Consider the following 142,615-nt stretch of genomic DNA (forward strand, 5'->3'; position numbering starts at 1 on the left):
CTTTCATGTCTGTAATCGCGTGACCAGAGAGATTGAAGTGTTCTCCGACTGGTTATGAATGTTATAATTCTTGACATCTGATTTGTGTCCATTTATTCTTTTACATAGAGACTGTCCAGTTTGACCAATGTACATGGCAGAGGGGCATTGCTGGCACATGATGGCATATATCACATTGGTGGATGTGCAGGTGAACGAGCCTCTGATCGTGTGGCTGATGTTATTAGGCCCTGTGATGGTGTCCCCTGAATAGATATGTGGGCACAGTTGGCAACGGGCTTTGTTGCAAGGATAGGTTCCTGGGTTAGTGGTTCTGTTGTGTGGTATGTGGTTGTTGGTGAGTATTCGCTTCAGGTTGGGGGGCTGTCTGTAGGCAAGGACTGGCCTGTCTCCCAAGATTTGTGAGAGTGTTGGGTCATCCTTCAGGATAGGTTGTAGATCCTTAATAATGCGTTGGAGGGGTTTTAGTTGAGGGCTGAAGGTGACGGCTAGTGGCGTTCTGTTATTTTCTTTGTTAGGCCTGTCCTGTAGTAGGTGACTTCTGGGAACTCTTCTGGCTCTATCAATCTGTTTCTTCACTTCCGCAGGTGGGTATTGTAGTTGTAAGAATGCTTGATAGAGATCTTGTAGGTGTTTGTCTCTGTCTGAGGGGTTGGAGCAAATGCGGTTGTATCGCAGAGCTTGGCTGTAGACAATGGATCGTGTGGTGTGGTCAGGGTGAAAGCTGGAGGCATGTAGGTAGGAATAGCGGTCAGTAGGTTTCCGGTATAGGGTGGTGTTTATGTGACCATCGTTTATTAGCAATGTAGTGTCCAGGAAGTGGATCTCTTGTGTGGACTGGACCAGGCTGAGGTTGATGGTGGGATGGAAATTGTTGAAATCATGGTGGAATTCCTCAAGGGCTTCTTTTCCATGGGTCCAGATAATGAAAATGTCATCAATATAGCGCAAGTAGAGTAGGGGCGTTAGGGGACGAGAGCTGAGGAAGCGTTGTTCTAAGTCAGCCATAAAAATGTTGGCATACTGTGGGGCCATGTGGGTACCCATAGCAGTGCCGCTGATTTGAAGGTATGCATTGTCCCCAAATATGAAATAGTTATGGGTGAGGACAAAGTCACAAAGTTCAGCCACCAGGTTTGCAGTGACATTATCGGGGATACTGTTCCTGAAGGGTTGATAGTTCCTTGACCCACCGGGTGTCCAAGGTAAGTCACTCTGTTTAGGCCTATTTGACACTTCTTAGCCTTAAGAAAAGGAGTACTTGTGGCACCTTAGAGACTAACCAATTTATTTGAGCATAAGCTTTTGTGAGCTACAGCTCACTTCATCGGATGCATACTGTGGAAAGTGTAGAAGATCTTTTTATACACACAAAGCATGAAAAAATACCTCCCCCCACCCCACTCTCCTGCTGGTAATAGCTATTGTATGTATCAAAAGATCTTCTACACTTTCCACAGTATGCATCCGATGAAGTGAGCTGTAGCTCACAAAAGCTTATGCTCAAATAAATTGGTTAGTCTCTAAGGTGCCACAAGTCCTCCTTTTCTTTTTGCGAATACAGACTAACACGGCTGTTACTCTGAAACCTGTTCTTAGCCTTAACACTTAGTTCTGCCTCCCTTATGTGCTCGAAGACTTTTTGTAGATGTTCCAGGTGTTCTGCCCAGGAATCCGAAAATATGGCCACATTGTCAAGGTAGGCGACTGCATAGTCTCCCAATCCTGCTAGGAAACCATCTACAAGTCTTCGGAAGGTGGTGGGTGCATTCCGCAGCCCGAAAGGGAGTACATTAAATTCATACAGCCCGAGATGTGTGGTGAAGGCTGACCTTTCCTTGGCGGATTCATCTAGCGGTACCTGCCAGTACCCCTTGGTTAAGTCCAAGGTAGAGATGAACTGGGCCCGTCCCAGTTTCTCTAATAGTTCATCTGTGCGTGGCATTGGATAGTTGTCTGGGCGAGTTACAGCATTTAGCTTACGGTAGTCCACGCAAAAACATATCCCCCCTTCTGGTTTGGGAACTAGAACCAATGGAGACACCCATCCACTGCCAGAGGGGCAGATTACACCCATCTGTAACATATCCCGGATCTCCCGTTCTATAGCAGTTTTAGCTTGAGGAGACACCCGGTAAGGTTGGGCTTTAATTGGGTGAGCATTACCTGTGTCAATGAAGTGGTATGCCCATTCAGCCAGTCCTGGGGTGGCTGAGAACGTCGGCGCGTAGCTAGTGCAGAGCTCTGGGATCTGCTGTCGCTGCATACGCCCAAGGGTCATGGAGAGGTTCACCTCTTCCACGCCACCAGCACTTTTCCCTTCGTCGTAGACACCTTCAGGCCACTCAGCGTCCTCTCCTCCCTGGGCTGTAAACTGACAAACCTTTAATTCTCTGGAATAAAAGGGCTTTAGAGAATTAATATGGTGTACCTTAGGCTTTCGGTTGGAGGTGGTCATGCTGGCTGCCCATTTTGGATGGTTCCTCTGTAACTACAAAGCTGCAGATGGTCTTATTTTTGCTTGGAAGCTGAGCAGGAGAGGGATTTCTTTGCCCTTGGGAAGCCTCCAGCCATGCCTTGGGTGAGGCAGAGGAGGTCTCTGGTGGGGCCCGTGCCTGCCCTCTCTCAGGCATGGGATGGTGAGCCTACATGTGTCTCCCAGCAGCTGGAAGGAATACGCCCCCGGGTGGCCGAGGTGCCTGGACGTGGCGAGTGTGGACGAGCTGGACTCCAACAATAAGTATAGCGTGACCAAGACCACCATCTTCATGCTGCGCACCATCAAAACGTGAGTGTGGGGTGGGGACGCTCACCCTGGGGCCAGCCCCGAGCAGAGCAGTCTGGGGCACTGGGGCAGTGGGGATTTGGGGAGGGCTCAAAGGGGATCAACCCCCCCCAGATACCCCAGTGGGGATGGGCTGATCTGAGGGTCACTCCAAAGGGGCCATCTTCTAACTCAGATCCTTCCCCCAGGCCAGGGCTCATGGCGGCCTCTCTAGCTGACATCCTGTAACCGTGCTTTAGTGGGTCACAAAAATGATCATGCCAAATTCAGGACAAACTGCTGAGAAATAGGGAAAACACAACCCAAAACTGGTGTCTATTCCTTTGTAAGATAGACCAAACCAGCCACAAAAGTAAACTGTTTCCCCACACTGGCTAACAAGAAAACTTAAAGGCAGTTTCCTCAGGCATTCCAGTTCTTATATCACCACCAAAAACACTGGGTTCAGAGATGAGTGGTCCTTTACAACCTGTCTCATCAAATAATAGGTTTTTCTGATCCCAAAGGACCAGCCACACACCGAGGTCAATATATAACTTAGATCTTACCCCAAAATCACACTGATGTCAATCCTGTAGTATCTAAAATCTAAAGGTTTATTTATAAAAAGAAAGAAAGAAAGGTGAGAGTTAAAATTGGTTAAATGGAATCAATTCCATACAGTGATGGCAAAGTTCGTGGTTCAGGCTTGTAGCAGTGATGGAATAAACTGCTGGCTTAAGTCAAGTCTCTAGAGAACATCCCCAGCTGGGATGGGTCATTCAGTCCTTTGTTCAGAGCTTCCGTTTGTAGCAAAGTTCCTCCAGAGGTAAGAAGCAGGACCGAAGACCGAATGGAGGTGTTTCTAGGGCCTTTTATAGCTTTTGCCATGAGGAGGGCATCCCATTGTTCTTACTGTGGAAAATTACAGCAACAAGATGGAGTTTGGAGTCACATGGGCAAGTCACATGTTCATGCCCAATTTCCCTCAGTCATTGCAGGAAACCATTACCTACACTCCAGACAGTATGTTTACAGGACGGTCTACTCAGTATAGATGGGCGTCTCCCATGGTCCATTGTCAACCAAGTGTTTCTTGATGAGCCGCTTAATTTGAACAGTCCCTCCAAGATGTGCTAGGTAGCTACCTTGTGGGCAGGAGCCAGGAGCCAACATTTGAAATCCAGGTATAGAGCGAATACTTATAACTTCACATACAGAAATGATACATTCATCTAGACAGCATAATCACAACCATCAAATTGTAACCGTTTCATAGACACCTCACTCGACAACCTTTGGACAAGATTTGCTGCAAATATATAACAGTGGTTGCAACAATGATCTATATAGTCATATTTTAATCAGATAACGTCACACTTCCTTATCCATTCCTCTCGGTCTCTATGTTATGCCGGGCACTGGTGACCCACAGTGAGAGACAGCGCATGCCTCAAAGTCCTGGTCTAAACAGAGAGTCGGAGGGGAAACTAAGTCAGAGAGGAGGGAAGAGACTCACCTCAGGTCACCAGCTGCACAGTGGTAGGAGTAGAAATCATGGCTCCCAAGTGACCAACCAACAGAAAACCACTCTATCTAATCTAATCTAATCTAATCTAATCTAACCTAATCTAATCTAATCTAATCTATCTATCCCCATAAACCCCATCTATCTATCTATCTATCTAGCAGATTGAGGACATGCTCAGATAGCTCTGCACTGTGGCTATTCCCTGCCCCCCAGTGCCCACAGGGGGTGGATTGGGGCCACGGCTGGCACACACTGTGCTGTGGTCATAGGGCCCTGGCAATACCCTTCCTTCAGTTGGGTATCTGGCCGCACCCCCTTCATCTTGACTGCCTGGGTCTACTGGTCTCTCCTCCAAGCGTCTCTCTTGTCCCCAGGGAGCTGGAGCTGAAGCTGAAGGGTTTCTTCTTATGCACAGGCTCCTGGGAGAAGCTGAAAGACATCCAGAAGATATTCTGGTGTAACAAGAATCCCACTTCAGGTCCGTGACCCCCCAGGGTGCAGGGGCATGTCCTGCCCCAGGCCCCCAACACACTCTGACCCTGTGCCCACACACATGGGCTGAGATGGCCCTGCTGGCCCCACCATGCCCGCTAGGCAGGCCTAAGGGCTGAGACTCATTGTTCCACCTGGGCTGACCTCAGCACTGGGGCTGGAGGATGAAGGAAAAATGGGCTTTGTGAGCCCTCTGCAGCCTCTCCGGTTCCATCCTCATGAGAGACTGGAGGGCAGCTCTGGCTTGCATCAAGATGTGCCCCCGACCCAGCAGCTAGTTGGGGATCCCACCATATCTCCCATAGCTAGATGGGGCTCATGCTCCCCCATCTATTGTCTCCAATAGAGAGATACCCATTGACACCAGCTGGGGTCTGGCCCCATTGACTCCAATGGAGAGATCATAGAATCATAGACAATTAGGGTTGGAAGAAACTTTAGGAGGTCATTTAGTCCAACCCCCTGCTCAAAGCAGGACCAACCCCAAGTAAATCATCCCAGCCAGGGCTTTGTCAAGCCAGGCCTTAAAAACCTCTAAGAAGGAGATTCCACCATCTCCCTAGGGCACCCATTCCAGTGCTTCACCACCCTCCTAGTGAAATAGTGTTTCCTAATGTCTAACCTAGACCTCCCCCACTGCAACTTGAGACCATTGCTCCTTTTTCTGTCATCTGCCACCACTGAGACCAGCCGAGCTCCGTCCTCTTTAGAACCCCCCTTCAGGTAATTGAAGGCTGGTATCAAATCCCCCCTCACTCTTCTCTTCTGCAGACTAAATAACCCCAGTTCCCTCAGCCTCTCCTCATAACTCATGTGCCCCAGACCCCTAATAATTTTCGTTGCCCTCCGCTGGACTCTCTCCAATGTGTCCACATCCCTTCTGTAGTGGGGGGCCCAAAACTGGACGCAATACTCCAGGTGTGGCCTCACCAGTGCCGAATAGAGGGGAATAATCACGTCCCTCCATCTGCAGGCCATGCTCCTACTAATACAGCCCAATATGCCATTGACCTTCTTAGCAACAAAGGCACACTGCTGACTCATATCCAACTTCTCGTCCACTGTAATTCCCAGGTCCTTTTCTGCAGAACTGCCGCTTAGCCAGTCGGTCCCCAGCCTGTAGCGGTGCATGGGATTCTTCTGTCCTAAGTGCAGGACTCTGCCCTTGTCCTTGTTGAACCTCATCAGATTTCTTTTGGCCCAATCCTCCAATTTGTCTAGGTCTCTCTGGACCCTATCCCTACCCTCCAGTGTATCTACCTCTCCTCCCAGCTTAGTGTCATCTGCAAACTTGCTGAGGGTGCAATTCATTCCATCATCCAGATCATTAATAAAGATATTGAACAAAACCGGCCCCAGGACCAAGCCCTGGGGCACTCCGCTTGATACCGGCTGCCACCTAGACATCGAGCCATTGGTCACCACCCATTGAGCCCTATGATCTAGCCAGTTTTCTATTCACCTTATAGTCCATTCATCCAATCCACACTTCTTTAACTTGCTGGCAAGAATACTGTGGGAGACCGTATCAAAGGCTTTGCTAAAGTCAAGATCTATCACATCCACCACTTTCCCCATATCCACAGAGCCAGTTATCTCATCACAGAAGGTTGGTCAGGCATGACTTGCCCTTGGTGAATCCATGTTGACTGTTGATGCCTATTGACACCAGCTTGGGAACTGGCCCCATCGACTCCAGTGGAGAGATGTCCATTGACACCAGCTGGGGAACTGGCCCCATTGAATCCAATGGATAGATGCCCATTGACACCAGCTGGGGGTCTGGATCCATTGACACACATGTGTATATCTGTGTCCCCAAAGTACGTCTTTGAGCTCTGGCAGGAAGATGCTTTCTTCGGGTACCAGTTCCTGAACGGGGTCATCCTGGTGGTGATGCGGAAATGCACATCGCTCCCAGAGAACTTCCCCGTGATGGAGGAGCTGGTGGCCGGCTCCCTGGGGGAGGGCACCACCCTATGGGACGAGCTCAAGGTAAGACGATCCTACCAGCCTCCCGAAAGCCGTTTGCAGGGCTGAATTCTGTGGGTCCCCGGAAGAAAACCCAGCAGCCTGCTTCGTGTGAGAGATGAACCCCTCTCTCCACCTTGCAGAAAGGGAACATCTTCCTGACGGATTACAAGATCCTGGAGGGGATCCCCACCACCCAGCTGAAAGGGGAACAGCAGTACCTGGCCGTGCCGCTCTGCCTGCTGCACCTGACACCTGGCGGGCAGGTCATGCCCTTGGCCATCTAGGTAATGAGCGTGCCCGGCCTCTGCCTGGTGCTCACAACAGCCCAGAGAGCCCTTTGGCCCTGCCAGGCTAATCCAGAACAGAGGAATTGCCTCCCTGATCCAGATCAGTGGGTCCCTCCTAGTGAGCAGTTCCGTAACAGCCTGTCCGCTAGGGAACCTCAAAATTTGGGGGGTGAAATATTTTCCCATCAGAAACCCTCCAGCATGGATCCTCCAATGCAGGGTAATTTCGACAGTGCGTTTCTTTTACTGGATCCAAACAGGAAGCATGATTGGACTCAAAAGAATGGGTTAGTTCAGAAAGTGAAAAATGTTGGATTGGGGGGGTTACTCCCCCTTTTCCTTTCCTTTTAATTCATTGTTTTCTCTTTTCCCTTCTGCATTTTTCACCACTGTAACGTTAAAAAAAGAAGAAGAAGAAAAAGACAGAAAGCCTCCTAAAGTGGGGCTGGGAAAGGAGAAAATCCACTTTTCACCCTTTTTAAAAAAACTGTTTTACAACTGGGCAGGAAGGACAGACAGATGGAGAGCTGGATGGATGGGCCGAGGAGACCAATGGGACGGGAGGGTGAATGGGCCGAGGAGAGCAGAGGGACGGGAAGGATGGATGGGAGGGCGAATGGGCTGAGGAGAACAGAGGGACGGGAGGATGGACAGGAGGAAGAATGGGCCGAGGAGAGCAGAGGGACGGGAAGGACGGACGGGAGGGCGAATGGGCTGAGGAGAACAGAGGGACGGGAGGATGGACAGGAGGAAGAATGGGCCGAGGAGAGCAGAGGGACGGGAAGGACGGACGGGAGGGCGAATGGGCCGAGGAGACCAGAGGGACGGGAGGAGGGATGGGAGGACGAATGGGCCGAGGAGAGCAGAGGGACGTGAAGGACGGACGGGAGGGCGAATGGGCAGAGGAGACCAGAGGGACGGGAGGAGGGATGGGAGGACGAATGGGCCGAGGAGAGCAGAGGGACGGGAGGAGGGATGAGAGGGTGAATGGGCCGAGAAGAGCAGAGGGACGGGAGGACGAATGGGAGGGCGAATGGGCCGAGGAGAGCAGAGGGACGGGAAGGACGGACGGGAGGACGAATGGGCCGAGGAGACCAGAGGGACGGGAAGGACAGACGGGAGGGTGAATGGGCCGAGGAGAGCAGAGGGACGGGAGGACGGACGGGAGGACGAATGGGCTGAGGAGAGCAGAGGGACGGGAAGGACAGACGGGAGGGTGAATGGGCCGAGGAGAGCAGAGGGATGGGAGGAAGGAAAGGAGGACAAATGGGCCGAGGAGAGCAGAGGGACGGGAGGACGGACGGGAGGACGAATGGGCTGAGGAGAGCAGAGGGACGGGAAGGATGGATTGGAGGACGAATGGGCCGAGGAGAGCAGAGGGATGGGAAGGATGGATGGGAGGGATGGAGAAATGGGTGGGAGGGATGGAGAGGAGGGACAGATGGTTGCACTGTCACTGACTTTTATTTTTCCCGGTGAGTGCTCCTTGCCTGTTCGGCCCTGGGCCCCCCCCCACTCCGCCCCTTCTCATGCAGCCCTGCCCCGACTCTGCCCCCACCGTGAGGCCCCGTCCTTGCTCTGCCCTTCTCCACCCCCTCCCCCGAGGTCCCCCACCCACCCACCACTCGCTGCTCTCCGCTCTCCCCCAAGTGATACTAAACTGGGAGGAGTGGTAGATACGCTGGAGGGGAGGGATAGGATACAGAAGGACCTAGACAAATTGGAGGATTGGGCCAAAAGAAATCTGATGAGGTTCAATAAGGATAAGTGCAGGGTCCTGCACTTAGGATGGAAGAATCCAATGCACCGCTACAGACTAGGGACCGAATGGCTCGGCAGCAGTTCTGCGGAAAAGGACCTAGGGGTGACAGTGGACGAGAAGCTGGATATGAGTCAGCAGTGTGCCCTTGTTGCCAAGAAGGCCAATGGCATTTTGGGATGTATAAGTAGGGGCATAGCGAGCAGATCGAGGGACGTGATCGTTCCCCTCTATTCGACACTGGTGAGGCCTCATCTGGAGTACTGTGTCCAGTTTTGGGCCCCACACTACAAGAAGGATGTGGATAAATTGGAGAGAGTCCAGCGAAGGGCAACAAAAATGATTAGGGGTCTAGAGCACATGACTTATGAAGAGAGGCTGAGGGAACTGGGATTGTTTAGTCTGCAGAAGAGAAGAATGAGGGGGGATTTGATAGCTGCTTTCAACTACCTGAAAGGGGGTTCCAAAGAGGATGGCTCTAGACTGTTCTCAATGGTAGCAGATGACAGAACGAGGAGTAATGGTCTCAAGTTGCAATGGGGGAGGTTTAGATTGGATATTAGGAAAAACTTTTTCACTAAGAGGGTGGTGAAACACTGGAATGCGTTACCTAGGGAGGTGGTAGAATCTCCTTCCTTAGAGGTTTTTAAGGTCAGGCTTGACAAAGCCCTGGCTGGGATGATTTAACTGGGAATTGGTCCTGCTTCGAGCAGGGGGTTGGACTAGATGACCTTCTGGGGTCCCTTCCAACCCTGATATTCTATGATTCTATGATTCTAAGTGCCGCCTGCCAGCCGCCAGCAGCTGATCTGCTGTCCCGCTGTGGCCGGTGGGTGCTGTGCATCCCCTATTTTTTTCTGTGGGTGCTTGAGCCCCAGAGCACCCACAGAGGCCACACTTATGGATCAATGGACTGAGGGACTCGACAGGAGGGATGGATGGACAGATGGAGCGGACGTCAAATTGGAGGGCTCTGATTTCCCCTTTCCAGCTCCAAGTACTCATTCAGGAGTGGGGCCCTCCTGGGTGGATGTGACGTTCCCCTCTGGTGTTATCCGGACCGGTGATCTGCTGGGTCTCTCCAGTCCTTGACTCTTGTAGCGGCCTGACCCTGCTCTGCTGTAAGAACCCCCCAATCCCGGGCTAGTCACGCACAGCCTCTGGCATGTAAGCTGCTCCTTGGATTGTGCAACCAAATGACACTAGCCAATATCTTCGGTCGCAGACACAACCCTGGTAACCTCCGTCTTGCAGTGTCCAGTTATGCCCACTGGACTCTGCAAGCTTATAGGAGTTCATCAATTTAACAAAGAAATTGATATGTACCTAGCTTGTTATCCCAAGGGGAGTCTCTGACATGCTTCAAACCAAGCACACTGCTTCAGGTAGAATAAACAAACAGATTTATTCACTATAAAGATAGATTTTAAGTAATTATAAGTCAAAGCATAACAAGTCAGATCTGGTCAAATGAAATGAAGGCAATACGCCTTCTAACCTGATCTTAGCACTTTCAGTGTCCTTACAAACTTAGTTGCTTCTCACCATAGGCTGGCTGGTTGCCCTTCAGCCAGGCTCTCCCCTTTGATCAGCGGTTCAGTCGCGTGGTGGTGGTGGTGTCTGTAGATGGAGGTGGAAGAGAGAGGAAGAGCATGGCAAACGTCTCTCCCTTTTAGCATGTCCTTTCTTGACTCTTGGCTTTGTCCTCACCCGCCACTTCAAAGTCAGGTGAGCATTACCTCATCGCAATCTCAAACTGCCCAAAGGAAGGGGAGTGACTCACTAGAGAGTCCAACAGATCGTTTGTTGCTGCCTAGGCCAGTGTCCTTTGTTTCTGTGAGGCTGGGCTGGGTTTGTCCCATACATGCCGTGATGAGGTGTGAACTGCCCCTCTGCTCTTGGGGAGTTTTTGCCTGGGCTTGCTTTAAGCCATGAGGACACATTTTCAGCCTCATAACTATATACATAAAATTACAACCTATAACATTAGTATAACATTACTGTAACAACAATTACTATAACATCACTATGACCACAGTGCTCAGTGCATCCTGAGCCTTCCAAAGACACCCAGCATGACCAACTTTGCATTGGATACCACACCAGCCCGTCGGCCCTGAAGGAGGCTGTTTTCTTCTCATCTCCTTTCCCTGCTCTCGCCGCTCAGCCAGTGCCCGGGCCCTGACAGCCCCATCTTCCTGCCCAGCGACGCTGAGTGGGACTGGACCCTGGCCAAGATCTGGGTGTGGCTGGCCAATGTCCATGTCCAGGAGGTCAACACCCACCTGCTGGAGGCGCATCTTCTCTGCGAGGTCTATTGCATGGCCACGTTGCGCCAGCTGCCCATGTGCCATCCTGTCTACAAGGTGGGGGGGCAAGGGACCAGGCAAGGGGTGGGGTTACCCCCTCACATCCTTCCTGTGCCTTTGGCCAGCAAACAGCCGTGTGCCAGCTGTGCCCAGCTGTGTGCCCCAGATGTGCCCAGCTGCATCCATGCCCCAGACGTGCCCAGCTGTGTTTAAGCCAGTGCCAGAGGCATATGACAGTGCTTCAAAATGTGCCCAGCTGTCCATGCCATGGCCCATCCATGTCTGCAAGTTCCAGGGGCACCCAGGTGAGTGCCCAGCTGAAGCTCCTTCCCCAGATGTGCCCCACTGTGCCTGTTCCCCAGCTGGGTGTGAAGGTGCCATCTGCAGCCAGAGGTGCCCACTCCCCACCTGGACAAATGTCCCAGGTGTGCCCAGCTGCTTCTGCAGGTGCCATCTGCACCCAGCCGTGCCAAGCTCTCTGGGCCTTGCCCCAGACACACCCAGATGTGCCCTGTCCCAGCCATGTCCGGATGAACCTGTGCCCAGCTGTGGTGCACGCGTGTCTCTGTTTCACACAGCCACGGGGGGCCCAGTTGCCCCTCGATGTGCCCTGTATCCCACAAGGGCTGGGTCGCTGGGTGGTGGGTTGGATTTAAGAGTTAGCACCAGGCTCCCAGCTCAGCCCCATGTCTCTCTGCTCCCCACAACTCCTGATCCCCCACACCCACTACACCCTGCACATCAACACCCTGGTCCGGACCAACCTCATCCAGCCGGGAGGGGTCTTTGACAAGGTGAGAAGTGACTTGCCCCCCCCCACCTTCCTGTCCCCTGGTAAGAGCAGGGTGGGGGGCTGGGAGCCAGGACTCCTGGGTTCTACCCATGGCTCTGGAAAGGGAGTGGGCTCTAGTGGTTAGAGCAGGGGGGGCTGGGAGTCAGTGTCCTTACTGGGTTCTGTCCCCAGCTCTGGGAGGGGAGTGGGGGCTAATGGTCAGAACAGGGGGGATGCTGGGTTTCAGGATGTTTGGTATCTCTTTGCAGCTCCGCCACTCACTAGCAATGTGACCGTAGTCATGCCCATTTCCTTCTGTGTGTCTCTGTTCCCCCAGCTCTGGAGCGGCTGCTATTGTGTGACGGCTCCAGGCATTCCTACAGCATGGCTGGCGGATACATTACGCTACCATTGGCCTTTCTAGGATGAGGCAGTGGGTAAATAAAAGGGCTAACACAGAACAGCCACAGGGTGCTGGCAGTTAGAGCTGGGGGGGCTTTTTGTGCGTAGCTTGTGTTTTTTGTTGGAAAAAAATGCAGATCTGGGGACACCAAAACGTTCTGCGAATTAGTGTCGATGTCACTGAATTCTTTCAGTTAAAAAACCCCACCGCTCTCTGTTTTTAAAAAGGTCGCGATCCAAATGAAACAGCTGCATTGTGTTGAAGCGAAAGCGTTTGGCGGAGGGGATCCATTTCCATTTTGTCCAAACGAAACTTTTCGTTTCACCCAGAACAAATATAGATTTTAGTTTTAAATTTTCCACCCACCAAACATTTCAAACACCTTTGTTTTCACCGTGATCTGGAATGAGTTCTCTTCCCCCCCCCCCCAATTTTTTTGAATTGTCAGTGAGCCGAAAAAGAAAAAAAAAGTCTTCGAACTGCTCTGGACATGGCCCTAGCGAGACCATGCCCTGTTGTGGTGTCTACACCTTAGCGGTTGAGTTGTTGTCTGGACAACCTGCCTCGCAGTGAGCCACTAAACCCAGAAACTCTGTATCAGGTGAGCTCAAACTTTTTTTGCTGGGACCCTCTTTGAAAATATTTCAGGCTGTGATGACACCCCCAAAAAGTGATGGCACCCCCCCACCACACACACACACACACACACACACCGCTGATGGCGGCGCTGCCTTCAGAGCTGGGCACCGCTCTCACGATGCCCCCTACTATACTCTTGCAACCCCCTTTCGGGTCAGGCCCCCCCAGTGTGAGAAATGCTGCTCTACATAGCTGACGAGGAAAGGATAAAAGGAGATCTGATCACACTCTGTAAGTACCTGCCTAGGGAGATTTCGGAGAGCAGAAGGCTCCTTAATTCAGCAGAGCTGGGAGTTGAAGTTAGATCTCTTCAGCTTGGAAATGAATGTTAGCTGGGTCCCAGCCTTGAGAAGAAGCATTAGAAGCAGCTTCCCAAGGGGCGGTGGATGGTCCATCGCTGGGAAATGTTAGCTCCAGACTCGAGGTTTCTTTCTAAAAGATCCGCTCTTGCTCAGGCATAATTTATTAACCCCACTGCTGTCAGCCGGCACTGAGCCAATGGAGCTACAGCCGATTAACAAAAGATGGGGGTGGGCCCCATTGACTCCAATGGAGAGACGCCCATTGACACCAGCCGGGATCTGGCCCCATTGACTCCAATGGAGAGACGCCCATTGACACCAGCCGGGATCTGGCCCCATTGACTCCAATGGAGAGACGCCCATTGACACCAGCTGGGATCTGGCCCCATTGACTCCAATGGAGAGACGCCCATTGACACCAGCTGGGATCTGGCCCCATTGACTCCAATGGAGAGACGCCCATTGACACCAGCTGGGATCTGGCCCCATTGACTTCAATGGAGAGACTCCCATTGACACCAGCTGGGATCTGGCCCCATTGACTCCAATGGAGAGACGCCCATTGACACCAGCTGGGATCTGGCCCCATTGACTCCAATGGAGAGACGCCCATTGACACCAGCTGGGGATCCGGCCCCATTGACTCCAATGGAGAGACGCCCATTGACACCAGCTGGGGATCCGGCCCCATTGACTCCAATGGAGAGACGCCCATTGACACCAGCTGGGATCTGGCCCCATTGACTCCAATGGAGAGACGCCCATTGACACCAGCTGGGGATCCGGCCCCATTGACTCCAATGGAGAGACGCCCATTGACACCAGCTGGGATCTGGCCCCATTGACTCCAATGGAGAGACGCCCATTGACACCAGCTGGGATCTGGCCCCATTGACTCCAATGGAGAGACGCCCATTGACACCAGCTGGGATCTGGCCCCATTGACTCCAATGGAGAGACGCCCATTGACACCAGCTGGGATCTGGCCCCATTGACTCCAATGGAGAGACGCCCATTGACACCAGCTGGGATCTGGCCCCATTGACTCCAATGGAGAGACGCCCATTGACACCAGCTGGGATCTGGCCCCATTGACTCCAATGGAGAGACGCCCATTGACACCAGCTGGGATCTGGCCCCATTGACTCCAATGGAGAGACGCCCATTGACACCAGCTGGGATCTGGCCCCATTGACTCCAATGGAGAGACGCCAATTGACACCAGCTGGGATCTGGCCCCATTGACTCCAGTGGAGAGACGCCCATTGACACCAGCTGGGATCTGGCCCCATTGACTCCAATAGAGAGACGCCCATTGACACCAGCCGGGATCTGGCCCCATTGACTCCAATGGAGAGACGCCCATTGACACCAGCTGGGATCTGGCCCCATTGACTCCAATGGAGAGACTCCCATTGACACCAGCTGGGATCTGGCCCCATTGACTCCAATGGAGAGACGCCCATTGACAGCAGCTGGGATCTGGCCCCATTGACTCCAATGGAGAGACACCCATTGACACAAACTACTAGGCCATCAGGGGACACAAGCCTTTCAGAGCTGGTTGCTGTTTTTAATGTGGGGTCTGATCCCATGGGTCTTCTTATGCCCACCAGATCCCCAGCTGGTGTCAATGGGCGACTCTCATTGGAGTCAATGGGGCCGGAACCCGGCTGGTGTCAATGGGTGTCTCTCCATTGGAGTCAATGGGGCCAGATCCCAGCTGGTGTCAATGGGCGTCTCTCACTGGAGTCAATGGGGCCGGAACCCGGCTGATGTCAATGGGTGTCTCTCCATTGGAGTCAATGGGGCCAGACCCCAGCTGGTGTCAATGGGCGTCTCTCATTGGAGTCAATGGGGCCAGACCCCCGCTGGTAAATCAGCATTGTCCTCTTGGTAGCAGTGCAGGTCTGACATCTTGATCAGGACTCCCAGAACTACGAGATACCCTGTTAGCCCTCACCGAGGACTTGCCGGGTGACATTTTGATGTCTGTGTTGGGCAGGGAGGTCAGTATAGGTGACCGGCGTGGGGTTAACTTCCAGGAATCACTGAAATCACCTCAGTGCTGTTAGCAGCATCCTGCCACCGAAACAAAAATCTCTGTGTGGAATCCCTGTGTGTGGCAAACGGCTCACAACTGAAACTCTGTTAGGAAATGTACAATATGTATTCCTAGTCCTGTGGCACCATCTACTGACTGTCCCATAGCATTTCATTCTCTGTCATTTATTATTTCATTGGGGTTCGATTCCTTTCTCACTGCCCCCTTGTGTAAATGAGGAGTGACTCCACTGGAGTTACTGGGGCTGGTTCTCCTCTCACTCACCCCGGTGTGACTCTGGAGTAACCCCATTGCATGCCACCTGGCTCACTGGTTTCTCCTTTAACCCCTACAGCTTTGTCTCTGGCATCATTGGGCTGTACTACCAGAGCGATGCCACTGTCGAGAAGGACTCCGAGCTGCAGGCCTGGGTGGCAGAGATCTTCACCGAAGGGTTTATGGGCAGGAAGTCGTCCAGTACCGTCCTCCACCCCCTTGCTCACTCTCTGCAGTGTAGCCAGTGGGGTCTGGTTAGAACCCACTTAGGGCTGCGTGCGGCCTAAAGGTGTGGCCGCATTGCCCAGGGAAGGAACCGTGCAGGCCTCTCCTTGTGGCCTCGCTGCACCGGGTAGAGGCCAAACCAGTGTAAGCAGAGTCAGGATGGGCTCCACCCTGACATCTGGTGGTGAGGTGTGGCAAGTAGTGGAAAAGAACTTCAGGGTCTGATCTCAATTTGCATAGGCACATCGACCCCGCCTAGAATGAGGCCATAACTGCCCAAATGGTCACTTTGGCTGTTGTGGGATCCCCAGTGTCTTTGTTATTGGGGCGGGAAGAGTAAATTGTTATTACCCTGATTATGGGAACTGTGCTTGGAACTGTACTTGGCCTTTTGTTATGATGGAGGGACTCACCATCAACTGAGTAGCACTCGCTAGGCAAGGGTCATGGGTTCCGAAACTCTGTGAAGGGGGAGAGACTTGAGACAGGTATTAGTACCTGGTGGTGTGGGCCCCTTTGTGAGGGCCTGAAGCACCAATTGCACCTCTGTCTCTCTCCACTGTGGAATGTCAGAGCTAATTTTGGGTCTATTAAGAGTCTTGCTACAGGTACTGTGCTGCATTCACTTTGGCCTTATGGTGCACCAGCACTAAGGCCCCCACTACTATGAGCTGAAATCACTGAGCACTATGTCAAGTAGTGGGGAGCCGGAAGATCTAGAGTGCAGTGGTGCTGTTCGCGGATAGGCTGGCAGAGCGGAGCTGTTCGTGAGACGGCGAGCTGTGGAGCAGAGCTGGTTGTGGTGGAGTGGAGCCGTTCGTGAGACGGTGAGCTGTGCAGAGCGGAGCTGTTCATGAGACAGTGAGCTGAGCAGAGCTGTTCGTGAGACAGCAAGCTGTGCAGAGCAGAGCCGGTCGTGGTGGAGCAGAGCCGTTCGTGAGACAGCGGAGCTGTTCGTGAGACGGCGAGCTGTGCAGAGCAGAGCCGGTTGTGGTGGAGCGGAGCCGTTCGTGAGACGGTGAGCTGAGCAGAGCTGTTCGTGAGACAGCGAGCTGTGCAGAGCAGAGCCGGTCGTGGTGGAGCAGAGCCGTTCGTGAGACAGCGGAGCTGTTCGTGAGACGGCGAGCTGTGCAGAGCAGAGCCGGTTGTGGTGGAGCGGAGCCGTTCGTGAGACGGTGAGCTGAGCAGAGCTGTTCGTGAGACAGCGAGCTGTGCAGAGCAGAGCCGGTCGTGGTGGAGCAGAGCTGTTCGTGAGACAGCGGAGCTGTTCGTGAGACGGTGAGCTGTGCAGAGCAGAGCCGGTTGTGGTGGAGCGGAGCCGTTCGTGAGACGGTGAGCTGAGCAGAGCTGTTCGTGAGACAGCGAGCTGTGCAGAGCAGAGCCGGTCGTGGTGGAGCAGAGCCGTTCGTGAGACAGCGGTGTGTTCGTGAGACGGCGAGCTGTGCAGAGCGGAGCCGGTCGTGGTGGAGCAGAGCCCTGTGGGGCAGCCAGCTTCAGGACACGTAAGGTGCCCCTTACCCCCTTTCCCCCCCACACAGGCACATTTTAGCCAGACTGGGGAGTAACACAATGCAGATGAACTTTTGAACTCTGGGGCTGGACTTTTTGGACTTTGGGTGATTTGTGGATTGCTGGATTCAAGAGACGCTTGGGTGCTGGGACTCAAGAACCCGAGGGAAAGGGGCATGCCCCAATTTGCTTGGGGTGGGTTTTTTTTTGCTCATGGGTTGTGTTATGAATCCTGTTGGTGGTGTCTCCCCAACATAATGCCACATTGTTTCTCTCTGTTATTAAAAGGCTTTTTGCTACACTCAGACTATGTGCTTGCGAGAGGGGAAGTATTGCCTCTTGAAGGCGCCCAGCGGGGGTGGTATATATTTCTCCCAGGTCACTGGGTGGGGGCTCGAGCCGGTTTGCATTGTGTTATTGGAATGGATCCCCTAGATATTGAACCCGGCCCTTGTTGCTGCCAGCTCTGATGGGCAGAAGGGTTACACCAGTGTATAAGGACCCACGTGGGGAACAAAAATTTGATGACAGGCTTTTCGATCTAGCAGAGAAAGATCCAGTGGCTGGAAGTTGAAGCCAAACAAATTCCCACTGGAATGAAGGTGTAAATTTTTACCAGGGAAGGGAATCAACCATTGGAATAACTTCCCAAGGGCTACAGTGGGTTCTCCACCACTGCTAATTTTTAGCTCAAGAGTGGATGTTTTTCTGAAGGCTCTGCTCTAGCTGAACCAGGAATTAACTCCGAGAAGTTACACAGGTCAGAGTAGATTTTCACAATGGCTTTAGCATCTAGGAAATGTTCCATTTCAACGATCTCCAAAGGAAACATTTCGATTTTCATTATGACCTTTCAGTTCATGAAAAATTTCAGTTTTGGATGGACCCGGAATTATTTTTTCCCCCTTGTATCGCCTGTGAACCAAAAACTCCATTATTTGCCCCATTCCTCGTAGTGGGGAATCGTAGAACCATAGATTAGGGTTGGAAGAGACCTTATGAGGTCATCTAGTCCAACCCCCTGCTCAAAGCAGGACCAACCCACACTAAATCATCCCAGCCAGGGCTCTGTCAAGCTGGGCCTTAAAAACGTCTAAGGAAGGAGATTCCACCACCTCCCTAGGGCACCCATTCCAGTGCTTCACCACCCTCCTCGTGAAATAGTTTTTCCTAATATCCAACCTAGACCTCCCCCACTGCAACTTGAGACCATTACTCCTTGTTCTGTCATCTGCCACCACTGAGACCAGCCGAGCTCCATCCTCTTTGGAAACCCCCTTCAGGTAGTTGAAGGCTGCTATCAAATCCCTCCTCATTCTTCTCTTCTGCAGACTAAATAATCCCAGTTCCCTCAGCCTCTCCTCTTAAGTCCTATGCTCCAGCCTCCTAATCATTTTCGTTGCCCTCCACTGGACTCTCTCCAATTTGTCCACATCCCTTCTGTAGTGGGGGGTCCAAAACTGGACACAATACTCCAGATGTGGCCTCACCAGTGATGTGTACAGGGAATAATCTTCCCTCGATCTGCTGGCAATGCTCCTACTAATACAGCCCAATATGCCGTTGACCTTCTTAGCAACAAAGTCACACTGCTGACTCATATCCAACTTCTCCTCCACTGTAATCCCCAGGTCCTTTTCTGCAGACCTGCTGCTTAGCCAGTCAGTCCCCAGCTTTTAGTGGTGTATGGGAAGGGGGGATTGAGGCAGCCGCTTGTGGGTGTGTGTGTGTAGACGTGTGTTGTTCCCCAGGGCAGAGATGATGCTAGGTGTTAGCTCACTGCTTGTCTCATGTTCTCCGCTCATCAGGTGTCCCCTCCACACTGCAGACCAGAGCTGAGCTTATCAAGTTCCTCACCATGATCATCTACTGGAGCTTGGCCCAGCATGCCGCTGTCAACAGCGGGCAGGTAGGAGAGAGACTGGGGGAGCTGGGTTTGAATAGCCCTAAAATATGCTGCTGTGCAGATTCCCGCCCCTCTTTGGCACCCTGGGAAGTTCAGCTGATTTGGCGGGTGGATCTCTGCACTGGTCCAGAGGGCAGGAAAATCAGTGTCACTCCATTGACAGCAGCTGGGGTCTGGCCCCACTGACTCCCATGGAGAGACGCCCATTGACACCAGCTGGGATCTGTCCCCATTGACTCCAATGGAGAGACGCCCATTGACACCGGCTGGGATCTGGCCCCATTGACTCCAATGGAGAGACGCCCATTGACACCGGCTGGGGATCTGGCCCCATTGACTCCAATGAGAGACGCCCATTGACGCCAGCTGGGATCTGGCCCCATTGACTCCAATGGAGAGATGCCCATTGACACCGGCTGGGATCTGGCCCCATTGACTCCAATGGAGAGACACCCATTGACAGCAGCTGGGATCTGGCCCCATTGACTCCAGTGAGAGACGTCCATTGACAGCAGCTGGGATCTGGCCCCATTGACTCCAATGGAGAGACGCCCATTGACACCGGCTGGGATCTGTCCCCATTGACTCCAATGAGAGACGCCCATTGACAGCAGCTGGGATCTGGCCCCATTGACACCAGCTGGGGTCTGGCCTCATTGACTCCTTTGGAGAGACGCCCATTGACACCAGCTGGGGTCTGGCCTCATTGACTCCATTGGAGAGACACCCATTGACACCAGCTGGGATCTGTCCCCATTGACTCCAATGGAGAGACGCCCATTGACACCGGCTGGGATCTGGCCCCATTGACTCCAATGGAGAGACGCCCATTGACACCGGCTGGGGATCTGGCCCCATTGACTCCAATGAGAGACGCCCATTGACGCCAGCTGGGATCTGGCCCCATTGACTCCAATGGAGAGATGCCCATTGACACCGGCTGGGATCTGGCCCCATTGACTCCAATGGAGAGACACCCATTGACAGCAGCTGGGATCTGGCCCCATTGACTCCAGTGAGAGACGTCCATTGACAGCAGCTGGGATCTGGCCCCATTGACTCCAATGGAGAGACGCCCATTGACACCGGCTGGGATCTGTCCCCATTGACTCCAATGAGAGACGCCCATTGACAGCAGCTGGGATCTGGCCCCATTGACTCCTTTGGAGAGACGCCCATTGACACCAGCTGGGGTCTGGCCTCATTGACTCCTTTGGAGAGACGCCCATTGACACCAGCTGGGATCTGGCCCCATTGACTCCATTGGAGAGACACCCATTGACAGCAGCCGGGGTCTGGCCTTATTGACTCCAATGGAGAGACGCCCATTGACACCAACTGGGATCTGGCCCCATTGACTCCATTGGAGAGACACCCATTGACACTAGCTGGGGTCTGGCCCCATTGACTCTAAACTGGAAGTAAAGTGCCCAGTTTTAGCTGGGTGGGTAATTCAGTTATGGACCTTTAAGACCTTTACCCAGGATCGTGCATCTGGTTCTAGCCCCTCCAGAGGTTGTTAGCCTCCATTCAGGGATCACTGTGCTAGGCAGGTCAGACTAGGAGCTGGGAGTGCCAGAAGCTGGGAGTGGATGGCAGTGTATGGCTCACTCTGTTCCTCCTGGCCTTAAAAACCTACCAGCCCAATCTGCATGGGGTGACCGCTCTGGGGAACAGACCTACCCAGGCCCCGTCTGAGTGACTTCCCCCGGGTCACACAGGAATTCCCTTGCATTGAGCCCAAGCCACCTCAGGGCGAGGTGGGTTGTCCCGCTCTGGGCCCATGAAGAGGTTGGTGCTGCACCATTAGTTCTCGGTTCACACTGTTGCGTGCTTTTGATCCAGTTGGCTAGTCAAATTTCAGAGCATCGGTACGTTCCAGGTAGATGCAGAAATCGATGGAGTCTGGTATTCCTTTTGACGCAGTCTGATTTATTTACCAGGAATGGATAAAGGCTGCTTCTCCAAATGTAGGAAGAACCCAGGCTTCCTTAGTGAACAGTCCCCAAAGCTGCCTCTCTTTCTAGCTTTTCCCAGGGACACACTGGGTATGTCTACACGGCACACGAAGCCTGGGGTGTAACTCAGGTTTGAACCCAAGCCCGCCTGTCGTCCACACACAGACCAATCTGACTTGAGTCAGGACCCAGATCCTAGGACTTCGCTGGTGGGGTAGGTCAGAGCCCGAGTCCTGCTGTGAGTCAGGCCCTGTCATTGGGCAGTGTGGACGCAGCTCAAGCCGCAGGCCCGAGTCAGAAGGTTTGCGTGGTGCAATGTGGGTTGGAGGCTGGGTAGCCATCTGTCATACCTGGTGTAGACACAATAAATGCTGCAGCTTGGCGGGGGTTCGACTCGATGACCCTTGCGGTCCCTTGTAGCCCTGTGGGTCTATGGATGCGCTGGCATGGCTGAGACCTGGGGCCAGGAATTGTCAACCCAGGTTTACAATGCAGTACAGATGCTCCGGCATGGGCTAGGGTCCACCAAGTCCATAAACCAGGGTCCCACCGCCCCAGGGTTACACTGCGGTGCAGGCACCCAGGCCATGTTTGGTTTTCTGGCTTTTTTGCCTCCGCCTCTCGTTCCGTTCTCCTCTGGTCACAGTTTGCGTTCTCTGTCACACACACCCCACACACACACAGACACACATGGTGCTAGCCAGGAGGTCAGAGGAGATGATCCAATGTCCCCTTCTGGCCTTAAACTCTATGACGTGGTAAAATTCCCCCCCCCCCCACCCCTAGGACAGTCCCGAGACAGAGAGTGGGGAAGGGATGGCGCAGCACTGGTCTGAGAGGGCTCTGCCCCTCGGCAGCTGCGGCGCGTCCTCTGAAGGGAGGATCTGCTCGAAAGGGGCCGCTGAGGGTCAAGCGGGGGAGAGAGTGAGGGAGATGCTCTCCGCAGGGTGGGAGCCAGTTTGCAGCTTCTGGGCCTGACGTGGTGCACAGGAAAGCATCTGAACCCAAGCTGGAGGGCAGGGGCCTGCCCCTTTTCCCTCCCCCACTCTCTGCTGAGGGAAGATAACCGGTCCCAAGGACGGGGCCTGGGAAAAACTCACATGGCTGAGGCTGGTTGGGAGCTCTCCATTGTGGGGGGCTGCGCCCACGCCCCAAAACAGGAGATAGTCACTCACATCACTAAGAGGTAAGCGAGACATTTCACACCTCTCCCTCTTGGGCCCTGGTCCCGGACCCAGTGGAGCAGGAGGGCCCGGGTCCCCCTACCCCTCTCCACCACCCGTTCGGGAGAACTCTAGGGCTTGACCATCTGCTACTTGTCTGCCAGGCCTGCTGGCCACTAGGCTGGCCCGTTCCCGTGTTACACCAGGTAGGGTCTGTTCCCTGCCCTCGCACTGTGAGTCAGCTACCACCCCTCGAGGCATTTTGGGGAGTATGGACTGACGAGCCTGCGGGCCTCTGAGTGAAACCCGCTATAGAAGGGCGAGTGCTCCCACAATGCACTGCATGAGCATTCGCACGGGGGGCTCAGCTTGCTGTGGTGCTACAGTCCGTGAGATGTGCCCCCCTGAAGCCTCAGCCTCCCCCTCGCACAGGGCAATACGGCAATTCTGCCAATTCTGCAGCACGGCACCGGCCACGGTGTCGCGTGACACGAGGGAGGTGGTAAATCCATCAGTGGCTGTTAACCGAGATGGGCAGGGACACAACCCCATGTTCTGGGTGTCCCTAGCCTCGGAGTGCCAGAAGCTGGGAGTGGACGGCAGCATATGGCCCACTCGACGATTGCCCGTGCTCTTCATTCCCTCTGAAGCACCTGGCATTGGCCACTGTTGGCAGACAGGATACTGGGCTAGACGGCCCATTGGTCTGACCCAGTGTGGCCGTTCTTATGAGTAAGTCGAGGTTGCTTGGCTTGTGTTAAATCTGTTGCTGCTAAATTGTATAGTCAATTGCTTGAACCCACTTTGGTTCATTATGAAATATACTCAAGAGACCAAATACCCAATGTCAGTCAGGTTTGTACAGGAAAACGGTTCTGTACACTACCAACCTCCGAGGAGCCATCCCATGCAGTGATGTTACGTTCACCTCATGCAGACGGTGCGCTCCCCAATTTACACATTTCAGCTGGTATCATTTCTGTGATTTTACAAGTTACACATCTCTTTGCACGTCACAAAAACCCAATCCATCAGGTCATTCCAGTTCTCTAACTTCTTGTTCTGTTCATTTCTTTGTCCGGGTCGCTAGCATTCCCAGCACTGAAGATAATTCACTAGCTTGTTTTCCTGTTCCTTCCTCGTCTTTGTTTGGGATGCTAATATTCCAGGCACTGAGCCGTGAAGATAATTCCCTAGCTTGTAGTAAGACAGAGAACGAATGTATCTTGATTTTTGACAATTTTCCTGTCTGTGACAAACATTTACTTCACCAGATGCAAGGTGTTATGGGATACTTAGCCTCAGTGAACAGGATTATGGTATTAGGCCAGTTTGGGTAAGATCATTGATATAATATTTGTACCTAATGTTATTGGTGCTTAATACATATATATGGTGCGGATAATACATATTATTAATATGAGTTATAGTTATATGCTAACCACCATATTCTAGTCAGCACTGGCATGCCTTGTTTGCAGTTGGCCGCGGTGATCGGCACTCTGTTTAGCCTAGCCTGGGTGCGAGTGGCCACACTGCAAATCCAGACTCAGGTTACTGGTGCTGTGCCCTCCCGTTTGTGTCTCTAGGGCATATGGGGGGAAGATCCCCCAGTTCTCTGTGCTGTGCCATGGGGTGAGTCCGTCTCAGTGGACCGAGGGAGACCTTGTCTCTCTCCCTGCTGGGCATGATGGGTTGGAAATGGTGTGACTCCACATTCGGGGCATGGCACTGCTGTCTCCTGTGTGCACCAGAGGGGGAGAAAAGGGAGGCTGCGGTGATGAGGGTGCAGGGGGAGTCGTGGGAAGGCACTTGGGGGGCTGAGAGCAACTGAGTGGTTTAGCCTGCGTCCTCCTTGCGAAGTGTGTGCGTGTGTTGGGGGAGGGGGCAGGGGGGTTCCCTGCACCAGGATTCTCACCCCCGAGCCAGGCCAGGCACCGGGATTTAAAGCCCCACCAAGCCCAGCTGGCAGCATGTAATCTGTGGACAGGAGGCGGGTCAGGAGGGTGGGGAAGCGCTGGAAGGGGCTCCCCGGGGAGGGGGTGGAAACTCCTTGCTTAGCGGTTTTTAAGGTCAGGCTTGACAAAGCCCTGGCTGGGATGATTTAGTTGGGGTTGGTCCTGCTTTGAGCAGGGGGCTGGACTAGATACCTCCTGAGGTCCCTTCCAACCCTGGGGGAGGGGTAGCTCAGTGGTTTGAGCATGGATTGGCCTGCTAAACCCAGGGTTGTCAGTTCAATCCTTGAGGGGGCCATTTGGGGCAAAAATTGGGGATTGGTCCTGCTTTGAGCAGGGGGTGGGACTAGATGACCTCCTGAGGTCCCTTCCAACCCTGATATTCTATGATTCTAGAGCAACACACAGGTGAAAACCTGGGCGAAGTCTGCTGTGAAGACAAACTACCACCTAAATGCTGTGCCTCTCAGGTCTAATCAGGATCGACAGCCAGCTTTGTAGCCTCTAGGGTCCCTAACCCTAACCCTCCCGCACTCCAAATTACTCAGCGCCAGCCCGGAGCCCCCTCCTGCACCCTGAATCCCTCATTTCTGACCCCATGCCAGAGCCTGCACCCACAGCCTGTACCCCCTCCCGCACCCCAACTCCCAGCCTCAGCCTGGAGCCTCCTCTCACACTCCAAACCTCTTGGTCCCACTCCCCACAGCAGAGCCCCCTCCTGGACCCCTAATCCCTGGCCCCACCCCAGAGCCCACACCCCCAGCCGGAGCCGTCCACCCCCTCCTGCACCCCAGTCCCCTGCCCCCCAACCTGTACTTTACTCCTGCACCCCTAACTCCCTCCCATACCTCCAGCCCCAGGGACCCTCCTGCTGATCCTAGCAGCTGCCCCACCTAGGTGGCCCTGCCCCCCACAAGTGGCTGCTTGGGGAGGAGGGGGTCAGGTGGAGATGCTCCCAATTTGCGGCTCCCGTCCCCAGTAGTCCCTACCTTGGAGCCTCCTCATCAGCCCCGCTGAGCTCTCTGGGGTACATCCACACTGCAATTAAATGCTTTGCTGGCCCGGCTTGGCAGCCGGGGGCTGTAACATGTGGGTCTCTGAGTCCCTCCCCCCTCGGGGCTCTCAGAGCTTGGGGCTCAGCTGGCCCAGACACAGCCCCACAGCGAGCCTGTCAGCGGATGGGGGCAGCCAGCTTCAATCGCGGTGTGGACACGACCACCCACATCAGCTCCCGGCAAGTGGGACACAGCAGCCGCCAGCCCAGGCCAGTCCCACCCTGCAGGAGGGGCATGTAGGCTAGTGTGGTTTGGGGCATCTCTCTGTCAGTGCATCCGGGGCACTGGGACTGGGCTGGGCTTTGCCACTGGGGTGGCCACTGCATCCCCCAGTCAGCAGGGCACATTAGGAGCCACGCCAGCAGCCAGCCATCGCGGTGCGCCAAGCCTGGCACGTCGCACTGGTGGGGGCCTGGCAGCAGGGAACGCACAACTTCCCTAACACTGAGGTTCGCGGCTCGGACGCGGATACAAACTTTGTATCTAGAGCCCTGCCAATCTGCAGCTATCCGCTTTATATCCACGGACCATTTCTGCGGCTCGGACGTGGATAGAAAATTTGCATCCGCGTAAATCTCTAACCATTACGCTCACCTAGTCTGACCTTGTGTCTAACGCGGGCCGTAGTACCACACCCAATAATATCTCCATCGAACCCAGAACGTCGGCCTAGGCTAGACGATCTCTTTTAGAAGATATCCAGGCTGGACTTATGAAGACGGCGAGGGGTGGAGAATAGAGCCGGCCTGCAGACCGGCCCCAAAGTGAAAAGTTAGGACCTGACAAATTATTTCTCATGCTAGAAAAAAGCCAGAGGTTGTCACAGAAACATCAAAGAATGACCGAGATGCATTGGCACACGGCTTCAGGGGAGGTCCAGGAACAAAGCCAGGGGCATCAGTTGGTTGGATTATCCATCTAGCTGGGTGCACCCAGGCTAAACCTGGGTTCAGAGGAGCCCCTGGCGGAAAGTCACCCACAGGCGTCAAGCAGCACAGCCTGAGGCTCCCGGCTCCCGGTGGGGAACAAGCCAGACCCTTCTGCGCACTGGATCCGCTGGAATTCAGCTCGGGGGGGGGGGGTGAACAGATTTTCATCCTCCCCCGGCCAGGGCAGCTGCTGCAGCTTCAGCAGAGGTGACTGACCACGTGTGTGAGGCTGACCCTGCTCCGGCTGGAGTCCCCGGGCCCGATCCTGCGGGGGAGGGGCAGGAGTCCCCGGGCCCGATCCTGGGGGGAGAGGGGCAGGGGCTGGAGTCACCGGGCCCGATCCTGGGGGGAGAGGGACAGGGGCTGGAGCCCCCGGGCCCGATCCTGCGGGGGGAGGGGCAGGGACTGGAGTCACCGGGCCCGATCCTGGGGGGAGAGGGGCAGGGGCAGGAGTCCCCGGGCCCGATCCTGCGGGGGGAGAGGGGCAGGGGCAGGGGTCCCCGGGCCCGATCCTGGGGGGAGAGGGGCAGGGGCAGGAGACCCTGGGCCCGATCCCGCACCGCCCCATTATTCCGGCTGCAGAGACATTTTGTATCTGGAGCCCGGCCAATCTGCGGCTCCGCCCTGGTCGCCTGGCCCCGCTCGCCCCACCCCAGGCCCGGGCCGCGCTGGAGCAGCTGGGGGGGCGGGGCCGGGAGAACAAAGCCCAGAGCCCGGGGGCGGGGCAGCTCCTGGGGGCGGGGCTCGGGCACGGCGCGGGGGCGGGGCAGCTCCTGGGGGCGTGGCTCGGGCACGGCGCGGGGGCGGGGCAGCTCCTGGGGGCGGGGCTCGGGCACGGCCCGGGGGCGGGGCAGCTCCTGGGGGCGGGGCTCGGGCCCGGGCCAGACGCTGCTGCTGCCTCCGTGGGACCCGGGAGCCCGGGCTGGGCAGCTGCGGCTCCCCCCCGGGGTCCCTGCTGGGGGGCCCGTCATTAACCCCCCCGTGCCCGGCCGGGGGGGGGGTTTCTCCAGCCGGGACCAGCCCCCTGGGCAGCCCCGGGCTCTGCCCGCCCCCAGCCGGAGCCCCCCGGTGAGTGAGAGACCCCGGGGGGGGGGCCGGAAACCGACTCTCTGCCCCCGGGAACCGGGGAGAAGCCTCGGAGCCGCCTCAGCCCCAGCGGAGCCGCCGCCAGGATCTGCCCCCGGCCCGCTGGGATGGGGGGGCAGAGACTGGGGCCCGGCGGGGGGTCCCCTGGGGGGTGCCGGGCGGGGGGGGGGAGAAGCCGGAGTTGCGGGGGGGGAAGGTCGGGGGGGGGTTGAATTCCCGGGGGGGAAGTGGCGGGCGGGGGAAGGGGGGGGTTAATTGGATCCTGTCCCTGTTTGTGCCACTTGCCTCTCAGCCCGGATACAAATTCCCTCCGGTTCTGCCCCTTTTCTCTCTCAGCATCTCACACGTGGCTGCAAACTCCGGGGCGATTCCCCCCCTTTCCCCTCAAATGATCCGCGCTCTCGTCTCTCCTCATCCCCCCCTGGTCTCTCCATAAATCTCAAATGTCCATTTAAAATCTCCTCCCATTTGGGGGGGTTTCCCCACCCATTTTATCTGCACTAATTTGTGTTTGTTTACGTGGGAAATCGTTGCCCTGGGTCAGGGATCGGGGGCTGTGTGGGGAGCCCTGAGACAGGCTGACTCTGGGGTGGGGATGGGGGATGTCCCTTCTCTGCCAACAACAGGGCCGGGGGCGGGAGGAAGGGAGGAGTCAGTGTCCCCCATGGAGCCTGCCCAGTCCCTTTGGTTCTGCTCTTTTCTAGCATTTAATTCAGAGAATTTGTTACTGGGGAGGCTGAAAAATCTCTCTGTGGGTTTAGCCTGGCAGGAGGGGCCAGGTCTACACTGGAATAAAGAGATCAAGTATTTTACCAACATGGCAGAATGTAGGGAGTCTGTCTGCAGCGAAAGGGCCTGGGGGAAGCGTGATGTGAAATTCACTAAAGCCTGTTCTGAAACCCCCACAACTGCCCTTCTCATCCAGCCAGGCCGCAGAATGACGTCCATGTTTCCCTCCAGTTCATCCCGTCCTCCCACGGGACAGGGGAGAGAAATGGCTGCAGAGGAGCCCGTTCAGGTAGGGATTATTGGGGAGTTGCTGGTGGGGTCCTGCAGGAGGGAGAGGGACAGCAAATACCCCGGAGAGGGGAAGGTTTGCACCGTCTGGGTTGGAGCGGAGCAGGAAATGCACAGGGTGAAGAAAGGGAGGAGGCCAGGGAGTGGCAAAGCTGCCAGGACTAGTTTAATAAGTGGCCTAGATTCTAGGAACAGACCCTTGAGTTCGGAGGTGGAAATGCCCTGATTTGTGGAACAGGAAATAACCCACCTACATGGGGCTAGGAAAACTGACCAGACTCCCAGTGCTGGTGCCTGACCCGACTAACCAGTGGGTGCCGTGACTTATGAAGGGGGCCCCCACCAGTCAGGTTTGGGGAGATTCCCCTCCCTTCATATCCAGCTCCATACAATGCGGAGGGTGTTGGGCTCCCTACCAGGGAGCTCTCCCTGGACCCTGCTAGGGGATCCAGCTCCTGTATCAGTCTGTGGCTAGTCAGTGTGTGATGGATCTGCTGGGAGAGAGGAGGGGCTCTCTCTTCATCCCCTCACCCTGGTGTTTCCTGGATGCTCTGAGCATGTGGTCGGACAGAGACATCCCTTAGGGGAGGATCTATTAATGGAGATTCTCTATGTCCTAGTAAGGAGGAGAGGATGAAAGGTAATAAAATACAGGTAGGATCTGATGAGAGAGTCAAATGAAAAAAAGAGACCCTTTCAATTACATCATATAATGGCAGACAGCTAAAAAGTGACACTTTTTAAAGTGCTTATATACCAGTGCTAGGAGTCTAAATAATAAGATGGGTGAAGTAGAGTGCCTTGTATTAAATGAGGATATTGATATAACAGGCATCACAGAAACTTGGTGGAATGAGGATAATCAATGGGACACAATAATACCAGGGTACAAAATATATCGGCAGGACAGAACAGGTCGTGCGGGTGGGGGAGTGGCACTAGATGTGAAAGAAAGCGTAGAATCAAATGAAGTAAAAATCTTAAGTGAACCAAACTGTACCATAGAATCGCTCTGGATAGTAATTCCATGCTCGAGTAATGAGAATATAGCAGTAGGGACATGTCACCGACCACCTGGCCAGGATCGTGATAGTGACTGTGAAATGCTCAGGGAGATTAGAGAGGCTATTAAAATAAACTCAATAATAATAATGGGGGGTTTCAGTTATCCCCGTATTGACTGGGTACGTGTCACCTCAGGACGGGATGCAGAGATAAAGTTTCTTGACACGTTAAATGGCTGCTTCTTGGAGCAGCTGGTCCTGGAACCCACCAGAGAAGAGGCAATTCTTGATTTAGTCCTAAGTGGAGCACAGGATCTGGTGCAAGAGGTGAATATAGCTGGACTCTTTGGTAATAGTGACCATAATATAATTACATTTAACATTCCTGTGGTGGGGAAAACACATCAGCAGCCCAACACTGTAGCATTTAATTTCAGAAAGGGGGACGACACAAAAATGAGGAGGTTAGTGAAACAAAAATTAAAGGGTACGGTGCCAAAAGTGAAATCCCTGCAAGCTGCATGGACACCTTTTAAAGACCCCATCATAGAGGCTCAACTTCAATGTACACCCCAAATTAAAAAAACATAGTAAAAGAACCAAAAAAGAGCCGCCGTGGCTAAACAACCAAGTAAAAGAAGCAGTGAGAGGGAAAAAGTCATCCTTTAAAAAGTGGAAGTGAAATCCTAGTGAGGAAAACAGAAAGGAGCATAAACTCTGGCAAGTGAAGTGTACAAATATAATTAGGAAAGCCAAAAAAGAATTTGAAGAACAGCTAGACAAAGCCTCAAAAAGTAATAGTAAATATTTCTTTAAGTACATCAGAAGCAGGAAGGCTGCTAAACAACCCGTGGGGCCACTGGACGATCAAGGTGCTAAAGGAGCACTCCAGGACGATAAGGCCATTGCGGAGAAACTAAATGAATTCTTTGGATCCGTCTTCACGGCTGAAGATGTGAGGGAGATTCCCAAACCTGAGCCATTCTTTTTAGGTGACAAATCTGAGGAACTGTCCCAGATTGAGGTGCCATTAAGGGAGGTTTTGGAACAAATTGATAAACTAAACAGTAAATAAGTCACCAGGACCAGATGGTTTTCACCCAAAAGTTCTGAAGGACTCAAATGTGAAATTGCTACTAACTAGAACTACTAATTGTAGTCTGTGACCTGTCATTTAAATCAGCTTCTGGACCAAATGACTGGAGGGTGGCTAATGTGACCCCAATTTTTAAAAAGGGATCCAGAGATGATCCCGGCAATTACAGGCCGGTAAGCCTGACATCAGTACCGGGCAAAGTGGTTGAAACTCTAGTAAAAGAATAAAATTGTCAGACACAGATGAATATAATTTGTTGGGGAAGAGTCAACATGGTTTTAGTAAAGGGAAATCATGCCTCACCAATCTGCTAGAATTCTTTGAGGGGGTCAACAAGCATGTGGACCAAGGGGATCCAGTGAATATAGTGTGCTTAGATTTTCAGAAAGCCGTTGACAAGGTCCCTCACCAAAGGCTCTTACACAAAGTAAGCTGTCACGGGATAGGAGGGAAGGTGCTCTCATGGATCGGTAACTGGTTAAAAGATAGGAAACAAAGGGTAGTATAAATGGTCAGTTTTCAGAATGGAGAGAGGTAAATAGTGGTGTCCCCCAGGGGTCTGTTCTGGGACCGGTCCTATTCAACATATTCATAAATGATCTGGGAAAAGTTGTAAACAGTGAGGTGGCAAAATTTGCAAATGATACAAAACTACTCAAGATATTTAAGACCCAGGCAAACTGTGAAGAGCTACAAAGGGCTCTCTCAAAACTGGGTGACTGGGCAACAAAATGGCAGATGACATTCAATATTGATAAATGCAAAGTAATGCACATTGGAAAACATAATCCCAACTATACATATACAATGACGGGGTCTAAATTAGCTGTTGCCACTCAAGAAAGAGATCTTGGAGTCATGGTGGATAGTTCTCTGAAAACATCCACTCAATGTGCAGCGGCAGTCAAAGAAGCCAACCGAACGTTGGTAATCATTAGGAAAGGGATAGATAATAAGGCAGAAAATATCATGTTGCCTCTGTGTAAATCCATGGTACCCCCACACCTTGAATACTGCATGCAGATGTGGTTGCCACATCTCAAAAAAGATATATTGGAATTGGGAAAGGTTCAGAAAAGGGCAACAAAAATTATTAGGGGTATGGAACAGCTTCAGTATGAGGATGTGCTGCATCTGAGAGTGCTAAAGGAGTTGGTGGATGTGACTGCAGACCAATTGGCCATTATCTTTGAAAACTCATGGCGATCGGGGGAGGTCCCGGACAACTAGAAAAAGGCTAATGTAGTGCCCATCTTTAAAAAAGGGAAGAAGGAGGATCCTGGGAACTACAGGCCAGTCAGCCTTACCTCAGTCCCTGGAAAAATCATGGAGCAGGTCCTCAAGGAATCAATTCCGAAGCACTTAGAGGAGAGGAAAGTGATCAGGAACAGTCAGCATGGATTCACCAAGGGCAAATCATGCCTGAGTAATCTAATTGCCTTCTATGACGAGATAACTGCCTCTGTGGATGAGGGGAAAGCAGTGGACGTGTTGTTCCTTGACTTTAGCAAAGCTTTTGACACGGTCTCCCACAGTATTCTTGCCAGCAAGTTAAAGATGGGCTGGATGAATGGACTATAAGATGGATAGAAAGTTGGCTAGATTGTCGGGTTCAATGGGTAGTGATCAATGGCTCCATGTCTAGTTGGCAGCCGGTATCAAGTGGAGTGCCCCAAGGGTCGGTCCTGGGGCCGGTTTTGTTCAATATCTTCATAAATGATCTGGAGGATAGTGTGGATTGCACCCTCAGCAAGTTTGCAGATGACACTAAACTGGGAGGAGAGGTAGATACGCTGGAGGGTAGGGATAGGATACAGAGGGCCCTAGACAAATTAGAGGATTGGGCCAAAAGAAAACTGATGAGGTTCAACAAGGACAAATGCAGAGTCCTGCACTTACGACGGAAGAATCCCATGCACCGCTACAGACTAGGGACCGAATGGCTCGGCAGCAGTTCTGCAGAAAAGGACCTAGGGGTTACAGTGGATGAGAAGCTGGATATGAGTCAACACTGTGCCCTTGTTGCCAAGAAGGCCAATGGCATTTTGGGATGTATAAGTGGGGGCATTGCCAGGAGATCGAGGGACGTGATCGTTCCCCTCTGCTCGACATTGGTGAGGCCTCATCTGGAGTACTGTATCCAGTTTTGGGCCCCACACTACAAGAAGGATGTGGAAAAATTGGAAAGAGTCCAGCGGAGGGCAATAAAAATGATTAGGGGACTGGAACACATGACTTATGAGGAGAGGCTGAGGGAACTGGGATTGTTTAGTCTGCGGAAGAGAAGAATGAGGGGGGATTTGATAGCTGAAAGGGCGTTCCAAAGAGGATGGATCTAGACTGTTCTCAGTGGTAGCTGATGACAGAACGAGGAGTAATGGTCTCAAGTTGCAGTGGGGGAGGTTTAGGTTGGATATTAGGAAAAACTTTTTTACTAGGAGGGTGGTGAAACCCTGGAATGTTTCACTAGGAGGGTGGTGAAACACTGGAACCTAGGGAGGTGGTGGAATCTCCTTCCTTAGAAGTTTTTAAGGTCAGGCTTGACTAAGCCCTGGCTGGGATGATTTAATTGGGGATTGGTCCTGCTTTGAGCAGGGGGTTGGACTAGACACCTCCTGATGTCCCTTCCAACCCTGATATTCTATGATTCTATGATCATAAGACTGGGACTTTTCAGCTTGGAAAAGAGATGGGTAAGGGGAGATATGATAAAGGTCTATAAAATCATGACGGGCTTGGAGAAAGTAAATAAGGAAGTGTTATTTACGCCTTCTCATAACACAAGAACTAGGGGTCACCCAATGAAATCAATAGGCAGCAGGTTTAAAACAGACAAAGGGAAGTATTTCTTCACACAACGCGCAGTCAACCTGTGGGACTCTTTGCCAGAGGATGTTGTGAAGGCCAAGACTAGAGCAGGGTTCTAAAAAGAACTGGAGAAGTTCATGGAGGACAGGTCCATCAGTGGCTATTAGCCAGGATGGGCAGGGACGGTGTCTCTAGCTCTGTTTGCCAGAAGCTGGGAATGGGCAACAGGGGATGGATCACTTGCTGATGACCTGTTCTGTTCATTCCCTCTGGGGCACCTGGCATTGGCCACTGTCGGAAGGCAGGACACTGGGCTAGATGGACCTTTGGCCTGGCCCAGTATGGCTGTTCTTATGCTCCTCTCCCCTAGGACTAGTGGGGCTGTGAGTGGGGCAGCAGGCACTGAGTGTGGGACTCTTGCTCTTTCAGGGGCCGGTGACCTTCGAGGAGGTGGCGGTGTATTTCACCAGGGAAGAGGGGGCTCTGCTGGACCCCGCTCAGAGAGCCCTCTACAGAGACGTCATGCAGGAGACCTATGAGAATGTGACCTCGCTGGGTAAGGATTCCTGTCCCCTCAGTTCTTAGAGGGGGAAATGCAGAGTTAAGGTTCGCAACACCCCACAATAACACACACACTAGCATGTACTTCCTGCTACAGAACACTCTGGGTACTGCACAAAGTCTAACAACGTCTCTTTGCTAAAGCCAAATTTGGATTTAGGTCCAGCGTAACAAACCGAAGCTTCAGCACTCAAACACTGAGCCTACTCCACGCTCACCAGCTCAGACTTGCAAACCAATACCACTCTGCAAGACCCATCTCTCTGGGTCTAGCCCTGGGGGAGGCCATGTTTCCGCGCTGTCCAGCCCTTAGCAGTGCAGTCAATTAGTGGGGAATTAGCAGTCTTTAGACTGCTCAGTCCACTTGATCCTGGCTGAGCAATAGTGAGTCTGTGAACACCTGCCCTCAGGCAGAGCAGGGCAGCAAGCAGTTAGGGGGTCTGGCTTGCAAACAGGGCAGAGGACCACAGTCTATGAGCCCAGGCCCTTAGTCAGGGTGGGCTAGCAGGCAGTTAGGGGCTCTGGCAAGGGCAAGCACCAGACATAGGCCTTCTGGCCAAATGTGGGGAGGCTGCCACCCCAGGGGTGAGGTGGTAGGGGGACCCAGGCCAACCCTGCTCCACCGGGTCCCAGCTCAGGGCCCTATCAGTGGTGGGGTGTTGCACCACCGGGTCAGCGGGGATCCACCCACAACACGCCAACCTGTCAGGCCAAGGCCCAACCAGACGGTCGTGTAGTTTCCCTGGGCTACTTCCTACCTCCCCATAGTCTGGTACCTCCATGCTGTAGGTGTCCTCTGTCTCCCCAGGATGGGTGGTCAGCGGTAGCCCCAGACGTTTGTCAGCACCTTGCTGAGCCAGCGGCCCTGGGAGCTCTGGCCAGGCATCCTGGGAGCTCTTCATCAACGTCCTGCTCCGGCAACAGGGGGGAAGCATCCATCTCCCTTGGCAACTCCAGCGCAAATAATGGCCATCCTTTTGTACTTCCGCTTCCTGTCCTGCCCCTCCACGTCCGGTGGGGTGGGCATGGCTTTCCTGATTCTGAAGCCCAAAGGGCGGGTTATGGTCCTTCCGGGTCTAGCTCTGAGGGAGGCCAGGCCTCCTCGCTACACACTCCCCTCCCCGCCCCTCCCCGTGAGGTTTCCTTCTGAGTCATTGTCTTCACTTTGCCATTGTTCAACCTTGGAGTCTGCTAGAAGTACGCCCCCAGGCTGCTGGCAATCTCCGTGACAAGACCATGCCCTGGTGCACCTTCACTGGCACAACCTACAAACACAGCACGGAAATGAGGCACGCTTGGTCCCTCAGGGTTCACATGTACCTCTCTTCATCCCACAGTCACAGCTCTGCCAAGCTGCTCCAACTAATCCCTCCACCTTTCAATTACGGCAGTGCTGCACGCAGCTGGAGGGCATGCGGGTAAATGCCGGTGTTCCCATCTGTGCAACACCACACAAACGCTGACAGGTTCTCTTAGTCCTTCCTTGTGTCTATTGTAGATTCACGGGTTTTGTGGCCAGAAAGGACTATTGGAACATCTAATTTGGCCTGCTGTATAACACAGGCCACAGAATTTCATCCAGATACTGCCAAGTTGAGCTGAATCCCTTGTGTTTGATTAAATCATCTTCCAGAAAGGAATCCAGTCTTGACCTGAAGACTTCCTGAGATGGAGAAGATGCCACTGACCTTCGTAGTTTGTAAACCTTTGCACCAATCTTACTGAACTGTTTCCAGTGGCTAGTGCCTACTCAAGGATTAGAGAAGGGCAGAGTTAAGGTTGTGTTGCAGGAATGGCATCGTTTTCTAGTTTTCAGAGGTTTAAGTTTTGCTCCCATCTACATGCTGGAAGTACATGAGGCCGCACTGGGCAACCTTAACTCTGCATTAATGTACTTTATGGGTATTCTACCCGGATTTTTTTTTTAAATGGACTTTTTGCCACTATAACTGTGTCTGCCTTACACCTTTTCCTGGCACGGCTGTGATGGTTAGCGGTGTGATTTTTACACCCCTAACTGCCAGTGCTATGCTGGCAAAACTTGTAAGTACAGACTGGGCAAAACTCTGCATGTGGACTTTAGAGCACTTTAAAATAGGACTCTGAACCCACATATTTTGGAGTCAGGGGGGAAAACTTCCAAGAGGAACTTCTGCAGAATGCAAGAAAAAGGGACAGCACACGTTGTCTGAAACTATCAGCGGTCGGGCTCCGTCTCAGATTCATGGGTGTGGTTTAGGTTCAATGGCCGCAGCATAGACCCTCTTGAGCCAAGTCAAAGAGGCAGTGGGGGCTACGTACTACCTGAGATAAATGCCAAGTGACAGAAATCAGTCCGGGGACAATGAGAACCGTCGTTTCAGCCCCAGCTGTGGGTAAGAAAATATGACAAGAGGAAGATGATTTTGTAAAACAGCTGCCAAAGGGGTTGGGAGGGCTGTATCTTAGGTATCTCTTTAACAAATCTCCCCCTCGTTGAACCACTAACCCTTCCCTGAATGCCCATGAAAAATGTGCCCTGCTAATTTCAAGAGACTCCAAATACGCTGCCTCTCGCGGAGGTGGATGGCCTACGCTGATGGGAGAACCTTTTCCGTCGCTGTAGCGAGTGTCTACACTGACGCACCACAGCAGGACAGTCGCAGGGTCTCAGGTGTAGACAAGCCCTGGGATACGACGTTCAGTGACACCCCCAGTCCCTCCTTTTCCTGCCTGCGCTGAATCCCTCCAGTCCGTGCTCACCAGTCCCGGCTTTCCTACACCTCTCCCATTGTCTCTGGGTTTCTCTCTGTGATTCAAAAGCAGATCCAGGATGACTTCCCCTCTGGCTGGAGTCTTCACTTCCTGGAACAGGGAGTTACTGACTCTGTGTTTTAGGAGCTGCATTGCCAAGATGGCCAACGGCATATTGGGCTGCATTAGTAGGCAATTAGTAGGAGCATGGCCAGCAGATGGAGGGAAGTGATTATTCCCCTCTATTCGGCACTGGTGAGGCCACACCTGGAGTTTTGGGCCCCCCACTACAGAAAGGATGTGGATACATTGGAGAGAGTCCAGCGGAGGGCAACGAAAATGATTAGGGGGCTGGCGCACATGACTTACGAGGAGAGGCTGAGGGAACTGGGCTTGTTTAGTCTGCAGAAGAGAGAAGTGAGGGGGGATTTGATAGCAGCCTGCAACTACCTGAAGGGGGGTCCCAAAGAGAATGGAGCTCGGCTGTTCTCAGTGGTAGCAGATGACAGAACAAGGAGTAATGGTCTCAAGTTGCAGTGGAGGAGGTTTAGGTTGGATATTAGGAAAAACTATTTCACGAGGAGGGTGGTGAAACACTGGAATGGGTTCCCCGGGGGGGGGGGGGTGGAATCTCCATCCTTAGAGGTTTTTAAGGCCCAGCTTGACAAAGCCCTGGCTGGGATGGTTTAGTGGGGGTTGGTCCTGCTTTGAGCAGGGGGTTGGACTAGGTGACCTCCTGAGGTCTCTGCCAAAAGAAATCTGATGAGGTTCAATAAGGATAAGTGCAGGGTCCTGCACTTAGGATGGAAGAATCCAATGCACCGCTACAGACTAGGGACCGAATGGCTAGGCAGCAGTTCTGCAGAAAAGGACCTAGGGGTGACAGTGGACGAGAAGCTGGATATGAGTCAACAGTGTGCCCTTGTTGCCAAGAAGGCCAATGGCATTTTGGGATGTATAAGTAGGGGCATAGCGAGCAGATCGAGGGATGTGATCGTTCCCCTCTATTCGACACTGGTGAGGCCTCATCTGGAGTACTGTGTCCAGTTTTGGGCCCCACACTACAAGAAGGATGTGGATAAATTGGAGAGAGTCCAGCGAAGGGCAACAAAAATGATTAGGGGTCTAGAGCACATGACTTATGAAGAGAGGCTGAGGGAGCTGGGATTGTTTAGTCTGCAGAAGAGAAGAATGAGGGGGGATTTGATAGCTGCTTTCAACTACCTGAAAGGGGGTTCCAAAGAGGATGGCTCTAGACTGTTCTCAATGGTAGCAGATGACAGAACGAGGAGTAATGGTCTCAAGTTGCAATGGGGGAGGTTTAGATTGGATATTAGGAAAAACTTTTTCACTAAGAGGGTGGTGAAACACTGGAATGCGTTACCTAGGGAGGTGGTAGAATCTCCTTCCTTAGAGGTTTTTAAGGTCTGGCTTGACAAAGCCCTGGCTGGGATGATTTAACTGGGAATTGGTCCTGCTTCGAGCAGGGGGTTGGACTAGATGACCTTCTGGGGTCCCTTCCAACCCTGATATTCTATGATTCTATGAACCCTATGATTCTATGAGCAGTGTCTGGCTGTGTGTGTTCCCAGCAGAGATGGGGATGGTTAAATCCCTCATACGCAGGCATCCTGCAGCTTTGAGCACCTGAGGAGCTGCCCCCAGGATTTGACTGTTTTAAAATGGGCTGGGGTTAAAGTAATAGACTCTTTGTGACAAATGTCCCATGAACTCCCCTGATCTCCCTTGTTTTCTATCCCCTGAGCAGGGTTTCCCGTTTCCAAACCTGATGTGATCTCCCAGCTGGAACGAGGGGAGGAGCTGTGGGTCCTGGATCTCCAGGGCTTTGAGGAAGGAGAGATCCTGAGAGTCGCCTGCGCAGGTGAGGGATCATTAAACCAATTCAAATACACTCTGTGGCTGAAGGAAACACCTGGGACTCGCTAAAAAGGCCTTGGGAGCTCTCGGAGTTCAGGAGTATCCCCAGGAGGCCTTGTACCCTATGGGCAGCTATCGCTCACGGCTTCCTACCCATCCTGACTGACACCCAGCAGCAGCTCCCTCCCTGATGGGATGTGGAGGCAGAATTGTTCCCCTCCTCTCTCCCCTAAGGAGAAGAGTTTTGGAGCATTCAGCTACTAGATTTTTTTCTGTCTCTCCAGCTCTAATTTTGGTTTGATTTCCCCTTTTCCACCCGTTTCTGAGGTTTCTCCCTGTGTCCTAGCAGGTGCTGGGATGGTGAGTGAGAACGAGGAGCTGACTCCGCAGCAGGAAGATGCTGAGCAAGGGGAAGCGCGTGGGGGATTATCGCAAGGATCCAAAGGGAATGTGTCCAGGCGTGGTGTGAAGGGGAAAGCCCGTGAGAGCCAGCACAGGCCAGAGAGGCAGCAGGGAAACCAGCCCAGGGAGAAAGTGGGTAAATCCATTAATTGTCAGGGGACTCACCAGGACTCCAAGGAAATCACAGCCCAGCAGGGAATACCTACAAGAAAACACACATGCACTGAGTGTGGGAAACACTTCAGTAGCCACTCAGACCTTATGAAACACAAGCGAATCCACACGGGAGAGAGGCCCTATGGATGCCGTGTGTGTGGGAAAAGCTTCAGCCAGAGCTCTCACCTTATTCGGCATCACAGGATCCACTCAGGAGAGAGACCTCACGAGTGCGGCAAGTGCGGGAAAAACTTCACTCTGAGTTCTGCCCTTATTAGACATCAGAGGATCCACACGGGAGAGCGACCCTATGAGTGCTGTGAGTGTGGGAAATCCTTCACTGACAGCTCAGCTCTTATTAATCACCAGAGGACCCACACAGGAGAGCGCCCCTATACATGCTGCGAGTGCGGGAAAAAGTTCACTCGGAGCTCAGGTCTTATTATACATCAGAGGATCCACACAGGGGAGCGCCCCTATGAATGCTGCGAGTGCGGGAAAAGCTTCACTGTCAACTCAGACCTAATTAATCATCAGAGGATCCACACAGGAGAGAGGCCCCATGAATGCTGCGAGTGCGGGAAAAGCTTCACTCAGAGCTCAGCCCTTATTAGACATCAGAGGATCCACGCAGGGGAGCGACCGTATAAGTGTTGTGAGTGCGGGAAAAGCTTCGTTGTCAAGTCAGATCTTATTGGACATCAGAGAATCCACCTGGGAAAGATCCCCTATAAATGCTCTGAGTGCGGGAAAACTTTCACGCAGAGGTCAGCCCTTGTTACACATCGGAGGATCCACACAGGAGAGAGACCCTATGAATGCCGTGAGTGCAGGAAAAAATTCACTGTCAAGTCAGACCTTACTAGACATCAGAGGATCCACACAGGAGAGCGCCCCTATGAGTGCTATGAGTGTGGGAAACAGTTCAGTCAGAAATCAAACCTTAGCGCCCATCAGTCAAGCCACACAGGCGAGACACCTTATCAATGCTGTGAGTGTGGGAAAGGCTTCAGTGTGAGCTCTGCCCTTATCATACATCAGAGGATTCACACGGGCGAGAGACCTTATCGCTGCTCGGTGTGCGGGAAAGGTTTCATCCGCAGCTCACACCTGAATAGACATCAGAGTCTCCACAGGAGAGAGAGAGAGCACAAAAACTTTGTGTAGGGCTGAGAAGTTTTTTTTGTTTGGTGGTGGGTTTTTTTTTTTTTTAAACCATATTTGCTAATTCCCACACAGCAACCTTTTGGTTTGTTTGCACCATTTGCATCACCCTGTTCTCTCAGCTCCCCCAGGTGAGTTGCCCTCTTTTGCCTTTTCACAGATTGCCCTTCTCTGGGGTGACTCCCGTGGTCCTTTCTACCAACTCCTTTCTCCTGGGAGTCTTGGGAGCGTGTGTCCCTCTGGCCAGGAGTTTCCATCAGCCCCAGGTGGGGGAAATAGGGGTGACCTCAAGTAGCTACACTGAGCTAAAATTGACCTGGGCTTTGTCTCCTCTAGGATTTTCCAGCCTGCTGGAGGTAGCGATCCTAATGTAAACACCCCACTATATGTGCTGACATAGCCCAGGGGCTGGGGTTAGCTCGCACCTTCCCCTTTGACCTGTCCTAATCGACACCAATGTTCCTGCTCTGGACAGGCCCTGAGCATCACATTTATACTGTCCCCACACCAGCAGAGCGAGTGTTAGTCACCAAGTTCCCCCTTTGGCGACAGATTGTCTCATCCCCAGTTGTTCTCACACTGGTCCAGGTTGTGCTGGGCAGCAGGTATTTTTCTTTTTACCACTTTTCTTATTGAAAATCTATTTCAATATCACAAAGAGGAGGAGCAGGAGTGGGACAAATGTATCATTTCAGTCTTTGCAACACTGGCAGGAAATGGGGTGAGTCGACGGGATTCCCTCCTTCCCCATCACCGTCACTAGGCCCGCTCACTCCAGCAGCGCTGGGGTCTGTCTGAGCCACAATGGAGCTTATCCACCTATATTCTACCCCTCCACCTCCCAAACTTAATAGCACCAACTTGATCCTAGATCTGACTCATTATGGAGATGAAAGATGAAAGTGTCCCAGACCTGGCTGGGGAATGCCAATGGATCCCAAACACCATGCGATCATTCCCAGTTTAAATCCCAGTTTCTGTCTATTGACAAAGCCACTCCTGGGCTTTTTCCCTCTTGAGCTGGGCTCGTTTGCAGATGAGAAGGTCAGCAGTTTTTCCCTATTACGATGCTTTTTTCTCAATAACACGACTCCATAATAATGAAGGGCTGTTGAGTGAAGCAGGTGTGAATGGATCAGTAGAGAAAGCGATGGGGGAATCGGCTGTCTTGATTTCTGAGTAATCAAATGTAACCTGCTCTGGAATTTCATGTTGTATGAACAAGAAAGTGACTTATACTGCTCTGTGTTGCAGGTTTTTCTCTCTCTCCTGGAGGCCATTTGGTCACATATCTGAATATTAGTTTTGTTCTCCTGGGTGTAGCTCAGATTTATCAGGGACTTTTGGAGAAATGACTGTTTGCTAAACAAGTACTGTCTTATTTTATTTTTGTCTTTTCCCCACCGCTGCATGAGGACATGGAAGAAGCTCAAGTGGAGTTCACTCACCAGGAGAGGATGCTCCGAGCCATCCGGCTTGCTAACAAGGAAACAGTAGTGGGTTTAGGGCTCTGCTCTGAAATGGTGAACAACAGCACACCCCAGATTGTGCAACTAACTGGGTGCGTGTGGCCTATGATTTGGGAAATGCTGTCCCTGCCTGTGTTGATGTGGAGAAAACAGAAGTGGAATTTTTGGCAAACTTGCACTTGGAGATGCTGCAAATATTCATTACAATGAAATCAGTAGCTACACACTGTCTTTATATATATTCTGCTCCTTTGGTGACTTATAGGGATTCTGCTGCAGCTGTGTATTATTCCTGGGGGAATTCTGCACCAAAAATTGAAAATTCTGCACACAATAGTTTAAAATTCTGCATATTTTATTTGTCAAAATAACACAATGTAATCATGCCAGCTTCAATTATTTTGGTAATTTATTTCAAATTATCTGTCAGCAAGTATGTCTCTAACAGTACAGACCCAAAAAAAAAAATTCTGGTGATTTTTTTTGACAAATAGATTCTGAAGTACGATATCACTCCAAGGCTGAGGTGGGGAGAATGTGAGAGAGAAATAGTGTATAGGAGAACACCGACCCAAGCTTCAGTTATTTCAAATGGAATTTGTTTTGACAAGCTCTAAAGTAAAATTACTGAAGGAGACAAGTTGTGTAACCTTTTACCCAATTAGACTATATGGGTCACTGAGTTCCTCGCTTCTCTGTGAAGCAAAGATGTAGAACATCTGTCAGGAGAGGCCCACGGTGCTTTTTATGAATGGCAATGGATGCATGAGGAAATAGGTAGCTTGGTTTGGATTTTTTTGGTTTTGGGGGGGGGGAGGGGGGTTGGCTATCCATTATTTTTATGGTAGCCGAGACCCCTTTTCCTTTTTTAACGAAGCCCATTGTCACAGCTCAGACTTTTAACCCTCAAGCCGGGCTACAGAAACCTCCCCAAAACTGTCCTTGGTGTTTTCACTTTGGAGATCTTTGGGGTTCAAACCTCAACAGTGCCTGTGGTTCAGAGCAACTGATATTTTAAGAAAACTGCTGGGTTAATTCGGACTCTTCTATGAGGCAGACTTTGAACTATCATCAGTTTGGATCAGGCCACGGTGTCTGTAACCAAGGCATCCTTCACTCCTCGCTTGCCTGGAGACTTCAGGGGAGTGACCGCAATGAGCTGGAATCCTCAACCATAAAGACCAAGGTAAAGGTGGAAGCCCTTTTGCACCAGCACCTGCCTAAGAAAGACATTCCAGGACTCCCAGACTGATCCCCTCTGGGGAAGGAAGTTATAACATCTACACCAGGCTGTGCCAGCCTTGACCTGTCTCCTCATACCTGACACAACTTGCGAACGTGGAGCACTGAGCCGGCGACCCCATCGCCTGGTTCCTTGACTGCAGCTCTAGCTCCTACTCCAGGGGAGTCGAAAGAGCTGCAGAGTTGGAATCACTTGTCAGTTTCAATCTCGGATGGTTACTTGTTCTATTTTTCGTGCTTTGTTTTTATCAAGTGGGAACCATCCCAGCCTTTCTGTTCTACTGTGGTGCATGCAGGTGTGTGTGAAACCTGTCGCAGCCACTCAAGGAAGGAGCTAAAAATTCCCAAATCTAAATAACCCTAAAATGCTGCCCTAAAAAATGGTTGAACATTTGCTCTTGTTTGGTGAAAGTGGTCAAAGAACCTGAGCTGCCGGATACATACCGTTAAAACTCTGTGCATTAAGGTCTGTGTCTATTTTAAGGTTTTTAATCTGTAGAAGCCACCGGGAGGTTCATAGAATCATAGAATATCAGGGTTGGAAGGGACCTCAGGAGGTCATCTAGTCCAACCCCCTGCTCAAAGCAGGACCAATCCCCAATTAAATCATCCCAGCCAGGGCTTTGTCAAGCCTGACCTTAAAAACTTCTAAGGAAGGAGATTCTACCACCTCCCTAGGTAACGCATTCCAGTGTTTCACCACCCTCCTAGTGAAAAAGTTTTTCCTAATATCCAACCTAAACCTCCCCCACTGCAACTTGAGACCATTACTCCTTGTCCTGTCCTCTTCTACCACTGAGAATAGTCTAGAACCATCCTCTTTGGAACCACCTCTCAGGTAGTTGAAAGCAGCTATCAAATCCCCCCTCATTCTTCTCTTCTGCAGACTAAACAATCCCAGTTCCCTCAGCCTCTCCTCATAAGTCATGTGTTCCAGACCCCTAATCATTTTTGTTGCCCTTCGCTGGACTCTCTCCAATTTATCCACATCCTTCTTATAGTGTGGGGCCCAAAACTGGACACAGTACTCCAGATGAGGCCTCACCAATGTCGAATAGAGGGGAATGATCACGTCCCTCGATCTGCTCGCTATGCCCCTACTTATACATCCCAAAATGCCATTGGCCTTCTTGGCAACAAGGGCACACTGTTGACTCATATCCAGCTTCTCGTCCACTGTCACCCCTAGGTCCTTTTCCGCAGAACTGCTGCCTAGCCATTCGGTCCCTAGTCTGTAGCGGTGCATTGGGTTCTTCCGTCCTAAGTGCAGGACCCTGCACTTATCCTTATTGAACCTCATCAGGTTTCTTTTGGCCCAATCCTCCAATTTGTCTAGGTCCCTCTGTATCCTATCCCTGCCCTCCAGCGTATCTACCACTCCTCCCAGTTTAGTATCATCTGCAAATTTGCTAAGAGTGCAATCCACACCATCCTCCAGATCATTTATGAAGATATTGAACAAAACCGGCCCCAGGACCGACCCCTGGGGCACTCCACTTGACACCGGCTGCCAACTAGACATGGAGCCATTGATCACTACCCGTTGAGCCCGACAATCTAGCCAGCTTTCTACCCACCTTATAGTGCATTCATCCAGCCCATACTTCCTTAACTTGCTGACAAGAATACTGTGGGAGACCGTGTCAAAAGCTTTGCTAAAGTCAAGAAACAATACATCCACTGCTTTCCCTTCATCTACAGAATCAGTAATCTCATCATAGAAGGCGATTAGATTAGTCAGGCATGACCTTCCCTTGGTGAATCCATGCTGACTGTTCCTGATCACTTTACTCTCGTGTAAGTGCTTCAGGATTGATTCTTTGAGGACCTGCTCCATGATTTTTCCGGGGACTGAGGTGAGGCTGACTGGCCTGTAGTTCCCAGGATCCTCCTTCTTCCCTTTTTTAAAGATTGGCACTACATTAGCCTTTTTCCAGTCATCCGGGACTTCCCCCGTTCGCCACGAGTTTTCAAAGATAATGGCCAATGGCTCTGCAATCACATCCGCCAGTTCCTTTAGCACTCTCGGATGCAACTCGTCCGGCCCCATGGACTTGTGCACATCCAGCTTTTCTAAATAGTCCCTAACCACCTCTTTCTCCACAGAGGGCTGGCCATCTACTCCCCATGTTGCGATGCCCAGCGCAGCAGTCTGGGAGCTGTCCTTGTTAGTGAAGACAGAGGCAAAAAAAGCATTGAGCACATTAGCTTTTTCCACATCCTCTGTCACTAGGTTGCCTCCCTCATTCAGTAAGGGGCCCACACTTTCCTTGGCTTTCTTCTTGTTGCCAACATACCTGAAGAAACCCTTCTTGTTACTCTTGACGTCTCTTGCTAGCTGCAGCTCCAGGTGCGATTTGGCCCTCCTGATTTCATTCCTACATGCCCGAGCAATATTTTTATACTCTTCCCTGGTCATATGTCCAACCTTCCACTTCTTGTAAGCTTCTTTTTTATGTTTAAGATCCGCTAGGATTTCACCATTAAGCCAAGCTGGTCGCCTGCCGTATTTACTATTCTTTCGACTCATCGGGATGGTTTGTCCCTGTAACCTCAACAGGGATTCCTTGAAATACAGCCAGCTCTCCTGGACTCCTTTCCCCTTCATGTTAGTCCCTGGGGACTAACATGAAGGGGAAAGGAGTCCAGGTTAGCGACACACTGGTGAGGTCTAAGATGGACACTCCAAAATTGTGGCTTAAATGTGAACAATGTAGACAGCTGCCTCCTTGGGTTCCTGTTTCAGGGTTTATAAGGGCTGATTTTCTGCTTTATAATTTTGATGATTTGGTTGAACTGATGATTTGATTCCAAAGCAAGATAATTGTTAGCTGAGTGAATTCCTGATCTGGCCTGATCGAGATCCCAGTACTGTGTGCCCCAGAGCTAGCTGAGTGGTGTTATTAATAATTTAGGTTTAGTTAGATGTGGTGTTCATTTTGTTTGTTCATTTTAATGAAATGTATAAAAGGGATATTGAGTCTTGTCTTCCTCTTAGCTACATGGCCAGAACCATAGAGATCAGCTGGCCTGACTCGGAGCCTTATCAACTTTCTCAATATTAACTCTTAGGTTCTCAGATGGGACCAGCTGGGGGAGGCCACACACATCTCATCCTAGGGGGCTCACACAAGGGAAAATGAGCTCCCAGCGCAGACTTTCAGGAGTAGTGGGGGTGGGCGTGGGCCAGGGGCAGCGTGCCTGTCTGCATGATGAGAGGTTGGTGGAAGTGGGTATCTCAGCTGGTGGGAGAAGTGGCTCCGTCCCATCCCTTTTGCTCCCATACGTGCCCGGAGCAGGGTCTTTCTGCTCAGCCAACTTAGGGACATTTCCTGCCCCCCTCATCCTGCTGAAGTGCCCAGGCGTGCACAGGAGCTCCAGGGAGACACTGATGCTGTGAGTCTCCCTGGGCCAGGGGTGGGGCTGGAAGGTTCCTCCCAGAGGTGACACAAGGAGAGCTCATATCCTTCCCCCCCCTTTACATTGTGCCTTTCTAGTATCACAGGTACAAATCGTCTCTACCGGGAGGGGCAGACTGTCCTTGTCACAGTGTATCTATACACTGTGCCAGGGTGTACATGTACACCCCGGCCCCTGGCAGGGTGGGCAAGGAGCGTGCGGTTTCCGCAGTTGCAGCCTACCAGACTGTATTGGGTCTTGTCATGATGAGATTCAGGGGTCAGGGTCGCATGGCAGCCCTCAGGTACAGGGCAGCATGGCCTAGAGGCCAGCATCAATACTGCAGCCCTTGCATTCAGGACAGCGTGGCCTAGTGGCCAATACCCAGGGGAGCCACCACCAGGGGTTGTTGGTCCGGGTAGAGGGGCACCCGACTCCACCAGGCCCCAACCCAGGGCCCTAGAGGTGGTCTGTCAGTGGGGAATCCCACCGAAACACGCCGACCTCACGCAGGTGGGAGACACCACTCACTCACCCGCCTGGCATCGCTTCCTGCAGCTGCAGTTCATGAGGCATCGGGGTCTCCAGGCTCCTGATGGCAACAGATCTCTGGTCCAGCTGGCACCTCCCGCAGAGATCCTTCTTCTCCAGTGGTCAGTCCAGGCTGCTCCCTTTTTATACTGAGCATAGCACCTGGAGCATGCCCAGTATGGTCTGAGAGGCGGGAATTCCTTCGCCCGCACTGTGGGGTTAACCCCTTCCGGCCCAGTGTGCAGTGTGTACTCCCTGTCACACATCCCCCCTGTCACATTATTGGGGGGGGGGGGAAGGCACTGACTCCATGGCAGATGACCGCTCTCCCTCCCCTGCCCCTGGAGGGAGGGGAAACCCTTTACCCATGTCTCCAGCTCCCTTTCTTCCACAGCTGCAGGAGATCTCGAGGTGGTGTTAAAAACACTGCATGGCAGTTCAGGCCAGTGGGTGGTTGGAGCTGGCTGTGCTGGCTGCAGGGTCCCGCTGTAACCTCGCTGTCACCGTTCAGGGCAACTGCACCTGGATTCCCCCTTCGTGGTCCACCAGTGACACCCACCCTTAGACTTCCCAGATGTCACCTCTCTTGGGCAGAGACACATGTCTCTCCCTCTCCTGAACAGCGTATTTCCAGGCTGCACCAGCCCTGTTTACCCTGTACTAGCCCTCAGCAAGTCCTAAACGGCCAGCGCCTGCCCTTTGCTGTCTCTGCAGTGACTAAGGGCAGTGACTAAGGGCAGCCAACACTGATACCCACCCAGCTCTTTGGTGCAAGCACCTTTATTCTTCAGGGGAAAGCATTAAAAACAAGGAAAGAACCAGAGATCACCCCAGCTCCAGCAAGGGCTCTGGTTGGGGATTTGTCCTTCAAACCCCACCACGGCTTTTTCTGTGGTCACAACAGCCTTCGCTCAGCACAAGCCCCCACCCCGTTAATCTGTAAATCTCTCCTTTGTGGGGTTCTGTGATCTGGGAATGGAATCACAGGGTCACCAGAGCACGAACCTGTCCGTGGGGGGGGGGGGGGGGTCAAACGGCACATTCTGCCCCAGCCTGACTCTGGTTCCCCCAATCCCATGAGGTTTGCCTGCACAGGTGCAAATCCTGCTCACAGCAAAGGGCCAAGCGCCAGTCCCATGGAAGGGCAGTGGGGGTTTGTGCTCCTAGGTCACCTTGGTGCTTCTCAGAATCCAACCTTGTGGGCTTCCCGGGAGGATGCTCAATCCCGAGGGAGAAGGGGGGGAATCCCGGAGAGAAAAAGGCACACCAACACAGACTGAACGGTGAGGAAATGGGGTGGGGGAAGCAGGCAGAGGTTACAGAGAAGACTCTTTACACACAACAGGGAGCAGGAGGCAAGTGCAGCATGTTTAGGATGATGGTGGTGGAGAGAAAAAAGGCTGGATTCAATGCACGATGAGACCAAAGGAGGGGAAGGCGAGTGGCAGCCCCACACAGGACCACGGTGCTCAGAGACCCCAGTGCTGGGCACCCTGACTGTCCTAGCTAGAGAGAAGTGGCAAACAGGGACCCATCCCCCTGCCATGCTCCTCTCCTGGCAGAGGGCCCCTTGGAGCAGTAGGAGCTGGATTGGGAGTGGGGGGCCCTGGGGACAGAGGGTAGCTGAAGTCCCTCAGATGTCTGGGAACTAGGCACTGCACAATGAACGGGCTTCACATCCCTCACAGCCGGGACTGAGGGGCAGCAGCAGCTGGTAGGGTCTGCGAGCAGGATTGGGGAAAAGACGAGCAGATGGGCCAGATCCCCAGCTGATGTTAATCACTCTGGCTCCATTGGAGTAAATGGGCCAGAACCTCAGCCAATGTAAACGTCTTTTACTCCAGTGGTGACAACTTCTCTATTTCCCTCATGTCCCATTTAACCAGCTCACTTCCCTGTTCAGGCTAAACGTTTTGTCATCTCGGTGGTAGAGGATCCCCCTCTAGTGGCTGGCCCACATGCAGGACAGCCTACAGCTCTCAGTTACACTACTCGCTCAAGGCGCAGAGGTCTGTATGCGGTGGATCGAATGGCCCTGTTCTGCTGATGACTCGTGGGGAGGTCAGAACGGCTCCCCATGGTGCAATTCCTCTTTGTTCAGGTTGTGAGCTTTAAAACTCTAGGAAAGGACACAAAAAATGTCCTGGCACCTTTTCTGTGCGGGATTCTCTGGGCAGGAAGAAAAGGCCGCTGTCTCTTACCAAGAACCAGCCACGTGATGGCTCGGTGCTGGACGTGCAATGAGCACAAAGACTCCTCTCTCAGCCTGCAGTAACCCCTCTGCATTGCTCCTTCCTCAGCCAGCCCCAGCGAGCTTGTCTCAGAGACACAGGCTGCTTGGTCCCCGGACAGCTCCCCAGTGCCGGTGACCCTTAGATTCAGGACGCCCAGCAGGACCTGGGGGTGGCTCCTCTCACAAAGGGCTGGCAGGCTCAGGCCAGGCCCCTGGCATGGGGTTCACTGTCTACTTACCTAGATGCCAGGGAAACCCACAGTCCCTTTGTGAGTCAGGTGAGGGAGGGGTCTGGGCCCAGCTGAGCTGCCAAGAGAGAGGGGGCAGGAGAGGCTGGGGGCTGCTTGGCTCTTCTTGGGTTTTTGAAACTGATGGGAGACTTTGAAAACGTGTAGCCCACAGATCTGGGCATTAAACCCTCCTCCCTGTGAAGGGATCTGAGGAGACAGACAGTAGAAGAATGGACAGAGCACGGGTGGATGGACCCATCAGCAGGGAAAAGCTCTAGGTAAACACAGTCACAGTGGCAAAAAAACCCACTGAATAAAATCAAGGTAATTAAATGCCCATAAACTACATTAATGCAGAGTAACCGTGGCCCAGTGCTTCCTCCTGCCCTCTGAGCATGTGGATGGGAGCTAAAGTTAAACCTCTGAAAACTAGGAAATGAAGAGTTAAAGTACATGCCATAACGACAACACAATCTTAACTCTGCCCCTCCCCTATCCCTGGAGTTGGCACTCGCCACTGGGAGTGGTTCAGTACGGCTGGTGCAAAGGTTTACAAACTATGAAGGGAAGCAGAGAATTCTCCATCTCAGGAAGTCTTCAGGTCAAGACTAGATGCCTTTCTGGAAGATGATTTAGTCAAACACAAGGTACTCAGCTCAACTCGGCAGCAAATGGATGAAATTCTGTGGCCTGTGTTATAGAAGAGGTCAGACTAGGTGACCTAATCGTCACATCTGGCCATAAAAAACCCATGAATCTACAATAGATACAAGGAAGGACTAAGAGAACATGCCACTGTTTGTGTTGTGTTGCACAGATGGGAACACCGGCATTTACCTGCATGCCCTCCAGCTGTGTGCACTCCGTCATCTCTAGCTAGAATTTGTTGCTGGAGGGATTCCTTGGAGCAGCTTGGCAGAGCTGTGACTGGGATATGAAGGGGGGTGCGTGTGAAACTAGGGGCACCAAGTCTGCCTCATTTCCATGCTGAGTGTTGTAGGTCGTGTCAGTGAAGGTGCACAAGGACGTGTTCTTGTCACATAGACTGTCAGCAACCTGGTGGCGTATGTGTAAAGAGAAGTTGTTAGACTTTGTGCTGTACTGCTCCTGTTCCCAAAGTGTTGTGTAGCAGGGGAGGGCAGAGGGCTAGTGTGTATGTCACTGGCACGCTGGGGTGATGCTGAAACAGGGCAGCGTAGAGGCTGTATTGTGGGGTGTTGTGAACCTTAACTCTCCATTTCCCCTTCCAAGAACTGAGGGGACAGGAATCCTTACCCAGCAAGGTCACATTCTCATAGTTCTCCCGCATGACGTCTCTGTAGAGGGCTCTCTGAGCGGGGCCCAGCAGAGAGAAAAGGGGAAGAACTAGAGGGGATTTGTATCAGTGTTTGAGAGAATCATAGAATATCAGGGTTGGAAGGGACCTCAGGAGGCCATCTAGTCCAACCCCCTGCTCCAAGCAGGACCAATCCCCAATTAAATCATCCCAGCCAGGGCTTTGTCAAGCCTGACCTTAAAAACTTCTAAGGAAGGAGATTCCACCACCACCCTAGGTAACGCATTCCAGTGTTTCACCACCCTCCTAGTGAAAAAGTTTTTCCTAATATCCAACCTAAATCTCCCCCACTGCAACTTGAGACCATTACTCCTTGTTCTATCATCTGCCACCGCTGAGAACAGTCTAGATCCATCCTCTTTGGAACCCCCTTTCAGGTAGTTGAAAGCAGCTATCAAATCCCCCCTCATTCTTCTCTTCCGCAGACTAAACATCCCCCGTTCCCTCAGCCTCTCCTCATAAGTCATGTGTTCCAGTCCCCTAATCATTTTTGTTGCCCTCCGCTGGACTCCTTCCAATTTTTCCACCTCCTTTTTGTAGTGTGGGGCCCCAAACTGGACACAGTACGCCAGATGAGGTCCAACCAATGTCAAATAGAGGGGAACGATCACGTCCCTCGATCTGCTGGCAATGCCCCTACTTATACATCCCAAAATGCCATTGGCCTTCTTGGCAACAAGGGCACACTGTTGACTCATCTCCAGCTTCTTGTCCACTGTCACCCCTAGGTCCTTTTCCGCAGAACTGCTGCCTAGCCATTCGGTCCCTAGTCTGTAGCGGTGCATTGGGTTCTTCCATCCTAAGTGCAGGACTTTGCACTTGTCCTTGTTGAACCTCATCAGATTTCTTTTGGCCCAATCCTCTAATTTGTCTAGGGCCCTCTGTATCCTATCCTATCCCTACCCTCCAGCGTTTCTACCTCTCCTCCTAGTTTAGTTTAGAGAGAAGTGGCACAAACAGGGAAAGGATGCAATTACCTCCCCTCCCAAACACACACACCTCCCCCTGGAAATTCCTGGCTGCACAGAGAGGGTTCAGTCCCCTGTAGTGTGAAAAACTGCTCTCTGTCTTAATGTGCTAACAGGAGCAGTTACTGATGAGTCAGGTGGGGTGAGGGGGTGCAGGTCAAACATTTCACTGAATCAAGTCTCCCGCAGCCCCCGTAGGTAACATCAGACAGAGATCAGAGGGGTCGCGGGGTTAGTCTGCATCAGCAATCAGAACGAGGAGTCCTCGTGGCACCTTAGAGACGACCAAAGTGGGGCCCAGCCCACGAAAGCTTCTGCCCAAATACATGTGTTAGCCTCTAAGGGGCCACGAGGCCTCCCCGCTCTTCCTTCACCAGCCAGGGAGACGCTGCCGCGACTCGGCCGTGCCCCGCCTGGGCCTTGAAGCACCAGCCCCGGGAAGCCCATGCTGGGAGGTGCTGTCTGGGGGGGGAGAAATAAAGAAGCCCCTCTGCCCCCCCATTGCAAACACTGGTGTCGCACTGGAGTGTAACTGGCCCCCCTCTGCCTGTGCCGGGCTTTTGCCCCCCTCACCCTCAGGCAGGCCTCACCCCGGAGCTTATGCCCGGTTCCTCCCCCCACGATTTTGCCCTCAGCCCCCTCCTAACCCTGCCTCCAGCTGCCTGACCCCCCGCCCCGACCTGTCAATTCCCGCCCCCCGCTCAGACCCCGGCCGCCCCCCGCTCCGATCTGCCCCCTGGCCCCTTTCTGAGCCCGGTGAAGGGCAGCCGGCAGAACCGGGGGCCAAGGAAGGGCAGGGAGAAGGGCAGCGGCTTCCGCAGATGTTACTGAGCATGCTCCGCGCCCCCTAAGTAGCCGAAACAGAGATTTCCACACTACACCCCCCCCCCCCCCCCGGCTTGCAAGGAGCGGGGGCTTTGCGCGCTAGGTCCCCGCTGCAGCGTCCCGCGCGGGCTGAGCCTCCCCCTGGCCCCGCGGGGCTGGGGCGCCCTTCGCAGCCACCGGCACCAGCCGCCCGCGGTCTGGCGCCAGGGCCGGACGCTCCGAGCCGCACAAGCCCCGCGGGGACCGGCTGGGGCGCTTGGAGCAGCCGACCCGCCCCCCGCAGGCCGCACAAAGCTCGCGGGGATGGAGGAGCCCCGCCCCCCCGCAGCCCGAAATAAGGCGACGGATGCACCGACCCCCCCACCCCGCAGCAAGGTCCTGCCTGCACCGACCCTCCCGCCGCCTCCCCCGGCCCGGCCCGGCCCGGCCCGGCCCGGCCCCGGGCTCAGCCCCTGCAGCGGCTCCGCGACTCACACGCACGCCGGGGCCCGGCCAGGAGCGCGGCAGCCCGGGCCGGCGTCTGCAGGACCCACAGGAAGGGGCAGGAGCAGCCGGGAGCGGGGCGGGCTGGAGGAAGCAGGAGAAGAAAGCCCGGAGATCGGGCCCGGGGCAGCCGGGCCGGTCCCTTCTCCGCGGGGAGCCAGCCCCGGGCTCTGCCCCCGTCCGCTCCGGAGCCAGAGACTCCAGGTGCCCGAGAGCCCCCGGGGGCAGCGCTGGGGCCGGGCAGGAAAGTGACTCTCTGCCCCGGGAGCCCCAGACGCTGCAGTCCCCGGGGGTCGGCCCCCGGCACGGCTGGGATTGGGGGGGGGAGACTGGGGCCTGGGGGGGTTCCCCTGGGGAAGGGGAAAAACCGGAGGTGCAGGGCGGGGGAAGGCCGGTCGGTCGGGGGCGTTTGAACTGTCTCTGTGCAGCCAGGAAATCCCAGGAGGAGAAGTGGGGGGTGGGGTAGGGGTGAGTTCATTGCACCCTTTCCCTGTTTGTGCCGCTTCGCTCTCTCACACTGCTCCAGATTCTCTCTAGTTCTTCCCCTTTTCTCTCTCATTATCCCGTATGGCTCATCGATTCCAAGGAGATCCGTCCCCTATTTCTCTTAAAATGATTGACTCTCCACTCTCTTCCTACCAGGCAGCTCTCCCTAGACCCTGCTCGGGGCCCCATCTCCTGCATGTCTCTGGTTAGTCTGTGTGATGGATCTGCTGGGAGAGACGAGGGGCTCTCTCTTCGTCCCCTCACCCTGGTGTTTCCTGGATGCTCGGAGCCTTGTGGGGGGTTGAAACTCTTTTGACAGCGAGCCTCCCGGAGCTCCAATTTGATTGGCTCCTCTCCCCCATGAATAGTGGGGCTGTGAGTGGGGCAGCAGGTCCTGAGTGTGGGACTCTTGCTCTTTCAGGGACCGGTGACCTTCGAGGAGGTGGCTGTGTATTTCACCAGGGAAGAGGGGGCTCTGCTGGACCCCGCTCAGAGAGCCCTCTGCAGAGACGTCATGCAGGAGAACTATGAGAATGTGACCTCGCTGGGTAAGGATTCCTGTCCCCTCAGTTCTTGGAAGGGGAAATGCAGAGTTAAGGTTCACACCAGCCCCAGAATGCAACCTCTACTCTGCCCTGTTTCAGCATCACCCCAGCGTGCCAGTGACACACACACTAGCCCTCTGCCCTCCCCTGCTACACAACACTTTGGGAACAGGGGCAGTACAGCACAAAGTCTAACAACTTCTCTTTACACATACGCCACCAGGCTGCTGACAGTCTATGTGACAAGAACACGTCCTTGTACACCTTCACTGACACAACCTACAACACTCAGCATGGAAATGAGGCAGACTTGGTGCCCCAAGTTTCACACGCACCCCGCTTCATATCCCAGTCACAGCTCTGCCAAGCTGCTCCAAGGAATCCCTCCAGCAACAAATTCTAGCTAGAGATGACGGAGTGCACACAGCTGGAGGGCATGCAGATAAATGCCGGTGTTCCCATCTGTGCAACACAACACAAACACTGACAGGTTCTCTTAGTCCTTCCTTGTATCTGTTGTAGATTCATGGGTTTTTTATGGCCAGATGTGACGATTAGGTCATCTAGTCTGACCTCTTCTATAACACAGGCACGAAAATTTCATCCATTTGCTGCCAAGTTGAGCTGAATGCCTTGTGTTGGATTAAAGCATCTTCCAGAAAGGCATCTAGTCTTGACTCAGAGACTTCCTGAGATGTTGAAGCTGTCACTTCCCTGGTAATTTGTAAACCTTTGCACCAGCCATACTGAACCACTCCCAGTGGCGAGTGCCAACTCCAGGGATAGGGAAGGGGCAGAGTTAAGGTTGTGTTGCAGTTAGGACATGTACTTTAACTCTTCATTTCCTAGTTTTCAGAGGCTTAACTTTAGCTCCCATCCACATGCTGGGAGGGCAGGAGGAAGCACTGGGCCACTGTAACTCTGCATTAATGTAGTTTATAGGCATTTCATTACTGACATTTTTGTTCAGTGGTTTTTTTTTTTTTGCCACTATGACTGTGTGTACCCTAGAGCTTTTGCCGTCCGTTCTAGCTATGATGGTTAGCGGTATAGTTCTCTCGAAGGTGCACCCCTGGGCAGCTGCCCATGAGAGAATGAAGGGCCACGCACCTAATTACACACATGGCTCCACTAATTAGGTGCCCCTGGATAGGACATGGAAAAAGGTGAGGTTATGGGGGGGAAATAGGGGGTGGGTGGAGTGAGGTTGGGGAGGGGAGTTTAGGGTGTCCCGACTGCCAGCTGGGCTGCAGCTGCCGGTGCTGGGGAGATACAGAACTCGCTCTCTGCTCCAGGCTGGGCTGGTGGGAGTAGGCTGCACGTGGGTTGGGGTGCTAAGATTTTGGGCGGGTTGCTGGCATTTTGGGGCATGCGGGGAATGTGGCTACATGGGAGGTGGGGTGCTGGGGAAACTCCATTGTCTGATTAATGCATCAGAGCAAGATCTGTCCAAGCACATCTTGCCTTTTCTTGTTGTTGCGGTAACTATGAGGCTAGGGTGAGGAGCTGGTATTAATTACCACCTGATTGTTGATATAATTACGAGATCTGAAATATCCCAGGAATAATCTGATGGGGAAGGAATAATGTGGCACTCCCGCTATTTTCCCCTGTTAGAATTATAGAGCAAACACAAAACAGTGAATCCTCTGCGGTTCTAAACCAAAATATTTTCCACTTAGTATCAGCAGGGAAAGATGAAGAGCTTGCTTTGGGCATTTGTTGCATTTCAGTTGACAGCTGGTGGACATCTGCGAGAGATGTGAGAAAGACTGGGCTAAGATTTAGTTTGACTGGAGGGAGACAGATCCAGAGCAGAGCAGTAAAGAGGGCTGAGGGATTCTGCATTAGCAGATCTTAATGCAGAATCTGACTTGTACTGGTGTTTTTTTTATTGTAAAGCCTTTAGGCTGCTTTTGTAGATATGTGTAATTAATCTGTCCTCTTCCTAGAGTTCTGAGGAGGTTATATGAGTATTTTTAAAGAGTGCAGGCTGCAGATTAGGTTGCAGTGAGGTCTCAATAAGTGCAGGATCAGGCTCTAAACTGCTGTCCAGTCCACACACTGAACAAACTGAAAAAACACTTTGATCTTTCTGTCATAGTGATCGGATGGGTAAAGTACAGCAATCCAAGGTTAAAAGAAATAGATCTGTGATTTTATTTTGATTGGTGTCTGTAGGGGCAAGGTTGTGGAAGATTGGCGAGGAGCTAAGTGGTGGACTGAGTATGTGACTGGATGTAAGTGGAGGATGCAGGCGGTTTCAATGAACTTTGTCCGACAGACCCTGCCAAAAGATATTGTAGCCTAGCTCAGCATATTTTTGCCTGTAAACGAGTCTGTTTATGTAATAAGCATAAATTGTACATATAGGAATGTAGCCAGCTGTTGACCACATGTAACCCCGAGATAAGTGCGGAGAATATAGTGCTGCAGAGGACTCCCCACTGGTGGAGTCCTGCCTGGTCAGCTGTCCCGAACGGCCAGAGTCCCCTGAAGTCCCTCCACGCGTCCTAGGGGCTCCCCGCGCAGATTGGAGCGTAAGTTCTTCCTTCCTTCAATAAAGCATAGTTTACTATTCTTAGGCCTGAGTGTCTGCCTTTCGCTGATATCTTCCCCCCCGCCCCCCAGCCCTTGCGGGCACAGTGTCGCTTTAAGAAGCTGCTTTCATGCTACTTACTCTCTCTTAGATACTGATCCTGCAAACAGTTATGCCTCTGGAGGGCATCCATGCATAGGCGTTTGCAGGATTGGGGCTTTAGTGAATGAATATTGGAGCAAAAGCACATGGCTAGGCCTAGCTCTTGACATTGGCATGGTTACATTTCAAACAAAGTTTACATGGGTGTTAATGGCTTAAGGTAAGAAAGAAAGAAAAAAGGATTCTTTTACAACATAATTCTTGGGAGGTATCTGAACACTGAGATCTTAATGATTTTTTTAAAAAATATCCTATGTTACTAATCAATACATGGGAAATTGTTAAAACTGGAAGAACTTTACCATGGATGCTGTTTGGCTTTTCAATTAGAGTTGGATTCCAGACAAGTGATTCCCATTAAGTTTTAGAATTTGTCTGGGGAGAGGTATTAGCAAAGATCTGGCCTTAATGCTTTCCATCTGGTATAGTTCTGGCATGTCAGAGTACTCCCATTGACTCAGAAGTAGGAAGCACTGGCTGAGGTGCTAGGTGTTTTGTAGGATGAAGACCTTACTTGCCAGCTCCCTGAAGCAGGGATCTGTCTGTAAACTCCGAAACCATGTGTCAGTGTGCTCCAGGGCTTCTACTCTGAGTTTCTGAGTTGGTGACACACACACACACACACAATGTGAAAACAGGAGAACTTTGCCTGTTTCTACAGGGCTCTGTTTCACTTGCACAGTGTGGGTCCTGGACACTCATTTAAAATACCCATCACCAGCCAGTTGCTGTTTTACTTCCCTTTGTATTTTCAGTGTTGTCACTTGTTTGTTTGTGGTTTTGTTTGCTGTCTGTGTTGCTTTATTACTGCTTTTTCCTGTTCTACGTGTGTTAAATATTCACCAAATTAAGAATTGACATCCCATAGAAATGGTATCAGCCTGAGTGAATACCTTCTACTCTCCTTTCCAGTATCAGACAATATTGTATTAATATTTGCGATGAGAGCATGACTGTTTCTAGTTGACTCATAGATTTGTTTAGCATCTTAAAGCTGGGCTGTGTGCGCAGATAATATGCATGCAAGAGGGATAGTTTGGGGAACTGCGAAAGTCACTAGCATGCTAGTGTTTTGGCAGATGCTTCATTTTTTGAGAGCAGCTTTCCCTGAAGATTTAGTGGTCAGGCTGTATGGTAGGAGGAGGTTATTAAATTGGGTCTCCGGTGCATACTTTTTATGCTTTTACTAAATGGCCATGGCTTTGTTTTATTTCTATAGCTCTTTTCAGTAGGCCACATTTGGGTGTGTTTACTAGCTTGAGTTGTTAGAAAGGATGATAAAATACATGTACTCCAAGGGCAGTGTCAATTTTCTTTTTATTTGATTTCATATTAAATAAACATCTTAAGCAGTGCACCTTGATAATTATCCCTTGTTTTAATATTTTTTCTTCTTCCTCCAGACCTAGGAACTGTTTAAGAATGTATATTCTATCTAGGGTTTTGTTTGCAATGGTGGCGCACATCCGCACATACCTGGATATTGGTGGAGCACATAACAAAATTCAACCCGCACATGGATGGAAAATATTCGAGGGAACATTGGTTAGTGGTGTGATTTTTCACACCCGTAACTGACACAGCTACGCTGGCAAAACTTTTAAGTACAGACCGAGCAAGAGTCTGCATGTGGATTTCAGAGCACTTTGAACTATTACTTTTAACACAAACATGTTGGTATCAGAGAGAAAACTTCCAAGAGGAACTTCTGCAAAAAGCAAGAAAAATGCACAACACACATTCTCTGAATAGAATAGAATATCAGGGTTGGAAGGGACCTCAGGAGGTCATCTAGGCCCACCCCCTGCTCAAAGCAGGACCAATCCCCAACTAAATCGTCCCAGCCAGGACTTTGTCAAGCCTGACCTTAAAAACCTCTAAGGAAGGAGATTCTACCACCTCCCTAGGGAACCCATTCCAGTGCTTCACCACCCCCCTAGTGAAAAAGTTTTTCCTAATATCCAGCCAAAACCTCCCCCACTGCAACTTGAGACCATTACTCCTTGTCCTGTCATCTGCTACCACTGAGAACAGTCTAGATCCATCCTCTCTGGAACCCCCTTTCAGGTAGTTGAAAGCAGCTCTCAAATTCCCCCTCACTCTTCTCTTCTGCAGACTAAATAATCCCAGTTCCCTCAGCCGCTCCTCATAAATTATGTGCTCCAGCCCCCTAATCATCTGAAAGTTACCAGAGGTAGGGCTCAATCTCAGATTCATGGGTGTAGTTTAGGTTCAGTGGCCACAGCACATCCCCTTGAGCCAACCCTTTACTGTGACAGCAGATTGGGGAAACCCTCTAGCAGTTAACAGGGACTTAGTCTTGCAGCCTGTCTGCATTTCAATGTCCGTGACTCACCAGTTTGGCTTGTGCTGCTCTGAAACTCCAAATCCTACAGGTATTGACTTTTTCAGTCCTGGTTTCCCAAAGAGTCAGTGGGGGCTACGTACTAACTGAGATAAATGCCAAGTGACCGAGATCCGTCAGGGAAGGAGGAGAACCGTAGTTTCAGCCCCAGCTGTGTGCAGTGAAATGTTAAAAGAGCAAGATGACTTTGTAAAAAGCTGCCTCTGGTGGCAAGGCTGTATCTCAGGAACCTGGTGATCAAATAACCCCATATTTGGACCAATAACCCTTCCCTGAATGGCCATAAACAGCTTCTACAATACCTTCCTGCTTACGCAGAAGCCAGAAGCACAGTTCCCTTGGAACAATCCAGTCTTGGGCTCCCACCCAGACAGCCAAGTCAAATATGATGAGGCTTATTGAAAATCTTGTTCATTCAATAAAAAGTTCTAATAATCCCAAAGGATCGGACACATTACCCCCCAGGTCAGTGAATAGTTCAGATCTTACACAAATACACACAGCCAATTCTTATTAACTAAACAAAGACTTATTAAAAAGAAAAGAGAGAGAGAGAGTATTGGTTAAAAGACCATGATCCAGGCAGATATGAGTTGAGTTCTTAGGTCAGTTTCATAGTTTCATGGTGAGCTTCAGAGTTGTAAATAGTTTTTCCAGAACTAGTTCCATAGGTCACAGTCCAGTGCCCGATATTGGGGTGACATAGACTGGAGCTGGGGACCTCAGCCTTGCGACTCGAACTTCCCATGATGAAGCTTAAGCAGATCGGAGATAACAGGATCAGGGCCCAGGAGTTCTTTTTATAGCTCTCCTGCAGCCTCTTGACAGCCCGCGTTCCTTAGGTGCGACATTGTGGCTTGAAATAAACCCCCCTATTTCCTAAGGATACACAGGTAACTAGTTGCATTCATCAGCCCAAGGTAATTCTCCATTGAGCAGTTCATAGACTGTTTATTACAAACTTCAAAGAGAAATGCAGACGATGACATTATTACACCCAAGTTTCATCTAAATGTTAACATTCCCTTTTGATCTCTGAATCAGTAGATATAGTGACGGACAGGAACCGTCTGTTTACTTGGTTACCATCTAACAAGATGGAAGTGAACACATACAATTAGTATTACCCCTAATTCTCTCGCAAGACCTGTTTGCATTTCAGAGCTCTAGTCTATGGGACATGGCTATGTTAGCTATTTATAAGGAATAGCCCTAATTACCATTTACATACTTTTCTAGCATGTCTCTAAAGGTTGAATTTGGGTCATTTAGCCTGTGAGCTGCTTGACCCTTTCTGGCTCAATGTCACGGGAGTGTCTGGCTGTGTGTGTTCCCAGCAGAGATGGGGATGGTTAAATCCCTCATACGCAGAGTGTCCTGCCCCTGGGGAGCTGCCTCCAGGATTTGAGTGCTTTAAAATGGGCTGGGGTAAAACCGATAGACTCTTCTCGGTGAGAAATGTCCCATGAACTCCCCTGATCTCCTTTGTTTTCTATTTGTTTTGTTTCAGGGTTTCCCGTTCCCAAACCTGACATGATCTCCCAGCTGGAACAAGGGGAGGATCCGTGGGTCCTGGATCTCCAGGGCTCTGAGGAAGGAGAGATCCCGAGAGGTGCCTGCGCAGGTGAGGGATCCTTAAATCAATTCAAAAACGCTCCGTGGCTGAAAGAAATACCTGCGACTCCCTAAAAAGGCCTTGGGAGCTCTCGGAGTTCAGGAGTATCCCGAGGAGGCCTTGCACCCTATGGGCAGCTATCGCTCACAGCTTCCTACCCATCCTGACTGACACCCGGCAGCAGCTCCCTCCCTGACGGATACAGTTCTGCCTCCACATCCTCTCTTCTTGCCGCTGTGGAGAAAAGTTTAGGAGAATTCACTACCAGTGTTTTTTTTTTCCCTGTCTCTCAAGCTCTAATTTCAGTTTGTTTCCTTCTTTTCCACCCGTTTCTGACGTTTCTCCCTGTGTCCTAGCAGGTGCTGGGATGGTGAATGAGAACGAGGAGCAGAATCCTGAGCAGGAAGATGCTGAGCAAGGGGAAGCGCGCGGGGGATTATCGCAAGGATCCAAAGGGAATGTGTCCAGGCGTGGTGTGAAGGGAAAAGCCTGTGAGAGCCAGCACAGGCCGGAGAGGCAGCAGGGAAACCAGCCCAGGGAGAAAGTGGGTAAATCCATTAATTGTCAGGGGCCTCACCAGGACTCCCAGGAAATCACAGACCAGCAGAGAATACCTACAGGAGAGAGAGAAAACACATGCACTGAGTGTGGGAAACACTTCACTCTGAACTCCACCCTCGTTAGACATCAGCGGATCCACACAGGGGAGCACCCCTACCAATGCTGTGAGTGCGGGAAACAGTTCAGCGAGAAATCAAACCTTATTACACATCAGACAAGCCACACAAGAGAGAGACCCTATGAGTGCTGTGAGTGTGGGAAAAGTTTCACTCGGAGTTCAACCCTTATTAGACATCAAAGAATCCATATAGGAGAGAGACCCTATGAGTGCTGTGAGTGCGGGAAAAGCTTCACTCGGAGTTCAACCCTTACTAGACATCAGCGAATCCATACAGGAGACAGACCCTATGAGTGCTGTGAGTGCGGGAAAAGCTTCACTCAGAGCTCAGTCCTTATTAATCATCAGCGAATGCACACAGGAGAGCGCCCCTATACATGCTGTGAGTGCGGGCAAACATTCGCTCAGAGCTCAGCCCTATTTAAGCATGAGAAGATTCACACAGGAGAGCGCCCCTATGAATGCTCTGAGTGCGGGAAACAATTCATTGAGAAATCAAAATTTATGAAACATCAGACAAGCCACACAGGAGAGAGACCCTATGAATGTTGTCAGTGCGGGAAACAGTTCAGTGAGAAATCAAGCCTTACTAAACACCAGGCAAGCCACACAGATGAGAGACCCTATGAGTGCAGTGAGTGCGGGAAAAGCTTCACTCGGAGCTCATCCCTCATAAGACATCAGAGGATCCACACAGGAGAGAGACCGTATAAATGCTGTGAGTGCGGGAAAAGCTTTGCTTTCAAATCAGACGTTAATAAACATCAGAGGGTCCACACGGGAGAGCGCCCCTATGAATGCCGCGAGTGCGGGAAACAGTTCAGTCAGAAATCAAACCTTAGGGCACATCAGAGAGGCCACACAGAACAGAGTCCCTATGAGTGCCGTGAGTGCGGGAAGAAGTTCACTCAGCTCTCAGGCCTTGTTAATCACCAGAGAATCCACCCGGGAGAGCGCCCCTATGAATGCTGTGAGTGGGGGAAACAGTTCAGTGAGAAATCAAACGTTCTTAAACGTGAGGCAGGCCACGCAGGAGAGAGACCCTATGAGTGCTGTGAGTGCGGGAAGAAGTTCACTCAGCGCTCAGGCCTTGTTAATCACCAGAGAATCCACACAGGAGAGCGCCCCTATACATGCTGCGAGTGTGGGAAAAAGTTCACTCAGAGCTCAGGCCTTATTAAACATCGGAGGATCCACACAGGAGAGAAACCCTATGAGTGCTCCGAGTGCGGCAAGAACTTCACTGAGAGCTCATCTCTTATTAGACATCAGGGGATCCACACGGGAGAGAGACCCTATGAATGCTTTGAGTGTGGGAAAAGCTTCACTTTTAAATCGGACCTTATTAATCATCAGAGAATGCACACGGGAGAGCGCCCCTATGAATGCTGTGAGTGCGGGAGAAAGTTCACTCAGAGCTCAAGTCTTATTATTCATCGGAGGATCCACACACGAGAGCAGCCTGTGAGTGCGGGAAAAGTTTGATCCGGAGCTCGCACCTTAATAGACATCAGCGATTTCACAGGATAGAGACACACCATAAAACTTTGTGCAGAGCAGAGGGAAAAAAATGTATATTTTAAAGACCTTTTCTAATTCCCACATAGCGACTTTTTCGGGCTGTTTGCACCATTTGCGTCACCCTGTTCTCTCAGCTCCCCCAGGTGAGTTGCCTGCTTTTTGTTTTGCAGGTCGCCCTTCTCTGGGGTGAATCCCGTGGTCCTTTCTACCAACTCCCTTCTCCTGCGAGTCATCATGGGAGTGTGTCCCTCTGGCCAGGAGTGTCCGTCAGCCCCAGGTGAGGGAAATAGGGGTGACCTCAAGTAGTTACACTGAGCGAAAATCAACCTGTCTCAACTAGGATTTTCCATGGGGTCGGCCTGCTGGGGGTGGCGATTCTAGTGCCAACACCCCGCTGTATGTGCCGTGCTGACACAGCCCAGGCTGGGGTTAGCTCGCACCTTCCCCTTTGACCTGTCCTAATCGACACCAATTTTCATAGTCTAGACAGGCCCTGAGCATCACGTGTATATTGCCACCCCACCAGCAGAGCGAGTGTTAGTCACCAAGTTCCCCCTTTGGCGACAGATTGTTTCATTCCCAGTTGTTCTCACGCTGGTCCAGGTTGTGCTGGGCAGCAGGTTGGTTTTTGTTGTTTTTTTTTTTTTTTTTACCATTTCCCTTATTGAAAATCTATTTCAATATAACAAAGAGGAGGAGCAGGAGTGGGACAAATGTATCATTTCGACCTCTACGACACCGGAAGGAAATGGGGTGAGTCAGCGGGATTCCTTCCTTCCCCATCATCGTCACTAGGCCCGCTCACTCCAGCAGCGCTGGGTTCTGTTTGAGCCAAAATGGAGCTTATCCACCTATATTCTACCCCTCCACCTCCCAAAGAGTCTCTGCACTTCATAGCAAATTGATCCTAAATCCAACTTGTTAGGGCTGGAGATGAAAGTGTCCCAGAGCTGGATGGGGAATTCCAATGGATCCCAAACACAGTGCGATCATTCCCCATTTAAATCCCAGTTTCTGTCTGTTGACAGAGCCCCTTCTGGGCTTTTTCCTGCTGAGCTGGGATCATTTGCACAGGAGAAGTTTGGTAGTTTTCCCCTATTACGACAATGCTGTTGTTTTTTGTCAGTAACACAATTCCATAACAATGAAGTGCTGTGGAGTGAGGCAGGTTTGAATGGATCAGAGGAGAAAGCGACGGAGGAATCTCCTCTCCTGGTTTTTGATTAATCAGATGGAACCTAGAATTTAATTTTATATGAAACTGAAAGTGACTTATACAGAGCTAGCTGAGTGGTGTTAAGAATAGGTTTAGTGAACTTCTTCATTTTATTTGTTTTATACATTTCATTAAAATGTATAGCAAATCATGTCTTTCAATAAGCTCCCGGCTCAGAACCATAGAGCATCTGGGTGGAGATCAGCCAGTCCAAGTCAGAGCCTTATCAGCTCCCTCTGTGTTAACCCTTTGGTTCTCACAGAGCAGCTGGGGGGGTGGGGAGAGAACCCATCTCAGCTCCCACTGCATCTTCGGGGGCTCAGAGCATCGCAAGTGAGCTCCCCTATGCAGGCTTTCAGGAGTAGGGAGCTGGGAGGGGAGAGGTGGGCTGAGGCTGTATCTGCCTCATGAGGGGTTTGTGGAATGGGGGGTATCTCTAAGTAGGGGTGGATTGATTGTGGATTTCTCTGCTTTCACTGTAATGGTCAGGGCCAGTCACCACTGCCATCTGGCTTGCCTTGGCTTGGGGTTGTATCTGCTCAGGCCCAGCTGAAGTTGGGGGTCTAGTTCGGAGGGTTGTAAATGGAGGTGAAGAGATTGTGCCTTTCAGCGATTGTGGTGTTGGCAGAGTGAAGATGATTGTGTTTGGGGGGAAAAATTGGGGAATGACTGAAAGAGGGCAGAGTTAAGGTTAAAAGAAAAGGAGTACTTGTGGCACCTTAGAGACTAACCAATTTATTTGAGCATAAGCTTTCATGAGCTACAGCTCACTTCATCGGATGCAACAGCTCCGATGTAGCTGTAGCTCACGAAAGCTTATGCTCAAATAAATTGGTTAGTCTCTAAGGTGCCACAAGTCCTCCTGTTCTTTTTGCGAATACAGACTAACACGGCTGTTACTCTGAAACCTAGAGTTAAGGTTGTGTGGGCAACCTTAACTTTGAGTTTCCTAGTTTTCAGACATGTGAGTTTTTCAGAAGCTGAGGTTCTGAAGGCAGACAACATTCCACTGGGTAACCTTAACTCTGCATTAATGAGGTTTTTTTTGCCCTTTAATTACTCTGAGGGGAATTCTGTGCCAAAAAATTAAAAATTCTGTACACAATATTTGAAAATTCTGTATATTTGATTTGTCAAAATAACACAATATAATCACTCCCGTTTCAATTATTTTGGTAACTTATTTCAAAATACCTTTCAACAAACACAGACAACAGCAAAAAATGATTCCCCCAGGAGTGGAGAGTTAAAGAAATTCCTACAACAACCCAGTTCCAGTTGGGGGGGTGTTGGAGGGGGTGTGTGGGGCACCCAGAGCCCAGACACCTGCACTCCCATCTCCCCAGAGCCCAGCTGCGGGGCATCCCCCAGCCCAGACACCAGAACCCGCTCCCTGCAGAGACCAGCCACGGGGCAGCCCCACAGCAGTCCCCTCCCCACAGAGCCCAGTCATGGGGCAGCCCACGGCCCAAACACCAGCACCCCCAGAGTCTTTACTTCCTGCAACTTCTTTACTGTCCCATCGGGAGACATGGTGTGGCAGGGTCTCCCAGGCCCTACGAGCCGGAAGAGTCCACCCTAGTGGCCAGAAATTCCACAGGGAAGACAGGGAATTCTGCAAAATTCTGCATGGTGCAGTGGTGCAGAATTCCCCCAGGAGTATTTAATCAATATAAAGCGGATAGGCTCTGGCTGCCAGCTAGATATTAACTAGCTAGCAAAGCTGACTCCAGGCGTAAACTCTTAGAAAGAGAGCAATGAAAATTCCCTTTGACCAGGAGTCCTTTAAACCCATCAAACCCCAAACGCAGGTTGGAAGGGGACATTAAATGCACAAGAAACCTGCCTGTGTCCGAAGCAGGGACTTCCAGGCTGTTCTTGGGGCTCCTTTCACCATAATCCACACACCCTGTCGCTCCCACCTACTGCCTAGTGCTGAGATTTTAACTTTACACCCTAAGGGCCTGACATGATGAAGGGGGACTGTTCTTAATGTTTTCTCTGAATATTGTGGGGGTGCCTCAGTTTCCCCTCTGCAGTTCTTAAGTATCTAGGGGGTGGGATAAGGGTGTATGATCGTTGCAGAGCCGGAGAGGGCAGGTGTGTGCAGAGGTCTGGACGCAGAGAATGACCGTCACCCTGTTTCCTGCCAACTGATGGCCTGGGCCCTTCCCTCCTGCAAGGTTAGAGCTAAAGGGTTGGAGAACAAAGGAATCCGGTGACCTCCTGGCCCGGGAAAGGGACAAAGCCCAGAGCGGGGGGGGCTGGGGAGAGTTTCAGTTGGGGGCTGGCTGGGGACATGGAGTGAAGTGCAGACGTGGTTGTCTGGCTCACTGCCCCCCAGAATGGACCCGGCTGAGGGGTCCTGTTCTCTGCACCTACAAGCTCTGTGTTAGACCGTGTTCCTGTCTCCTGACTCCCGGATCATGAAAAGCCAAAAAGCCGTTTCTTTCTATGGCCGGGAACACTAGGAGAAAAGAGGTCCAATAACTGCTGCCCGGTTACGTATGAATTCTTTTATATTATAAAGCAAATTGTCACAAAATTTAGTCTGAACGTGAGCTGCCTGTTATTAAAAGCTGGTTTCCCAAATCAGTTCCAACTGCTCAGCTAGAAACACCCCCAGGTCCCTGCTCACCCCAGTGGGAGCAAGACGAGAACGCCCCACTGGGTGCTGCCCTTAGCCCCAGGCTGCTGTCCCGAGGGTGGGGACTGATTGTTTCCTGCTGAGGAGGGAGCCAGTACAGGCCTCTGGTGCTGAGCTCCTGGCATCTGCCCAGCCCTGTCTGTCCTCTGCCTCAATTGTTCCTTCTCCACACTCCAGAGTCAGACATGCTGGGCCCCCAGGAGCCTGGGTGGGCTGGGAAGATGCTGGGAGTTCTCGTTCCCCCAGAACTGGCCTGGCTCCCTTCTCAATAGCAAACAAATCAATTCCACGTCCCCTCCCCAGATAAATCAGCCTGGAGCCAAGGGCAGCACGGGACGATTCCCTTTAGTTCCCACCGAGGCGTGAGGGAACCCAGGGTGTTTCTAGAACGTTTGGAACTGACCTGGGGAAACCAGCCGTTAACACCAGGCAGCTCACATTTAAATTAACTGGGTTTGGTTTTTTTACAATTCATTAGAGCACTAACTAATCCTTCAGTCCTAGTGTAACCACCCACAAAATTGCTTTAGTCTTGTAGTTTTCCAAGGGCTAAATTAAACATCTCTTCAAATCCAAGGGCGTGGAGATCAGTCAGTGTGCAGAGTCATCCCACGTGAAAGAACCCTGTTGTGATTCAGACCGGCCCCATCATGTGGCCATCACCTTTCCCTCCTCTCCCTTAAAAGTTTTCGTCTTTTGCATCAAAACTTTCTTCCCTCAGGAGAGACCTGGGAACCAGGGCTGCCTGCCAGACAAACACCTTTAAGAGGACGGGTGCCTCCCAGTCAAAAAATCATCTCCCTCCTTCAGTTCAGTGACAGCCTGAATTGTTCCTTATTCCGGCAGAGCCAGAGAATTGAAGGCAGCAACATCAAACCCCTGTGTAGCTCGCAGGAATGAACACAAACACTCCCTTGTGTCTGAAGAGAGGTTTAGTTTTACCCTTGGTAAACGACAAGGCTAAAGGGAAAGGCGGTGGCACCAGATATAAGGACTGAAACACGACACAGTCTGCATAGTTAAGCCCCGAGTGACTGCAAAATCTTTTTATATACTTCTTATTATCATCAGTGTATTATTTTCTCTGGAGTCTAGACCTTACAATCATAGAAGATCAGGGTTGGAAGGGACCTCAGGAGGTATCTAGTCCAACCCCCTGCTCAAAGCAGGATCAACCCCAACTAAATCATCCCAGCCAGGCCACCCTTAAAAACCTCTAAGGAGGGAGATCCCACCACCTCTCTAGGGAACCCATTCCAGTGCTTCACCACCCTCCTCGTGAAATAGTGTTTCCCACCTAGACCTCCCCCACTAAAACTTCACTATACCTTGACTAGGAAATTTGGATCTTGATAAAATAATCGACTACCCCTGGTTAAGGCAATGGACTTGACACCCACAGGTACAAGTACTAACAACAATGGCTGCCTTTTAGCCATAGATTTTAATCAGGGCAAGAAATTTATACAAAACCCCTGTTAAATCATTTCTCAGCCCGAGTCCTTCACCTACATTCCTTGGGCTAGGGGTGGGCAAATTATGGCCCATGGGCCGGATCCAGCCCACCAGCTGTTTTAATCTGGCCCTTGAGCTCCTGCTGGGGAACGGGGCCTGGGGCTTGCCCCGCTCCAGTGCTCCAGCCAGGAACAGGGTCGGTGGCCTGGAAGCAGTGGGATGGACTCCACTGGCTCCTACTCATATGCTCCATACGGCTCCTGGAAGCAGTGGGATGGACCCCACCGGCTCCTACTCATAGGGGCAGCCAGGGGGCTCCGCTCTGCATGCTGCCCCCACCCCAAGCGCCACCTCTGCAGCTCCCATTGGCCGGGAACAAAAACTCACCCACCCCGGGTCTACTCCAGGGTGCTAGGTCACAAGCATAAGCAGCCTAAGACTGAGATGATATCTGGCCCCAGTTAGCACTGTGACAACAGCAATGACAACACACCGGTGCTTCCGGAGTCAGGAGGATTCGAACCTGCGCAGGGAGACCCCAATGGATTTCTAGTCCATCCCTTAACCACTCAGCCACAACTACTTGATGGATGGTTACTTCCTGACACTACGATTCTGTTCTCACTGAATTATCACTTCAAATTGTTTGCTCAGACCAGCTTCCACAGCACACTCAATGGCTGTGCGGTTGTGTAAGTGTGTCCATGGCTGAACAGCGAGAATTCCTGCCCATTTCCCTTCCAGCTGGAGCATGATCGGAGTGTGTTTGTGTTAACAACATCGCTGTAGATTGTTGTTCGTTCCCCACTCTGACAATTCAGACAGTCCCGTTCCTGTTCCCAGAGCAGGGGGTCAGGATTTCTCTGTTAAATAGTTTCTCAGCCCAAGTCCTTCACCCACATTCCTTAGGGCATTGGGCCACCATGGGGAGGTCTCATTTCCCGCCTCAATTTCACACAGAGACACAATTTCCTTTGCACAGATCCATGTACAGCAAAACCTCCCTGTGTCTCTTGTCTGAGCCAGGGCATTCAATTCCAGTGCACCCGTCTCTCCTGCAATGGCAGTGGTCAGACAGAGGGGACGTGGGCACCTTCTGCCCTGACAGTGCCCCAAAGAAATCCTGGCCCCGGCTATTGGAATGATGTGCTGGAGATTTAAATAGGAAAGATTTGAATTGTCAGAGTGGGGAACAAACAACAATCTACAGCGATGTCGTTAACCCAGACACACTCGAATCCTGCTCCAGCTGGAAGGGAAATGGGCAGGAATTCTCGCTGTTCAGCCATGGACACACTTACACAACCGCACAGCCACGAGTGTGCTGGGGAAGCTGGTCTGAGCAAACCATTTGAAGTGACGATTCAGTGAGAACAGAATCACAGTGTCAGGAAGCAACCATCCATCAAGTAGTTGTGGCCGAGTGGTTAAGGCGATGGACTAGAAATCCATTGGGGTCTCCCTGCACAGGTTCGAATCCTGCCAACTACGGAAGCACCGGTGTGTTGTCGGTGCTGTTGTCTTAGTGCCTGGGCCAGATCTGGTCTCGCTCTTAGGCCGCCTGCACTTAAAATGCCGCCGTTACCCTGCTCTAGCACTGTGGAGTAGACTGGGGTGGTTGAGCTTTTTTGGCCTCACAGCCACATCTGGGAATAGAAATTGTGTGGCGGGCCATGAATGCTCACAAAATTCGGGTTGGGATGAGGGCTCTGGCTGGGGGTGTGGGCTCTGGGGTGGGGCCAGAAATGAGGAGTTCAGGCTGTGGGAGGGGGATCCGGGCTGGGACGGGGGGGGTGAGGGCTCGCAGGGGGGCTGGGGATCAGAGGTTTGGGGTATAGGAGGGTGCTCTGGGCTGGGACTGAGGGGTTTGGAGGCTGGGAGGGGGATCAGGGCTGGGGCAGGGGTTTGTGGCACAGGGGGAAGCTCAGGGCTACAGACTCCAGGCAGTGCTTACCTCAAGGGACTCCCAGAAGAAGCGGCATGTCCCTTCTCCGGCTCCTACGCAGAGGCGCGGCCAGGCAGCTCTGCACGCTGCCCCATCTGCAGGCACCACCCCTGCAGCTCCCATTGGCCATGGTGCCCAGCCAATGGGAGCTGGGGGGTCTGCACTTGGGGCAGGGGCAGCATGAGAGCAGAGCCCCCTGGCTGCCCCTACATGGAGGTGCTGGAGGGGTCCACTGCTGGAATCACGTGTCCAGTTCTGAGGTCCATAGTTCAAGAAGGAGGATGAAAAACTTGAGAGGAGTCAGCAGAGCCACGAGAAGGATGCCAGGCTTCGAAACCCGGCCTTGTCGTGACAGACACAAAGCGCTCAGAAAAGGTTAGAGGGTGATGACCCTAGTCCAGAAGTACCTACATGGGAAACAAATACTTGGTAACAGGTTCTTCAATCTAGAAGACAAATGTATAACATCAGCCGATGGCTGGAAGTGAGGCTAGACAAATTCAGATTGGAAATTAGGTGTGCTTTCTGACAGGCAAGGGAATTAACCATTGAAAATCTTACCCACAGTCCTGGTGGATTCTCCATTCCTGGCAATTTTCAAATCAAAATTGGATTTTTTTTAAAAAATGTGTTCTAGTTGAAAAGGAATTCTTTGGGGGCAGTTCTCTGGCCTGTGTTAGACAGGAGATCAGACTGGGTGTTTACAAAGATCCTGTCTGGTTTTAAAATGTGTGAAACAAACCCTTAAATAGCACTCTCTTTATTCATTCCATGAATCAAAAAGAAGTTGTACTTTTCCTGGCTCTGTTTCTCATTTTGTAAACCAGGGCGCGGAAGTTCAACTCTCAGTGAAGCTTTGCCTTTAAACTGAATTAGGTTAATTTTCCAACTCTTGATCCACTGAGTCTAAGGAAGAATCCCTGATAGGGGATGAAGTTCTTAACCTCAGAATTTCATAGGTTAATTTGATGCCATCCAAGAGCAAATTCTTTGGTAGGGAACATTGGAGAATTTGTTGATGGAGAAAAATTCCTGGTGAAAATAGGCAAATGTGTGGATTTTTTGAAAAGTTACAGTGAATTTACACATGAAGATATAAACACACACACACACAAACCTAGAGAAAACTATATAGTGCACAGACATAAACAAAAACCACGCACACACATAACCAAACAGTACACAGAGCCTTATGCACATAAAGCAAAGCCACACAAAACATGCATATAACAAATCCACCCCAAAAACACAGAAAAAGCACACAAGAAAGCTCAAAAACCACAAAATAAAATTAAAATATAATATAAATATAAAATAAAATACCAAGTTACACCATACAAAAAACAATTCACATGCAAAAATCATATACACACAGAGAGAGAACTATGCAACACATCCACAAAATCACACAGGATCCACATACACATCAACACAGCAGACAAAAAAAACACCCCAAACCCATCAACATACAGAAAGCCAGGCAGGTTTTGGGCCTCACAGCCTAGGGGGAGTGCAGGAGGGTGGTTTGGGGAGCAAAGATTGATACTCCCAGGAGAATTTGGTGCCAAAAAAATAAAAATTCTGTGCACTTATGTGTCAAAATAACTCAGTATAATCATGCCAATTTCAATTATTCTGGAAATATATTTAAAAATATCTGTCAGCAAGTATTTCTGTAACAATACAGACAAAAAAAACATTCTGGTAATTTTTTTTTGACAAATAGGTTCCTTACTAGGCATATTGATAGAGAACAATGAGTAATTCATTGAAATTACAGTGCAGAACTGTATTTCCTGCACCCATCAGAAGCAGTGCAAAGGCTTGTGGGAGTCAGGGATAACAGAGGAGCAGAGGGAGAGGCAAGTAGCTTGGGGTGAACCTGGAAGGTTGTTGGATGTGTGTGGGAGAAGTATGGAACAGGCTTTTTTTTGGGGGGGGGGGTCAAGGGTGGGATTGTTAGGGAGATGGGGAGCCTCTCCCATGCAGCCCCTGGCTAACCCCAAGCCTCTCCCAATCAGTCAGACACATCTGCCCTTGTCCCCATGTGTCTCTGCACTATCATCCGCATGTATCCCAGCACCCCCACTCAGCCACCCTCTCTCCCCATGTCCCTGCACCCCCTCCCTCTGTCCCTATGTGTCCCTGCACACCCACTCAGCCAACCCTCCTTCCCCCTTCCCCATGTGTCCCTGCACCTCCATTCCCATTCAGCCTCCACCCCAGTCTATCCCCCCTCCATGAGCTCTTCTGAACCCCAATCTGTGACACCCAACAGCCCCATGTGCCCCACGATGTCCAACCCCCATATCCCATGCCTCTTGACCTGGCCCCACAGGCAGGGCACTGTGAGGATCCCAGCTTCTTCTCTAGGCTATCTGCGGCTGAAGCTTGAGAATGGCTGCTCTCTGTTCTGGCAGGACAGCAGCCCCTGTTGGCTAAAGGTAGAACTGTAGCACATTTCCAGCAGGATGTATTTTCTGCAGAGAAAAAAAAATTCTGTGTGGCCTGTCAGGGTTCCCTCCCCACTCTGAACTCTGGGGTACAGATGTGGGGACCCGCATGAAAGACCCCCCTAAGCTTATTCTTACCAGCTTAGGTTAAAAACTTCCCCAAGGCACAAATCCTTTCTTGTCCTTGGATGGGTACTGCTGCCACCACCAAGTGAGTTAAACAAAGATTCAGGAAAAGGACCACTTGGAGTTCCCGTTTCCCTAAAATATCCCACCCCCCCAAGCCCTTCACCCCTTTTCCTGGGGAGTCTTGAGAATAATCTACCAACCAGATAGGTAAACAAGGTGAGCACCAAACCAGGCCCTTGGGTTTTTAGGATCCAAAAAACCAATCAGGTTCTTAACAACAGAATTTTATTATAAAAAAAAAAAAGAAGCACCTCGGTAAGATCAGGATGGAAGGTAATTTTACAGGGTAATCAGATTCAAAACACAGAGGATTCCCCTCTAGGCAAAACTTTAAAGTTACAAAAAATAGGGATAAACCTCTGTCTTAGCACAGGGAAAATTCACAAGCTAAAAGAAAAGATACTCGAACGCATTTCCTTGCTATTACTTACTATTTCTGTAAGTTTAGATGTGTCATTCAGTAGGAGCTAGATTACTTGCTTGGGCTCTCTCTTCGTCTCCCGAGAGAACACACACAAAGAGCCAAAGCCAAACCCTTCCCCCCACAGATCTGAAAGTATCTTCTCCCCTTATTGGTCCTTTTGGTCAGATGCCAACCAGGTTATCTGAGCTTCTTAACCCTTTACAGGTAAAGCAGGGATTTTATGCTACCCTGAGCTGTACGTTTATGGCACGGCCCATGAATTCTGCACATGTGCAGTGCCGCAGAATTGCCCCAGGAGTGAAGTTCCTACTGCTGGCCATTCTGGTGCCAACGCAGCTTCTGGTGGGCAAAAGGCAGAACTGCAGCATTTCTTGGCCAGAACGTATTTTCTGAGGGGGAAAAATTCTGTGCCAGATTTGAATTCTGCTTGTGCGCAGTGGCGCAGAATTCCCCCAGGAGTAGATGGGGGCGTGGGTCAGGGGGTCAAGACTCGCAGGATGGGCAGTGCTCTGCTTGAGTCATTGTGACCCAGAGGGTTGGTGAACAGCAGAGTATCATAAAGCTGTAGATTCTGCCCGGCACTCTGTGGTTCTCCACCTGGGGCCCATTGGCCACTTGCGGCCCAATCAGCACACGTGTGGCCCATGTGACATCCGCAGCGACATACAAGGAGTATATATATTGTGTGGATGTGGCCCACATAATACACAGAGAGTTGCATATGTGGCCCACAATGGCAAATAAGTTGAGAACCACTGCTGCAGACAAAGTAACAAGTGAAAGGGACAGACCCTGAAGTCTCCTTTCCTCCGTGTCTTCTGAGCTGGACAGAAACCATTTGCTTAAGGAAAACCAGTGCTCCAGGTGAGCCTTGAACTCACAACTTCAACCTCAGCCTCGCTCCCCCAGCACTGCTCCATAAGTACTGTGCGCTAACCAATTGCACTACTGCAGCCCACATTTGGGCCTTTGTCTCATGGATGGATTTGGGGGCGGTGTTTGCATGAGCTACAACAAATCCATGTTCAAGTCCCCAGGAAGACAGCAACAGTAATGGGTGGCCATCCTTCTGCTGTAACTCTGGTTCCTGCTACCAGCTGTTTATGGGGAGGTGGGTGGTTTGAGCCCACCCAGTGCTGGAACTCTCCAAGGGTAAGATTAGGGTGTCTTTTAAGAAGAGGTGGAGGAAGTGTCTTTTCCATTCCTGTCTAGCCCCACCTATCTCCTGTGGTCCTTCAGCCTCCCTCCTTCCCTGCTGGGGAGATGCAGAGACAAGCCCCCATCTGGGGGAGTCACCGAGAGGCTGTATCCAATGGAGTGTGTGAGGGAAAGGGAGAGGGGGTGTGACTCTGTGTGTGTGTGTGGAGGGTCTGTTTGCTAGGGAATGAGTGATGGAAAACAGAGGGGAAGTGAAAGTGAGGCCCCAGGTCTGAATATTATGACCCTGTGTGGCGCTGCCATTCACCTTCCCCTCCTATGGTCCCATCTTTCATTGAACCCAGCGTTTTGGAACCGATCATCCTCACAGAGGTGTCCCATGTGCCTCAAATAGAGAGTGTCCCTCTTAGACAGCAGAAGCAGATCACAAACTCATGCAGGAGCTATGGGCAGGCTACCTCGTCAGTGCTTCAACCTCACCTGGGAGGTGTTTCACTAAACACAGCGCCACCCCTCTGGGAGACAAACACCCGCCTCTCACACACCCCGTTGCCACCACCTTGCTTTACTCTCCGTGGGGTGGCTTGTCCTGGGGGATCTGGCTCTTTCTGGGACGTCCATGGTCATTCTTACAAGAGCATCTGGGGAGCAGAAATCTTCCCCCTGGAAATCTCTTCACTCCTTTTCAGGGCCACCTTCTTAGCCTTGGCTTTGGGGTGGTTTTAGCCTGGCTCTCTCCTGTCTTGCTTTCCGGTGGCTTCTTGACCACCTTCTGGGGCTTGGCAGCTTTGATCTTTTGGGGGCTATTCTCTGCCTTTTTTTGTCCCTACTGCAGCCACCACTTTCTTCGGACTATTCCTGGACATGGACATGGGTGGCCTTTCTGGGGATCCTGGCAGCTCTGACCAGCTTCTTGGGGGCTCTTTTCCTGCTCAGAGCCACTGGCTTGTACTTGTGCTTTGTCCTGGGGGCCCAGCTGCTGCTGGATGAATGTGAAGGAGCCAATGAAGTGAGCTGTAGCTCACAAAAGCTTATGCTCAAATAAATTGGTTAGTCTCTAAGGTGCCACAAGTCCTCCTTTTCTTTTTGTGAATACAGACTAACACGGCTGTTACTCTGAAACAAGGTCCCTTTGCTCGTCAGACTCCTGAGCCCCAAATGGATGTGGTTCTTGTTCTTCTGCACAGCATATTCCCTGCAGAACAAGGACCTGCAAATATGCATCATATTATACCTTTGATTAATCCATGAAAACATAAACTAGAGCCTCAGAGGACTGGAATTAATTTCAGCTGATGGATGGGTTTGCTAAGTTTTTATACATTTGCATAGGGAAATGTTAAGTGTCCCAATTCTTTTCAAGCATCCCCATTCAGTGGAATTTCTGAACATAGCAGAGATGGAGATGAAAATATATTTCCATTTAAAAAAAAAAAATTTCCAAGGGAGCACCTGGATTTGAACCAGGGACCTCTTGATCTGCAGTCAAATGCTCTACCACTGAGCTATACTCCCTGTAATGCTGTGTTGTTGGATCTAGTTTCTTGAGGATTATGAAAGACACACCCCATCTCAAAGAGCTCCTGTTCCATGGCCAGACAAGGGTGGTTTTAAAAATGGCATTTTGTTAAACATTAGATGTGCCTGTAAACACCACACCTTGCACAATCCCCACACCTGCGCCATCTCACCAACACACAACAACTTCTGAGGGACCACACCCAGCTCCCCAGCTCTGTGGCCTCTTCACTGTTAGCTCCAATCCCTTAAAGGCACAGGGCACATGTAACTTCAACCCATTAATCTCCATATCATTAATAACTTAATTCCCAAAGAATTCCAGTCTGACCAGCAGCAGAGAGCTCCCGGGAGGATCAGCCACACTCCTGCGCCATGTAGCAGAGAGGGGCTCTGCCAGTAGGCAGTGCACAGGTCACTTTTAATATTTTGCACACTTGTGGTTCAGTGGGAGAATTCTTGTCTCCCATCCAGCAGGTCTGGGCTGAATTCGTGGCCAGGGTGGACCTGAGTTTTATGCTTAGATATAGAAATTGCAGAATTTAAGCCTGAAATACGGGCCAGTTTTCCCCCGTAGCATTTCACATCTTTACATCCAAACACGATGACTTTCTGAGTGATCTGTCCTAGTTCAATGGGAAGGTGTTGGGGGTCCATGTAGGACTCACTGGGTAAAATTCTCTGGACAGTTATGTAGCAGGTCAGATCAGATGTTCACAGAGATTTAACCTGCCTTTAAAATCTATGAATAAACACAAAATACGGTGCTAAATTAAGCCTCAGAAGCTGCCTTTTCCCCTATCCAGCTCCCAAGCAAAGTGCAATCCAATGTCTGCAGTGCCTGGACACTTCTTGGTGATATGCATCCAGGGTGGTATGGAATTCCCCACCCGGCATGTCATCAGGTACAGAGGGGAAAGGGAAAAACTGGGGGTTGTTAATTGGCTTATAGCTCGTTTAACGCTTCTTTAACGCAGATCTCAGGAACACCAGTTTGATACTTTGTACACTCTTTAGTAGAGATCAATGAAAATAAATAGAATCTGCTGAAAACCTGCTTGCTTTCTCAAACAGGCACCCCCGGGTTACTGCCATTACCACCTCTATTTTAGTCAGTTGTTTTTCACTCCACTAAAAATGTATTTACTTAGTTTTAACATACATGATTAAGGGGTTTTTTTCTCTTTATTAAGAACAAGAATTTATTTGTCTAATTATTTTGGCGTTTAGGTGTCATAGGAATTCTCCGGTATTTTACAGATATAACTAAAAATACAATTTGAAAATAAGCAGCCTTCATCTGCAGAGTCTCTACAGTTATGGGTTTAGCTAATGGGGTGATGGGGTCAGCCAAGATCAGCCCCCCCTTCTCCGCTCAGCACACAGGAGGCTCCCAGGGGCAGCTCCAAGTGGGGGGAGGAGGCAGGAGCAGGGGTGCCAGACACGGGGGGCAGAGCACCATCATTTCTTACTGGCTGCAAGGGTGAGCAAAGAGGGAAAGGGGGTGGGGAGGAGCGAGTGGGGGGGTCTTTGGGGGGAAGAGGCGGTGTGAGGGTGGGGTGTTTGGGGGAAGAGGCGGTGTGAGGGTGGGAGCTTGGGGGGACCCACCCTGAGCAGTCGCCCAGCCCACCCACCCCCAAGGCCGGCCCTGCTCCTCACTCCCGAGACCTACCCCCCTGAAAACCCTCCCCACAGCATTCCTCACGCCCAGCTAATCCAGATTGTGTATCCAATTCTCCCCCCACCATCAGCACCACCACTGGGCTCTCCCCCATTCAGTCTCCCACTCCCCCAGCCCACACCACTGCCAGGCCCCAGGGGCTCCTGTCCCTGACTCCCTCCCCCATTTAAAAAATACAAGTCAACGTACCGCAGCCGGGTCCCCCTCTGCTCGGTGCTCCCCAGCTCTGCCTCCTCCGCTTTGCCTTCCTGGGGGCTTGGACACGTTCTTGCCTGAGGGAGAGCAGGGATGGGGGGTCAGAGCCATGCCCGGCCTGGCTGCCCGCTTCAGTCTCCAGCAGCAGCCGGAGCCATGTCTGAAGGGCTCAGCGAGGGAAGCCGAGGCAGCCCAGCCCCTATGGGGCTCGGCCCAGTGCACACCCGCAAACCCCACACCTGCTGCCGAGGGCACATTGCCCTCGGGGAGAAAAGGGCAGGGGCAGAGGGAACAAGCCAGCCTGGCCTTAGGGAGCAGGTGTCCGATTCCCTCCCCACTGCAAAACATGCCTCATGGACTCCCAAAATATGTCCCAGGCCACCCAATCACACCTCCCCTATCCTAAAACATCCACCCCACACACCCCCATTACCATCCACCAGCACCCAGCCCTCCATACACACCCACGTCACACCCATCCACACCCCATACATCCCCACCAGTACCCAGCCCTCCATACACACCCACCTCACACCCATCCACACCCCATACATCCCTCCAGCACTCAGCCCTCCATACACACTCACGTCACACCCATCCACACCCCATACATCCCCACCAGCACCCAGCCCTCCATAACCCCCACGTCACACTCCCATTACCACCCACCAGCACAGAGCCCTCCATATACCCCACATCACACCCATCCACACCCCATCCATCCCCACCAGCACCCAGCCCTCTATACACACCCACCTCACACCCATCCACCCCCCATTACCACCCACCAGCACCCAGCCCTCCATACACACCCACATTACCACCCACCAGCACCCAGCCCTCCATACACACCCACCTCACACCCATTCACACCCCATACATCCCCCCAGCACCCAGCCCTCCATACACACTCACGTCACACCCATCCACATCCCCATTACCACCCACCAGCAGCCAGCTCTCCATACACACCCATCCTCTATGTAGCCCCCATCCCCACAAGAACCCCAGTTTCATTCATACCCACCCACCCTTCAGCCCCCCTCAGAAGAACTCAAGTGCCCCTTGCACCTCGGCCAACCCATCCACGCCTTGTCCCCTCCACTCTGCCCACTAACAGCCTACTGCCGCTACCTGCATACCCTGCCCCTATCCAGACCCCCCCCTCCCTGACTCACACAGCTTCTACACCCCCTTGGGCTCTCCATCACCCACCCTCCCCCACCAGCACCTGTCAGGGCAGGTACCATTAGCCATGGCCCCAGAGTGGTCTCCAAATAGATACGCTGAGCCGCTCTCCACCGCCTGATTGGTGCTCCCACGTGCCTATCACACCAGCTCCGTTCTCCGATTGGTGTGCAAGAGAAGCTGGGGCTGTGATTGGAGGCCAGACCAGACGCTCCCCCTCCTTGACTAGGGTGGGTGGGAGTCCTGGGTGGGAGTCCTGGATCCCAGTGGGTGAGGGATCTCTTGCCGTATCTTCACGGACTCCCCATCCATTGGTCTGGCCTCCAATCACAGCCCCAGCTTCTCTTGACACGGGCCAATCAGTGACCAGGGCATGCACATTTAAATGCCCTTCCCCGGTGGAAACGGGTGGCTCAAGAGCAATAGGGGGAGGTGAGATGTTCCCTAGCACACCAATCGGAGAACGGAGCTGGTGTGATATTTTTATGACTCTTATTATTCTTAGCACTTCATCATTTCATAGAATCATAGAATCATAGAATATCAGGGTTGGAAGGGACCCCAGAAGGTCATCTAGTCCAACCCCCTGCTCGAAGCAGGACCAATCCCCAACTAAATCATCCCAGCCAGGGCTTTGTCAAGCCTGACCTTAAAAACCTCTAAGGAAGGAGATTCTACCACCTCCCTAGGTAACGCATTTCAGTGTTTCACCACCCTCTTAGTGAAAAAGTTTTTCCTAATATCCAATCTAAACCTCCCCCACTGCAACTTGAGACCATTACTCCTCGTTCTGTCATCTGCTACCATTGAGAACAGTCTAGAGCCATCCTCTTTGGAACCCCCTTTCAGGTAGTTGAAAGCAGCTATCAAATCCCCCCTCATTCTTCTCTTCTGCAGACTAAACAATCCCAGCTCCCTCAGCCTCTCTTCATAAGTCATGTGCTCTAGACCCCTAATCATTTTTGTTGCCCTTCGCTGGACTCTCTCCAATTTATCCACATCCTTCTTGTAGTGTGGGGCCCAAAACTGGACACAGTACTCCAGATGAGGCCTCACCAGTGTCGAATAGAGGGGAACGATCACATCCCTCGATCTGCTCGCTATGCCCCTACTTATACATCCCAAAATGCCATTGGCCTTCTTGGCAACAAGGGCACACTGTTGACTCATATCCAGCTTCTCGTCCACTGTCACCCCTAGGTCCTTTTCCGCAGAACTGCTGCCTAGCCATTCGGTCCCTAGTCTGTAGCGGTGCATTGGATTCTTCCATCCTAAGTGCAGGACCCTGCACTTATCCTTATTGAACCTCATCAGATTTCTTTTGGCCCAATCCTCCAATTTGTCTAGGTCCTTCTGTATCCTGTCCCTCCCCTCCAGCGTATCTACCACTCCTCCCAGTTTAGTATCATCTGCAAATTTGCTGAGAGTGCAATCCACACCATCCTCCAGATCATTTATGAAGATATTGAACAAAACCGGCCCCAGGACCGACCCCTGGGGCACTCCACTTGACACCGGCTGCCAACTAGACATGGAGCCATTGATCACTACCCGTTGAGCCCGACAATCTAGCCAGCTTTCTACCCACCTTATAGTGCATTCATCCAGCCCATACTTCCTTAACTTGCTGACAAGAATACTGTGGGAGACCGTGTCAAAAGCTTTGCTAAAGTCAAGAAACAATACATCCACTGCTTTCCCTTCATCCACAGAACCAGTAATCTCATCATAAAAGGCGATTAGATTAGTCAGGCATGACCTTCCCTTGGTGAATCCATGCTGACTGTTCCTGATCACTTTCCTCTCATGTAAGTGCTTCAGGATTGATTCTTTGAGGACCTGCTCCATGATTTTTCCAGGGACTGAGGTGAGGCTGACTGGCCTGTAGTTCCCAGGATCCTCCTTCTTCCCTTTTTTAAAGATTGGCACTACATTAGCCTTTTTCCAGTCATCCGGGACTTCCCCCGTTCGCCACGAGTTTTCAAAGATAATGGCCAAGGGCTCTGCAATCACAGCCGCCAATTCCTTCAGCACTCTCGGATGTAACTCGTCCGGCCCCATGGACTTGTGCACGTCCAGCTTTTCTAAATAGTCCCTAACCACCTCTATCTCCACAGAGGGCTGGCCATCTCTTCCCCATTCTGTGATGCCCAGCGCAGCAGTCTGGGAGCTGACCTTGTTAGTGAAAACAGAGGCAAAAAAAGCATTGAGTACATTAGCTTTTTCCACATCCTCTGTCACTAGGTTGCCTCCCTCATTCAGTAAGGGGCCCACACTTTCCTTGGCTTTCTTCTTGTTGCCAACATACCTGAAGAAACCCTTCTTGTTACTCTTGACATCTCTTGCTAGCTGCAGCTCCAGGTGCGATTTGGCCCTCCTGATATCTTTCCTACATGCCCGAGCAATATTTTTATACTCTTCCCTGGTCATATGTCCAACCTTCCACTTCTTGTAAGCTTCTTTTTTATGTTTAAGATCCGCTAGGATTTCACCATTAAGCCAAGCTGGTCGCCTGCCATATTTACTATTCTTTCGACTCATCGGGATGGTTTGTCCCTGTAACCTCAACAGGGATTCCTTGAAATACAGCCAGCTCTCCTGGACTCCCTTCCCCTTCATGTTAGTCCCCCAGGGGATCCTGGCCATCTGTTCCCTGAGGGAGTCGAAGTCTGCTTTCCTGAAGTCCAGGGTCCGTATCCTGCTGCTTACCTTTCTTCCCTGCGTCAGGATCCTGAACTCAACCAACTCATGGTCACTGCCTCCCAGATTCCCATCCACTTTTGCTTCCCCCACTAATTCTACCCGGTTTGTGAGCAGCAGGTCAAGAAAAGCGCCCCCCTAGTTGGCTCCCCTAGCACTTGCGCCAGGAAATTGTCCCCTACGCTTTCCAAAAACTTCCTGGATTGTCTATGCACCGCTGTATTGCTCTCCCAGCAGATATCAGGAAAATTAAAGTCACCCATGAGAATCAGGGCATGCGATCTAGTAGCTTCCGTGAGTTGCCGGAAGAAAGCCTCATCCACCTCATCCCCCTGGTCCGGTGGTCTATAGCAGACTCCCACCACTACATCACTCTTGTTGCACACACTTCTAAACTTAATCCAGAGACACTCAGGTTTTTCCACAGTTTCGTACCGGAGCTCTGAGCAGTCATACTCATAGATCCAGGAACGTGGCCTTGTGCATCCGAAAGCTGTGCAGCCACTGCTCGTCATCCCAAACCCGCATGACGACGCAATCTCACCAGTCGGTGCTTGTTTCTCGGGCCCACAACCGGAGCTCTGCCATCTGCAGCTGCTCGGTGAATGCCACCATCACGCTTGCATCGATTGTCGCTGTGTCCCGCAGCAATCCGTTCTGCACGGAGTTGTCATCTCCCCCACGTCTATTCCTGCAAACACTGCAGGATTGTGCACCCTGGGCTTGCAAAGCTTGTAACAACAGGGCAGCGGTGCAGGCTCCGGGGGTCTGTCAGAGACGGCAGACAATGAGTGGGGCCTGTGGGGTTCAGGGGGAAAGGTGTGAAAATTATGGAAGATGTTTAAAATTATGGGATGGTGAACATTGCATTATGGGAAGTTGATCTCATGCTCCCAGTCACCCCTGTACAACCTGCTTGGGCCCCACCAGGCATTGCCAAAACTTCCCAAAATACAGTGCAGTGACAGTGGTGAGTTGCACAGCGGGATACTGTAGCGGGGCAGTTACCCCGCTCCTGGGGGGAAAGGGAGGCTGATTGGGGAGGCAGCCACAGCTGGGGCCGCGCCCAATCAGGCCACACCTGGCCCTCATATAAGGGCTCAGGGAGGAGCTGGGTCAGCGTCACTCCAGCCTTGGAGTGGGAAGGACCTGGCTGCCTGGGAGCTGAGGGTACCTGCTGCAGAACAGTGCTGGGGAAAGGCAAGAGGAGCTGGGGAGCTCCAGCCTGGCAACTCCCCCGGCTGAGGCCTTGGTTAGGGCCTAAGCAGGTCCTGGGGCTGCAGAGGTGTAGCCCGGGGATAGGCAGAGGCTGCTGGTCCTACCCCCTTCCCTGTGATGAGTGGCCATGACACTGCAGTCTGCCCCAGAGAATGGGGCTAGATGATGACTGGCAGTAGCCACTGAGGCAAGGTGGGTATAGAGGGTTGGGGGTTCCCCTGGGAGGGGAGACCCAGAGTGTAGGGGTACTGCTGTGGGCAGAACCCTGAGGTAAAGGGCGCCGGGGTCCAGGAGGGACACGGGGCCAGCAGCAGGCGAGACACCGTCCGAGGCTGGAAATAGCTAATTTCCAGACGACCAGCAGGAGGCGCCATGGCGGTCAGTGCTCGATCTGCTACAGATACCTACCCACAATGCACCACATTCTGCATCAGTACACAGGCTCCTGGTGAGTGCACTCACCGTTGGCCCAAGGAGCCAAGTGGGCACAAGCCCGAGTGACACACTAACTGCAGAGACTGGACGCTGTCGGGACTGGAATGAACATAGGTTTGTAGTGCAGATATGGCCTTCGGTACATGAATAAATGTGGGGAGGCAACAGGAAATGTCCGAGGCTAGGCCAAGATTCCCCCAGGGGTTGAGGCTGCTACTCTGGGCCTCCTGCACCCGAAAGGCTCTGGAACAAAAAAGGCACCTAAAAAGAACCAAGTATCATTTCTTTCTTTTCTTTTTTTTAAATGTCGTGACTTGGGGGTGTATAACTCATGAGTTTTGCATTCTTCTGGTCATCGAGCCATCTTGCGGTTACAGATGTTCATTAGGCCAAAACTAGAACTGGGTTCAAAAAAGAATGTGATAAGTTCCTGGAAGATAAGTCCATTGATGACAATTAGCCAAGATGATCCGGGATGCAACCCCATGCTCTGGGTGTCCTTAATCTCTGGCTGCCAGAAGCTGGGAATGGGCGACAGGGGATGGATCATTGGATGATGACCTGGTCTGTTCATTCCCTCCGAAGCACCAGCATTGGCCACGGTTGGAAGACAGGACACTGGGCTAGATGGACCATTAGTCTGACCCAATATGGCCGTTCTTATGTTCAGTAAAAGTTATAGTAGATTTTTGCCTTTGAGAAGGATTTAATAGGAGATCGTATACGGCCCTTAGTGAATATTTGGGAACCAAGTTCCACACACAAGCAGTGACGTGTGAAAAAACACTAAGGGGTGGACTGAAAGGCAAAATAACAGTGGAAAACGGCAATCCCCATTGGTGCATCAAATGCAAATGAAGAAGTTTTGACACCAGGCCAGGAAATCAGCCTGACGGGAAGTCACATGATCCCACAGAATAAACATCTGCTATGAAAGTACAAAGAAAAATGTAGAATTAAAAATTCCAAATTAAAAGTCACAGTAAAAACATGGGAACACAGGTGCCAACTTTTGTCGGCCCCGGTGGGTGCTCGCGTCCCCCCCACCCCAACTCCGCTCCTCCCTGCCCCTATTGGATCCCTCCCCCAAGCGCGCCGCTGGGTCCTGCTTCTCCCCCCTCCCGCCCAGGCTTGCCGCGCAAAACAGCTGTTTTGTGGCGCAAGCGCTGGGAGGGAGGGGGGAGAAGCAGGACCCAGCAGCGTGCTCAAGGGAGGAGGCGGAGCAGAGGCAGAGGTGAGCTAGAGTGGGGGGGCAGGGTGGGGAGCTGCTGGTGGGTGCTGAGCACCCACCAATTTTTCCCCATGGGTGCTCCAGCCGTGGAGCACCCACGGAGTCGGTGCCTATGTGTGGGAAGTGCTATACTAGAAACATAGATGTCATTGCTAAAGCTACGACCAACTATTTAGTTATGCATATTTTCAATGATTATTTGCTATTAAAATATAAATTAAATAGCACAGTGACATCCCTCTGCACAAAGCTTTGACTTTAGCAAAGCTTTTGACACGGTCTCCCACAGTATTCTTGTCAGCAAGTTAAGGAAGTATGGGCTGGATGAATGCACTATAAGGTGGGTAGAAAGCTGGCTAGATTGTCGGGCTCAACGGGTAGTGATCAATGGCTCCATGTCTAGTTGGCAGCCGGTGTCAAGTGGAGTGCCCCAGGGGTCGGTCCTGGGGCCGGTTTTGTTCAATATCTTCATAAATGATCTGGAGGATGGTGTGGATTGCACTCTCAGCAAATTTGCAGATGATACTAAACTGGGAGGAGTGGTAGATACGCTGGAGGGGAGGGACAGGATACAGAAGGACCTAGACAAATTGGAGGATTGGGCCAAAAGAAATCTGATGAGGTTCAATAAGGATAAGTGCAGGGTCCTGCACTTAGGATGGAAGAATCCAATGCACCGCTACAGACTAGGGACCGAATGGCTAGGCAGCAGTTCTGCGGAAAAGGACCTAGGGGTGACAGTGGACGAGAAGCTGGATATGAGTCAACAGTGTGCCCTTGTTGCCAAGAAGGCCAATGGCATTTTGGGATGTATAAGTAGGGGCATAGCGAGCAGATCGAGGGACGTGATCGTTCCCCTCTATTCGACACTGGTGAGGCCTCATCTGGAGTACTGTGTCCAGTTTTGGGCCCCACACTACAAGAAGGATGTGGATAAATTGGAGAGAGTCCAGCGAAGGGCAACAAAAATGATTAGGGGTCTAGAGCACATGACTTATGAGGAGAGGCTGAGGGAGCTGGGATTGTTTAGTCTGCAGAAGAGAAGAATGAGGGGGGATTTGATAGCTGCTTTCAACTACCTGAGAGGTGGTTCCAAAGAGGATGGCTCTAGACTGTTCTCAATGGTAGCAGATGACAGAACGAGGAGTAATGGTCTCAAGTTGCAGTGGGGGAGGTTTAGATTGGATATTAGGAAAAACTTTTTCACTAAGAGGGTGGTGAAACACTGGAATGCGTTACCTAGGGAGGTGGTAGAATCTCCTTCCTTAGAGGTTTTTAAGGTCAGGCTTGACAAAGCCCTGGCTGGGATGATTTAACTGGGAATTGGTCCTGCTTCAAGCAGGGGGTTGGACTAGATGACCTTCTGGGGTCCCTTCCAACCCTGATATTCTATGATTCTATGATTCTATGATCTGTGTGCCGGACTCGCCCCAGCCCTCCAGCACAGGGACAGGAAAACGAGACTGGGACTGACAGTGGGGAAGGGAGTGTCGATCACAGTGTGGAAACTTTCAGTGCCCGACTGCTACCAGTCAGTGAGAGTCTCGCAACAGAATACACGGTGGGGTAGATTTATCGTAAGGCGTTAACAGATATTGTAAGAGACGGTTCCGTGTTAAGTGGCCTGTTAATGCCTCTCCAGTCAAAGGGGCACTAGTGGGTTACAGACTGTTGTCTCTTACAACTCCGGGTAAAGGGAATTGGAGCGAGAACTCGGATCCTTTCCCTAGCCGATTCCACCGGGATCGTGCAGAAGCCAGGAAAGTTCCCCACAATAGCAGGACCAACCCCCCTTTGCCTAATTGGCATCATGAACAGGATAGCGTCTGTAGGCTCCACCCCATTAGTTGACTGATTGAGTTCTGGTAGCACTGGCCAGGCCCGGCTGAGACCCTACAATGGTGGAACAGAAGAACGACAGGTCCAGTTTGCTGCACTTCAGTGCTAATTATCAGACAAGGCTGGGGCATTACGACAAGCCAGATCTGAGCAGAGAGAAGTTTTTTGTCGGCCAGAGAGGTAACAGACCTCAGCTTGCCCCCTCCCAGCCCCATGGACCCCCTGAAAAACCAGCCTTTCACTCCCACTGCCGTGTGCAGGGACCCCAGGGGGGTTTCATTTGGAACTGAACTGGGGACACCAGCCTTTCGTAACAGACAGCTCAAGTTCGGACTATTTTTAAACACTTGTTTCATAGCATCACAATCGATACAATTGTGTCAGCCTTGCAGGTTGCCATGGGTAAAACTAAACAGCTCTTCAAATACAAGTGAGGGGAGATCAATCACTTGTCAGAGTCACTACGCCTAGAGGAATCCTGTTGTTACATTCCTTATGTCCTGGCGCTTTCCTGTGGCCTTTTCCTTTCCCTGCCATCAGTGAAAAGTTTTGTTATTTTGCACAAAAACTTTATTTCCCCGGGAGAGACCCAGGAGCGGGAGCTGCCTGCGTGTAGCAAACACCCAGAGAAGGTGACAGACGAACACCCTTAAGACAAGCTGGCTTATCCCCACAGACCCCAAGGATTGGAATCAACAGCAGCAACAAACCCTTGTGTGTGCAGCAGGAGCTAACACAAACCTTGACTTTAAAAGGAGCTGTCTCAGCTAAGGTTTGTCATAGGGGTGATTTGTCTTCATTTCCCTTCTCCGAGAGGAGCGGTGGGGTTGGTGCCACCTTACCCTGGGATGTAGCACCTCCCTCCCCATATTTCAGCTGCTCTGGGAACCTGTCTCGGCATAGAGCTGACAGATTGCCTCCTTCCCATCCATCCTGCTCACTAGAGTTGCCAGAGTGAGTCATTTTGCTAGTACCTGCTACACCTGGGCAACCCTGCTTTGCCAGATGCACTGGTGGTATAGTGGTGAGCATAGCTGCCTTCCAAGCAGTTGACCCGGGTTCGATTCCCGGCCAATGCAGGGCTGTGTTTTGTCCTTGTCTGGAATTGGCTTCATTTCAGTCACATTGTCTTCGAATCACATGGTCAACGCAATTGTCAAAGAATTTATGTCCCAAATCCCAGCAGGTCGTTAAAGACACAGTGGGGGGTTGCAAGGAACTATAGAGCGAGCGGTAGGAGTCGTCCTTGTGTCTAGAGCCCTGTGCAGATACACAGTTTGTATCCACGATCTGCAAAAATTGTCCGCAGATTTGCAGGGCTTCACCAGGCATCTGTGCCAAGCCCCGGACCACCAAGCATCCTCCACTTCGTCCCAGAGACTTCCTGCCCCAGAGATCCGCGGATTTACAGGGCTTTACTTGTGTCATTTGAGAAAGTCAGAAACCGTGGGGACATGCATCTGTATCTCCTTGTCTTCAGTAACGAGGAGTCTGGTGGCATCTTAAAGACTAACAGATTTATTTGGGCATAAACTTTCGTGGGTAAAAAACCATGACTCCATGCATCTGAAGAAGTGGGTTTTTAACCCACGAAAGTTTATGCCCAAATAAATCTGTTCATTTTTAAGGCACCACCGGACTCCTCGTTGTTTTTGTGAACACAGACTAACACGGCTACCCCTCTGAGACTTGTCTTCGGTGTTATAATTCCAGCTGTTGGAGATGTTTGTCTCGTGCTCGTGCATGATGGGGAGAAAGTGGAAATATAAAGTTTTATGTCCATTTTTGGTGCTGCAGATTCTCTTGTGTTACAAAAATAAGGATGTAAACAAAAGGGTGTAAAGGAAAAATAAACATAAACCAAAAATTGTAATACACTTAGGTAAGCAGAAGAACGAGGTTAAGCCAAACCTTTCAAAATAATAATAGAAAGGGGGGAGAGAAAGAGCTCAGGTATGTTGGGATCCCACCTCTAGTTGAACTCAGATTGCTAGAATTAAAGTTCAGACCATTACGCTGTAGCCTAGAGGGCTAGTTTACTCTTTATTATATTCAGCAGGACCAGGGGGCACCTACAGGCCTGTATCCTGTAAGACATTAGCATAAGTATTGTAGGCCTGTGACCCTTGGCATGCCATAGATAAATGGCCTGGCAGTTACCCTTAGATTTAGGGGACCTAGGAATAGCTTACTCAACAGCAGAAGTTGGGAACTAACAGTACCGGGCAGGAACACTGAAGTGACCTTGGGCTTGGACATTTTAGGATAGAATCGTTGGCAGATATCAAACCATCAACTCGCCTGAGCAACTGGTGGTGTGGGTGATAATGAGTTAAACGGCATCAATATGTATTAATAGGTTAACCTATCGGATAGGTGCACCCCAGTCTTATGAGGGCGAGGAAGTTAGATTTGGACATGGAAGGCTGGGCACGAGAATGAATATTCATGGCAGCGCTCAGGCCCTATAATAGGGCAAACCACCGTGTTGAGGGTGTTTGCTTTGCATCCTCTGATCCTTCAGCTCTGTTGTTATCTACCATCAATCTTGGGCACTGAGGAACCTGGACCGTTGGACTCATTGGGCAGGCCAGAGACAGGGCTGGTCCTTTGTCTCTCATCACCAGGTCCTCAAGGAAGGATGTGAGTACGTAAGTCCAAGTTCATATGCAAAGAATGACACTCCCGATATCCCCAATCCTGGATTCTTGCTGTCTGGGCCTGTGGTTTGGAGCTTTTCTGTCTCTTTTACTGATTCTAGTAAAAATCACGACGGCTTGGCTTTGCCCTCAGTGCGAGCATCCTCGCCGTACCCCTGGAGGTTCCCGACAAGAAAGCGAACGCATTGGTTTTAGTTCTGTGTAGCCTGAATCAGGGACAAGAACCTGACTACCCTCAGCTCATTAGTCAGGATCAATTGGCAATCAATGCAAGGATTAACCATTAAAACCGGTCAGGCATCAATGTCATAGGAAACCTGCTACTGCCCCTCTTGCTGAACACCTGTGATGCGCAGGATTGAGTTGGGACAACCTCTTGGCTTCAGCCACTGAGTGTTTCTTTGTGCTCCTAGTCCCTTTCTTGCCCCTTCCTTGGTATTTCTCTCCTTCACTCTCTCTGCCGTTCCCCTCCTGCTCTCTCTTCCCCTGCACTTTCTCAGGAATTTGCCCCACAGCATTTAGGAAAAGCCAGAGATTCTATAATCTGCACAAGTCAGAGGGGATGGGACCCAGTTCATAACCACTCACCAGGAGAAAATGAGCCTTTATGGGAAACTATGTCACACAACGCACAGTCAACCTGTGGAACTCCTTGCCAGGGGATGTTGTGAAGGCCAAGACTAGAACTGGCTTCAGAAAACAATTTGATAATTTCATACGGGATAGGTCCATCGATGGCTATTAGCCATTGATGATCAGGGATGCAGCCCCATGCTCTGAGAGGCCTCAGCCTCTAGCTGCCAGAAGCTGGGAGTGGATGACAAGGGAAATGGTTTTGTCTGGCTATGTTACTGGCCACAGCAATAAAGTGAGTGGACGCAAATCCCTTTTCAGAGGCCAGGCACCCAGAGGAATCATGGGGCTTTTCGGTCCTTAGGGTCTGGTGCCGGCGAGTGCATGTTGTGTTTCATAAAGCTGTAGCATCTTGCAAAGACGTGTTATCGCAGCAAGCGAAACCAAACCAACCAACCAAACAAAAAGAGATCAAGATTGAAATGTTCTCCAGGTTCCTCGGTCCCAACCTGCCGCCCGTTCGGCCGCCGATGCAGCTCCATCCCTCCGCCCCCAGTAGATGCCGATTCCCTCCGCCCCAGCTGGGCAGGGTGTGAAGCCCTGTCACTCTGCCTTGCCTAATTCCCCGAACTCTGGGGGACTTCAGCTCCTCTGTGCCCCCAGGGACCCTCCACCCCACTCCCGACCCAGCTCCTACTTATCCCTGGGGCTTTCTCCCAGCAGAGGGACATCGCAGGGGGCTGGGTCCCTGTTTGCCTTTGCTCTCTCCCCGGCACAGTCCAGGGCAAGGGTCATGGATTCTTCCTAAAAGTGGGGGCCAGGGGGCTGGGCCCGTGGCAAGAAGTGGATGGGCCAGGTCCGTCCACTTTGAAAAGTGCGAGGGCCTTGGCCCCTTGGCCTCCCCTGTTCCGGCGTCCCTAGTCTGAGCACCGTGGCCCTGGGTGGAGCTGCCATTCGCCTGCCCCCCATGCGGTCTCAGCTTTCTGTTACCCCAGCATTTCTTCTCTCCATCTGCAGCAGCATCCCAAACCCGTTGCACTTGCCTCCTGTCCCCTCAAGGGACCACCAGAACTTGACACCCAGTTTTCTCACTACGCTGCAGTTGTGTTCTCTTGGGAAGTCACTTCTAGCCATTGATATTCCCAGCTGCCTTGCAGCGTCACTGTGTCTATTAGTTGGTGGTGGTCCTGCTTTGAGCGGGGGATTGGACTAGATACCTCCTGAGGTCCCTTCCGACCCTGATCTTCAATGATTCTATGAAGAACAAGAATTCTTGGCTTGCAAGTTCCCTTCTGTCCAGACCATGATTAGAGGGTGTTGGGGGTCAGTGACGTTGCTGTAGATAGTTGTCAGTTCTCCAACTTGGGCATTTAGACAGTGCCTTTCCCAGTCATATCTCCAGCACACCAGGGATTTCCATAGCAAGGGCCAGGCTTTCCTCTGGAACTGGGATTGCCACCCTGGAGTAAAGTCAGCCTCTTCTTTCATCCCATATGTTCCATGAAATAACAACAGCAGCAGGAAGAAAGAGGAGAGTCATGATCCCACTTTCAGGGCAGAAGGTAGCCATGTCCCATTTGCTATTTGCATTGTAGGAGAGAAAGTTCCAATGGAATTTAATGCCCCTGGTCAGAGAAGTGACACAGAGAGATTTTGCTATTCAGTGACTTGTGCAAAGAAAACTGTGTTTCTGTATGAAATCGAGGAGGGAAATGAAAGCCACACGGTGGCACCGTAAGCTAAGAAATGAGCGTGACGGACTCAGAACTGCTCCCCGGGAGAACTGAATTCTCCCATTCACCTGGGACTAAGGAGACATTTGGTTCTTCCAAGGAGACATTGGGAAATCGGGACATTAAGTCAGACCTGGGGGGTTCAGGCTTCTTTATCTCTCTGTAACAAAGTGACCTTGATCCCCAGGAAGGGAGAAAAGGCCTGGAGCTGCCTTTAGTCACATGCTGGAGTCTCCTGGGTAGGGTTATCAGACCTCCGGGTTTTCCCAGACATTGCCAATAAGAGTTAATGTCTGGGTTTTCACAAAGCAGATGTAGCTCAGAAAGAGCCCTGATTGGTCCAGTTCCCGATTGGCCTTCCCCTGCATCCACAGCTGATTGGTCCATTCCCCTGCATATGCAGCTGTCGGATCCCACCCATCCAGGCCCTGCTCCCAGCCCTGCGGAGGGGGATTCTGCAGGGATGGCTGTTGCTGCATCCTCTGCTTGCACCAGCCCCTGCCACCGGGACAGGGAGTGACACCTCCAGTGAGTACCCCTGCCGCAGGTGCCCCCTCCAGCAGCCCCAGCACCCTGCACTGCAACCCCACTGTGATTCACCTATTTTTCTCTTACGTGTGGTAATGGGGAAAGACTCATTTATTTGCTATTCTCAGTTTTGTATTTGTCTTGTATCAGGTGTGACAAAGCTCTATCCTTGCCTCCGTGGGTCCCGCGTTTCCTGGCGGATTTCGCTAGCCTCAGAGGCTCACTGTGACCCTCCATGTAACCCTTCTCTCTCTAGAGACAAGGGTCATAGAATCATAGAATCATAGAATATCAGGGTTGGAAGGGACCTCAGGAGGTCATCTAGTCCAACCCCCTGCTCAAAGCAGGACCAATCCCCAATCAAATCATCCCAGCCAGGGCTTTGTCAAGCCTGACCTTAAAAACTTCCAAGGAAGGAGATTCTACCACCTCCCTAGGTAACGCATTCCAGTGTTTCACCACCCTCCTAGTGAAAAAGTTTTTCCTACTATCCAACCTAAACCTCCCCCACTGCAACTTGAGACCATTACTCCTTGTCCTGTCCTCTTCTACCACTGAGAATAGTCTAGAACCATCCTCTCTGGGACCACCTCTCAGGTAGTTGAAAGCAGCTATCAAATCCCCTCTCATTCTTCTCTTCCGCAGACTAAACAATCCCAGTTCCCTCAGCCTCTCCTCATAAGTCATGTGTTCCAGACCCCTAATCATTTTTGTTGCCCTTCGCTGGACTCTCTCCAATTTATCCACATCCTTCTTGTAGTGTGGGGCCCAAAACTGGACACAGTACTCCAGATGAGGCTTCACCAATGTCGAATGTCACAGTCTGCTGAGCCATTTTCATCATAAGCCAGCGAGGGAGGTGAGGAGAAGTTATCCTTCCTTGCACAGTGTGACGAAGTGGGTCTGTTCTTAATGTTTCCTCTGAATAGTGTGGGGGTGCCTCAGTTTCCCCTATGGAGTTCTTAAGTATCTAGGTGGTGGGATAAGGGTGTATGATCGTTGCAGAACCCTAGAGGGCAGGTGTGTGCAGGGGTCTGGACACAGAGAATGGCCGACACCCTGTTTCCTAGCAACTGATGGCCTGGGCCTTCCCCCCTGCAAGGTGAGAGCTAAAGGGTTGGAGAACAAAGGAATCCGGTGACCTCCTGGCCCGGGAAAGGGACAAAGCCTAGAGCAGGGCAGGGCTGGAGGGAGTTTCAGTTTGGGGCTGGCTGGAGACATGGAGTGAAGTGCAGACGTGGTTGTCTGGCTCACTGCCCCCCAAAATGGACCCAGCTGAGGGGTCCAGTTCTCTCCACCTACAAGCTCTGTTTTAGACCATGTTCCTGTCGTCTAATAAACCTTTGTTTTACTGGCTGGCTGAGAGTCACGTCTGACTGCGAAGTTGGGGTGCAGGACGCTCTGGCTTCCCCAGGACCCCGCCTGGGCGGACTCGCTGTGGGAAGCGCACGGAGGGGCAGAGGATGCTGAATGCTCCGAGGTCAGACCCAGGAAGGTGGAAGCTGTGTGAGCTGTGTGTCCTGCAGACAGGCTGCTCACAGAAAGGAGACTTCCCCAGAGTCCTGTCTGGCTTTGTAGGGAGCAGTTCCAGAGCATCGCCCAGGGACTCCGTGACACACAGTCTCTGTTGTCTCCCAGTCTCAGTGATTAATCAGGGGGCAAAAGTGGGGGAGCCCGGGCCCACCCTCTACTCCGGGCTCCAGCCCAGGGACCCTATTAGTATCAGCTATGGCAGCTGACCTTTTAGAAACATGACATGTACAATTCCCTGGGCTACTTCCCCCACAGCAGCCCTCACTTCCTCAAGCTCCACTTCACCCTTACCTCAGGGCCTCCTTCCTTGTGCCTGATATGGTGTGTACTACTCAGCCTCTCCAACAGCACAACTTCCACCCACAGCTCCTGACATGCACACCCACCTGACTGACTGGGAGGCTTTTAACTAGTTTCAGCCAGCCCCTGATTGGCTTCAGGTGTCCCAATCAACCTAGCCTCCTCCCTGCCTTCTGGAAAGTTCTTAATTGGCCCCAGGTGTCTTAATTGACCTGGAGCAGCTGCCATTTCACTTATCCTGGTACCAGGGATTTGTTTAGCCTGGAGCTAATATGTCTGTCTCCCACTACTTTTCTATAGCCATCTGGCCTTGCCCCGTCACACAGGCTTTTTTAAAAAAAAACATCGATCTAATTAATGGCATGTTTGGTTAATTGGTTAGCGGACTAGCTAACTAGTGATTTCGGAGGAGGAAAAGTTTGCATAGATTCCAACTGAAGATTTCTCCAAGCAAGATTGGGAGGGAAGATGTTGCTTTTGACTCATCAGACTGTATAGATTTGGTGATCAAAGACTCTGAGACTCACATGAACTCCACCTAAGATTTGGGGGAACTCTGAGTTTCTTCTCACTGTGTTTCTGTGGGGACTGACCTGTTTGGATTGAAGTTTTCTGTACTGATGTTTACGTATAATTGTGAACATAATGTAGGTGGATTATAAAGTAGCCACTTGGTGTTGTAGAAATTACATTACAGTGGTTTATTATTCATGTTTCATTAGCGTAAGATTTTATAAAGCTGGCACTTAAGAATTAAGTTTATTCCTTTCGCTCTTTTGGGGACTTGAATGTGGGGAGGTTGAGCCTGTGCTATCCTGGCTGAAAAACCTTAGAGACTAAATGCTGGGTCTCCAGGTGTTTTCCTCTGGGTTTTCTTTACGCACCAGAGAAGGGCCATGACATAAACTCTAGGCCACCCAAAGGTGACACTGGCTCAGAGCTGATCAGCAAGAGGGTCTGAGTTAGTGTCAAAATCACAGCTTTCCAATCAGGGACTCATGCCCCAGACCCCCATGTGACAGGTGGGGATAGTCACCACTGTACTGATGAGGTAGGAACTGGCAGCTGCCCCTGCACCACAGGGATGACGGGGTACTGTGACTGCCAGGAGATCCAGCCGGGAGGGGGTTGCTCTGGGCTCTGCAGGGTGGTTTCAGCTGGGAGAAGGGTGAGACTGGGGAGTTTGTCTCTCATTTATAGGAGGCTTTGCCAGCAGGGAGGCTGTGGGTCCCATGTTGGGGGGTATCAGTGGGATCTGAGCTGGGGCAGCAGCAGGGGGGCAAGATGGGGAGTTTTTCACTTGATCACAATGAAACGGCAAAACCTCTCCCTGTGCGCCAGCAAAAGACAGACTCTCCTGTGTAGTAGGAAGAGAGCCTGAGACAGAAGCCCTTGTATCAGGGGCCTGGTATGAGGCCTGGGCTAAAGTAGTGTCAAAGCTTTACTGATAGAAATCAAAGACAAGCTGTGGGCGAGAGGCAGGCCTTGCTCACAGAATCCGGCAGGAACAGGGCTGATATTGCAGAAATACACGTTCCTAAGAAGTGCTGGGCACAGAGCACTCACGCAAACACATCCCGCTATCAAGTGGTACCAGAACATCCCGATATCAAGGATGGCACAAAAACATTCCCCAAGGATAACGGGACCACACTGACCCCTCCTCAAAGATAAGGTCAGGATGACAGTACGTCATGGAGATGTTTTGATCGACCCAACATGTACAAGGTGATGGGTGATAACTAGCCACGTCAAGGGGCAGTAACTAACTGTGTCAGAGGGGCAGTACGTAACTTGTTTGCATCAGGGTATAAGGGTGTATGTCAGAGGGAGTGTCTTTGTCTACCCTAGGGAGGAACGGAAAGTCCCACTGTCCACTGAGCTGGGCACACGTCTCAGGGGTCCGGTAGGGTATGCGGGATACTAGTCCTGTGTTTTGTCGACAATAAACATGGCCTGGTGCCTTCGCACCTTAACGGATCTTGTGGTCATTGGGCGATTCTCTGGAGGTCTGCAGTGCCGGCTGTCTGCGTGGAGCTGGGGCTGCACACAGGGAGAACAAACACACGCACCCGAACATCTAACCACCCGGGGACCCCGACCCCCACCCTGATGCACGTTCCAGCGTTTCTGACTTTCTCATAGTACACGGTGGTGATTCCTACAGCTCACTGTATAGTCCTTCCCCCCCCCCCCCTTTAACGACCTGCTGGGATTTGGGACATAAATTCTCTGACAACTGCGTTGACCATGTGATTCGAAGACAATGTGACTGAAATGAAGCCAATTCCAGACAAGGACAAAACACAGCCCTGCATTGGCCGGGAATCGAACCCAGGTCAACTGCTTGGAAGGCAGCTATGCTCACCACTATACCACCAACACATCTGCTGAGAGGTACTCTCCATGGTGCTACTTGTGCGAGCAAAATGACTCATTGCCACACAGCAGGAGGGATGGGTGGGAGGCAGCCTGTCCGAGCCCAGACAGGTTCCCGGTCCCAGAGTGACTGAAAGATGGGAAAGGGCCCGGAGAGCGTCTCCGGCCTCAGCTCTTTTGGGGGTAGATGAACTGAATGCAGCCGCCAAGCCTGGGTCTCTCCCTAGGGAATAAAGCTTCTGTGAAAAACACTCGGGCCAAGTCTACGCTACAGGGCCTATAGCTATGGTACCGTAGCGATGCTGGCATAACCCCATAGTATAGACACACCCAACAGCGATGGCAGGGGCTGGACACTGTGGCCCAGAGCTGGGCTCCTCCCCCGAGCCAGGCAGGAGCAGCAATGCACAGCTCTGCACAGCAGCAGCTGCTCTGGGCCTGGGATTATCGCCGCCAGAGCAGGACTGCTAGGGGAACTAAGACATGACCAGCCCCTGCCCAGGGCTCTGCCTCACTTCCCGACCCCAAGTCTGTGCCTCTTGCTGCAGCAATGGTGCCTCTGGACCCAGATGTGGCTGATCCCCAACTCCCATCTGCGAGGGCCAAAGGAGCAGGTTCTCCCCTCCACTCCAGCCATCTCACTGCTCCCCGCATGCTGGGCTGGGAGGGAGTCACCGCTGGGAGATGTCACTGGGCCTGAGGTGACCCCAGGGAGTGTGTGTGACAGTCTATTAATCCTTTTACTGGACAGTGTCAAAGTTTGTGCAAAGTATGCCTTGTAAGATATCATTTAAAAGCTCATAATTTGCTGATCATTATGTCCTGGTAAAATATGTCTGGCAACGTTATATGTGAAGTTATAAGATTCTACTGCATGATATGACTAAGACAATTTTGGAGGAAGGTCGCAAACAGTTGTCCAGAGACAAAAGGCTAGCCAACGCCCCAGCCAGGTGAAAACAAGATCACCTGAAGAAGTGGCCATTCATCAGCAGAAAAGAGGGTGTGGGCAAAAATCTGCATCTCGTCAAAGAAGCAGCTGGAAGTTCCTGCCCAAACAGACTCGTAGCGGCACAGCTGCGCCATTGTAAGGTGCGCAGTGTAGACATAGCCAGAAACTTTGACTTGAGTTCACTCCATTGTTGAGTTAGGTGTTAGCTGTGTTTTACTTTTATTTCTTTGTAACCAACTCAGACTTTTACCCCTCATTACTTTTAATCACTTAAAATCTGTCTTTCTGTAGTTAATCCACTTGTTTTTTTGCTTTATCTAGACCAGTGTGTTTGGACTGAAGTGTTTGGAAAACTCCATGTGGGATTGTGCACATCATTTTATAGGATGAAGTGAGCTGTAGCTCACGAAAGCTTATGCTCAAATAAATTGGTTAGTCTCTAAGGTGCCACAAGTCCTCCTTTTCTTTTTGCATCATTTTATATTAATTAATGATGGACTTTCTATGAGCGTGTATTATCCAGCAGAGTGTTAGGCAGTAGAAGACACACATTTCTGGGGGAAAGTCTGGGACTTGTGTCGCCCTGCAGTGTGATTCAGAGTGTCTGGCCATAGCACTCAGATAGTATAATGGGCTGACTTACCTGCTGTGTGTGAGCAGACCATGGGACGATTCTGTTCTTTACTGAAGTCCGGTACTGAAGTCAGGTTTACTGGCCTGTTATTGTCGAGGTCACCCTTGGAGCCCTTTTGAAAAACAGGCGTCACATTAGCTACGCTCCAGTCACTGATTTAAATGGTAGGTTCCAAAGCACAGGTCGCAGTCCTACAATTTCACGTTTCTGAGGTCCTTCAGAACTCTTGGGTGATACCATCCGCTCCTGGTGACTTGTTACTCCAACTGAGTAGCAGGGCGGTTGCTAGGAACAATGAAGGTGCTGGTACCAGGGGCCTGATCTTCATTTCCCATTCAGCCCCTTTCTCTGGGCAGAGAATCTGCCCCAGTTCTGGGCTCCTGAAGCCTCTGCCACCCACCCAGCACCTCATGCCCCATGGCTCAGCCCTGGCCTGGACTGCTGCTGCTCTCCAGAACATGGAAGGAGCAGAAGCAGTGCAGGAGCCTTCCCTGGGGCCGCAGGCCTGAGGCTTTGGGAGAGACAGATTGTCTGAGACATCAGAGCGTTGGAAACCCTGTAGCCACCCCCTAAATCAGGGGCCTCTTCCAGCCCTGAGTCTGAGCTGCCAGGATCCCTCCCACTGAGCAGGATGCCCACAGATTACAGCCTGAAAACAGGCATCTGATGCTAACTCCTGTTCTCCCTGCATCACAGCTGGGGGTCAAATGGCCCCTCCATTGCTATAGGGTGTGTGGGCATCATGCCATAGCACCGTGCAGCCACTCATGGCATCAGCACTTCTACCAGCAGCCCTGTGCCAGGCACAAAACCCAAAAACCCAAATGTGCAGCAGCTCCAGCTGCAGCTGGGAAGCCAGGGTTTGCTACCAGGCAGCTCAGCGTCTGTGTCCATTCTCTGTCCAGCCCATGGTGCTATTTATACCACTAAATGCTGCATCAATCCCACAGCTCCCTTTCGTCAGCCCTAGAAATTCATTTAAACTTATGTTTGGCTCCCAGAGAAATAAACAAATGTGTCTGTGAACAGAAGGGAGTCGAGTTCAATCCCTTGTCACCATCAATGTGCAAACCAGGAGCCTGTTGCTTTGCATTCCTGATGTGGTGCCATCGTATGGCCATTCAGTATCAGTCCCTGTTATTAAATAAATGTGGGTTTTTTCCCCACAAAAACATGATTTTCCTGCTAGAGACACAGGCGCAGATTAATTTACAAAGGGCAGGTGATCCTGCGGCAGTGCTGGAGGGAGAAGGGAACATTTTCAGCATCACTAAATGAACGTGTTGTGCCTTACACACATACAGAGAAAGTTAACAATCATTGGAGCTACCAACGCACTTCACAGAATGAAACAAACACCTTTACGTGCAATGGGAAGGGTGAATTAAATAACTCTAAAATATGTTCTGGGCAATGCGATCCACTTGGTACAATCGATGTGCTACATAATAGATAAAGAAGTTAAGAAAGATGTGGTTAAAATTAATTTGTTGAGCCTTTTACACACACTCTCAACTGAATGACTTAAGCTACCCACATGTCCACTTTCTCTTGGCATTTTTAGTTCTGAAGGGTGTCTGAATGTGTCCAGAATGCTAGAATGAGGCAGAGTAACTGTGAAATTATCGTCACAGGAATCAGTTAAAAGCTGGGATTAGGCAAAGCGGAGATGCACACGCAGCCTATTGCACAGCTGGTGAAGTGACAGCGACACACTTGTGAAAGAGAACGAACTCATGTGGGAGCTCTGGGCAGCTGCCCTGTCAGCGCATCACTCACCCGGGAGGTGTTTCACAAAACCCAGCACTTCCCCTCTGGAAGAGAAACACTCCCTGCTGTCACCAACTAACTTTACTCTCCTTGGGGTGGTTTGTCCTCAGGGACGTGGCGCTCTCTGGGAGGTCCATGGTCATTCTTAAAAGAGTCACTGGGTGGTCAGGAATCTTCCCCATGGAAATCTCTTCATTCCTTTCTCAGGGGCCATCTTCTGAGCCATGGCTTTGGGGTTGGTTTTAGCCTGGCTCTCTCCTGTCTTGCTTTCTGTGGCTTCTTGACCACCTTCTGGGGCTTGGCAGCTTTGACCTTTTGGGGTCTTTTCTTTGCCGTTCTGGTCCCTGCTGCAGCCACCAGTTTCTTAGGGCTCTTTGTAGCCCTGGGCATGGTGGCCTTTCTGGGGATCCTGGCAGCTCTGACCAGCTTCTTGGGGGCTCTTTTCCTGCTCAGAGCCTCTGGCTTGTTCTTGTGCCTTGTCCTGAGGGCGCAGCTGCTGCTGGCTGAGTGCGAAGGAGCCAAGGTGCTGGGGACTTCAGCCTGCCCAAGGTGTCTTTGCTCGTCAGACTCCTGAGCCCCAAGTGCATGTGGTTCTTGTTCTGCACAGCACAGCCCTGGAGAACACAGATATGCGAGTGTCCATCATATTATACCTTTGTTTAATCCATGAAAACATAAACTAGAGCCTCAGAGGACTGGAACTGATTTCAGCTGATGGACACGTTTGCTCGGTGTTTGTACATTTCAACGGGAAAAAGAAAAGGAGGACTTGTGGCACCTTAGAGACTAACCAGTTTATTTGAGCATAAGCTTTTGTGAGCTACAGCTCACTTCATCGGATGCAGGAAAGCTGTTGAATGTTTAAATTCACTTCACATCCCCGTTCAGTGGGACTCGTGAACATACTGGAGATGTATGTTCATTAAAAGAGGCAATTTCTTAGGGAGCACCTGGATTTGAACCAGGACCTCTTGATCTGCAGTCAAATGCTCTACCACTGAGCTATACTCCCTACAGGGGAATGCTCTTGAATTTAGTGTCTTGAAGATTATGGACACACCTTTTCTCAGAGCACTGCTCTTACATTCTCACACATGGGTGGTTTTAAAAATGGGGGTTTGTTAAACATTATCACTGCATGTAAACACCACACCTGCACAGTCTCACCAGAGCACAACTATTACTGATCTGGGACCACACCCTGCTCCCCGGCTCTGTGCCCTTTAACCTCACCAGCATTGCTCCAAACCCTCAAAAACACAGGGGACATGTAAATAGAACCCATTAATCCCCATATCATTCATTCATTCATTTCCAAATAATTGCATTCTGACCAGGAGCACAGAGCTCCCGGGAGTGTCAGCCACGCCCCTGTGCCCCGCAGCAGAGTGGGGCCCTTGCAGCGAGCAGGGGCCATAAATGCATAGGTCCCTTTTTCATATTTTGCACACTTGTGGTTCAGTGGGAGAATTCTTGTCTCCTATCCAGCAGGTCCGGGCTTAATTCATGGCGAGTGCTGAGCTGAGTTTTAAGCTTATGTAAGCAGGGAAATGGTCCCGCTATTGTGGGGAACTTTCCTGGCTTATACACTACCCTGGTGGAACTGGCTAGCGAAAGGATCTGAGTCCTCGCTCCCACGCCCTTTACCCAGAGGCCTGCCTGACCTCGAGGGCTCCCCTTCCACTCTCCTGTCTGGCAGAGTCCTTGTAACCCAAACAAGGCTGGGCCCAGGATTCCTGGGGGGCTCGACCCACAACCTTGTTGTGGTCACTTAGAACAGGGCTAGGATGTCCCCACTCCGGGGTGCTCTCTCTGCACTGGGCACCCACTGATCATTATATACAGTTCAAGCAAACGTAATTTATTAACCAGCAAGCAATTTAAAAAATAAGGACAAAATGGGAAAGGTGAGAGGAAAACCGGTCACCCCGCTCTGTGGCAGGGGGACACCACAACCAGCGTCTCTGGGATGTCAGGACAGTTCACAGTCTGTCCCGCCCACGTCCCAGGCTCCTTCTCAGGCCCCAGCTGTGCCAGATGCCCTCAGGTTCCAGGTGGCAGGACCCTTCTTTCCAGGGTCGGCCCCCACATCGAGGTTACGATCCACCCCCTAGTCTGGCCTGCAAGGCCTTTGGCTTGGGGCATCTCCCTGCACTGGTCCCTCTGCCCAGGGTCCCCCTCGCCCTCCCCAGCTGCTCACTGCACCCGGCTCCGGACTGCTCCAGGCCCAGCTCGAGCCCCAGCCCTGCTGCTGCCGCTATGCCTCCAGCATAGCTCCCTGGGCTGCTCCTCTGGCTCTGCGCCCCAGCTCAGCTCAGGCTCCTGCTCCCTCCTTAACTCAGCCCTGCTCCAGCCCAGGAAACTCCAGCTCACACAGAAGATGGGACCCCCCCATTAGCCTGCCCGCCCTGTCAATCAGGCTGACCTTGAGCATTGACCTCTCCCCATTGCCTTTGAGGACTGTCGGTCTCAGAGTCCTGGTTTCATAGAATCATAGAATCATAGAATATCAGGGTTGGAAGGGACCCCAGAAGGTCATCTAGTCCAACCCCCTGCTTGAAGCAGGACCAATTCCCAGTTAAATCATCCCAGCCAGGGCTTTGTCAAGCCTGACCTTAAAAACCTCTAAGGAAGGAGATTCTACCACCTCCCTAGGTAACGCATTTCAGTGTTTCACCACCCTCTTAGTGAAAAAGTTTTTCCTAATATCCAATCTAAACCTCCCCCATTGCAACTTGAGACCATTACTCCTCGTTCTGTCATCTGCTACCATTGAGAACAGTCTAGAGCCATCCTCTTTGGAACCCCCTTTCAGGTAGTTGAAAGCAGCTATCAAATCCCCCCTCATTCTTCTCTTCTGCAGACTAAACAATCCCAGCTCCCTCAGCCTCTCCTCATAAGTCATGTGCTCTAGACCCCTAATCATTTTTGTTGCCCTTCGCTGGACTCTCTCCAATTTATCCACATCCTTCTTGTAGTGTGGGGCCCAAAACTGGACACAGTACTCCAGATGAGGCCTCACCAGTGTCGAATAGAGGGGAACGATCACATCCCTCGATCTGCTCGCTATGCCCCTACTTATACATCCCAAAATGCCATTGGCCTTCTTGGCAACAAGGGCACACGGTTGACTCATATCCAGCTTCTCGTCCACTGTCACCCCTAGGTCCTTTTCCGCAGAACTGCTGCCTAGCCATTCGGTCCCTAGTCTGTAGCGGTGCATTGGATTCTTCCATCCTAAGTGCAGGACCCTGCACTTATCCTTATTGAACCTCATCAGATTTCTTTTGGCCCAATCCTCCAATTTGTCTAGGTCCTTCTGTATCCTATCCCTCCCCTCCAGCGTATCTACCACTCCTCCCAGTTTAGTATCATCCGCAAATTTGCTGAGAGTGCAATCCACACCATCCTCCAGATCATTTATGAAGATATTGAACAAAACCGGCCCCAGGACTGACCCCTGGGGCACTCCACTTGACACCGGCTGCCAACTAGACATGGAGCCATTGATCACTACCCGTTGAGCCCGACAATCTAGCCAGCTTTCTACCCACCTTATAGTGCATTCATCCAGCCCATACTTCCTTAACTTGCTGACAAGAATACTGTGGGAGACCGTGTCAAAAGCTTTGCTAAAGTCAAGAAACAATACATCCACTGCTTTCCCTTCATCCACAGAACCAGTAATCTCATCATAAAAGGCGATTAGATTAGTCAGGCATGACCTTCCCTTGGTGAATCCATGCTGACTGTTCCTGATCACTTTCCTCTCATGTAAGTGCTTCAGGATTGATTCTTTGAGGACCTGCTCCATGATTTTTCCAGGGACTGAGGTGAGGCTGACTGGCCTGTAGTTCCCAGGATCCTCCTTCTTCCCTTTTTTAAAGATTGGCACTACATTAGCCTTTTTCCAGTCATCCGGGACTTCCCCCGTTCGCCACGAGTTTTCAAAGATAATGGCCAAGGGCTCTGCAATCACAGCCGCCAATTCCTTCAGCACTCTCGGATGCAATTCGTCCGGCCCCATGGACTTGTGCACGTCCAGCTTTTCTAAATAGTCCCTAACCACCTCTATCTCCACAGAGGGCTGGCCATCTCTTCCCCATTTTGTGATGCCCAGCGCACCAGTCTGGGAGCTGACCTTGTTAGTGAAAACAGAGGCAAAAAAAGCATTGAGTACATTAGCTTTTTCCACATCCTCTGTCACTAGGTTGCCTCCCTCATTCAGTAAGGGGCCCACACTTTCCTTGGCTTTCTTCTTGTTGCCAACATACCTGAAGAAACCCTTCTTGTTACTCTTGACATCTCTTGCTAGCTGCAGCTCCAGGTGCGATTTGGCCCTCCTGATATCTTTCCTACATGCCCGAGCAATATTTTTATACTCTTCCCTGGTCATATGTCCAACCTTCCACTTCTTGTAAGCTTCTTTTTTATGTTTAAGATCCGCTAGGATTTCACCATTAAGCCAAGCTGGTCGCCTGCCATGTTTACTATTCTTTCGACTCATCGGGATGGTTTGTCCCTGTAACCTCAACAGGGATTCCTTGAAATACAGCCAGCTCTCCCATCGACTCGTCCCCTTTCTTTGAAAAAGATATGTTGGAATTGGAAAAGGTTCTGAAAAGGGCAACAAAAATTATTAGGGGTATGGAACAGCTTCCATATGAGGAGAGATTAATAAGATTGGGACTTTTCAGCTTGGAAAAGAGAAGGCTAAGGGGAAATATGATAGAGGTCTATAAAATCATGACTGGTGTGGAGAAAGTAGATAAGGAAATGTTGTTTACTCCTTCTCATAACACAAGAACTAGGGATCACCCAATGAAATTAATAGGCAGCAGGTTTAAAACAAACAAAAGGAAGTGTTTCTTCACACAACGCACAGTCAACCTGGGGAACTCCTTGCCAGAGGATGTTGTGAAGGCGAAAACTGTAACAGGGTTCAAAAAAGAACTAGATACGTTTATGGAGGACAGGTCCATCAATGGCTATTAGCCAGGATGGGCAGGGATGGTATCCCTAGCCTCTGTTTGCCAGAAGCTGGGAATGGGTGACAGGGGATGGATCACTGGATGATGACCTGTTCTGTTGATTCCCTCTGGGGCACCTGGCATTGGCCACTGTCAGATGACAGGACACTGGGCTAGATGGACCTTTGGTCTGACCCAGTAGGGCCGTTCTTATGTTCTTTTGGTACTGCGAGAGGGCAAACCAAAAACCACTAAGTTTTAGTAAGGGGCCAACAGTCCCCTTACATTGAGAGGTAGAAATGACCAAATTTAAACTTTAAATATGGGCCAGTTTTCCGACTGTCATTTCAAGTTTTTTCATCCCAACATGATGACTTTCTGAATGAACCATCCTAGTTCAACCATAAGGTGTTGAGGTGGATGTAGGAGTCCCTGGGTAAAATTTTCAGGATTCTGTGATGCAGCAGGTCAGACCAGATGTTCATAGCAATCTCGTCTGCCTTTGAAATCTATGACTAAACACAAAATATGGTGGTAAATGAATCCTCAGAAACTGCTTCCCCCCTCTCCTCATCCCAGCAGAGAGTAATCCAAGGACGGGGGCTGTTCAGGAAGGACAGATGAAGGATGTGCTCCCCAGGGAGGAATCAGATTCCAGCATTGTTATGCACCGAGGTGGCCTCCTTGGTAACTTTTACTCTGTGCGAGGTGGCGTCAGGAAATAAACCAGGGGAGACACGGCTGTCCGACCGATAGATGGCTGGCACAAACAGGACAACACAAGAGTGCTTTCACTTAAAGCTACACTTTACTTACTCTCAAGCACTTACACACGTCCACAGCAGGTTAGTACAACACCCCCAACCCTTGATAATTACCGAAGCTGAGTGTGGCTCTCGAGTGGCACAGCGGGCAGCCTGTCTACCGGTGGGGAACATAAGATTCATTCAGAGGGAGAGTCCCCTCCCGAAGAGTCCCCCTACCTCAAACTTTCCCCCCCTTATTTATACATTAGTAATAGAATGACATGTCCCCTAAAGAAAACTTGTTAAGCAAGCAGTTCCAATGGTCAAGCAAGAGGCTCCTTCTGATTATCGATTAACCAGGTGTGGGTTTTTCCAGAGTTTGCAGCCTTGAGGCTCCAGTAGAGATTCCTGGGGCACATCCTGCTCTTCTAAAATGCATGTATCAGCAACTTCAACACAATTCTTATCAGGAAGGACGCAGGGCCAGGCTGCCCTTTCTGTGGCACTCAAAACCTCCTCCCCTCCTGCCTTGGTCAAGCTGAGTTTGCTACATGGCCACTTTACGGCCTGCTCACTTGGCTGTTTTTAGCAATAAGCCATAGTGGTTTCAGACACTTTACTGGTTTGCTGACATCTCCCCGTACAGGGCGGGGGCAGGCGCTGAGTCATGGAGAGAGAAGAGGAGTGAAAATAATAATATCTGGGGAAAATATATAGAATAACGTGAAAGTGGAATGTAATATGGACGGAGTGCCGGCTCCAAACCAGCAGGGCCTCAGCAAGGATTGTGTGTAAACTGGGTGGGATTCCTCCACCAATCCTGATCCCCCCTGCCCAACTCCCCTCTCCTATGTCCCACTGACCCCACCCCACACCTCCCCTTAGTCCCGTTTCTCCAGACCCCCTGAGATGGAGTTGCTCCTGCTCTGTAATACTGATGAATGCTGTGTGTTGTCTGGACTCTTGGGGTGATGATGGTATGATTGATTTGGTTTAGTTTAATAGGGGGCTGTAAGCGGGTGAAAGTAACTTAATTCCTGAGCAGGGGGCATGGCCTCAACCGGAATAGGCATGGCCTCAGACAGAAGAGGCTGGGCCTTTAAATACCCGGGCCTTTTAAATCACCCCTGGAGCTACCAACTGCAGAGGCGGCTGGAGCCCCGGGCCCTTTAAATCGCTGCCCGAGCCCTGCTGCCAGAGCCCCCGGGATAACAGCAGCAGCCCGGGGCTCCAGCGGTGATTTAAAGGGTCCAGGGCTCCACTCTGGTGGCGGTGGCTGGGAGCCCCGGGCCCTTTAAATCACCGCTGGAGCCCCGGGCTGCCGCGACTACCCCAGGGCTCCGGCCGCGGGGCTCGGGCAGTGATTTAAAGGGCCCGGGGCGCCGGCTGCTGCAGGGAGCCCCGGGCCCTTTAAATCGCCGGCCTGGGGAAGCCGGTCCAGTCCGGCTTACTTTCACCTCTGGCTGTAAGGAGACAACACCCAAACTCTTAGCTTTGAATATTCTCCTGACTCACTCCAGTATTCAGTCTGATGAGCCAGGCCAGGGCCTGGGGCCCAGACGCTCAAAAGAACTGGGCAGCTTAAAAAGGCCCTCCCTCAAGACAGGGAGGTGGCTGTTAAAGTAATTGTTTGGGGGAAAGACACGTAGACACAGGGACCCCGCTGGGGTGTCTGAAGAAGGTCTGCCTACCTAGCTGACTGTCAGGGGATGGGCCTTTAGGTGAGACAGCCATGCGTGAAGGCAGTTTGCTATTTTAAAATCATTTTTCTCTTACCCTTTTTTTCCTACAGCAAAATAAACACGACTTCGATTTGCAGGAGGCTGCTCTGACCCTGGGCACCACTGATCCCAGACGGACACAGGTGTCTGTCTTCACACTTCCTGCAGTTTTGAGACGGGGAAGAGAAGGAAAATCAGTGATGGGTTTGTTTCTGTATTTGGTAAATGGATAGGAAGTTACCAGCACCCACTGCCGGGGCAGTCACACAGCCAGAGGGAGCTCTGGGGGATGCTTCTTTAACAGGAGAATGTAAGGCATGGAGGGGCAATTTTCATGCCCAGTCACTGGCAAATAGCAGTCACCAGGGACTCACCCCAGAGGTGGCTACATCTCAACACTGGATGACATAACCCCTCTGTCATGGAGTTCGGGGGAGTCTGGGGCCTGCACCCCTCTTCCTGGGATTCACTGTGACTCTCAGCCAGCCAGTAAAGCGGAAGGTTTATTGGACAATAGGAACACAGTCTAAAACTGAGCTTGTGGGTACAACCAGGACCCCTCAGTCAAGTCCTTCTTGGGGGTAGGGAGCTCAGACCCCAGCCCTGGGGTTCCCTGCGTTCCACCACCCAGCACCAAACTGAAACCAACACCCCCCCCCCCACCAGCAGGCTCTCTCCTGCACCCTTTGTCCAGTTTCCAGGGCAGAGGTGTCACCTCCCCTGCCCCCTCCTGGCTCAGGTGACAGGCTCTCAGGTCTCCCATCCCCAGTGAAACTCCCCTGCCACATTCCCAGGTCAACACTCCCCCTCCCTGCTGCGTCACACCCTCATGGAAGTGTCTGTCATGGGGTGTTTGACTACTCCTGGCGAAATCGGGGATGGGAATGTGAGGGGTTAATACAGTAGTATGGTGATTCCCAGACCTCCATTATGTAAGCGGGGGAATGGTCCCGCTCTTGTGGGGAACTTTCCTGGCTTCTGCACGACCCCGGTGAAGTGGGCTAGCGAAAGGATCTGAGTCCTCGCTCCCACTTCCTTTACCCAGTGGCCTCCCTGCCCTTGAGGACTCCCCTTCCACTCTCCTGCCTGGCAGAGTCCTCGTAACCCCAACAAGGCTGGGCCCAGGATTCCAGGGGGGCTCGATCCCCAACCCTGCTGTAGTCACCTAGGACAGGGGTTAGGGTGTCCCCACTCCCGGATGCTCTCTCTGGACTGGGCACTTCTCTGACCCACTTACCATTACATACAAGTTAAAGCAAATGCAACTTATTTAATCAACAACTAATTTGAAAAAGAATAAGGGGAAACGGGAAAGGTTAAAGGAAACACATCACCCCACTCTGTGGCAGGGAACATCACAAACAGCGTCTCTGGAACGTCAGGGCAGTTCACAGTCTGTTCCTTGTAAGTCCCAGGCCCCTTCTCCGGCCCTGGCCGTGCTGCAGGGATGCTGCGGGTTGGACACTCGCTCTGGCGGTGGCCACACGCTCTCAGGCTCTAAGTGGCAGGACCCTTCTTCCCAGTGTCACCCCCGCCCTGTCGGGGTTATGATCCAAGCCTGGCCTGCAGAGCCTCCTGGCTGAGGCGTCTCCCTGTGCTGGGCCCGCTGCCCAGCGTCCCCCTCGGTCCCCCCAGCTGCTCTCCGCACCCAGCTCCGGACTGCTCCAGCCCCAGCTCCACCACTCGGTCTCTGCTGCTCTGCCTCCCGCTCCCTGGGCTGCTCCTCTGGCTCCGGTTGCTGCAGCTCTGCTCCCAGGGCAAGTCTGCTCCCTCTGGGCTGCGCCTCTGGCTTTGGGGCTGCAGCTCTGCTCCCCGGACAGGGGCTGCTCTCTCTGGGCTGCTTTTCTGCTCTCTCTGGCTCTGGCCCAGCTCTGCCCCACAGCTCAGCTCAAGCCCCTGCTCTCTCCTTAGCTTGGCCCCACTCAGTCTGACCCAGGCAATTCCAGCTCACAGGGAGGATGGGACCTCCCTGGCCTCCTGACTCCCTGATTAGCCTGCTCGCCCTGTCATTCAGGCTGACCTGGAGCATGGGCCTCTCCCCATTGATCCTGGGGGCTGTCAGTCTCAGGGTCCTGATTCCCCATCGACCCTTCCCCTTTGAGTACTGGGGGCTAGCAACTAAAACACCCCCCACTGAATGTTAGTAAGGGGGCAACAGTCCCCTCACATTTACACATTGAGCACTGGGGGGAGTGAGCCCCTCATCCCCTGCCCCATGGGGAACAGAAAATTGTCCAGCCAACTGCCTTGTTAGCAGCAGGAAGCCACTGATGCCCCAAAGGGGGGAGGGCTCTGGCTTTGCTGCCTACTAAATATGGGGCAAGTCTCTTTCTTCAGCAAACACTTGAATGGCGATAAAGGGGGAAAGGAATGAGTCCCCACCGACAGCGGAAAGTTGATCATTTGGGATGTAACTCCCTGTAACCTCCACTGTGGACTCAGGGCAGCCGGTTCCCTCCACAAAAGGAGAAGTTGCTGTAATGAAAAGACGTAGGGAACAGCCCCTGAGCTGCGAGGGTTTGTAATTGACATTTGATAATTACCTGGAAAAGGCAAACTCTTGAGACCTGATACCAAAGTTCAGTCACTAAAGAGAGAAAGGTGGAAATCTGAGGAATGTTGGATCAATGTTTGCAAACGAGAGAGGAAAGTGGGAAGATTTTATATCAATAGTCAATAATGAATAGAGGTCATTTTTCAGTTAATTTTTTCTCAATTTTTAATAAAGAGACAGGCAAGGAACATAGTTTGCAAGGCTGTTATATCCATATTCCAGAATTTGAAGAAAAGAGCAAAATGAGAGGAGTTTTGATGTTAATATTTTATAATTAGAGATAGAGAAAATCTCAGGGTATATTAAAATAGTAATTGATAACTTGCGAGAAAAAGGGGCAAAATTTGAGGGTATTTTATATCAATCTTTGAAAATTTTGTGGGAAAATGGGTCGAAGATTAACTATTTGATAATGAGAGAGAGAGAGAGAGAGAAAAGCAAGATCTGTGGGATTTTATATCCATCTGAAACAACTAGAGGGGAAAGTGGGAAAGTCTGAAAGGATTGTACACTTGCTTCTCTGGTCCCCTCCTGTATCCAGTGTTTAATTTGTGCCACGACTTGCCAGGGCTGAGCCCCTCTGGGCCTGGCAGTTCAGAGCCGCGGCCGCTCTGGTGCTTGGTGAGTCAGTTATGAGAGAAAAAAAAAATGGCATGAGCCCCGGCACCTCTTTCCCTACGAATGAAGCCCGGCCTGGGCCTGTCCCAGGCCCTGCTGGTGGCAGGGCCTGAGCACCCCATCGCCATGCAGAGGCAGCCACCCACTGTCGATACGAGGTGGGTGAGGTATTAGCTTTTATTGGACCAACTTCTGTTGGTGAGAGAGACAATTTGGCCCAATAAAAGATATTCCCTCACCCGCCCCGTCTCTCCCATCTCCTGGGACCGACATGGCCCCAACTCCCACCCCAGAGGCAGCCATGTCTCTGGGGTCCCCCAAGCTGCACCCACTAACCCCCTGCCCAGTTAGGGGCTGACTTGGGGCAACGCTTTCCCACCTAGTCAAGGACAATTTCCCCCAGATAAAATGGGTGGGAAAACATCCCCAGTGTGAGATTTTTAATTGAGAATTGAAAATCAGAGAGAAAATGGGGTAACGTGTGAGGAGGAGAATGAGGAAAGGGCCAGTAATGTGAGAGAAAGGGGGAATGTAGGGGGATTTTACATCCCTATGTGAGGGTTACGCAGTAAAGGGAAGCGCTGGGGAGAATTTGATCGGGATTTGACAGGGAAGCGGCAAACCAGGGAGAATTTCATCAATCCCCTGGAATCTCCTGCCTGCACAGAGATAGTTCAGCCTCCCTGCCTCCCCCCACCTCCATTTCTGGCTTATTTTTCATCCCTCCCTTCCTGACCCTGCCTGCCACCCCAGACACACCCAGGGGACACCCCACTGGGGCCCGCTCTCGATCCCCCCGACGCCCCTCCCCAGTTGTGCCCCCGGAGCAGACCCTGGCAGGGGCGTTGAACAGCAGGTTCACTGTCATTAACTAGCTCCGATCGCTTTTAAGAACCAGAGAGCAGGTTCCCGGGGGCTGCAGATCTGAGCCCCCAGGGCCCCCGGTGCAGAGAGTCATTTCCTGCCCCTCCCCAGGTCCCGCTCAGTCGCCTGGAGTCTCTGCCCCAGGGGCTGGTGTGGGCAGAGCCCAGGGCTGCCCCAGGGGGCTAGTTCCAGCTGGAGACAGTCTAGGGTTGCCAACTTTCTAATAGCACAAAACCGAACACCCTAGCCCCACCCTTCCCTGACGCCCCGCCCCCACTCACTCCATCCCCCCTTCCTCCATCGCTCATTTTCACTAGGCTAGCACAGGGAGTTGGGGTGTGGGAGAGGGTGAGGGCACTGGCTGCAGGCTCTGGGGTGGGGCCAGAAATGAGGGGTTCAGGGTGCAGTAGATGAGGGCTCCAGCTGGGGGGGGTCAGGGGTGGGACAGGGGATGAGGGGTTTGGGGTGTAGGAGGGGGCTCTGGGCTGGGGCCGAGGGGTTCAGGGTGTGGGAGGGGGCTCAGAGCTGGGAGTTGCAGTGCAGGAAGAGGTGAGGGGTGCAGGCTCCAGGTGGTGCCTACCTGGGGCGGCTCCCGGGAAGCAGCCAGCCTGTCTCTCCAGCTCCTAGGCATAAGGGCTGCCATGGGGCTCCACGCGCTGCCCCGCCCCAAGCGCCAGCTCCAAAGCTCCCATTGGCCAGGAATTGTGGAGCTGGCACTCAGGGCAGGTGCAGCACGTGGAGCCCCCATGGCTGCCCCTAAGCTTAGGAGCCGGAGGGACATGCTGGCCGTGCCCAGGGGCTGGGTTAATGACAGCCTCCCCGCTGCACAGACCCCATGGGGGGAGCAGCAGCTGCCCAGCCTAGGTCCACGGAGGCAGCAGCCCCTTCTATTCACAGAGCCCAGGAGCGGGGCAGCGTCCGACCCATTTTTGTGTCCGCAACACCCAGGCAGCGCTCCCTGGGCAGGGGCTGTCCCTCCCGCTCTCCGCGAGTCCCGAAGCCGGACTGAGCCAGGCGGCTGGGCCCTGGGAGCACGTGCCGGGCCCGATCCAGCTGCGGGAGGGAACGGGCACAGGCCTTAATTTGTAATGAACGAGGTGCCGGGGCTCCAGCAATGCGTTTACACTCCTGACTGATGCAGCAAGCCCAGAGATGCCCGGTCTCTGAACTGCCAAGCCCAGAGCTCAGGTGCTGGAACTCGGGTGCTGGGCAGGGGCGGGGAATGGTATGGGCCCGTGGTGCCCGGCTCCACCAAAGTTCGGAGCCAGTTCTCTCCCCCGGCCCTGGCTGCCACCCCTGCGCGCCTCCCCTAGAGTGTCCCCCCTGGCCCCGCCTGCTGCCCCCGGACCATGTAAAAGGGCCCAGGGCCCCCGCCGCCACCCCCGGCAGCACAAAGGGGATAAGGTGGCTTCCCGCCCGCCCGCTCCACTTCGGGAAGTGGTTGGCGCATCCCTGCAGCACCGGGGGCTGGGGGTGGGAATTTCTCCGCATGGTGCCCCTGCCCCGAGCTGCGGCCAACGGGAGCTGCAGGGGCAGTGCCTGCAGGCAGCACGCGTGTAGACCCCTCCGGCCCCCCGCCTAGAAGCTGCTGCCGGAGGGGGCTGCAGGTCGCTTTCGGGAGCTGCCCAAGGAAAGTGCTGCACCCCTCACCCCAACTCCCTGCCCCAGCCCAGACCCCACCCCCTGCATCCAAACTCCCTCCCAGAGCCCACTCCCCGTACCTGTTCCTGCACCCCAACCCCCCCACTCCAGCCTGCACCCTAACTCCCTCCCAGAGCCTGCCCCCCTTCCTTCACCCCAACCCCCTGCCCCAGCACAGAACCCGCCCCCTGCACCCAAACTCCCTCCCAGAGCCTGCCCCCCGCAGCCCCTCCTGCACCCCAACCCAGACCCTGCCCCCTGCACCCAAATACCCTCCCAGAGCCCGCCCCCCTCCTGCACCCTAACCCCCTGCCCCAGCCGGCACCCTAACTCCCTCCCAGAGCCTGCCCCCCTTCCTTCACCCCAACCCCCTGCCCCAGCACAGACCCTGCACCCAAACTCCCACCCAGAGCCTGCCCCCCGCAGCCCCTCCTGCACCCCAACCCAGACCCTGCCCCCTGCATCCAAACTCCCTCCCAGAGCCTGCCCCCCGCAACCCCTCCTGCACCCCAACCCCCCACCCCAGCCCACACCCTAACTCCCTCCCAGAGCCTGCCCCCCCTCCTTCACCCCAACCCCCTGCCCCAGCACAGACCCCCCCCACCCAAACTCCCTCCCAGAGCCTGCCCCCCGCAACCCCTCCTGCACCCCAACCCCCTGCCCAAGCTTGCACCCTGATTCTCTCCCAGAGCCAGCTCCCCGTACCCCATCCTGCACCCAAACTCCACCCAGAGCCTTAGGCAGGTGGTTTTGGGGGGCAGGACTTGGACCCGTTCTGGGCACCACCAAAAATTATACAAACCTTGGGGGTGTCAGGAGGACAGAGCTGCGGGGTTTGGGGGTGTCAGTGTGGGGGGGAAGAACTGGGAGTTTGGGGGGTGTCTGGGGGGAGCAGAGCTGGGGTTTTGGGGGGCAGAGCTGGGGGGTTGGGGATGTGGTGGGGGGGCAGATCTGGGGATTGGGGCTATATGGTTGGGGGGGGTCCATGTTCGGATCCGGCACTGATGTTAACGGTGAGGGCTGTGGGTGGTGAGGGTTCGAGAGGGGAAGTTGGGGGCAATGCCGGAAGTTGGTTGCTTGGGAGCTGGGTGGGCGCAGGGGACATTGGGAGCTGGGGGGTTGGGCTGCACCCCGTCACCTCTCCAAGGGGTCCTGTGTTTTCCCTGGGAAACCTGGGCCCCGTTTCACCAGCCCCTCAGAGCTTACTGGCTGAGGCTGAACGAGGCCAGTGCATCCCAGGGACTCTGCTCGGGCATCTGCAGGGCGGGATGGGCTCTGAAATCTGGCCGTTGTGAGGCCGTTTGCAGCGGTTTGCACCCCCCTCCCCCTCTTCTTCCAGGAGCCCCCACGAGAGCATCGGGCCCCTCTGGGAAAAGAGCGAGAAGCAGCCAAAGCCGAGGAGCAGCAGCAAAGCGAGGAGCTGCTGGTAGGTGCCCAGGGCCCAGGTTCGCTTGGGATCCCGGTGCCCTGAGTGACGGTGAATGCAGGGCCCGGCTTGCCAGCCTCAGCCAGGGAACCGTCCCCACTGGAGCCCAGGGAGAGGGCAGGGTCCGACACGGGGGTGACATGATGCCCTTAGGGTGCAGGAGGCTGCTGACAGGAGAGAGTCAGTCTGTGTGAGCCCAGAGCCCCTGCCCACGGGCTGTCTGCGTGTCACAGTGACCGGGGAGCCTTTCTAGCACCTGCGGGCGGGGGGGGGGAAGGAGAGGAACTGTGGGCTGCAGAGATGGAGAGTTTGGCCCAGGACAATCTGATGAGGTTTTAGGGAGAAAAATCCCCCCACCCTGCCCTGATTCCTCCACCCTTCATGGGGTAAATAACCTTCCCATCCTCCACCACAAGAGATCCTGTGCTCTGGGAAATAACTGCCCCACCCTCCGGGAGGGGCATTTACGGTTCTCCCCCGGTACCCACCCGCCCTCTCCCTGTGGCTGCAGAGCCGGACGGCAGCCGAGAGGCAAAAGATGGTCTGGGAGTGGCAGGAGCTGCGAGGGTTTCTGGAGGAGCAGGAGCAGCGGCTGCTGTCCCAGCTAGAAGAGCTAGAGAGAGCCATTGTCCAGAGAAGGGATGAGGGCGTCTGCCGACCGTCTGGGGACATTTCCCTGCTCAGGGAGCCGGGAGGAGAGAAGGGGCAGCAGCCGCTGAACCAGTCCCTGCAGGTCAGGCTGTGTCATTGCAATGATAATATGCAGCGTTTCTATAGGAGCTTCTGAGCCAGGAGCGGGCAAAATGCGGGCTGGATCCGGCCCGTCTAACAGTTCTGTCTGGCCCGCCAGGCTTTTTGGCTGCCCCCTCACGATCTCCAGGCCGCTAAAAATATGATGTTTTCTGTCTTATTATCTATCCCTTTCTTAATGATTCCCAGCATTCTGTTCGCTTTTTGACTGCCGCTGCACCTTGAGTGGATGTTTTCAGAGAACTGTCCACAGTGACTCCAAAATCCTTCTCTTGAGTGGTAACAGCTAATATAGACCCCGTCATTTTGTATGTATAGTTGGGATTATGTTTTCCAATGGGCTGTAATATGTGTTATCCTGACATCTAGGACTGCTGAGATCCTGCATTCAGTGATATCCCTGCCCTTCCTGTTCCCTTTCTCCACTGACCCCACCAGCCCATGCTTACTGTTCCCAGCTTCCCCAGGACTCTCTCATTGTCTCTGGACCTCTCTGTCAGCAAGAAGCAGTGCCAGGGAGACTTGTCCTCTCTCTGGAGTCTTCGATTTCTGGGACATGGATTTAACTTCTCTGTGTTTTAGGAGACTCTTTGAAATTGAGTGTCTGTGACATTACCCACAGTACAATCTGGACTTTTGAACAGCTGTTTCCCCTCAGTTCCCCAAGCTGGGGTGCCTTTTACACTGCTTTACTGTGAGAACAGCCCCTTCTGGGCAGTTAACACACAGTCTCCAGCATGTAACTCGCTCCCAGCTACACAGTATTGAGTGCTGCCAGTCAGCCACTCACAAATTACCGTGCACCACAGGAGAACCCCAGAAAACTCTCTGGTCCCAGACTTTCCCCCAGAAATGTGCATCTTGCACTGTCCAACACACCACTGAACAACGCCAGCTCATATGAAGTCTGTCATTTCATCAGTGGAAAATGACATGCACCAGCCTTGTTATCCCAAATGGAGTTTCCAACACACTTTAATCCAAACACACTGGTTAGATAAAACAATAAAACAAGATTGTTAACTTAAAAAAGATTTTAAGTGACTACAGGTAATGAGGCATAAAAGTGTCAAAGTCAGATTCAAGACTCACAAAATTTGTCAGACCACTCTGTTTATTAGCAAAGCGCTTTGCCAATGCACCCAGATATGTGAGCCTCCTGCAAAAGCTCAAGCTAACTTATTTAAACAGATAAGGGAAAGCCAATTTAACATAAGAGACAAAAGGAAGCAGAAACTGACAAATATACATACATATCTTATTTGCATACTAACGTTTACCAATCTCCTAGCTCAGTAGGAGCTCTAAGTTAATTAGTTTGAGGACCCATTGTCTCACACTCCTTAACGTTTCTCTTCCTGACAACTATATTTCAACAAACCCTTCAAGCAGCATTTCTTTAATGAATTATCATTTCAATACAATTCATTCTACTTTCACAAAAGTCAGAATTGTTTACAAAAGAAATGCAAGATAAAACACAAACTAATGTCTAACTTAACAAACTAAAACAGATTGAAAGCAAGTGTTTCTCTCACCATATGCTGAGACAGGCTGGCTTTCCTTTCAGCCAGGACTCCCCCAACCCGCCCCTGCCCCCCAAGTTCAGTTCTCCAGGAGTTGTCATGGGCAGAGGGAAAGGGGGGAGAGAGAGTCTCAAGCATTTTCCTCCCCTCTTTTTATAATTCAGTCCTTTGTACTAGAAACAACTTCAGTTCTCAGCTGAGTCATGGTGACAGGCTGTCTGTTGTAGATATGAGCTTCAAAAGGTCCCTGTAATGGAATGTAAATGTCTTCTTCACACCTTCCCCCTTCCGGAGAATGGCTATTTGACCAGCTGTTTGCCCTGCTGTCTCTGAGGAACTAGCCTGTGGGTGATCCCCAGAATTGTAACATTTTCAGTGATATCATACAGTAAAATCTCATAACTTTACATACAGTGTTGCTACATGTATTTTAACAGGAGGATAATAGTCAGTCGATTATGCACTTTCAAATGATATCTCACAAGCCAGACTATGTACAAAATTGATCATAATTTTCTAGAAGAGTGAACATAGGGGTACAGACTGACACAGTGTCTGTCTGTGTGTGTTCCCAGCAGATATGTGGGTATTTCAATCCCTCATAAGCAGAGTGTTCGGCATCTTCAAGGACCAGAGGAGCTGGTCCTGGGAATTCACTGGTTTACTAAGTGTGACACTGTATGGAATTGTGAGACACTTTATATTATTATTATTTTATTTTATTAATACCAATATGATAAAATTGCAATGAATCGTGCTAGATATGCCATGTAAGGTGTCAGTGAAAATGTCATGATTTGCCAAGTATGATAATCTTGTTTTTATGTTTGTTTCACCTTTGTATTGTGAGATATAGATATGTAGGGTATATCTGTATTTCCAGACTTGTGCAGTGTTTCTGGGTGACACCCCCAGACAGATTGGCATCAGCACTGCCTAGCCTGTTTGATGGCCCATCCAGGGTCATCAGCTGTACAGTGAACTGATGGAAAGGACAAAGGGGATATACCTACTGAGTTAGATGCAGGGGTATGCCTGTGTACTGAGAACTCCAAGGCTTTTCCATGCCATGTGCTGTGAGGCTTGTGTTTGGGACACAGGAAGTACAAGCCACATGGCAAAAGGAATATAAAAGGCAGCTGCATCATCTCCATTTTGTCTTCAATCCCTCTTCCTACCCCTGAGCAACTTTTCTACAAACTGAAGCCTTGAACAAAGGACTGAATGACCCATCCCAGCTGTGGCTGTGTTCCAGACGGACTTTCAAGCCTGTAACTCACCAGTACTGCTAAGAACCTGATATATAGATTTTGGAATGTATCTGACTGCTTTCCCATTTAACAACTTTCTTTTCTTTTCTTTTCTTTTCTTTTCTTTTCTTTTCTTTTCTTTTCTTTTCTTTTCTTTTCTTTTCTTTTCTAATAAAGCTTTAGTTTAGATGCTAAAGGATTGGCCGGCAGCATGGTAGTTTGGGTAAGATCCAAACCTTATACTGACCTGGTAATGTGGCTGACCCTTTGGGGTCAGAAGAACATTTTGTATGTGTGAGCAGAGTTTTTAAATAACCTCTCACTGTACTGGACCTAGGTGCTGATTGGGAGTCAGAGAACTGGAATGCAATAAAGGGGGCTGTGTGATTTCTTTTTTCAGCTTCTGGATAACCAGTGTGGGGGATCAGAAGCACAGTTTGTATCTGGTCGGTGAGTTTAACTTGAGTGTTAACCACCAGTTTTGGGAGCATCTGCTCTCCCTTTTTCAGCCTCCCCTGATCTTGGCATTTTCAGTGAGATATGCCTCAGGTACACCAGGTCACACTAAGTACTGAAGTTAAATTAATAGAATGTTTTTTATGACAAAGTCTTATGAAATCAACTGAACTCCTTTGTTTTCTTTCATCTGATCAGTTTCCAAACCTGATGTGATCTCCCAGCTGGAACAAGGGGAAGAGCCATGGGTCCCAGACCTCCAGGGTTCAGAGGAAAGAGAGATCCTGAGAGCTCCCTGCTCAGGTGAGGAAACATTAAACCAACTCAGAAACTGGAAGTGCCTGAAGGAAACATCTGGGATTCCCTACAAAGCCCTTGGGAGGTCTCTCCGTTCATTGTTGTCCCTAGCAGGGGTAGTATCCTCAGGGTAAATATAGCTCATGGCTTCCTGTAGATCCTAGCAAACACCAGGCAGTAGCTTCCTCCTTTCCCCCTGCAAATTTGGATGGGATGTGAAGGCTGAGTTGATCCCCTCCTCTCTCCTATTTGGGGGAAGAGTTTGGGGGAGTTCAGTTCCTTTTATTTGACCTCTCTCCAGCACTTCCCCTTTCCATCCCTGTTTGAGGTTTCTGTCTCTATCAAAGGAGGTGGTGCAATGGTATGTGACAAAGAGGAGCAGAATTCTCAGCAGGAAGATGCTGAGCAAGTGGATAAACACAGAGCATTATCACAAAGATCGGAAAGGAATGTGTCAGGAGTCATGAGCAGGGGAAATCCTGTGAGATTCAGCACAGATCAGAGAGAGAGCAGGGAAACCAGGCAGGGGAGAAAGTGGGTAAATTTATTTCCTGTTGGGGAACTCAGAAGGACCTCAAGGAAACCACAACCCAGCAGGAAATCCTCAGGAGAAAGAGAAAAAACACATGCACTGAGTGTGGGAAAAACTTATGTGACTACTCATGTGAGAGACCCTATGAATGCAGTGAGTGTGGGAAAACCTTCAATCGCAGCTCGTCCCTTTTTAATCATCAGAGAATCCACACAGGGGAGAGGCCCTATGAATGTCGTGAGTGTGGGAAAAGCTTCACTAACAGATCAGCCCTTTCTCAACATCAGAGAATCCACACGGGAGACAAAACCCTATGAATGCCGTGCGTGTGGGAAAAACTTCAGTCACAGATCAGCACTTTTTCAACACCAGAGTATCCACACCGGTGAGAGACCCTATGAATGCAGTGAGTGTGGGAAAACGTTTTCTTGGCTCTCAGTCCATGTTAGGCATCAGAGAATCTGCAAGGGAGATCAACACCATAAAAACCTCTAGGGCTATCAATAGTTTTTTTCTTTAACACTTTTGCTGATTCCCACATAGTAACCTTTAAAGCTGTTTGAACTGTTTGCAGCCCTGTTGTCCCTCAGCTTGTCCAGATGAGGGGCCCATTTTGGCCTTTTGCAGTTCGCCCTGTTTCAAGGTGGACCCATTTGTCCTTCCTATCTACTCCATTGTCCCATGAGTAATTCGAGTGTGCCCTTCCTATCAGGAGCCAGGGAGCATCACATTTATCCCATTCCTCCTGTTGCAAAGTTGTTGTTAGTCACCCATGATACAGATTGTATCATTGCCAGTTCTTCTCACGTTGCTCTGGGTTGGGCTGAAGAGCAGCTATACTGGGAACTTTTCAAATTATATTTCAATGAAGAGGAGCAGGGGCAGGATAAAAGTGTCATTTCAGCCTCTGTGACGCTGGGAGGAGACGGGGTGTCTCAGAGATTCCCTCCTTCCCCATCAATGCAGAACTGTTACCTCCTGTCTGAGCCAGGCACATGCTATCCCTCCACTTCCCAAAGTGTCGTGTGATGAAGTGTTCTCAGCTGTCTGTGCATGGAGATGATGCTTTGACTTCTTTAATCCTATACCAGAGTCGCTATGACTGGAGATGAAAGTGTCAAAGACCTGGAAGGGGAATTCAAATGGATCCCAAACACAGTGTGATCATCTGGAGTTTAAATCCCAGGTTCCATCTATTGGTAAAGTCACTTCTGGCAAGGTGGCTGGTTTTCCCCCCATTATGGAGATCCTAGTATACTGAAAGATTTGTAAATAACATAACTGACTATTGAGACAGTGCTGAGTGAAGTATGTTTGAATGGATGAGAGGAGAATCTCTTGTCCTGATTCTAAATAATCAGATGTAAGGTGCTCTGGAATTTCACTTGACACTTTCATTGTCATGTATTCTGTCTCTCTGTGATATGGGTTTCTATCTTTCCTGAAGGCTGTTTGGTCACCCAACTGGATATTAATTCAGTTTGACAGGATGTAGCCCAGATTTATTGGAGACTTTTAAGACAAATGACCATTTGCTAAATTTATCATTTCTCACGTTAGCGTTCCTTTTTCCCCATCCCTCCCCCATCCCCATGGAGACAGTTCAAGTGCAGTTCTGTCAACAGGAGAGAGCTCTCCAATTTACTGGACATGCTAACAAAGAAACAGCCGTGATTTAAAATCTCCACTCGGAAATGGTGAAGAACAGCAGAACCCGAACTAATTGAAGGAAGTGCATATGGTCAATCAAGTGTAGTTCAATTGTTTAAGGCAATGTTGTCTCAGATGATGTGGGGAGAGAATTCCACGGTAAGTGATTTTGAACTAGGCAAAATGCCCATGTATTTGGTTCCCAAAGCATTTGTAACCCAGGCCCTACAGAAGATCTCTCCTAGCTAATCCTATGGTATGGGAGATGCTGCCCTTTGTGACGCAGATGTTGAGGAAATAGCAGTGGGGGTTTTGTTGAATTTGTAGGTGCTAAAAATGTGTATAAAATCAGTGTTGGAAATGTAATAGCTTCAGAAAAATAGCTATTTTTAATAGAAACTCCAGCTCTGGTAACTAACGGAGGTTCTGATCCAGCCCTATATCCAGACCCTTGCTGGGAACTGTGCTACCAAATTAAAGAAAAACTGGGCATGTTTTTGGAAGCCATTCCTCACTAACACTGCTGAGATTTTGAGTGGTTTTGTACAGGATTCTACTTCAGAGAAGTGTAAATTTACTCTAACCAAGGTTAAGGGTTTGGAAAGAACTGGAGTTGAAAGAGTCCACACCCAGTGCTTCGTTTCCACCCCAGTAAAGGAAGCTCTGGTGACCAATGACCCAAGGAAAATTGTTTGTACAACTCCATTTCCTAGTGCAGTGTCACTGATTACAGTTCCAAAGGATGCCAGGGTTAGACTGAGAACAATCATCCTTCACCGTTTGGATGCAAAGAGAGAGTGCTTCATAGGACATTCCTTCCCCGTGGATCCCAAACTGGCTGCCTGAGTGGGTAACAAGGACTTTCAGGCTGTAGAAATGATGGAAACCAATGAGGCAACGAACGTGTCAGGCTCCAATTTCAGAGTTCCGGATACTCGCATGCTGAGTCCTGATTCTCTGGATTTGTGTCTGACGCGATGGCTACACAATAAAGCTGACGTTGGCGCAGCTGCACCGATTTGTAGCTGCGCTGGTGCAGCACAGCTATTACAGATGCTCTCAGCCAGTGGGAGAGATCTCTGCCGTCGGACTGGATTAGTCCAGGCCCCGCAAGCGGCGGTGGCTATGTTGGCAGGAGGAGCGCTCCCGCTGACGTAGCGCCATCTACACAGGGGGCTAGGGCTGTGTACGCTGCTCAGCGGTGTGGATTTTTCACACCCCTGAGCAATATAGTTACACTGATAAATGTCTTTAGTGTAGACCAGACCTTAGGTTTCTCTTGTGTTTTATGCATTTACGTCACTTCTCCTCTACCTCCTCCTACTTTGAAAAATTAAAAAGTGTGAAAAGAGAGGTATTTTTTCTCATGATGCAAACATTCCCACCTAGGAGACCCCTTCCACCAACACACATGGCAGAAGAACCAGAGATATATGAACTCTCAGAAGTGGTTGGGACCTACGTTGGGAGAAACCACAATTTGAGCCAAGGTTCAGTTGTTGGCAATGGGGATTAAAAGAAAACTAATATATATTACCATTAAGCCAATCTTTAAAAAAGGGAAGAAGGAGGATCCTGGGAACTACAGGCCAGTCAGCCTCACCTCAGTCCCTGGAAAAATCATGGAGCAGGTCCTCAAAGAATCAATCCTGAAGCACTTACATGAGAGGAAAGTGATCAGGAACAGTCAGCATGGATTCACCAAGGGAAGGTCATGCCTGACTAATCTAATCGCCTTTTATGATGAGATTACTGGTTCTGTGGATGAAGGGAAAGCAGTGGATGTATTGTTTCTTGACTTTAGCAAAGATTTTGACACGGTCTCCCACAGTATTCTTGTCAGCAAGTTAAGGAAGTATGGGCTGGATGAATGCACTATAAGGTGGGTAGAAAGCTGGCTAGATTGTCGGGCTCAACGGGTAGTGATCAATGGCTCCATGTCTAGTTGGCAGCCGGTGTCAAGTGGAGTGCCCCAGGGGTCGGTCCTGGGGCCGGTTTTGTTCAATATCTTCATAAATGATCTGGAGGATGGTGTGGATTGCACTCTCAGCAAATTTGCGGATGATACTAAACTGGGAGGAGTGGTAGATACGCTGGAGGGGAGGGATAGGATACAGAAGGACCTAGACAAATTGGAGGATTGGGCCAAAAGAAATCTGATGAGGTTCAATAAGGATAAGTGCAGGGTCCTGCACTTAGGATGGAAGAATCCAATGCACCGCTACAGACTAGGGACCGAATGGCTAGGCAGCAGTTCTGCGGAAAAGGACCTAGGGGTGACAGTGGACGAGAAGCTGGATATGAGTCAACAGTGTGCCCTTGTTGCCAAGAAGGCCAATGGCATTTTGGGATGTATAAGTAGGGGCATAGCGAGCAGATCGAGGGACGTGATCGTTCCCCTCTATTCGACACTGGTGAGGCCTCATCTGGAGTACTGTGTCCAGTTTTGGGCCCCACACTACAAGAAGGATGTGGATAAATTGGAGAGAGTCCAGCGAAGGGCAACAAAAATGATTAGGGGTCTAGAGCACATGACTTATGAAGAGAGGCTGAGGGAGCTGGGATTGTTTAGTCTGCAGAAGAGAAGAATGAGGGGGGATTTGATAGCTGCTTTCAACTACCTGAGAGGTGGTTCCAAAGAGGATGGCTTTAGACTGTTCTCAATGGTAGCAGATGACAGAACGAGGAGTAATGGTCTCAAGTTGCAATGGGGGAGGTTTAGATTGGATATTAGGAAAAACTTTTTCACTAAGAGGGTGGTGAAACACTGGAATGCGTTACCTAGGGAGGTGGTAGAATCTCCTTCCTTAGAGGTTTTTAAGGTCAGGCTTGACAAAGCCCTGGCTGGGATGATTTAACTGGGAATTGGTCCTGCTTCGAGCAGGGGGTTGGACTAGATGACCTTCTGGGGTCCCTTCCAACCCTGATATTCTATGATTCTATGATTCTATATGACAAGAATTTGTGATCTTGGAATATGTTGTTGTTCCAATGAAAATGAAATTATAGGTGAAGCTATTGGTTAAAGAGTAAGAGGCTAATTGTGTGATGATCTGAATTATTTTGGAAAACTGAAAGTTGTCTTGTTTTTTGTTTTGTCAAACAGGAAATGATGGCTAATCTTGAAAAGTTACTTTGATTTAATTTACCCCCTGTAGTGTAAGGAGTTCTGTAGAAAACCTCACTCCAAAGGTTGGTGTGGGAGAATGCGTGAGAAATAGTGTATAAGAGAATATTGGCCCAGTATAGATTTTAATTTTTTGTATTTCAAATAGAACTTGTTTTGCTTAGCTTCAAAGTCAATTTCTATTAAAAGGAAAACTACTCGAGGAGACAAGTTGTATAACTTTTTACCCGCTTAGACTGTAGGGTCACTGACTTCCCCACTTCTCTAATTTGCAAAGGAGAGGCATGACATCTGTCATAGGATGTGTCCAACAGGTAGGAAAGCTGCAATCATGAACCATAAATATCAAGGAAAAGGGTGAAGTCCATTGCCTTTCAGGTCAAAAAGCCGTCTAAAGGCTGGTCTGCGCTGAAAAGCTATGTTGACATAGCCACATCTCTCGGGTGTGTGAAAAATCCACTCCACTGAGAGAAGTAGTTACTGTGATCTGAGCCCCAGTGTAGACAGTGTTAGGTTGTCAGAAGAATACTTCCGTGTTTGAAGGGTAGACAGAGCCTTAGACAGATTGATCCCCTATGGGAAGCAAGGCATGACATCAGTTCCAATCTTGACCCATCTCCCTGTATGTGAGAAAGGTACTAGTATGGAGGGCTGGGCCAGCTGTCCAATCGCCTGGTTCCTCAGCTGTAGCTACAGCTCTTAGTACCCATCCACCCAAAGACTGAGAGAAATGGAGAGTTCCAACCATTGTCATTTTAGTATCTTATTGTTCCTTTCCCTCTTTTTTGTTTTTAATAGCTAGGAGACATGCTGGCCTTTCTATTATATCAGGGTGTGACTGCATATCTCAGTATAGCTCATGCGTGTGCAACAAAAGCTCATTGTGCCAATTGGCAAAGGGGTCACTGTTATTCACAAGCAACTCCTGTCTCAGACCTGAGAAACTCACCACACTGAATACACTGATTTTATGAGATTTATCCAGGAAGCATAGCAGTGAGATCTCTACTGAAAGCTTGTAAATTATTGTTACTCCTAGTCACTGTGAGAGGTGTGTGTGAGTCATATTTAAGGAGTAATGTAAGTACATGGAAAATTACGCCTATACGGTATTGTCATGAAAGTGAGTTACCCCAATCATAGGTCTTGGTGAGGATGGCCCATTCCAGTGGGAGGGAATTGTCACCCGTCCCTTGCTAACCAGTTATGTGAGATATTGCTCCATTGTCAACCTTTGCACCAACCCAGAAAAGCCAATGGAAAACTATCAAACTCTAGACATCAAAACCCTGTGGAAGTGACAAGGACAATATGACAATGAGGAGATCGTCCTTTCTGGGAATGAAGACAAAAGACTGATTCAGTTTATAACAGGGGGAGAAAAACACTCTGGGTCCATTCACCAAGGAAATCCCTGACGACCAGTGGTGCGTCATGAAAGGCAGGGCCCTGGCTCCTAGGGACTAGCAATCACTGCAATAGACTGAAGTGTGAGGTGAGAATCTACTTGAAAGGTAACTATTAAAAAGTGTAGTTTTGGGGTTTGGTTTTGTGTGTAACTCTTTGTTTCCATCACTCACATTTGTTTCGGTTTAAATCTCTCTCCCTTGCTGAATAAATTTCCCTTTGTTCGATAACTGTACTCAAGTGCTGTGTGATGCAGGAGCAGAGGTCTACAGTAAAACTGGTCACCTTGGGTACACCATGGCTTTGAGAACAGAGGATCTGGGATTTCTCTGAGTATCTGGTGATCGGGGCTGGACCCCCGAGGGGGGCACACTGAAGGAACTCAGGGGTTCGGGTGCCTCTATTGTCAACTGGCAGGGCTGATGCAGCTCAGAGAAGAGTGCTTGAGTGCCTGACAGGCTGGGTGAGTTTGGCCGCGAACATCCAGCTGCCAAATGCAAAAGTCCCTCTTCCTAGTGGCAGGTGGCAACAAGGAGAGTCATAGCCCTCAGCACCCTGAGAAGGGTCACAGTGTGCATCTTATATTGATCCACCTGTCAAATCCACACAGGGAAAGCACCTATAGCATAGTTCCCTGACTCAAAATAGCCCTAAAACTCTGTCCTACGAAATCATGGAACATGTGCTCTTCACTCTCTGAAAGCATGTAAAGAATCCAAGAGCTGGAGGGTAGGGATTGGGTCCAGAGTGACCTAGACAAATTGGAGGATTGGGCCAAAAGAAATCTGATGAGGTTCAACAAGGACAAGTGCAGAGTCCTGCACTTAGGACAGAAGAATCCCATGCACCGCTACAGACTAGGGACCGAATGGCTCAGCAGCAGTTCTGCAGAAAAGGACCTAGGTGTGACAGTGGACGAGAAGCTGGATATGAGTCAACAGTGTGTCCTTGTTGCCAAGAAGGCCAATGGCATATTGGGCTGCATTAGTAGGGGCATAGCCAGCAGATCGAGGGACGTGATCGTTCCCCTCTATTCGGCACTGGTGAGGCCACACCTGGAGTACTGTGTCCAGTTTTGGGACCCCAACTATAGAAAGGATGTGGACAAATTGGAGAGAGTCCAGCGGAGGGCAACGAAAATGATCAGGGGTCTGGAACACATGACTTATGAGGAGAGACTGAGGGAACTGGGGTTATTTAGTCTGCAGAAGAGAAGAATGAGGGGGGATTTGATAGCAGCCTTCAGCTACCTGAAGGGGGGTTCCAAAGAGGATGGAGCTCGGCTGTTCTCAGTGGTGGCAGATGACAGAACAAGGAGCAATGGTCTCACGTTGCAGTGAGGGAGGTCTAGGTTGGAAATTAGGAAACACTATTTCACGAGGAGGATGGGGAAGCACTGGAATGGGTTCCCTAGGGAGGTGGTGGAATCTCCTTCCTTAGACATTTTTAAGGCCTGGCTTGACAAAGCCCTGGCTGGGATGATTTAGCTGGGGTTGGATCTGCTTTGAGCAGGGAGTTGGACTAGATACCTCCTGAAGTCTCTTCCAACCCTGATATTCTGTGATTCTATGATACATTGCTAACCAAGGCTGTTAAGCATTTCTCAGGGCTTGTCAGCATTTCAAATGCTACAGAAGCACAACTGCAGAACCACCCCCCTTGAGGTGGTAGCTTGGTCAATGGGAGAATGCTTCCTTTGGCCTAGCGCGGTCTACACTGGGGATTAGATCGGATTAACTGGGCCACTCTGGGTGGATTTTTCACATCCCTGAGTGACATAATTAAGCCAACTTCATTTTCTAGTGTAGACCAGGCCTCATTAAAGCATCAGTAAAGTATTTATCTGTGTTGTAGGGGGACACTGAAGGATTAGCCACACAATAGTGAAAGCTAAGGAGGAAGGTTGATTTATGTTTGAGGCTGTAGTTTAAATATGGACAATCGTTTGGTTTCAGTGTTGAAATATTCAACCAGCTCCGTGTGGATTGCTCTGCTGTGGTTGGGGATTATCACTAAATGGATAGACCATGCTTTGGATTGCTGTTTTAGGATTTATAAGGTTTTAGTATCTGTTGATTTGATTAAATTGATTACTTCAATCCAATGCAATATCATTGTTAACACATTGATTTACTGAGTTGGCCTTAACTTCATAAATGTGTGTTCAACCCATAGTTAATTTAGTGGGGTTTAGTACTTCAGCCTTCGTGACGTGTGTTCTTGGTTTTGGCTCTTAGTTTAATGAAATGTGTCAAAGGGATATCAAGTCATTTTTTCCTTTCGCAGCATAGGGCTAGAGCCATAGAGGATGTGGCTGGAGATCAGATGCCTAGGTCAGAGCCTAACCATCTCCCTCTAAATTAACCGTTTGGTTCTCACAAGGGAGCAGCTGCAGGGGAAGCTCCATCTGGACCGTGGCTGTCTCAGAGCATTGAGGAGAAAGAAGGAGATAGGAGCCATTAGTCTCTGAGACAGAATCGTTTAGTACATTTGTCTGTACAACCAGTCTGTATGAGACACAGCATGGGGGGATGAGGGGGTGGGCTGTGAGTCATGTTTAGATATTCATAATGGGGAGGCGTGTGTGTGTGTGTGTCTATGTTTGTGTGGGTTCTGTTTGTTAGGGGAGAAGGGGTGGAAACAAAGGAGAACTGAGAGCGGGGCTCAGAGATTAGTGAGACTCCTTCCAGCCCAATATCACCCATCTCTTGGAGGAACAAATAGGAATTGCCTTTGGGAAGATACTACCTTTAATAACTCAGGTATGCTGGGATTTTTCTCTGAGACCTTTTCCATTCACTTCCCAAGAGATTAGCTCAAATCCAGACTTGTCATTGAGCTTTTGTTAATGACCATTCTTCTTATTATTTATTATGAGCACACAGCAACAGGACACCGAGGTGGTCAAGCTCACATGCAGGAGGGTGGGTAGAGGCATTTACCACAGCTCCACAACAGGACACCGAGGTGGTCAAGCTCACAAGCAGGGGGGTGGGTAGAGGCATTTACCACAGCTCCACAACAGGACACCGAGGTGGTCAAGCTCACATGCAGGAGGGTGGGTAGAGGCATTTACCACAGCTCCACAACAGGACACCGAGGTGGTCAAGCTCACATGCAGGAGGGTGGGTAGAGGCATTTACCACAGCTCCACAACAGGACACCGAGGTGGTCAAGCTCACATGCAGGGGGGTGGGTAGAGGCATTTACCACAGCTCCACAACAGGACACCGAGGTGGTCAAGCTCACATGCAGGAGGGTGGGTAGAGGCATTTACCACAGCTCCACAACAGGACACCGAGGTGGTCAAGCTCACATGCAGGGGGGTGGGTAGAGGCATTTACCACAGCTCCACAACAGGACACCGAGGTGGTCAAGCTCACATGCAGGAGGGTGGGTAGAGGCATTTACCACAGCTCCACAACAGGACACCGAGGTGGTCAAGCTCACATGCAGGAGGGTGGGTAGAGGCATTTACCACAGCTCCACAACAGGACACCGAGGTGGTCAAGCTCACATGCAGGGGGGTGGGTAGAGGCATTTACCACAGCTCCACAACAGGACACCGAGGTGGTCAAGCTCACATGCAGGGGGGTGGGTAGAGGCATTTACCACAGCTCCACAACAGGACACCAAGGTGGTCAAGCTCACATGCAGGAGGGTGGGTAGAGGCATTTACCACAGCTCCACAACAGGACACCGAGGTGGTCAAGCTCACAAGCAGGGGGGTGGGTAGAGGCATTTACCACAGCTCCACAACAGGACACCGAGGTGGTCAAGCTCACAAGCAGGAGGGTGGGTAGAGGCATTTACCACAGCTCCACAATAGGACACCGAGGTGGTCAAGCTCACAAGCAGGAGGGTGGGTAGAGGCATTTACCACAGCTCCACAACAGGACACCGAGGTGGTCAAGCTCACAAGGAGGAGGGTGGGTAGAGGCATTTACCACAGCTCCACAACAGGACACCAAGGTGGTCAAGCTCACATGCAGGAGGGTGGGTAGAGGCATTTACCACAGCTCCACAACAGGACACCGAGGTGGTCAAGCTCACATGCAGGAGGGTGGGTAGAGGCATTTACCACAGCTCCACAATAGGACACTGAGGTGGTCAAGCTCACATGCAGGAGGGTGGGTAGAGGCATTTACCACAGCTCCACAACAGGACACCGAGGTGGTCAAGCTCACAAGCAGGAGGGTGGGTAGAGGCATTTACAACAGCTCCACAACAGGACACCGAGGTGGTCAAGCTCACATGCAGGAGGGTGGGTAGAGGCATTTACCACAGCTCCACAACAGGACACCGAGGTGGTCAAGCTCACAAGCAGGAGGGTGAGTAGAGGCATTTACCACAGCTCCACAATAGGACACTGAGGTGGTCAAGCTCACATGCAGGAGGGTGGGTAGAGGCATTTACCACAGCTCCACAACAGGACACCGAGGTGGTCAAGCTCACATGCAGGAGGGTGGGTAGAGGCATTTACCACAGCTCCACAACAGGACACCGAGGTGGTCAAGCTCACAAGCAGGAGGGTGGGTAGAGGCATTTACCACAGCTCCACAACAGGACACCGAGGTGGTCAAGCTCACAAGCAGGGGGGTGGGTAGAGGCATTTACCACAGCTCCACAACAGGACACCGAGGTGGTCAAGCTCACAAGCAGGGGGGTGGGTAGAGGCATTTACCACAGCTCCACAACAGGACACCAAGGTGGTCAAGCTCACATGCAGGAGGGTGGGTAGAGGCATTTACCACAGCTCCACAACAGGACACCGAGGTGGTCAAGCTCACATGCAGGAGGGTGGGTAGAGGCATTTACCACAGCTCCACAATAGGACACCGAGATGGTCAAGCTCACATGCAGGGGGGTGGGTAGAGGCATTTACCACAGCTCCACAACAGGACACCGAGGTGGTCAAGCTCACATGCAGGGGGGTGGGTAGAGGCATTTACCACAGCTCCACAACAGGACACCGAGGTGGTCAAGCTCACAAGCAGGAGGGTGGGTAGAGGCATTTACCACAGCTCCACAACAGGACACCGAGGTGGTCAAGCTCACAAGCAGAGGGGTGGGTAGAGGCATTTACCACAGCTCCACAACAGGACACCGAGGTGGTCAAGCTCACAAGCAGGAGGGTGGGTAGAGGCATTTACCACAGCTCCACAACAGGACACCGAGGTGGTCAAGCTCACAAGCAGGGGGGTGGGTAGAGGCATTTACCACAGCTCCACAACAGGACACCGAGGTGGTCAAGCTCACAAGCAGGAGGGTGGGTAGAGGCATTTACCACAGCTCCACAACAGGACACCGAGGTGGTCAAGCTCACAAGCAGGAGGGTGGGTAGAGGCATTTACCACAGCTCCACAACAGGACACCGAGGTGGTCAAGCTCACAAGCAGGGGGGTGGGTAGAGGCATTTACCACAGCTCCACAACAGGACACCGAGGTGGTCAAGCTCACAAGCAGGAGGGTGGGAAGAGGCATTTACCACAGCTCCACAACAGGACACCGAGGTGGTCAAGCTCACAAGCAGGAGGGTGGGTAGAGGCATTTACCACAGCTCCACAACAGGACACCGAGGTGGTCAAGCTCACAAGCAGGGGGGTGGGTAGAGGCATTTACCACAGCTCCACAACAGGACACCGAGGTGGTCAAGCTCACAAGCAGGGGGGTGGGTAGAGGCATTTACCACAGCTCCACAACAGGACACCGAGGTGGTCAAGCTCACAAGCAGGGGGGTGGGTAGAGGCATTTACCACAGCTCCACAACAGGACACCGAGGTGGTCAAGCTCACAAGCAGGAGGGTGGGTAGAGGCATTTACCACAGCTCCACAACAGGACACCGAGGTGGTCAAGCTCACAAGCAGGGGGGTGGGTAGAGGCATTTACCACAGCTCCACAACAGGACACCGAGGTGGTCAAGCTCACAAGCAGGAGGGTGGGTAGAGGCATTTACCACAGCTCCACAACAGGACACCGAGGTGGTCAAGCTCACATGCAGGAGGGTGGGTAGAGGCATTTACCACAGCTCCACAACAGGACACCGAGGTGGTCAAGCTCACAAGCAGGAGGGTGGGTACAGGCATTTACCACAGCTCCACAACAGGACACCGAGGTGGTCAAGCTCACAAGCAGGAGGGTGGGTAGAGGCATTTACCACAGCTCCACAACAGGACACCGAGGTGGTCAAGCTCAGAAGCAGGAGGGTGGGTAGAGGCATTTACCACAGCTCCACAACAGGACACCGAGGTGGTCAAGCTCACAAGCAGGGGGGTGGGTAGAGGCATTTACCACAGCTCCACAACAGGACACCGAGGTGGTCAAGCTCACATGCAGGGGGGTGGGTAGAGGCATTTACCACAGCCCCACAACAGGACACCGAGGTGGTCAAGCTCACAAGCAGGAGGGTGGGTAGAGGCATTTACCACAGCTCCACAACAGGACACCGAGGTGGTCAAGCTCACATGCAGGAGGGTGGGTAGAGGCATTTACCACAGCTCCACAACAGGACACCGAGGTGGTCAAGCTCACAAGCAGGAGGGTGGGTAGAGGCATTTACCACAGCTCCACAACAGGACACCGAGGTGGTCAAGCTCACAAGCAGGAGGGTGGGTAGAGGCATTTACCACAGCTCCACAACAGGACACCGAGGTGGTCAAGCTCACAAGCAGGAGGGTGGGTAGAGGCATTTACCACAGCTCCACAACAGGACACCGAGGTGGTCAAGCTCACATGCAGGAGGGTGGGTAGAGGCATTTACCACAGCTCCACAACAGGACACCGAGGTGGTCAAGCTCACAAGCAGGGGGGTGGGTAGAGGCATTTACCACAGCTCCACAACAGGACACCGAGGTGGTCAAGCTCACATGCAGGAGGGTGGGTAGAGGCATTTACCACAGCTCCACAACAGGACACCGAGGTGGTCAAGCTCACATGCAGGAGGGTGGGTAGAGGCATTTACCACAGCTCCACAACAGGACACCGAGGTGGTCAAGCTCACATGCAGGAGGGTGGGTAGAGGCATTTACCACAGCTCCACAACAGGACACCGAGGTGGTCAAGCTCACAAGCAGGAGGGTGGGTAGAGGCATTTACCACAGCTCCACAATAGGACACTGAGGTGGTCAAGCTCACATGCAGGAGGGTGGGTAGAGGCATTTACCACAGCTCCACAACAGGACACCGAGGTGGTCAAGCTCACATGCAGGAGGGTGGGTAGAGGCATTTACCACAGCTCCACAACAGGACACCGAGGTGGTCAAGCTCACAAGCAGGAGGGTGGGTAGAGGCATTTACCACAGCTCCACAACAGGACACCGAGGTGGTCAAGCTCACAAGCAGGGGGGTGGGTAGAGGCATTTACCACAGCTCCACAACAGGACACCGAGGTGGTCAAGCTCACAAGCAGGGGGGTGGGTAGAGGCATTTACCACAGCTCCACAACAGGACACCGAGGTGGTCAAGCTCACATGCAGGAGGGTGGGTAGAGGCATTTACCACAGCTCCACAACAGGACACCGAGGTGGTCAAGCTCACATGCAGGAGGGTGGGTAGAGGCATTTACCACAGCTCCACAATAGGACACCGAGGTGGTCAAGCTCACATGCAGGGGGGTGGGTAGAGGCATTTACCACAGCTCCACAACAGGACACCGAGGTGGTCAAGCTCACATGCAGGGGGGTGGGTAGAGGCATTTACCACAGCTCCACAACAGGACACCGAGGTGGTCAAGCTCACATGCAGGAGGGTGGGTAGAGGCATTTACCACAGCTCCACAACAGGACACCGAGGTGGTCAAGCTCACAAGCAGGAGGGTGGGTAGAGGCATTTACCACAGCTCCACAACAGGACACCGAGGTGGTCAAGCTCACAAGCAGAGGGGTGGGTAGAGGCATTTACCACAGCTCCACAACAGGACACCGAGGTGGTCAAGCTCACAAGCAGGAGGGTGGGTAGAGGCATTTACCACAGCTCCACAACAGGACACCGAGGTGGTCAAGCTCACAAGCAGGAGGGTGGGAAGAGGCATTTACCACAGCTCCACAACAGGACACCGAGGTGGTCAAGCTCACAAGCAGGAGGGTGGGTAGAGGCATTTACCACAGCTCCACAACAGGACACCGAGGTGGTCAAGCTCACAAGCAGGGGGGTGGGTAGAGGCATTTACCACAGCTCCACAACAGGACACCGAGGTGGTCAAGCTCACAAGCAGGGGGGTGGGTAGAGGCATTTACCACAGCTCCACAACAGGACACCGAGGTGGTCAAGCTCACAAGCAGGGGGGTGGGTAGAGGCATTTACCACAGCTCCACAACAGGACACCGAGGTGGTCAAGCTCACAAGCAGGAGGGTGGGTAGAGGCATTTACCACAGCTCCACAACAGGACACCGAGGTGGTCAAGCTCAGAAGCAGGAGGGTGGGTAGAGGCATTTACCACAGCTCCACAACAGGACACCGAGGTGGTCAAGCTCACAAGCAGGGGGGTGGGTAGAGGCATTTACCACAGCTCCACAACAGGACACCGAGGTGGTCAAGCTCACAAGCAGGAGGGTGGGTAGAGGCATTTACCACAGCTCCACAACAGGACACCGAGGTGGTCAAGCTCACATGCAGGAGGGTGGGTAGAGGCATTTACCACAGCTCCACAACAGGACACCGAGGTGGTCAAGCTCACAAGCAGGAGGGTGGGTAGAGGCATTTACCACAGCTCCACAACAGGACACCGAGGTGGTCAAGCTCACAAGCAGGAGGGTGGGTAGAGGCATTTACCACAGCTCCACAACAGGACACCGAGGTGGTCAAGCTCACAAGCAGGAGGGTGGGTAGAGGCATTTACCACAGCTCCACAACAGGACACCGAGGTGGTCAAGCTCACATGCAGGAGGGTGGGTAGAGGCATTTACCACAGCTCCACAACAGGACACCGAGGTGGTCAAGCTCACAAGCAGGGGGGTGGGTAGAGGCATTTACCACAGCTCCACAACAGGACACCGAGGTGGTCAAGCTCACATGCAGGAGGGTGGGTAGAGGCATTTACCACAGCTCCACAATAGGACACCGAGATGGTCAAGCTCACAAGCAGGGGGGTGGGTAGAGGCATTTACCAAAGCTCCACAACAGGACACCGAGATGGTCAAGCTCACAAGCAGGGGGGTGGGTAGAGGCATTTACCACAGCTCCACAACAGGACACCGAGGTGGTCAAGCTCACAAGCAGGGGGGTGGGTAGAGGCATTTACCACAGCTCCACAACAGGACACCGAGGTGGTCAAGCTCACAAGCAGGGGGGTGGGTAGAGGCATTTACCACAGCTCCACAATAGGATACCGAGGTGGTCAAGCTCACAAGCAGGGGGGTGGGTAGAGGCATTTACCACAGCTCCACAACAGGACACCGAGGTGGTCAAGCTCACATGCAGGGGGGTGGGTAGAGGCATTTACCACAGCTCCACAACAGGACACCGAGGTGGTCAAGCTCACAAGCAGGGGGGTGGGTAGAGGCATTTACCACAGCTCCACAACAGGACACCGAGGTGGTCAAGCTCACAAGCAGGAGGGTGGGTAGAGGCATTTACCACAGCTCCACAACAGGACACCGAGATGGTCAAGCTCACAAGCAGGAGGGTGGGTAGAGGCATTTACCACCGCTCCACAACAGGACACTGAGGTGGTCAAGCTCACAAGCAGGAGGGTGGGTAGAGGCATTTACCACAGCTCCACAACAGGACACCGAGGTGGTCAAGCTCACATGCAGGAGGGTGGGTAGAGGCATTTACCACAGCTCCACAACAGGACACCGAGGTGGTCAAGCTCACATGCAGGAGGGTGGGTAGAGGCATTTACCACAGCTCCACAATAGGACACCGAGATGGTCAAGCTCACAAGCAGGAGGGTGGGTAGAGGCATTTACCACAGCCCCACAACAGGACACCGAGGTGGTCAAGCTCACATGCAGGGGGGTGGGTAGAGGCATTTACCACAGCCCCACAACAGGACACCGAGGTGGTCAAGCTCACATGCAGGGGGGTGGGTAGAGGCATTTACCACAGCTCCACAACAGGACACCGAGGTGGTCAAGCTCACATGCAGGGGGGTGGGTAGAGGCATTTACCACAGCTCCACAACAGGACACCGAGGTGGTCAAGCTCACATGCAGGAGGGTGGGTAGAGGCATTTACCACAGCTCCACAACAGGACACCGAGGTGGTCAAGCTCACATGCAGGAGGGTGGGTAGAGGCATTTACCACAGCTCCACAACAGGACACCGAGGTGGTCAAGCTCACATGCAGGAGGGTGGGTAGAGGCATTTACCACAGCTCCACAACAGGACACCGAGGTGGTCAAGCTCACACGCAGGGGGGTGGGTAGAGGCATTTACCACAGCTCCACAATCACATAGCAATGAGATTATCTCCAGCGACCGGCGCATGGACGTTACATTTCACATTGTATCTCTTTGTAATTGCCTTACTAATTTCTGTAACCGATCCCTGTGCAGATCCTTAACTGTCCAGAAGCTACAAAATACACTAGTAAAGACAACAACAGTTCCCAGCCTATCACACATTACTCTTCTTACTCTTCCATTCTCTAGTAAAAGGCTACTTGTGAATTCATGCTTTGTCCATAGTTAACTTCTGGTTCCTTACTTCTGTTTTCTTTCCTTGTTTAATGCAAGGACACCCGGGTGTAAACTCATTATTACGTTTTTAATAAGACTAAGGCATCCTCAAATCCAGTGTCACAATCATTGAAATTGATTTGTCCTGGTATTTCACCAGCCACAGAAATAAAGTGACTCGAAGTAAATCCCTTCTCACAGTCAATGGGTGGAAAAAAGAAAAGGAGGACTTGTGGCACCTTAGAGTAACCAATTTATTTGAGCATAAGCTTTCGTGAGCTACAGCTCACTTCATGGCATGCATACTGTGGAAAGTGTAGAAGATCTTTTTATATACACACAAAGTATGAAAAAATACCTCCTCCCACCCCACTCTCCTGCTGCTAATAGCTTATCTAAAGTGATCACTCTCCTTACAATGTGTATGATAATCAAGTTGGGCCATTTCCAGCACAAATCCAGGTTTTCTCACCCCCCCCCGCCCCCCCCCACACACACAAACCCACTCTCCTGCTGGTAATAGCTTATCTAAAGTGACCACTCTCCTTACAATGTGTATGATAATCAAGGTGGGCCATTTCCAGCACAAATCCAGGGTTTAACAAGAACGTCTGAGGAGGTGGGGGGGGGGTAGGAAAAAACAAGGGGAAATAGGTTACCTTGCATAATGACTTAGCCACTCCCAGTCTCTATTCAAGCCTAAGTTAATTGTATCAAGTTTGCAAATGAATTCCAATTCAACAGTTTCTCGCTGGAGTCTGGATTTGAAGTTTTTTTTATTGTAATATCACAACTTTCATGTCTGTAATCGCGTGACCAGAGAGATTGAAGTGTTCTCCGACTGGTTTATGAATGTTATAATTCTTGACATCTGATTTGTGTCCATTTATTCTTTTACGTAGAGACTGTCCAGTTTGACCAATGTACATGGCAGAGGGGCATTGCTGGCACATGACAGCATATATCACATTGGTGGATGTGCAGGTGAACGAGCCTCTGATAGTGTGGCTGATGTTATTAGGCCCTATGATGGTGTCCCCTGAATAGATATGTGGGCACAGTTGGCAACGGGCTTTGTTGCAAGGATAGGTTCTTGGGTTAGTGGTTCTGTTGTGTGGTATGTGGTTGCTGGTGAGTATTTGCTTCAGGTTGGGGGGCTGTCTGTAGGCAAGGACTGGCCTGTCTCCCAAGATTTGTGAGAGTGTTGGGTCATCCTTCAGGATAGGTTGTAGATCCTTGATAATGCGTTGGAGGGGTTTTAGTTGAGGGCTGAAGGTGACGGCTAGTGGCGTTCTGTTATTTTCTTTGTTAGGCCTGTAGGAATCATGGGGCTTTTCATTCTTTAGGTTCTGGCACCATCATGTGGCCATTAGCGTTGTTTCTATTCATCCCCATCTTCCCAAACACATTGCATTTGGCTCCTGCTGCCGGAAAGAGGCAATGTTTAAGGTGCCTGTGTCTCATCTGTAAGAGTTGAGTGTCCCTTTATATCCGTCCTGTTCGTCCCTTCTCCTTCAGCCTGAGCCATCATCCCAGGAAGCACCTCCAGTAGGGTTTTTCCAAAGGTGACACCAGGTCATTGGAGCACATACGCCACTGACCTGCCATGGTGCTGGAGCTTGCCCCCGTGAGTGAGCTGGATTTGATCCTCCTACACATGGAAACCCCACTGGATTCTCAAGTGCCATGTCTTAACCACTTGGTCATCATCTGAGCAGAGGGCAAAGATAAAAAGATACTGGAGATATCAGGATTTGAACCTAGGATCTCAGCTACACAAAACATGCACTCTCTGCTGAGATACAGTCTCATAGAGTGATTTCTTTTAATATACCTGTTACACCCGGAGCTCGGCTGTCCCTCAACCATCCTGTGGCCTGAAAGCCACATGGAGAAACACATTCTCCTCTCCCTACCGGATTGTTCTTTCCTGGGGGATTTCTGGCTCAGAGAGGCTGGGCTGGATCCTGCGCAGCAGAGTTTGGGGTTGGGGTGGTTGGTATCCCGGCCTCAGGATACAGAGATACAATCCGCCCCCACACTGCCCCAGGGCAGTGGTGGAAGAGCAGCGAGCATCTCCCTGCCTGATCGTGGTGGCAGCAGTGGTTTGGGGGCGCCAATAGTCTCCCCTTTCACTCCCTATCCCAGGGCAAGCCTCTGTAAGGCCTGAGGCCCTTTTCTGCCATAAAAACAGCCACCATAACTCAGTCGCAGAGAGTCACATCCTCACGGTCCGTCTGTTGCCCCAAAACCATGTAACATCAGACTGTTAAGAAGGCGTGCCTGCCTAATAGTACCCACCATCATCAGCTAAAGTAACAGATCTTAAGATGTTTAAAAAAACCTTCTTTGATAGCATTCTGTCCAGCAAGGAACCATTTATCCACAGTTGTGATAGGGAAATCCATACTTCTCTAGTATTTCAGCATTATGGCCCTGCATCCCTATTATTTATCTTCATGGTCTCTGTCTGATTCTTTACTTTGATTCTGGTGATTGCATAACGAATTTTGCAAGATTGGAACCAACTAAGGTGGTGGAAACGATTGGTCAAAGAAGGGTTTCACAATAGGTTAGGATTGTTTAAAGAATTATTTCATAAAAATAATTGGCTAACATACAAATAGACAGGATTCAAGTTTCACTATAAAAATTGGGGTCCAAATTCTTTGGAACCTAATTCTAGGATGCAACCCAAGACCAAAGCTGCCAAAATCATCATACCCTGCCAACCATACTGTCATAAATATAAAGGGAAGGGTAACCACCTTTCTGTATACAGTGCTATAAAATCCCTCCTGGCCAGAGGCAAAATCCTTTCACCTGTAAAGAGTTAAGAAGCTCAGGTAACCTCACTGGCACCTGACCAAAATGACCAATAAGGGGACAAGATACTTTCAAAATCTGGAGGCGGGGGGGGGGGAGGGAACAAAGGGTTCTGTCTGTCTTTGTGATGCTTTTGCCGGGAACAGATCAGAAATGCAAGCGTTCCAGTTCTTGTTAAGTTAGTAAGTAATCTAGCTAGAAAATGCATTAGATTTGCTTTTGTTTAATGATTGGTAAAATAAGCTGTGCTGGAGGGAATGTATATTCCTGTTTTTGTGTCTTTTTGTAACTTAAGGTTTTGCCTAGAGGGATTCTCTATGTTTTGAATCGGATTACCCTGTAAGGTATTTACCATCCTGATTTTACAGGGGTGATTCTTTTACCTTTTCTTTAATTAAAATTCTTCTGATTGATGTTAGAGAGCTTATTCCTTCACTCTCCCACTTCCCTGGTCCTTCTCGCATGAACAGAGAGCAACAATACCCGAAGTCCGAAGGTGCAAACAATTCGATGTTTATTGGGGTGAACTTCCAGCAAGCTTAAATACAAGTTCCTTTTTCCTTATTTTCGAATCCCAACTTACTTCCTGTTTGCCCCTAATTTATATAGTAATATTCTTAGCTCTACCTTAACCAATCATTCTACTGAAATTTAACTAACCAATCCTAACATATTGTAACATGATTAGCTAACCAATTATATCCCACCACCTTAATTAAATTACACCCAGAAAAATTAATTATACAGCAGACAGAAACAATCACAGAACAAGACAGAGACGATGCCAATAAACAATAGCAAAGTGGAAACTATAATGACAAAACAATACAGAAGTGAGGATTTCACAACTACATCTATAAAGACATAAGAGTTTCCCAGCTGTGTCTATTGATAAGTGAGTTCTTACCAGACAGAAAACTATCAACCTCAATTTCCTTTTACATCGTCTAGGCACTTCCCTTTCTCTGGAGGTGATAGGCACTATCAGGACAGGATTGTATTCCTAACAGCCAAATAGCACCTTCTTTCAATGTGACTACTTTGGAATGTGAGGATGTGACCGGTCACTTCCCAGCTTATGGCTGCCTCTGTCGCTTAGCCAAAGGCCTTAGCCTAAGAACAGGGCCTCTGACTGTCACAGTAAGAGAAGGACCTTACACTGGCAGACAGTGATTTTGATTCTTTCTTTTATACCTCTAACTAGCCAAGTGATAAGAATACACCTAAATTCTTAAAGTACAGGCCTTTGCAGACAGGCCTGAATATCTATATCCTAACAATTGATTTTTCATTGTTCTTAAGATCCAAGGGTTTGGGTCTGTGTTCACCTGTACCAATTGGTGAGGATTCTTATCAAGCCTTCCCCAGGAAAGGGGGGTTAGGGCTTGGGGGGGGATATTTTGGGGAAGACGTCTCCAGGCGGTCTCTTTCCCTGCTCTTTGTTTAAAACGCTTGGTGGTGGCAGCATACTGTTCAAGGACAAGGCAAAGTTTGTACCTTGGGGAAGTTTTTAACCTAAGCTGGTAAGAATAAGCTTAGGGGGTCTTTCATGCAGGTCCTCACATCTGTACCCTAGAGTTCAGAGTGGGGAAGGAACCTTGACACATACCATGCAGAAGCTGGAGCCCCAGACAACCTGATGCTGACTATCCACCAGGAAAAGTTTGTCTGCCTGAACATTGTATGTTTAGCAGGTGTATTCTGTTGATCAGTTGTTAGTAAATAGAGGTTAAGGATATTACTGTGTAAGGCTCTTTCACGGGGAAAAGACCCCACAGATCCTTAGAGCCCTGAGTCCACTGGGAATGGGTGTTAGCCCTGAGCCCGCAGAGCCGTAAAGTTGGGTCACTTACTTTCTGAGTACCCAAAAGAGAGCCCTAAATTGTTCAGGTAATGCCTCCAGCTTGGTGATGGGAAATGAAACAAAAGCAGCTCCTAGTGATGCAAACAACTGAACCTGGGAACTCACACGTACAAAGCCTGCAGCCAGCCCCTGAGCTACACCCCCTGTGCAGTCCTGGTTGCATTCATACACGGCAGCTGCCCTGCCTACTGCTGCTCAGATGTTGCAGAGTATGAATCTGCTTTGCAGCAGATGAAGCTCGCTCTGAAACCCTCCATTGCTGGCCACTTTCAATATTAATGGACTGGAGATGCTGCTCCACGTTTGAATATAACAATTGAAGATTGTCAAACAGGCTCAAGTGCAATTGAATCAAAGACTAGTAACAGAGGATTAACACCACACGATACAAAAAGAAGATATACTTTAGCACCCTTTGTAGGTGGCAAAGAGAAGGTAAGTTGGCCCCTTCCTCCATACCTGGTGGAAAGCTGGCAGTGTTCATTGGCACACTTCCCATCCTCTTTCCTTTAATAGTGTGTGAGGAAAAGAAACTTCTTTTGGGAGGGAAAGTCCTTTCCCAGGAGTTCTGTTTTCCTAATTACTGATGGAATTTCTTTGATGGGCCTCGGTTTACCTAATCGAAGAGTAAAATGGAATCTGTAACCCTGTCATTATTACTAACAGCTGTAACAACAAACAATTCTTAATGTGTTAAAAACATCTTTTGGTGGGTCATTATTTCATCCGTTACAGAAGCCCTCTGTACCAAGTACATCTTCTCAATCCCGGGAAATAACTGAATCACAAGCACCCCTTGTCAATTCCTCAGTGCAAGCAGGGTCTGAATGAGCTCTCCTCTGACATCTAGTGATGAGCTGGGGCAAAGTCTTCAGGAGCAGACCACGTTTGCATAGGCACGCCTACTCTGCCTAGGTGCTCAGCAGAGAGAGTTGCTTTGCCCAAGTTATTAATTTTGGCTGGTTTGGGTTACAAATCACTTGTGTGTTTGAATGCAGGGCTAAGGAAATGTTGTGCTTATCGCAGGAGTAAAGGGCAGCAGAACTGTGCTTAGCTTGCCCCGATTCAGGGGTTCACCCTAAACAGAGCCTCCCTCGTGGCTCCAGCTGTGAAGTCTTTGTGTGTGGTAGATAGTGTTGTAGTGAAACACAACATGCAGGCTTGGCCAGCCCCTTTTGGTAGCACCAGACTCTTCCCAGTGGAGGGGCTGATGTGGGCTTTAGTACCCCCTGGTCCCTTCTCTTTCTCTTCCCCTTGAGGCCCTGTCCTCTGCCAGGGTCCTGGCCAGAGTCAGAGGGAGGTAGGGAGTGACCTAGGGAGGTTGACTTGAGGCTGTCACAAGGGTAAGTGAAGCCGAACGAGCCTCCCAGGTCCATCTCTGAATTCAGGGGAGCAGGTGGGCCCAGGTTCCCCTATACCACCCGAGGACTCTGCTGGCCCGGGGAGGCTGCGCTGTATCCTAGGAGGAGGCAGTTGCTGCCTGAAAGGAAAGGAGAACAACCTCAGTACAGGCAGATGTGAGAAGGTGCCTTCTGGTGAGACAACCCTCATACCTCCTAAATCCAGACAGCGACTTTGGGAGAATTTCAGGGTCAGGTGATAGGAAGTGCCCCTTAGCAGCCCAGGCTGTCAGAGCACTGATCGCCCTAGAAGGGCCCTGGGTCAGAGCCTGGTGGATTGGGAGGGCCTGGGCTCCCCTACCAACAACCCCCCTGCATTTCACAGGCCTGAGCCCTGAGCACTAGGCAACGCTCCCCTACCAGCCATCCTGAGTGAGGGCCGTCACACAGACATAAAAGTAAACAATAATACGGATAAAATATAATATGGTTTTACATATGGTAGATTATGCCAGACGAGTGTGAAGGACATATCAAGTGGGGTCCTGCAGGGATCAGTTCCAGGTCCTGGTCTGTTCAATATCTTCATCCATGATTTAGATAATGGCATAGAGAGTACACGTATAAAGTTTGTGGCTGATACCGAGCTGGGAGGGGTTGCAAGTGCTTTGGAGGACAGGATTAAAATTTAAAATGCTCTGGCCAGACTGGAGAAATGGTCTGAAGTAAACAGGATGAAATTCAACACAGAGAAATGCAAAGTAGACCATTTAGGAAGGAACAATCAGTTGCACGCACACAGAATGGGGCATGACTGCCAAAGAAGGAGTACTGCCGAAAGGGGTCTTGGCGTTATCATGGATGACAAGCTAAATATGAGTCAACGGTGTAGAACTGTTGAACATTCTGGGCTGCATTTGCAGGAGTGCTGTAAGCAAGACCCAAGAAGTAATTCTTCCGCTCCACTCCACGCTGTTTAAGCCTGCACAGGAGGACTGTGTCCAGCTCCGGGCGCCACGTCTCAGGAAAGACTTGGAGAAATTGGAGAAAGTCCGGAGAAGGCATAACAAAAATGATGAAAGGTCTAGA

The 142,615-nt window shown here is 51.2% G+C and overlaps 1 protein-coding gene, 5 non-coding genes and 1 pseudogene across 13 annotated transcripts; 4 read left to right on the plus strand and 3 right to left on the minus strand.

Annotated features, from left to right (window-relative positions):
- Window positions 1–2,636: 2,636 nt before the first annotated feature.
- On the plus strand, window positions 2,637–22,025 carry LOC141978786 (polyunsaturated fatty acid lipoxygenase ALOX8-like; annotated as a pseudogene).
- Window positions 22,026–27,303: 5,278 nt separating this feature from the next.
- LOC141979015 (uncharacterized) lies at window positions 27,304–64,328 on the plus strand. Of its 8 annotated transcripts, none has more exons than XR_012636466.1 (6): window positions 27,304–27,320; window positions 28,264–28,356; window positions 33,693–33,819; window positions 38,326–38,439; window positions 38,782–40,288; window positions 41,412–43,648. XR_012636466.1 is itself a non-coding variant. In XM_074941471.1 (6 exons), the coding sequence occupies exons 1-6, from the start codon at window positions 28,156–28,158 to the stop codon at window positions 62,747–62,749; spliced, it is 3,252 nt and encodes a 1,083-aa protein (XP_074797572.1). In that variant the 5' UTR covers window positions 28,133–28,155; the 3' UTR covers window positions 62,750–64,327. The 8 variants fall into 8 exon arrangements, 5 of the variants coding, with proteins under 5 accessions (XP_074797572.1, XP_074797570.1, XP_074797571.1 ...); XM_074941471.1 differs by lacking the exons at window positions 27,304–27,320; window positions 41,412–43,648 and adding exons at window positions 51,877–51,895; window positions 61,270–64,327 and having other exon boundaries at window positions 28,133–28,356; window positions 38,782–40,092; XR_012636464.1 differs by lacking the exon at window positions 27,304–27,320 and having other exon boundaries at window positions 28,111–28,356.
- A 5,184-nt stretch (window positions 64,329–69,512) lies between these two features.
- TRNAS-AGA (transfer RNA serine (anticodon AGA)) lies at window positions 69,513–69,594 on the plus strand. The gene has a single exon. It is a non-coding gene; the product is annotated as a tRNA-Ser (tRNA).
- A 6,121-nt stretch (window positions 69,595–75,715) lies between these two features.
- TRNAC-GCA (transfer RNA cysteine (anticodon GCA)) lies at window positions 75,716–75,787 on the minus strand. Its single transcript has one exon. It is a non-coding gene; the product is annotated as a tRNA-Cys (tRNA).
- An 11,497-nt stretch (window positions 75,788–87,284) lies between these two features.
- Window positions 87,285–87,356, plus strand: TRNAG-UCC (transfer RNA glycine (anticodon UCC)). The gene has a single exon. It is a non-coding gene; the product is annotated as a tRNA-Gly (tRNA).
- An 8,561-nt stretch (window positions 87,357–95,917) lies between these two features.
- On the minus strand, window positions 95,918–95,989 carry TRNAG-UCC (transfer RNA glycine (anticodon UCC)). Its single transcript has one exon. It is a non-coding gene; the product is annotated as a tRNA-Gly (tRNA).
- A 4,291-nt stretch (window positions 95,990–100,280) lies between these two features.
- On the minus strand, window positions 100,281–100,351 carry TRNAC-GCA (transfer RNA cysteine (anticodon GCA)). Its single transcript has one exon. It is a non-coding gene; the product is annotated as a tRNA-Cys (tRNA).
- Between the last annotated feature and the right edge of the window lie 42,264 nt (window positions 100,352–142,615).

Source organism: Natator depressus, chromosome 28 (assembly GCF_965152275.1).
Source record: "Natator depressus isolate rNatDep1 chromosome 28, rNatDep2.hap1, whole genome shotgun sequence".
NCBI classification, from domain to species: Eukaryota; Metazoa; Chordata; order Testudines; family Cheloniidae; genus Natator; species Natator depressus.

What these genes read in the sequence shown, in the direction of transcription:
- LOC141979015 (XM_074941471.1), top strand. Translation starts at nt 28,156, where the DNA reads ATGGCAGAATGTAGGGAGTCTGTCTGCAGCGAAAGGGCCTGGGGGAAG. An exon ending in TGAGAATGTGACCTCGCTGG is followed by an intron (nt 33,820 to 38,325) that starts GTAAGGATTCCT and finishes TCCCCTGAGCAG; the next exon opens with GGTTTCCCGTTTCCAAACCT. An exon ending in CCTGAGAGTCGCCTGCGCAG is followed by an intron (nt 38,440 to 38,781) that starts GTGAGGGATCAT and finishes CCTGTGTCCTAG; the next exon opens with CAGGTGCTGGGATGGTGAGT.